The 121,896-nt window shown below is 40.6% G+C and overlaps 1 protein-coding gene across 1 annotated transcript; it reads left to right on the top strand.

Moving 5' to 3' along the window:
- The first annotated feature begins 18,844 nt into the window (after positions 1-18,844).
- On the top strand, positions 18,845-102,169 carry ZNF704 (zinc finger protein 704). Its single transcript, XM_066564188.1, has 9 exons — positions 18,845-19,032; positions 37,814-38,061; positions 79,293-79,396; positions 83,496-83,728; positions 87,142-87,242; positions 89,539-89,800; positions 94,412-94,516; positions 100,135-100,229; positions 101,847-102,169. The coding sequence occupies exons 2-9, from the start codon at positions 37,835-37,837 to the stop codon at positions 101,956-101,958; spliced, it is 1,239 nt and encodes a 412-aa protein (XP_066420285.1). The 5' UTR covers positions 18,845-19,032; positions 37,814-37,834; the 3' UTR covers positions 101,959-102,169.
- Positions 102,170-121,896: the final 19,727 nt, after the last annotated feature.

The raw sequence follows: 121,896 nt of genomic DNA, 5'->3' as shown, positions 1-121,896 counted from the left end.
TAATTCTGGTTGGTCTTTGGATTTCCTGTGTCTTGCCTGCTTGGACAGCATCTCTATATCCTTCACAGGTCTCCTGTCCCTGCTTTCACCTTCTATATACTTTATTTCTGTGGTTTAATCTTGCCAGAAGCTCCTTGTTCATCCATGCAGGTCTCCTGGCATTTTTGCCTGACTTCCTGCTCCTTAAGATGGACCCCTGTTGACCTTGGAGGAAGTGAAGCTTGAGTATCAATCAGTTTTCTTGGATCCCTCCAAAGCCTTATCCCTTTGGACTCTTTCAAGCAGATCCCATACAGCCACCTCATTCACCAAATAAAAGGATTTTGGGGAAAAGTAGTATTGTGACCTTATTTACAATGACTTTAGTTGCTCAATCAGGTGTGGGGTTTTTGCCCACAGAAACTGTCTCAGTAGTTCTAAGCATAAAAAATAGCACAAAACTGTATGAAGTATGTGAAATTATTTGTAAATCTGAGGTTTCTTTCCCTCCAGATTTTGCAGCTTAGGTAACACTTGAAGGTTTGGTACATGATTGAAAGATGTTGATTGCCACTTGTCTGTGACATGTCTGCAGCTGGCACTATAAAGACTTATAAGTGGAAGGATAAGATGACAAGTATCCTGTCCTTTATAATTTGCAGCTAAAATACTCATTGGGCAGATGAGTGCAAAGAGATGAGTGGGAGCAAAGTCCATTCTCTGCTGTTCATTGTAATAGGTTTTTTATGATACTTTTTTCCATGGCTCCCAAATTCCCACTAGGTCCTCCTGGGTTTATCTACAGTGTTCTCCAATACACATGGTGTCTGGCAAGCCAGCCCAGGCACAGCCTGCTTCTGCAGCCCATGTTACCAGAATATACAGTCAGCTCTGGGATAACATCTCCTAAGCTGCCTTAGCACAGCTCCAGCCTTGGTCCTGGCAGGCCCAGCTCCAAGCCTCAGCTAAGGAGCCTGCACACAACCACACAAGCCCTTGGAACTCATATGTCTCTGCACCAGCACTGCAGTTTGGCCACAACCTAGGTAATTACCCCACAAAAGGGAGATAAATAGGTGGGTGTATTTCTTTAACTATGTGTATGCATGGCTGTCAAGGGGAGAGGAGAAGAAAGAGCAGCATCACAGGTTTGAGATCGCGTAACTTCCCTTGTCAAAGCTCTTCTTATGCACATTTCTACTTGGAATTGTCTGAGCAATGGCCTATAGTGAAAATTGGCCTGAAACTCAAGACAGAAAGATTTCAGGTTGTTTGTGATCATTTGTGTGGTTCACAGAACAAGAGAGTTTGGAAGTGAGAACTCTTCCACTGGAAATGTGTGAGCTGGAGGCAATACCACCATGAAGTGCTACAGCAAGAGGAACCCTTCCACAAAGAGAACATGGCCTGGGGGTTATCCTGTGCTTTTCAGCCACATATATGACAAAATTAAAACCAAAATTACTGTCTTGGTGCCTGTGGGGCTGTACAAGCATGTTCTTAATAAATTAAGTAATTCTAGGCTAAGCTAAAAAGACCCCTTCAAAAAAAAACAAACTATTCCTTTTTGGACCCAAGCTGAGCAATTTTCTGTTTGCTTTAAAAAAAAAAAAACAAAAAAACCCCAAACACTTTAACATGTATGGAAGATACTCGTGAGGCTATTATAGCCCTAGATGGTTACCACAAAGTGAAAGCTGAGTGTTTGGGTCCCTGCAGCACTAAGGGAGTTAGGTAACATCAAAGGAGCTCAACAGGCAATGTACTGAGAATAAACTGCTTGAGGTAGTCACTGAGGAACACAGAGATGATATTAAGGGTTTGCTCACCCAATGTAGGATAGGCAGGTACTTGCTGGCAGTCATCTTTCACAGACACAAACCATTCCAGTATGTTCTGACAGCTTGTGTCTTGAAACCTCTGTGTTGGGTGAGATGATGACAACTACTATTTGTAGCATGAAAAAATTAGCCTGAAGAAATAGTTAGCACATGTTCTCTTCTGGAGAAGTGCAATATGAACTCATTCAGAGCCTAAGCAACCCTGACCGCATCCGTATGGGGAGCACATGTCCTTTCAGTTAAACACAGCTCTATTTGTGCACCATTGCCCTCTTGGCAAATCTGCATCAATCCAACCCTTTAAAGCATGTGTCATCTCCATTATACTATGGTGGGAAATATAAAGTGCTGGGTACACTTTAGGCTGCATTCAGAACTGATTTAGAGGAGTGCTTGAACTCATTTGAGATTACTATCTGGTCAGGCCAGGTCATCTCTCATGGATAACATGGATGTCCAGATTTCCTTTTGGTATTTTAGAAATAACAACAGAAACTGCATTTGGAGGGATTTGTCTCCAGTGATGCACATGCAATTTTCATACTCCAGGAAGAAGAAAGTTGCAGCACTGACAGCCACACGGTGCCATTCGAAATGTAGTTAATTCATGATTAAGCTAATTCATTTGCTCCTCTGTAAAGTAGATTTGCAACTAAGGAAAATAATAAGAATGTTATCACATCACAAAGGATTCTTGCTACTCATTCTTCACAGACACAGAGATAGTTGAAGGTAGGCGAAAAAAATACAGGAATTTTCACCAGACAGACTTTGCCAACATCTGCCATGTTACTACACCCAGCTTGTAGATTTGACACCAAAGGCCTATCAAGTAAGTGCTCTTGCATGTTTGCTTTTCCTCACCATACAGAATATGTTCTCTTTTTCCTAGAAAGCTGCAAGCCCTTGGCATGATTGGCTCTGAATCCATCAGTGATCTCCACAGGATGCAGAACTTCAAATGCTCTTCTTCCTTGCATGCAGGTTTTGGGGCCCTCTCCTAGCTTTTCTCAGGGCTGTTTAATTTATGGGTTGTACTCCCTGTTAGGGCAGAAATAAAAACTTTGCCATTAAGCTGCCTAATTCCCTAACTCATTTCTGTCTCTGATGAACAGATTCAGTAGAAAAAGGATGTGAAGAGAGGCAATCCCCAGAATCCCTGGGCTTGGACAGCTTTAGCATACTTACTGTTTATACAACATGCATCCACTTGTAGGAACAGCCACTAGTGAACAACTTCTGTTCCTGCTCATTTTACTAAGTAATATTTGTTCTGCAAGGGACACACCCCTCACTCCAGTGACCACGAAAGAAGGCATGTGTCCCAGAGACAATTTTGGACCAGCATGGGTATCCAGGAAGATTGCCAAGTTCTGTTCCTAATGGGAAGAAGGTGGGTACTGCAGGGTACAAGAAACTCTATTCTTTGTGCCTGACAGGGTGGAAGAGCAAGAAGAGGAAGAGAAACTATGGGAGACAGAGTGCAGTTGGGATAATTTTCATTTCTAAGACTGCAAAGCTGAATTTCAGTCTTGGGTCCTGGCTGATATGCAGGGCAGCAAGCACCCCTCCATACAGATGTCTCAGAGTTCCAGGAGGTTTTAAGTTCAAAACAGTGACTTCAGCATTCAACAGCCCTGGCAAGCATTAAGAGAAAAAAATTGGCATGTGTTAAGGATCTCAAAGAGAGGGGGAGGGAGACTGCTGCCAAAAGCTCTCCATTTTGAACTTAGTTTTTCTCAGAAACTCAGTTTCTACTGCTGTTCATTAAAGCTGCAATTTCTATATCTGAGGGAAAAAAAAGAGGCAAAGGATAGGGAGAGAAAGAGGCTCTTAATTTTGAACAACTGTTCACTTCTTGCATTCCCACCCTCAGGTTTTGATGGTACATTCTTAACTGAAATAATTCTTGACCATACTTCCCAACTTGAGTTTGGTTTAGGCAGTAACAAAGGCATTTTTGGCAATTAGGCTTAATCTAGAAACTGAAAACAAAGCTCAGTGTTTCTTAAAAACAAACAATGTTCTTCTTGTCTGTTAAGGGAGGTTTTTTTTTTCCTCTGGTGCTATTTTGAGTTCTAACATGTCTATTGTACACAGGCTGGAGCATTCACTCTGATTGTTTACAACAATTTTTCTGGTGTTGCCAGGCTTTTCTTCTATGAAGCATAATTTTGTAGGCAATGTACAAAACAAGCTGCAGTGTAAATAAACGAAATATGTGTGCAAAGTGTTGGCTCAACACCCCTCAAATTTGTCTCTAGCCCTAAAACTGTCATGAGGGCATTAAACACTCATGACAAGATGAAAGCACAGTAGGTACCTCCTTGGATTAAATTTTAAAGGATTGTTTCACTTGTGCAAATTTGGAACTGAAAATATTTCTCTAATTTCCCTGTCTTTAGGGTAGGCTTTGGTGGCTGCCCAGATTTCATTTTGGGTCTGCTGAGCTCACTTGAAAAAATTCAACAGCTGTTGTTGCTACCAACATATCTGAGACCACTGATTTTAGCACTGGAAGGAGAGTTTTTTGGTGTGGTAGCTGGAAACTGTTTTTCTGGGGCAACCACATGTGGCTGACCACATCTGGGAGCTAACAGGGAATAGAAGCACTTTGTGCCATTACATCTTCATGTTCCACACTAAAGGCCTATCTCCTGTACTTGATGCACATCTGAGAGAGCCACATGGTCATGGGACAAAACCAATGGGTTTTTGACTCATTAAACTTTTGTGGGAATGGGTTAAACATTACATCTTACTGATGTTGGTACTGTGGAGAAACAAGCAAAAAGTGAAGTAATGGGAAGTGCTCTTATTTTCAGTACCTTCACCCTCAAAGATGGCTTGGTATGAGGCTACAGCACAGCATCCCCCACAGCCATGTAATCCATCACACAGACATTAGACAATTTGCCATGTGCATGCAAGTTTATATGCATAACACAAGGAAGACTCAAGAAAAAAACTTTGCAAAAAATATTGGAAAAAAAAAAAAACTTGAATCACTGACTCATACAGTTGTATTGCAAATTCTCCCTACTAACTTCATGATCAAAATCAGAGGTCAATAGAGAGGAGCTTGTGCCACCCTGTGCTGTGCCCCTTTTCACAATTGTCACATGCTCATTCCTGCAAGCCTGGGAACAGCCACTACAATCCTTGATGATAGCTATGGTGCAGACACATTTTCATTTCTTGTCATAACCAGACTGGTGTAAAAGTTAGCCAAGAAACACAGCTCTTGTGAATGGGTGTCTCATCTCCTCCACATGCTAACACACACCTTCCCAGCATCAGTGAAAAATCTGACTCAAATGCACCACCACAAGCAGACAAGAACTCTGTCACATATTTAAGAGCTGGGAAATTTGTTACAAATCATTATTAAAACAGAAAAAAAAAAGGTATATTAACAAGGCTTATAAATTTCTCACTAGTATGGAGGCCACAGGTAAGGACTGCCCCAACCTGAGCAGACTCAGGCTTCTCTGTGAGCAATTTCTGAATGTCCAAAAGTAGTCATTGCTGGAATTACCTTCCTCTGGATCTGATCTGAAACAGTTAGGCTGGCCCCCAAAAAGGTTCAGTAACTCAGAAATGGTGTTTGGTTAGACTGTATGATCACACAAGCCATCACAGAATGTAAGATCCCTTTCTATTTATCAGTTGCTTAAGACATGGTTAATAACTATCCAGTTTTCTGATGAGCTGCTGAAAACCTGTATTCAGGACCTCTCAGGAGTGGCAGTTCTGGAGCATCTTAGACTGCCTTAAGAAAGAGGTCAGCTGCACTGTGACACCTAACATTAGAAAGAATCAGGGCTGCTGCCCGTGGGATTTCCAAAATAGAACATGTCCATATGTGAGGTGGAACACAGGCAAGATACATCCAAATCTTTATGGATTACTCAAATTTTCTGAAAGGCTGCAACAGATCCTGTGGTTCCTAGAGGTGTCAGAGGCATTGTGTGTGCTGCTTGGCTGATCTGCCCATGTGCTGGATGTAGATGAGTTTGACCAAAAGAAGAGTTGTATTGTTTAACTCAAACTGACATGGACTTTTCAGTGCATGTTTTCTCATGTTAGTCCAGTTTCCTAACCAGAATTCTACTTATCTCCCCAAATGAACTCTGGAATTTACTTTCAATATGCACTTTTCCTCTTCTATAGAAAGCTAAGAGGGTTGCTTTTTTCTGGAGAGAAGGAAGCTTTCCAGGAAGGAATTGCAGTGAATTGCTTGAGGAAACCAGTGGCCTGCCAAACTGGGGATTTCAAAAGTGAAAGAGAAATGGATTCCTCCTCCTCCTACTTTTTCCTTACTACTAAGTCTAAAAAAGAAAGTTCAAACCATAGCAAGACATATTTTAAGACTTATTTTAAGTCTATTTTTAAGCACTGAATAATTGTATTATTTTTCTATTGTAAGAACTATTCAATTAGCAGAGACCTGGTAAAACAACTTTATTTTTCTAGGTACCACTTGTTGTGGTTAAGCAATACAGTAAAACTGAGACTAATTTGCTGTGAATGCTGGTGCACTAGACCATGAGGCTCTGTGTCAGTAGAAAGCTGCATGTGACATGCAGATTACAGGCTATTTTTTATTGTCAAACTCAATTCTTCATTCAAACAAATACATTGTCAGAAGCCTAATTATTTCTGTTAGAAGCATTGCAGCTTATTATAAAGGGGCATAAAGTCTTTCTCTGCAAATTCTTGATCATTGCATTACAATTCCAAGCCATTTGTGAAATACACCATTTAATTTACAGCCTGTTTCTCTCTATGTGGGCTCTGATTACAGAATCATCAATCATTACAGAGTATTAGCCCTATGATGAACCATGCACTGGTTGGTTTTTTTTCACTCTGGTCTGAAATTAATGCCATTAGTTTTTTCCTCATTATCTCCTGTTCCTCATAATTGCTGACAGGCAAACTGGAAAATCTTGCCTTTCATTCAATCATCTTGCTCTCTTCAGCAGTGGAAATTTTGGGCAGATACAGTAACAATCCTTCTGGCTTCATCTAGTATTACAAAGTTTCATGGACAGGTTTTTAAATTCTTCATTATCTAGCAAATGCTCTGTGCCTGCATTGGAAGCTGCTTCCCTGACTGTAACTGTGAATGGAATTCAAGTTTGATCAATGGAAAAATTTCTACAGGCCTAGCACCTGTTGGTACATGTCTATATGCAAAACTTGTGGCTTATAACTATGCTTTGAGGGAAGAAACAGAGCAAACAGTAGTATCTTTCTCCATTGCTGGCATCTTCAGGCCAGGTCAGAACACTGGAATCAGGTGGCTAGAGCATGGTTACAACTCAAGGACTAGAGGGCTGTGTTTTTTTTACCCAAAATGGAAATGCTGATAGCTGGAAGATGTTTAAACTAAATCAGCAAAGGTGAGGGGATCCCTGTGGAGCACAGCTGAAAATAGGTATGTGGAAATCCTGGATCTGGTAAAAAGAGCTGGAGGTGACTACCTGAGAAGAAAAGACAAGGTCACACTGCAGCAAAATGTTTATTTGAGTACAAAAACAAGAGTCAGTTTTTTAACATTGCATTAACGATACAAATCCCACCAAGAAAGATTTACTACATCCCTGGGCAAGCGATGCAGGGTGACCTCACATTGCTGGGTGGCAGTTTGTACACCATCTTCAGTGAAACCTTGCCCCAGATTTAATAGCCTGAAACCAAGTATCTTTCTTGACTAACATGATGAAGAGCAGGCAGAAGTGATCAGGGGCTCACAGCTCAGGCTGATCTGGCATTGGAGCAAGAGAAGTGACAGAAATCCTTTCAGGCAGGCTGCTCCCCCTAAACACAATCTTTGTGGTTTATTGCTGTGAGTGTAGCACAGCACTGACACAGCTTTCTTGAAAGGTTTTTGTGCCACCCACTTTGGTTTTGTATTGCTGATGTCAGAGTGTGTTATGTATAGGAGCAAAGGCCCTGGCTGATCCACTGGATTCATCAGGGTGAATTTGTAATTAAAAGGACAGTACAGGCCTTTGGAATGCAGGTAAAGGTACTGAGCAGGACAAATCTTCAAAGATTCAAAAAAAATAGAAAAAGTTTCTGAAATACTATGAATAAATTATATCCTTTGGCATGCATGGATTGGGAGTACAACAGCCAAATCCTGAACTAGGAGCAACTTCATTGTAGAGAAACTACCACCAAGATAGGTCTATTTAGGGTTTTTTCAGTCTTTCTTAATACTTCTCTTACCTACTTTATGTCTGTGTTGGTTGATCTGAATTTTCTGTTAATTTTCTGAATTTTCTGAGCTCTGAACACTTTTGCTTTTACTCTTTTAAGGAAGTCAGCTTAGTAAATTTCTTTAGTTTAATAAGTAAATCACTGTGCTCATCCATTTTCTGAAACCAAACCCAGCTTTAGAGATTAATTGCTGTTTTCCTGGAGCAACTAAAAGAGAAGTCTACGGCTTGATCTGGCAGCAACACAAGGCTTCTGGAATCTGTCCACTTCTGGAAAATTTAACCCAGTGTTTTTTAAAGGTTTATCACTTTCTGTCTCGTACATCAAGATAAAGTAATACTCCTTGTCTTAAGAAATTTTCAGGAAAGAGAAAAAGTCTGACCAACAGTCTTTGAGAAAATTTTTAATTTGTCATTTCTGGATCCTGTTTTATTATACAAGGTTTTGTCCAATGCATTGACAGAAGCAATATGATAAACATCAATATAAGACATTGTTTAGGCACAAGGTATTTCTTAGTAATATGAATGACAATAAACCCCAAATTGCAAATAAAAGCAAAGAGGTGAAGGAGAGTTGTATTCAAGGATTAAAACCACAAACAAATGTGTTTATGTATCTCAAAGCAATAACATATGAGTAAAGAGAAGTTTTGAATTTAAACCCTTTTGAATGAAATGGAGAATCTAATAGCAATGGGAAGCAGAACTACTAAGGTATTATCCATTCAAAGGCAGGAACGTGCATGAAAATTACTACTAAATCCATTGTCACAAATGTCTTTGAGATCAGTGAAGCAGAGATATTTAGTGACTTGGCATTGCTCAAAACCCACTAATCTCCATGAGCAGACTGAGATTCAAAGCAGACCAGAGAGCAACCCTTTGTTCATCATAATAAAGAATTTGCTGTATTCAAATGAAGTCACAGCAAAGTGGATGCGTGCCAGTGCAGCACCAGCGTTCCAAGAGAAAGGCAAGCTAGGAAATTATAGACCCTTCATCTCAATGTCTGCAATTTGCAAAATAAAGGTTACAACTGAGGAGAACATTTGCAAAATGCATGTGCAAAGGAGTATCATTCTCTGTAATATACTTGTAGATAACTAGCAAGATGGGTGGTGTCAGTTAACTAATCTCCTTTTTGAAAGAACTATGCTACACTTTAGTTACTAAAATTAAAACACTTGAAATCATAATTCATGTATCAGGCTGTTCACCTAATGCTCTGTAGCAGAAGAGGTTAATTCTCTTCTAAAATCAATGCTGTTATTCTATAAGAATTTGACCAAAATGGTAATCTAGGTCCCAAGTCTCCTAAATGTGGGTTTTGCACACAGCTGAACTGAGCAGCACAAAGAGCAATGTGACCATGAAATAGAGACACAAAAGCAAAACGATCCAAACTTTTAACAACAGCTGTATCAGGTATCTTCAGTACACTTACCTGTGTCATGTGCAATTATCCCAAGCCTTTTTTACAAGGATGTCTAGTCCTCTTCTTCTCTGTCCCAGTAAGCTGTCCATCAAGAAGAGTTGTGTTCAAGAAGAAATTGTGAGGAAATAAGTATTAGAAACAAAATTATTGGCTTCATACACATCTCTCCTATTGTTCACTGCTTGGGGCTAGCTTCCCATTCCTACTACTTGATTCCCCTGCCCTTCCTCTCATTTTCTACTGTCCTTCCCTCTGTGACTAGAACCATCCATTCCTGTTCCTTCTTTTCTTTGTTGTGCTTCCCTGAGCTGTTTCACTCTGCCTTTGTTTTCCACTTTTGTGTTTATCCAAGTAACATGTTCCAAATTACTAACTCAGACAAGGCAGTAGATGCAGCTCAAGTGAAATTCTTTATCTTGCCATCTACACCAAACTTGTGCATTGTGTTAGCACCTTTTGGCCAAATATCTTTAATACCAATAAGACAAAAAGCCTCCAGGAAGACTCCTGCTGGCTTCTCCCTCTGCTCTGCTCCTTCCGGCTGCTCCACTCCTCCCATAATAAAGCCTGACTTGACAGTTCACTTAATTGGAAAAAAAAAATTATACACGAGTAAGTTTGTTCTATAAACACTTGAACCCTTTGTATTTAGTAACATGTTAGTACCCACAAGGCTTTCTTTTTGCTTACATAAATCACAGATTAAAATACAACACACCTCTACCAAAGGAAGCCAGCAGAACAGAAGAGCTGAAGTGTTTCTAAACAAAGCCAAATCACTTAGAGACCAAAAAAATGAATTCAAATCACTTAGAAATTCAAGCCAAAGCATTACAGTTGAAAAGATAATCACAAAAAAAAAAAAAAAAAAAAGGAAAAAACCTAGAAAGACTTGAAACACCACCACTTTAACACTTTAAAATTCAGTTTTGGTTTTACAACATCTTCCCTTTGAAAACAAAACCAAAGCCCTAATCTCCCGGAAGAGAAATGAGTGAGATTTAGTAGATGGAACTTAAGACCTTTTCCTGTTTCCCAGGGGGGTTGCTGCAGTTGAATTGAACTTGCCACAGCTATTAGCTGCGGCCTTGGCTGCATTTCACGTTGTGTGTATTGCACCCAAATCCCACTGCGTGTTTAGCAGTACAAGCTCACACTTCTGCTGTGCCTGTAAAGCAGGGAACTGCTCGAGTACCGACTGTCCCAGCCGCGTTCATGTCACAGGGTCCCTGGTTATCAATTTCAGCTCAGTAATCATGAGGTGTGACAGATCCAAGTTTGGGTCATTTTACTCATTTGGCGATTTCTGAGCTTTTGTATAAAAGTTTCTGAACTTTTTTTCCCCTCATAGAGGAAGATTACAATGGCTTTATTTGGATGTTTTTTTGAGGGAGCCGAAAATCTTACACAACCCTCCGGCGTGTAAGCAGCGGGGGCTTTACGGTGTTTATTTATAACTCGCTGTGGCACCGATTATTGCCGAGCCCGAACCGCACGGGGCCACGGAGTAGGGCAGAGCGGAGGCGGCTGCGGGCGGGAGCTGCTCGGAGCCGGGACCAGCGCCCGCCTCCAGCACGGCGTAAGAACCACGCAGCACCCACCGCAGCCGGGCCACGGCCCCTTCCCTCTGAGGGCCCGGCCCTCGGGCCGCCCCTTCCGAGGGGCCGGGCGGGACCGGGGCCGTCCCGGCGCCCCTCCCGCGCAGCGCCGGGCGGCCCCGCGGCCCCGCCGCGCGTGTGTACGGGCCGCGCTCCGCCGGCAGGAGCAGCGGGAATCCGAGGCAAAAGCCGAACAGGATCGCGGGCGGGAGCATGGAGCGGGGAGCGGGGGCTGCCGCGGCTCGGCCGGCCCTCAGCACCGGGGAGGTGCGGAGAGCGGCCGGGAGCAGCGGCGTGACAGCGAGGGGCAGGCATGGAGCTGGCGGGGACAGCCCGCTTCCATGCCAGTCCTCTTCAGTGGTGCCTGTCCAGCTCCGAGCTGTGTGACCTGTTTGTTTACTCGGGATATTTCTGCATGGAGGAGAGCAGGGTGGGGGAGGCAGGAAGAGGTCGACCGCGTTTCCACATGGAGAACGGGACAGCCTGATCCCGAAGGAGGACGGACGAGTAAAGCGGAACAAACAGACTGGTGTGGTATCGGTCAGCCTTTCAGGGAAAAAAGCGCCATCAAAACTGTCCATATTTCTGGACAGTCCCAAGGATTTGACTGAGGAGTTACTCCAGAGTAACTTCCATTTTTTCAGGGCGCTTTCCTGAAAAAACACCAGAACAACCAAACCCAACCAAACAAAAACTCCACCAGCACCAAAAATTAGCTTTTACAAAGCACTGCACTCACTAGAAAACAGGGACATATTCAACACAGAAAATATGTCCTATCTCTCCAGCTAGTGAACTGGCCTGCAGTTCACTAGCTGGAGATATAGGACATATTTTCATTTTGGAATCATTGATGCAATCCTCAAGTTATCTGGCTACTTGTTGTTTCCCTTAAATTTTGGTTAGTGGTGTTTACTTGGAGCCTTGTCAGTGTGGTATGCAAGTAAAAAAATGTGGAGTACCTTTTTTCAAAGGAAGGTATTCATCTCCAAGATAAAGAATGTATGCAAATAAAATGATACTATCTTATGATAAAAATAAAACTGTACCCATTGCTTAATTTATTGGTGTAAATATTTTTATTGCTGGCGTTGACTTGGAGTTATGTAGTCTTCTTTTTTCTTGCTTCCACAAGATTTATAAAGGAGTTTCCATGTAAAGAGTGAGTCTGAAAGAAGTTTTGTGTCCTGTAATATTTATGTTTTTCTGAGCGCCTGATCTAATTTGTTCATTTTGAAAGGAAAAGCTAGTTATTCTTTGTAATTGCTACCTCTGCAAATTCAGCTTTGACTTTCAGAATCAATCTGAGTTCTTTGACACTTCCTAAGAAAGAGGAAGTTGACATGCTAATTTGCAGGGGAAGTTCCACCTGAATTAAAACAATTAATGAATACATTTGCTTAAAATAGCATTTCAATTATCATCTTTCATTTCCTATATCCTTCCTTTAATTCTGGTGTCATTTCAGGGATTGTTATTCACACACATTGCTGTTACCCCACATGGATGAGCACAAACAACATAGAAACTCCCTCAAATAGCTTTGTGTGTGTCTGAGTGTAAGAAAACCCCAACTAGGTATACATGGTTATTTCTGTTTTGTGCTCGAACATTTTCATTTCAGAGGCCTATGTGTCTTGTGTGTCTGCCCTCAGTGTAGACTCTGGGTTTTTTGGTCTTCCACTGCTTTTGTTCAGAAAAAGTGTTTTCTCTCTGCTTGCTTTCTTTTTCATGTTTAGTGGGCTAATTAAGTAGGAAAATGTTAGTCTTACCTTTTTCATCTCTTTGTTTTTCTCAGTCTAGTTAATTTGTAAAAAGGGGAACCATAGTCATTGTATTAGCACTAGCATGAAACTCCGGTGAGCTGACCTTTTTTTTCAGGGGAGGAACAAAACCTTTTAAGAGACATAAACACGTAAATCGTGTTAAAGTACTAATGGCACCAGGAAGACCTCTGGGGAGGGGTTTTAAAATGCTATGCAGGTCTGGTTGGTGTTTATGCCCTCACAGTCCAAGGATGGACTGTCTGGAATTCCTTTCGTTTCTGTACCAGTAAGGTTATTCAAACCTAGTCAGTATTTCAGGGTGGTAACTGAAAAGTAATGTGTAATGTCTGGTGAATTTTTCCACTTCATTCCAACACATGGCTGGCACTGGGACCTCCTTCAGGCAGAAGGCACAGCCTTGTCTGCAGGGTGGCATTTTACTGCACAACAGCCAGACGCAGAAGTGACCCCGTGCTCCCCGCTCAGCTGACAAGTGAGGCAGAGGCGTGTCACACAAGCGATGATTTCCTGTACTGAGAAGGGGGTCGGAAGGTTGCCACCTCTCCTTTTGAACAGCATCTGGTAGACAATTTTCTGCCTAATATTGTCAATCATTCCCTTGTTCTTGAAGGTGCCTGGCTGTCCTCCCAGCTGGAGTGAGAACTTCAATGATCACTAGAAAGCAAAACAAATGCAAAGTTTACAAAGGGAGTGTGGAGAAGGCAGGTCCCCGAATAAAGAAGTTGGCAGGGGCTCAAATGCCTGGGATTATGAGGAAAGTGGAACACACACACAGTTAATGCACATGCTGGTTTGAATACCAGAGCTCAAACAAATACATTTGTTGCACACTAAAAAGTGAAAAGTGAATGACTTGTTGATTAGATTATATTTGAAAAAAATGTGATTAAATGTGCAGTAAATTGAGGGTTTCTTTGTTTTATATTGCTGCTAGATTTTTTAAAGACAAGAACTGAAGCATAGCATCAGTCTGGGAGGAGGCAGGAGCAGGGGGGGGGGTCTTGCCTCTAGTGATAAAAAGCTGGCATTCATGGACAAGGGAAAAATATTCAGATATTAAAGAAAATAACAAAAAATGTATTCTTTCATTGAAGGCATGGGGAAAAAAGAGAGTAAAAGAAAAAAAAAAAGGAGAGCTAGCTGAGGCAGGATTCGGGGTGGTCCAATAAAATGCCTGCTGTGATGTAGCCACCTGCTCCTATGAGGCAAACTAAAGCACACCAGTAGTAGTGCTTATTGGCTGTGGCCAGTGCTCATCCCTGCTGGAAGCTGCATTGCTGACTGATGGTCCCTGGTGGAAGCAGTTCTCAGACCAGCGAGGAGGGAGGTTACAGAGTAGTGCCTTCTTCAGCATTACAGAAAAATCTCTGCTTTTTGAAGTAAAAGGAACTTGTTCCCTTGATGTGATGTCAGGCAAGCTTTGCCTGCAGTCATGATCACAGTAGCAGCTGCTGAATAGAACAAAATGTCAAACTGATCAGTAAATAATTATATTAAAAATTCGAGGAATACTTAACTGAACAATGGACTAAATGAAATGTTTGTGAAAAATATGTATCATAAGACAACTCCACCTGATGCTAATCAGCAGAGAGTAGTTAAGGCAGTGCTAGGGAAAGCTAGATTTTTTTTCTGTGGCTAGTGCAAAGGGCTGCTGAGTGGGTATACTAAAAGAAGTTAGACAATAATTATTCAAGATGAACTGAAAAGCTGTCAGTGTAATTCAGCTTCACTTGCTCTAGAAGAACTTCTAGAGGGAGATAGATAAGCTTATATATCATTCAAATTGTCTCATATATCTTTAGAGAGAAATTTCATTTTTGGAAGTATGAACTGATTGTTAAGGTTAGAGGCAAAGAAGCATGTGAAACATTTCTGCTGTGTTGGAGAGCTGTGTGCACAAAGGGAGTGTGGATGTGCACATTAACTTTTAATAAGCTTGGAAATCATTGACATGCAAACAGCTCTTATTCCAGCCAGAGCCTGTACTTGCATTAGAGGCATATTATGCTGTGGTACAATCATGAGATATCTCTGTTGCGCTAAGTGATACCATATTACCCCATATATCACAAGAATTTACTTGATATCAGGCCATGGCTATGGGCCAGAATTGTTCAGCAGATCACTCCAAGAGTGCTAAGACTGAGTCCTGGGCAAAAAATGTTGATGTGTGATAGTGCATTATGACCTGTGTTTGACTCTTAACTGTTTGTGAATGTAAAGATAAAGAAGAAGACTGTGTCTAGGACTCCCTGACTTCCTCCATAATTTAGCTCCCCTGGGAAGCACTGGAAGGACAGCAAGGGTTCAGCTTCAGCTCCATTCATACTGCAAAGTCAGGCAGACTGGAAGAAGTGGAGCAAACAGTCATTTCTATCTTTTGTTTGTATCAAATATTGTGAGAGAAGTTATTCCTACTGCAGCTCCAATCTGGCTCACCCGAGAAGTGCTAGAAATCTTTAACCAATCTGTTGTAGAGTTGTCAACACTGGCTTCTCATTGCATTTGATAACCCAACGGGAATAAAAAACATTAGCAGCTCAGATTACTAATGGAAAGTCAGTCCTCTCTAAACCCCTTCCTGGGACTGACCTGGCCACCAGCCTAGTGAACTCTGGATTCTCATTCCCTCTGAATCCCCAAACTATTTTGGCATCTCTCCCTCCCAATTTGGTTACACTTTTCCTCTGTCACCCTGACCAACTCTTGTAGGGCTTACATGCTGTCCTGCTCTGCTTTGAGATCTAATGGGCCATGATCTGGTAGAGTCCTGTGGAGAAGAGGCGGCATTTTGGGGCATGGAGCATCCTCCTGCAGGCAGGCAAGCAGGCCTGGGATGTTCTGTGTCTACCTGCCTAAGCCTCTCTGCCTCCTGCCACCATGCTCCCAAACCAGAGAACCCAGCTAAGTAATTCTTAAAACAGTTGTTGAACTGACAACTAAAAGCCTGATAATTGGTTAACAAGCTCTGCTTTTATATTCACCCACCTAACCTCGGGGCAAGAGGTGTCAAGTTAGCTGTACCTTACAGCAAATCCCAGAACAAACCTGGCAAAAAAGGCTGAATAGGGAGTTCAAAGAGAGGCTGGAGTGTGAGCTGTCATGAGAGTTAACAGATGTGTCTGTACAAGCCTAGCTATTCTTTATCACCACCGTTTCCTGCAAGAGATCCTTTGGTTTCCATTCTGTTATTTGTGGTGTTCATGCTAGCACATATAATCCAATTCAGTGATAACACACTTGCTGCATATGGTTTCTAAATTTGTTTCTTGTTTTGCTGCAATTAAAACATACATGGCTTTGAAAAGGTGAAGAAAGTCTCTTAGTATATACCCCAGTATGTGGCAGATAGGAATGGGACCCTTAGTAATACAATTATAATTCAGATAACTGTGAACACAGGCCAGTAGGAAAGATCACAATTAGATTCAGGTGGTATTCAAATTATACAAAACATTTCAAATAATTGTAAGACTAGGAGGTATTGGAACGATTACATTTCCATGCCTTTAAGGTATAAAGAACTATGACTATCATTGAAATTCATGTTAAAATTAATGTTTAAGGTAAAACCTAGACATAAAAGGAACTATGACTATCATTGAAATTCATGATGAAGTTCATGTTAAAATTCATATTTAAGATACAACCTAAGCATAACTTAATTATGTCAAATATAAGCTCTAAATCTGAACATTCAGCACGGGAATAAAACCAGAAAAGCATTTACCTCTTTTTTTTTTTTCTTCCACTCTCCTTTATGCAACATCAGCTTCAAAAAACTATGACTGATCCACTCAGCCAGTCAAGAAGCTAAGTACACATGAAGTGGCAGGAAAAAAGACAGAACATCTTGTGGCAGCATGTACCAGGAGTTTTGGCTGCTGTTCTGCTGAGGTGGGCTGAGTGGACATTGCAATGCAGCTGGCCAAAGCACAGGCAAAACATCTGGAAAAGACACTTTTGGAGGGGTAGGGTAATACTGCTGGAAGCCCTGATATACCAGAATTTGCCAGCAATTTTCTTGCAGATCTTGACCCAGATCTGTGGGAACCTTGAAATAATGAATGCAAACATTTGTGGTTTGTGGGTTGGGTTGAGAGAATTCAAACAACTTACAGAGTTTGACATGAAAAGTAACTTCAGCATTTCTTTAAGAATGGGTACTTTATTATGTATGATTTCTTTCCTAAAAATGCTGTATGCTATATTCCAGAATAAAAAATACCATTACTTTTGAAAGGGATGAATTTACCTAGGGTGAAGCTTGGCCCCATGCTGACAAAATGTGTACATTTGGCCTGTTGGCAGGTCTCAAGGACAGAATGTGCAGGGAGAAAAGTACTCAACACTGAGAAGGGAATGACTGTAATTCACTTGTAGATGGAAAAAAATATACATATGGCTCAAAAATAACATGTAAATGCAGACTTAAGACTTAGAGAGGAAGAGTTTAGGAAAAGCATGTGACAACCTTAAGTATAATTCAATCTCAGGAGGCATTAATGAATGGCATAGAAGCCTGTAGAAAATTTAAATGCTGACCACAGTAACTTCAGACAGGTTGGAAACTATTTTAATTTTTTTAAAAGCTTTTTGGGGAGGTATTTTAAAGCTTTAAGCACATAATTTAAACCAGAAATTACTTCCCTAACTGTCCCCGATAATTTTCTTCTCGACAGGGTATAGATACCACTGCTTCAATTATTAATCTTGAAAAAACCCAATTTCTTCATTTTGGGTTTTTATTTTTTCCTTCAAAAGTTCCATTTTCCCCCCATTTAGATTTTTCAGGGGGGAGAAGTGAAAAGAATTTTATTTTACTGAGGCCCAAGAAATCTGACAGCCTGTCCTGCAGGTGGAGGTTGTCACAGAATCCATGAGGTTGGAAAATCCGACATATGACTGAACACCACCGTGTCAACTAAATTATAGTATCAAATGTCATCTTCAGTCTTTCCTTAAGCACCTCCAGGGACGGCAATTCCCTCCACCACCTTCCTTGGGCACCTCAGTCCCATGTCTAAACACCCTTTCTATGGAGGAATTCCTTCTGATGTCCAACCCAAACCTCCCCTGGGGTAGCTATAAGACTTTATCCTCTCGTCCTGTCACTGCTTATCTGAGGGGAAAAGCCACCCTCTACCTGGCTACAACCTCCTTTCAGGAACTTTTAGAGAACAACAAGGACCCTCCCGAGCCTCCTTTTCTCCAGGCTAAACAACTCCAGCTCCCCCAGCCACTCCTCATAGGACTTGTGCTCCAGACCCTTCTCCAGCTGTGTTGCCCTTCCCTGGACGCGCTGCAGCCCCGCAATGTCCAGTCGGGCGGCCCTGGCCCTCCCGCCGTGCGAGCACAGCCCAGGCTGGGGCCGGCCCGGCGCGCTGCTCCGCCGGCAGGGCGCTCCCGGGCCGAGGCGGGTGGGTGGCGGGGGCCGGCCTGCCCGGCAGCCCAACCCGCCCGCGGCTCCCGGCGAAGGCAGCGCGGCCCCAGCGCCCCGCGCCTGGCGGAGCCGCGGCCGGAGGGAATCCAGTCCGGGTTTTGGCGCCGGGGACCGGCGGCGGCGAGGAAGGGCGAGCGGGAGGGGACCGCGCGCTGCGCCCGACAGCCGGGCCGGGCCGGGCCGGGCGGACAGCCGGCGGAGAAGGAGAGCGCCGGGAGCAGGTGGGCGAGCGGCGGGGCGGCCACGCCGGCTGCGGGCCCGCCTGGCCGCGGTCGCGGGCCCCCATGGCCGCGGCGCGCCCGCCGCACACACCCACCGCCGCCCCCCGGTGAGCGCCGCCGCCGCCGCCCCTAGGGCACCTCGGCGGGGCCGCTGCCCGCGGCCGGGGCTGTGCGCGGCGGGAGGCGGCCGGGCCGGGCCGGCCGGGCGGAGGCACCATGCAGGCGCGGCGCTTGGCCAAGCGCTCCAGCATGGGCAGCCGGCGGCTGAGCGCGGCGGCGCCGCAGGTGGACGCGGTCCGGCCCCCCAAGCCCGAGAGCGCCTGGAGGCCGCCCCGGCGGGAGGGCTCCGCTGCGGCGCTGGAGGAAGAGGACGAAGACGAGGACGTGGTGGTTGAGGTGGAGGAGGAAGAGGAGGAGGAGGAGGGCGGCCTGGGGAGCGCCCCCCCGGCACTGGCCGGCCACGGCAAGGGCCCCCTCCGGGGGAGCCTTAAGGTGCGTCCCGGGAGGGAGCGGGGCGGGGGCGGTCGAGGGGCCCGGTCCGGCGAGCGGGGCCGGTGAGGCGGGCCGGGCCGGGCCGGCGAGCGCCGGGGGCGGCCTGGGGCCGGCGGCGGGGCTGAGAGCGGGCTGGCACCGGGAGGCTGCGGGGGACTCCCACGCCGGGCGGGCCGGCCGGCCCTCCGCAAGTCCCAGGCGAAGCGGGCGTTGGGGGCGGCTGGCTAAAAGCGGGCGGGGGGCGTGGGGAGCCAGCGGGGTCTGAAGGAGTTTGAGCACTGGGAGTGCAGAGTTGGCTGGGTGAGGCGTGCGGCTGGCCGGGGTTGCAGAAGGATGTTCAGCCCGGCCGTGTGCGCGGAGGTGTTCGCAGAACTGTGCCTGCGGCGCGGGCGAGCTGCCGGGGCCCGACAGGGATCCTGCGAACGCGGGTGGCCGTGGCCAGGAGGCCTGGGTGGGAGACCTGTGGAAAGTTTAGGAATGCAGCCCTTTTGTGCAGAGGCCCGATTCAAATCCCATCGAAGCGTGCGCGGGCAGTGCGCTGAAATCGGTGCGGTTTGGAACAACCTGATGAACACACCCACTGGCTGAGATCCCGCAGATTTAGGCTTAATGATTTTATTATGAGGCATTTTCTGTAATTATTTTTTCCTTGGGATAACCAGGGTAGTAGGATTAAGTCTATGTATAGTAGTAGTATAGAGGATTCGTGTGATAGATGTGCACTGGTTATGGAAAATAAATGTACATGAAAGTTTAAAGGGTACCCCTTTTAATTGATTTTTATTTTTTCCAATCTAGGTAATAATTCTTATTTAATAAGAGTTCAGGATTGGATAGTTAGGAGTGCTGTATTACCACCGGGGTCTTTCCTGTATCCACAGATGAGGAGAAGAAGAAGGAAACAAATCCAAAACAAACAGTACAGAAAAGAAAATAGCAGCAGAAATGCACATTATTCCCATATTACTTCAGAGCAGTTTTGTTACAGCACTGAGAGAATCAGTGAGACTGTAGCTCTTCACTGAGTCTGTCAAATGCCATGAGTTGTGGTTATGGTGTCTGGGTCAGACCATCCATGGTACCGAGGCCTGACAGGCTGAAACAACTTTTTTGCTACAGAACCAGCATTTGACACTTGAGTGGTGGCCTTAGGATGAAGAGCACCATAATGGGCTTTTGGTCCCTTCATTCTCCCCTTACTAATGAAGGTCTTAAGTGGTAGAGGAGGCTTAGAGGAGTTTCCTGGGTGTACCTAATAGGAAAAAAGAGTGAAATTCTCAAGTGGAGCACAATGAACTGAAATATAACAGGATTACATAGGTATAATCTGCATATAACATGGGAGTGTACTGTCCTCTTTGTCAACCCTCAACATGCTTTCAAGTAGCAGGACTGTTAGAGGTTGCTGGTATTTCTGCCTCACACCTAGGAGTATGCATACATACCAAAATACTGTGTTTGCATGTATTTACTTCCTGAATAGTAAAACTACTTCAGAGGTGAGATTAGTGTAGTAATGCCTGTTAGGCTACATTTAGTGTACATAATAAACTGTCAAGTCGCCGTTGATAACCAGGTGCACATATTTACCCTCTGGAGGAATGTTTCTAACTGTCATTACCTCGGTTTCTGCTTTCTCTGTTTGTACTTTTGAGTGTTATAAACTGGGAGGGCTTAAAATTTAACATTGTAAATAAATTACCTTTGGTTTCTGTGTGTATTTCTTTAGAGATTGTGAGTGTGGGAGTTCTCAAAGCTTAATGGGAAGGTTCTTCCAAGTAATTTTAAAGCAACAGATTAAACTTCTCTGCCTTTGGCATTGTATTTGTTTTTTTTTAAAGCATTGTACATTGCTTTTAAGCCTGAAGTGACTGAATGTAAAAGTGCTTCCCAAAAGTAGCTCTGGCTATGTGGCCCTGAGTGTGTCAGAAGGTGGGTTTTCCAAGCAGGTTGTGTTTCTGTTAATGAGAGAATCAGGCATAAATTGAATACTGAGGTCCAACTGCAAGGCCCTGGGAGGGTAATAGAACTGGTGCAGTCTGGTTATGGTTTGTCAGCTGTAATTCCTTCCAAATGGAGAGGTGGCATGGAGTCAGCAGCATCTGACTCCCAGACACAGACTTCTGTATTGGGAACTGGGAACAAAATATATTGAAGGGGTGTCCACTCCTGAGAGATGGCATAAATTGTTGCATTGACCAATACCTTCATAATAAGAGACATCCTAAAGAGCTTCAGAATTTATCTGGACTTGAAAGCAAAGTGATCTGGGTTTTGCATGGTGTGCTATCTGGATAATGCAGTTAAGAAGCATCAAACGGTGTTCTGGTGTGTATTCACATGCACACTTGATGTCTGTGCCCTTGGGTGGAATAGCACTTCAAAGCTACAGGTTTTGGGGGCTTGTGACAGTCACTGCTGTGGACTCCCTGTGATACATGGATGAAAGCATCATAGGGTCAGCAGTGGAATTAATATTATTAAAAGGTGCCTGAGAATTTGGTCCACTAGTCAAAATCAGCAAAGTACTGGCACTATCAGGTCTTAGAGCCATATTCTCTGCTCCAGAAAGGAGTCCACTCTGTGGCTGTGCCTTTGGTAGTCTAGTTTTGACCCTCACTCCTAAGCAAGGGGATAGAGAGGATGAAGTACTTTATAAAGATAAATATTATTTCTCCATTTTCTGAAGTCATGGGAAGAGAGAACATATATAACAAAAAAGAGAAGACTGGTGTTCATGGGGATGATACAAAAATTGTGTCTGTATGTTGCTGTAGCTGTGTAGCAGTCCAGGAGGAGAACACTGGAGAACGTCTTTGCTGTGGTACCATGATGGAAGAGGCACGAGTATGCTGTATGTTGTTGGTGGGTCATGGCAGAATAGCCAGAGAGTCTTGGAGAGCCTGTAAAGCCTTGTTGAGAAGTGCTGTGTCTTCTTACTTAGTCAGAACTAGTTCATTAATCTCTATATGGAAACGAATTACACCAAGGTGCTGATTATGCAGACTCATTTTGCACATGAAACCCTTTTTGTGCAGCCCGTATTTGCTTTGGCTGCATTTGGATTTTCAGCCATTTAAAATGAGATGAAAAAGTATAAATAGTGTAATTGCTAGTAGTTTGTCTTGAAGCGTGGGTTATTTTGCAGTCCTGTTTAATTCATCTTTAGTATGCAGCCTAGTTCAGATAGCACAGCCACAGTAGTACCAGGCTGGGGTTGATGTAGTCTGTGGAAACTGTTGAGTTTGATGATGGGGAAAGGAGTTTTGAAGTAGGGTCCATCAGCAGTCTCCAATGATGACTTTATCATATACTTAGAAGAAAACCCCACTGCAAGTAGCAGAATTATGCTAATTTGTCTGTAAACCATCAGGGTGCTATGATTGAGAATGTGGGCTAGTAGTGAACATGGGCCTGTGATAACATGCCAGCATGTTGCAATGTTTTCTCTGCTGTTATGAATAGTACAGGGGTTGGTGCTTTCTTCTGTTCAACTCAGTGGAGTTGGCAGTTTACTTCCAGCCCAGTTTCTGTTCCCAGGCTGAGAGTATGGACACAGGACATTCCTAATCCAGCTGACTGTGGATGCTGCACCTGTTCCTCACCCATGGAACTACCTGTTCCAGATACTGGCTTGTTTGTGAGCACCTCTTCGTAGTTCAGAAGGATGAGTTTCCCACAAGTGGATTTGGTCTTGCAAATACATAGGTCCCCAAATGATGGAAAATGATGTTATGAAGAGTCTGAAAACCAAAGGCCCAGAGAGCTGTGCAGTGATGGTAGGGGAATACAAAAGCCCAAGCAGTGTAAGCGAGACTTTAACTTCATGCTTACACTTTAACATTGGGCTTAGTTTCACCCACCTTGGGAAGTGAAATTTGTGACAGGTGCAAAGTAAGGGGCATGTACAAGTCCAATCCAGAGGTTTCAGAGTGGAGATGGAACACATTGGTAGGAGTTAATGAAAAATTATACCTTTGGACACAGTTTTTGTCGTTTGTTGTGTTTTGGGTTGATTTTTTCACCCTTTTTTTTTGTTTGTTTTTTAAAGATAAAGACATCTGTGTGATATATGGGATGCAGAAGATATATGGGATGCACATCTTTAGAGCTTGTGTGGAAGAAATCAGTTGCCTTTTAGTCATGTGTTGTACAACTGTGTTGAATTCACTCTCTTCTCTTTTCCTCCTTCTTTCTAAAGCCAGTGTGAATTCATCGCTGTCATTAAATCAGACTTTCAGTTTTGCTGTTTGAATGGGCTATATACTCATTGTGCACAAAAAAGTGGGTTTTCCTGCTTGATTAGCAGGTGTTATTTAATTTAGCTTTCGTGTGTGTGTAAATGTATTTTCAGAGGCAATTTGCAAAATACAAGCTTCAAATACCAGATTTGCTTAGTGGAAGATAGACCTTGCAAGACACATTAGGAACTTGAAAAAAAATAAAATGTTCCTTTTCAGACTAATAATGATAATGTTATTTTTATAAATACTGCTAGTTATTAGAACACCAGAACTCATGTCCTGAACTTGGAGCCTGTTAGGCTAGGCTGTGTACAAACTCAGAACAAGCATGATCCTGGTCTGTCCAGTTCTACAAAGAGTAACACAAGATATGAATGGACACTGATGGACTGTGAGGAACAACTAAAGGGTGAGATGAGAGAGGCAGATAAACACCAGCAGCTTAACCATATTTTTGTAAGTAGATAAAGTTAATTAATTTTTAAATTTCAAACTTTATTTGGCTGCTTCTTGTTCTTGAGTGAAAACCTGTCTAGTGAAGTTGGTGTGGAAAATTCATGGCTAGACTTGGGATTTTTTTTCTTTTCTTCCTTTTGAAAAGTTTTAAAAGTTTATACATAATACGGATTACTGGAGGCAGAGATGGGGAAGGTGAGAAAATAAGATAGTATTTTTTGTCAACGCTCCCCTAATAAAGAATGAATGGGACTAATTTGCTGGGTTTTTTTTAATGTAATTTTGTTGTTGTTGTTTGGACACAAACCAAACAAAACCACTTTGCCTCTAAAAGGAATTGGATTAGAAAACTACATAAAAGTGAAGCCACTAACAGTTCTGGTCTTCATCTGCTATATACTTCTCGATCTAAATGAGGTCATTTGAGAGTGCTCAGTTGACAGCCTTCAGGTATTCAGTATATACCAGTGGATGGAGATGTGCTGCTCAGTCTCTGTCACAGAATGTTTGAGTTGGGAGGCGACCCTTGGAGATCACCTGGCTGAACCCCCCAGCTCCAGTGGGGTCATGTAGAGCTGATTCCCAGAACTGTGTCCAGATGGGTTTTGAATATCTTCAAGGAGGGAGACTCCACAGCCTGTTTTGACAACCTGTGCCATTGCTGGGTCACCCTCACAATGAAGAAGTGTTTCCTGATGTTCAGAGGGAACCTCCAGTACTTCAGTGTGTGACCATCACCTCTGGTCCTGGCACTGGGGACCACTGAGAAGAGCCTGGCTCTCTGTTCCCTCCATTCAGGTGTTTCTAGACATTTTTAAAATTCCCCTAAGCCCTCTCTTCTCCTGTCTGGAGAGTCCCAGCTCTCCTCACAGGAGATAATCCAGTCTCTTAATCGCAGAATCATAGACCAGTTTGGAATGGAAAGCACCTTAAAGATCATGTAGTTCCAAGCCTCTTGCCATGGGCAGGGATGTCACTCACTGACTAGACCAGGTTGCTCAGAGCTCCATCCAACCTGGCCTTGAACACTTCAGGGCTGGGGCATCCCCCACTTCTCTGGGCACCTGTTCCAGTGCTTCACCACTCTCTGAGTAAAGAATTACTTCCTAACAGCTACTCTAAACATGCCCTCTTTTCATTTTAAAACCATTCCTTTCTGTCCTGTCACTATCTGCCCATATAAAAAATCCCTCTCCTTCCTTTGTACCTTGGAAGTACTGGAAGGCTGTAATGAGGTTTCTCCAAATGGTTTCTCCTTTGCTTCGCCATGATGAAATCATTCTGGTGGCCTTTTGCTGCACATTCTTTGGTGTATCCATGTCTTTCCTGTATTTGGGATCCCAGAACTGAACCTGTCATTCCAGGTGTGGCCTCTCCAGTGCCTTAGTGGAGGGGGCAGGATCACCTTCCTCCATCTGCTGTCAGTACTTTGTCTAATGCAGCGCAGAACACGGTTCAGCTTTGGTCCACAAGGACTCACTCCTGGCTTATGTTCAACTTCGTGTCCACTGGGAGCCCAGGACCTTTTCTACAAAGTTGTTTTCCAACTGGGTGGCCTCCAGCACAAACTAGTGCCTGGGGTTGTCCCTCCCCAGGATTGTCCCTCCCCGGGTCCAGGACTTCACATTTCCCCTGGTTGGTTTTCTTGAGGTTCCTGTTGGCTCATTTCTCTAACCTGTCAAGGTTTCTCTGGGTGGCAGCATGACTGTCAGGTGTATCAGCCACTCCTCCCTGTCTTGTGATCCCTTCCCAGCTAGCCTGTAGTTCCCTAGTTCTTCCTTGGAGATGGAAGTGACTTTTTTTTTCATCTTAAAACTAAGTATTGAGAAAGTGCTTTTCATGGGCTGGTAATTAACATTTGTAGTGTGTCCTGTGACAAGTGCAGATGTACAGACCATCTGTGCCTTTGTTGATCCTGTGCTCTTCCAAGCTTTCTTCAGACCCAAGGTTACAGAGAAGTCTAAAAATCCTGTAAATCAGCTTTGAACCCTCAAGTCCTGCTCTGTTTTTCCAGCTGCTAGATTAGAAATTCCAGTGTTACAAGAGCACTGGAGAGCTCTTACTAGACTGCGGGATAATTGGTGCCTCAAAGATGAGAGTTTGGCTGCTTGGCTGCTTGGCCAGCCAGGAGCATGCTGGTCCTTGCTGGTGCTTGCTTTGTAAATACTGTGTGGATTGAGCAATGATGCTTTTTTTTTTGTTTTAATTCCCTCAGAATGAGTCCACATTGGCTTTATAATACTTTCAAGTGATTTATTGAATTGCTTATTTCTAAAAATAGTGAGGAGCTTGACTAATACTGCAGCTTAAGGCCTGCCCAAAGACTAAAGAAGGACAATAGGTCAAAAGAGAAACTCTTAAGTGTTTTTATTTATTTACAAAAATTGTACAGGAAATAGAAGGTAAATGAAAAGAATGTTCATTAGCTCCTCTGGGAATCAGCTTTAATTTCATGAACTTGTGTTCATGTTTTTCACTGTAGCATGTTGCTGAGCAGAGCTACAGGAATTTAATGTTACCACTGCTGCTGCTGAACAATCTGTGATAGGATCACTTTCACTACTCTGGCACCTTGCCAAACTTTCCAATCTCAAATGATTATTGCAGTGACATTTGTCGTATTGTATTAAAAAGTACATGTGTGGGTAGTATTTGTTGTTTGACAACAAAACTAATGAAGACAGGAAACCGAACAACTTCTGTTGCTTGGACTCTGAATAAAAATACAGATCTTTTTATTTGTGTTTTTCAAAACATACAGAATTTAATTTCCATAAAATCCTGACCCAGCTGAAGTTGATGGAAAAGTCCTGCTAGTTTAAGCAGATTTAGGATTTCAGCCCAATTAATTGAACACAAGTATAAATCTACTAGTAGACTAAAACCATTTCATAGTGGTCCTAATAATTGTAAAAGACTGTTGTGATCACCAAACACAGACTCAGAGGGAAGGTAAAATGCCTCAGTGATCAGTCGTGGATGTGTGAAATTACATAGCTCAGTGTTTTACCATCTTTCATGCATTTTTTTACATGGTGGATAAAAGATTATTTGAACTTTAGATGGGCTGTGCTGTTAAAACAAGCAGTCAAGATTGGATGGTTACTTAAATTTTATTTTGTGCTTCAGCAGATAAGGTGACTGATTCCTACATCATACTGACATAGAGAGCAAATTGTACAATCACCTTCTATAAACTGGACTTTGTAAAGCTGGCAAGATAAACATTTGAGCCAGCCTGATCTTTTATGTATGTATGCATATCCCTTTAAAATGGTATTAAAAAAACTCTCATTGGATCCAAAATGCTTTTTACCTCATATTTCTCAGCAGTTTTCTTTCTATAATGAAGTGATGAGGAATGTGAGTACCTCCAGAGGAAACCATCAGATTTTTCTACTTTAAAATACTTTAAAGAGAACACTGTAATGCAGCCCTTGCTGCCTTTAGGTCCAGGTCAGTGGTGATCCATCAGGCCATGGACAGCCATTCACATCTGGTTTACAGAGCTGTACAGAAAAAGCAGTGAAATGAATAAGGGTGACTTGGTGGTTGCTAAGGATTTACAGTGATATTTTGCTTCAATTTGTGTGACCAACACTGTTTGAGACAATTGTCCCTACTTTTTCAGAGCAGGAGAGAAGTGCTTGGTCTTGCAGGTGTTTCCTTCTCCATGCTGCTAGGTCCCTCTGCTGGAGCAGCAACATGGGTAGCATAGTGCACTTTGTGCCTGGGCACTGGATGTGCCACAAACTGGAGTTTGTGCAGTTTATGTTTCATCAGTTTCCAAAAAGGGTAAAGTATTCCTTTCCTCCAGATGCCAGTTACTCAGGCAACCTTGTGGTTGTGCCAGAATTCATTGTGTGCTTTTGTGGGTTACTGAAACAGTGGAAAACACGTGCAGCAGCGTCTGCAGACTCCGTGGTGTCCTTCAGTTATAGTGGATCAAGGAAGAGCTTGCCAAGCATCTTGATAGTGCAGAGGAAAAGATGGGATATCACAGCTAGCACAGGCATATGGAGGAAAGGGAAGGTTAGAAATGGAGCAAGCCTTCATCCTTTAGAAGACAGAAGCCATGTGGCAGTTGGACTGTGCTTTACTTTGGGCCTGAAGGTCCTTCAGGTTCTTTGTGAAGGCTTTTCTCCCATGAGATATTATTGCATCCCTGTAGTAGTTTGATAGAGGGCTGCTTTCTGGAGCAGCTGGAGAAGGTGGCCTTTCACCTTTGCATGTTTTTACTGATGTTATTCTGTTGCTTCCAGGGGTAATGAGTTGTAACTCTGTGATACTGTTTATTGTGTAGTCAGACACAAAAATAAACTCATTTTTTTGGCACCTCTCCTAATCTGAACAGAAAAACTGCTACATGATTTTGTCTCGAGCTGAACCCAGACTTGGGAGAATCTTCTACTGGAGCAGTGGTTCTTGCTTGTTCTACTCTCCTGAGGGATGGTGCTTTCTGCTTCCAGGCTCAAGATCTGTTAGAGAAGATCAGGACTTGTGCTTATTTTTTGTCTTGTAATGTCTCCTCCTGGCTTTCAGCATTAGGGATCAGCGTTGGCCCTTTCATTCACAGCACTTACTTCATTCAGAAGTTAAAACAGTTGCATACATCTGTGAACTCCCTTGGTTTTATTTCACTGAAATGCTATAATTTAAACAAACAAATAAAAAAGAGCAAAGTTCCAGGATGTAAAGGCAAATGGATTGCATTTCCATACCCTTTAAAGTGATCTAAGATCTGCAGTATCTCATCTCAGCTGGCTGCTTTTAAAGTCAGACAATAACTTTTGACCTCAGAAATCTCACACCTCTGTGTCTTAATTGCAACAGATCTTGAAAATAAAGCCAACCTGGTTTTCTTTTCACTAAAAATATCATACTGTATATCTGTCAAGAGGAGGGCTTTCAAATGCACATGTACTAATCAAGGGGTTTTTTTTCCTGAGGAGCAGTGAGGCAGCATTTCCAAAACCTTCTGCTAAGTGTAGGGAGTTCCCCACTGCCTCTACAGTTTGATTTTTGTGAGCTCTTACTTACTTGATCATGAATGAGATTATAGAAGTATGTAGTACTTCTTTGAGCTGCTGCCGTCCTTATTGATCCCAGATCACCAGCAGATGAAGAGAGAAACAGGTGGAGTGTCTTGTACATCTTCAGCAATGGTCTTGAAATAGTTAAAAGATATTTTATTTGCACATGAAATTCAGCTAGTAAAGGCCATATTGATATATCAGTAAGACAGTCCATACACACGGCTGTATTAAGCTACATAAGCTGTTGTGTACAAGTTTTTAATCTAGACAGAAAAACCAGGAGCAGAAAAGACAGCAGGTAGTTTACCACTGGGTTCTAGGACCCTTTTTGCATCTCTTACAAGTAAAATCACCATTTCATAGATACTCATAGGCATGCCATAAAAAATACCCTGACCTGAGGTTTCAGAACTTCAGTCAGTGCAGTGGGAGCACCTGGTTTGATGTTGCTCACTACTTGCAGCTTGCAAGTACATCTAGTAATGCAACAGAAATAAGAACAGAAAAGGTTTGTCTGAACTTCCCTGCTACCCCACATTAGCATGCTTGGTTTTTTTTCTCCTATTCCAGGGTTTTTTAAGCTTCCCCAGAGGTGACCAGCAAGACCCAAGTGTATCCTCCTCTTTTTTCCTGTTTTTCTTGACCAGCCCAGGGCACACATTTCCAGGCCCTCATCTGTTCTCTGTGTGGCCACAGGTTGCTCTGGTGGCATTGAGCATTGCTTACTCTGCTTTCACTGCAGGAGAGGTGAGGGAAACCTGCTGCCTGGCAGGAACCCTTCCTTCCCACTTGCAGGGCCAGGCACGTAGGTCCTTGTGAGAAAAAAAATGTGATAATTGGTTTAGTTAATTTTAAATTCACTTTCTGTGCAACCAGTAATTGGGAAGGCAATTATAACTGCCCATTTGTGGCCTGCAAGTCCTGCTGAAAGTGTGGTAGAGTACCAAGCACTCAGTGGTGAGCATGCTTGGCAAAGATTGAAGCAACAGAATTCCTAAATAAAAAATTAACCTGTTTTTTGTGACTATGACCCTCCACTTTCCTCCTGCTTAAGGCTTTCCAAGGTACCGTGTATATTTTTGGATGTTTAGAGGCAGTGTGTTTCTCAGGCACTTGTTTTATTCAGGAAAAGGAAAACAGGGCTGAAATAGCTCTGCTGAGATCCTGCCACTGATGCCAAGCCTGGGGACCAATGTCCAGTTGGAGCCCAGGTAGCTGGGTTTGCAGGGTGGTCACTGCAGGTCACACTCCTGTGTGCACAGCATAGCCAGGACACAGAACACAGTCATTTCTTTGAGACTTAAACATTGCAAGCAAATTTTGAAGATGCATACTTTCAGTAATTAGAAGTAAAATTTGGTAACAGTTACTGATTGGTGTCTGATAATATTGGAAGTTATGTCCTGTACGTTTCTGTGAGGAACTTACTATGCCTGCATATGGGATGGAAAAGAAAGCTTCCACACTTCCACATCTTCAGTCATTTGTTGATGTGGTGGAGAGAAAAAGGCACAAATATCTCTGAATTGTTTTTGTTCAGACCTGAAAATGGTGTATGGGAAGGACCGTGAATTCCCAGTGTTCCTTGCTGTCTTCCCTTGTAATCTTAGTGAGACCTTTCTGTCCAGTTTTAATAACATTTACACTTCCTGTGCCAGTTAGTGCAGTATTTCAGATGTCTGAAGTTGGTGGTGGTTTTATTTGGGGTACAACAGGTACCTGGCTGGGTACTGGATTTCAAATGTGGGAGTGAAAGTTTCTGTCATTCATCTGGATAGATTCTCTATAACTCAGAAACACCTTAAACTGGTGCTGGGATATGTGGGTTTTGCAGATGAGTTATGTTTAGCCAGGTTAAGTGCTGACATACACGTGAGGATAGGGGAGAGTAGAAACTTCTTGCTGACTCCAGTTCTTGCTGCATAACACTGTATTGTGAATCCAGGCAACTTAACATGCTTAGAATTATGTTTTAATACATAGAAAATATATTCTATGGATGGTTTTCTGTGTTTGGTCAAATGAAGATAGGGATTTTGTCCTAGCCTGATTGAAGATGAATAGTACATTACTGTATATTAATGTGTACTATATATTGTAAAGAACACTTACAGTGACCTTAAAATGCATTGTGTTCTATATTGTTAGAGACCAACAATTTATAAATGCTTAGAGTGATTAGATCTACATGATTTATGTGTAATGAGCAACTGCTGGTGAAGCGAGTAATTAAATGCAAAGTGTACTCGAAAATGTAATAATACATTGAAATTCAGGGCAGATTATTTCCAAGCATCATTACGGAATCTGTCTTATCTCTTTGTGTTCCAGTATGAATAGAGATTTCTGGCAAAATGGAAATTTGATGCATTCTTTCCTTCCACTGAGGACACTGTTTTTGAATGTCAAAAATTAGAGCTTTTTAATGTAAAAACCCCCCTCTGTTACAGGACCCTGAACTGGAAATAGTGTATGAAGCAATATGAGTGAACCAAAATCTTTGTCTTTCTAGGGATTTAATTTAAATATTTTTTACTTGCATTTAATTTTGGTAGCGAGTTTGGTGTTTCTCATTTTTGCTTGTTTTGTTTTGTTGTGAACTTTATTCCTGATTTCTTTCTTGTTGAGAAAAGTGGCTTATCCCTGTCCCTAGAGCATTGCCTGGCTGTTCAGGCTGGCCTGAAAAGGGCCTGGCAGTTATTGAGCTCTTGTTTTGGCTGAACATTTTAAATGTATGTCATGTTACATATACACATCTCATTCTCGTTTCCCATTAACATGCTAGGCTGAAATATATTGATTCCTTCTTTCACTTCCCCATTGAGCTGCCTATTTGTTCTGTAATGGATCAAAAATGTTGCTAAAGCCTTGTTTAATTAAAAAAAAAACCCTGGAACTTTTGTTTTCTTATCAGCTGGGAGTTTTATTGGCAGTCCCAAACACTTAGGATGATTACATCTATTTCAGAAAATGGAAAGAGGTGGTCACAAAGCCAGAATCAAAAAACTGTTGATGAAAAGCAGCAGAGTTATACAGCAGGTTGGCTGGTGCTAAGCCATCTCATAGCTAATCTGTCTAATCTGGTGTTTTTTTAATTGGTGTTTAATCTAAAGAGTTTTTTGATGGAATTAGATCAGCTGATTACATCATAAATCCGATGGAAATCAAAAATCCACATTCAAAACTGTGTCTTCTTTGTCAGCTATGTAGTGTTAGTATTGTGCATAGGCCTAGGACTCACTGTTAAAATTATTTATCTATTGACAATGCAAATAGCCAGAATTGGATCAGTGAGTTGGGTGATTGCTGGTGGGGTGGGGTTTTTTGATATGTTTTTATTAATTAGCATGTTACACCCCCACACACATACCACCACCCCTCCCACCCTGCCTCCCCCGCTCTGGAAAACAGCCTAGTGTGGCTTGTGAGGGATCTTGTTCTTTTTGGAATGAAGTGATACTGGCCTTGAATCCAGTTAGAGTGGTGGTAGGTGAGGCAAAGGAAATACAGCTTTATGGGTTGAGGGAGAAAAAGAAGTTTGTACAAAAATGGACAGATGACAACGGCTCAGGATTATTAAGAAATGGTGGGATTACTCTGAGCTAGATTCCCAAAATGTATTTCTGCTAGTGTATTTGTTTATAGGGAACTTTGGATGCAGTCAGCTTTTCTACAGATACTTGCCTTGTAAAATAGTTTTATTGTATTTTAGAGGTACTTCTTTGCTTTTATTGTAAAATTAGCTTTGTTATCTGTATCAAAAAAACATCATGGCACAAAATAGGCCACAGTTGGAACATTATTTACTTTACACAGTCCTCTAGGATTCAAAGTGTGTGTGGAAGGGACATGCTCAGCTTTCTCATATGTCTTAGTCCTTCCAGATCCCAGCAGACATTATGAGGAGAAACAGAAGTTAGCCAGTGTCCCCCCAGAAGGTTAAGGGGACCTGCTGGGCTCTCACTGTTGTGCTGCCTGGCAGGGAGCTGCAAGCCTCTCTCTGCCAGGTTGTGGTTGCAGGCCTGTTCTTGGCAGGCAGATGCAGTGATAGGATCTTCTTCATCTGGTGTAAATCAGCGTAGCTTCATGGAAGGTGCTTCATCGAGTCACAGGGGTGGGAGGCAGTGCTCTCTTGGGCTGGGCAGCTGCCATGTGCAAATCAGCCCTTGAGATGTTTATAAAACTGTCTGCAAATTAGGCATGGTATGTGGTGTGGCAATTCTTTCAATGGTTTGTTGTATTTCCATCTGTCTGTGTAGTCTGTTACAAAACCTGTTAAAAATTATGTTTCTATTCCTGCTCTGCCCACCTGAATCCACAGGTTCTGCACCAAAAAATTAGGAAATTTGAAAGAATATGGGTAGGAGTCAGTTTTCACATTTGAAGATATATTTCCATACAGTTGGGTCACAATGCTAATATTCTTGGGAATTCAATACCTTCCATTGTATAGGAAACACAGACATCTTAATGTCTGTTAAATGCTAGTGAGCTATTTGTAAATAAATAACCCAAGTTTTGGAGCAGCAGTGTACCATAAGCAAGGGAAGATGATAAAGTCCAGTCAGGTTATACTCAAGGAGTGACATAATAATCTGTCAAATCTGAGTTTCTGTGTTTCCATATAAATGTGATAGGTCTACTTATTCTAGTGTTTGCTGATCCTTTAAATAGGCAATTCAGTGCCTGAGTTGTCTTTTTGATCAATAATTTTTTGCTGTTCAAGGTAAAATGCAAGCTGAAATTTAACTGAAATTGGAGGAGACTGAGGTTCGACTGCAATGTCAGCGTCTTATAAGGATGTGCTCTTGGGTAGGGCAAAAATTGCACATAAGTTAAGGCCTAAACTACTGAAAAATTGCAGCCTGCTCATCATTTGTAAGGAATAGTGAAACATTTCTTTAAATCCCTCAGTTTGTGTCCGTGTTAAGCATGCTCATTTTGGACAGGACTTACATTGCAACACATGGCCTTGATGTGGAGTTCAGGACCAGCAATTTGGTTATGACAAAATACCACCACATAAAACGTTCTATAGTCAGGTTAAGATAGGTTTTTCAATGAAAAACTATTAATATACTGCTGAAAATAGTAACTGTGCTAATAATTTAGCTGTCACATGGATTATTAAACTTTGTCGTTTAATAATGAATCAAGCTTTAAAGTAAAACTCTTAACTTAAAAGTAAAACCCTCAATCTAAATATATATGATTGTCTTGACAACTTCGAAACAGAAATTGAAAGGCTTTCTTAATAAAGTTTTTACTTAGAAACCAAAGCACGAAATGGTTTTCAGTTTTTGCAGGATGATTTCTGAAGGAGTAATGCCACATCATACCTCAGCTCTGCCCCTGCCCCATGCTTGAACTCCAGTGGGGAAGGCTTGGGTAATATGGTTGTTTTCCAAGGAGCACGGTAACAAAAGTCTCCCTTGCCCAGTAGTGATGGTGGGGGGGGAATTGACAAAGGCAGGTGGAGGTAACTGCAGAGAGAAACAAAACTAGTTTTGTTAATTTACAGGGGGTTTATAGCTCCTGTTTCTGTGACTGAACTTCCAAGTGATGTGGTTGCCTGAGGCCAGGTTGTAAAGAACTCTGTTGAAAGTAAGCTGAAGGTTGCTAATGGCTTAAGGGTGAAAATAGACAGTGAATTGCATAGAAAAACAGCCTATTATCAAGTGGCTTGTATGAATGATAATTCATCAAGTGCATGAAAAGGACAGAAATTTTACCAGTAGTTGATACTGGAGGCAATAAGATGGCAAATTTGGAGGACAAGAAAAGCTGAACCATTTGGGAATAATGTAATCATGGAATTTGAGAACAGCAGAGGATGGAGAAATGTGAAGTATTGGAAGTTAGCTGAAATAAAATAGTGTCAAAGTCTTACGTTCTCGCTGTCTGTGAGACAGGCCTAGATGGGTTTGACTAGATCTTCCACAGAATTTTTGCTGAAACATTCTGGACTTGAGGGGTCATCCCAAGACTCAAGTGGGTAAAAGAATATTAAGGATCTATGAAAAAAAAAATCAAGTTATTGATAAAATATGACAGAACAGTTAACTATCTGGAAAGATATATTGGAAATTATCTGTGTTATCTCTGAACTATGAGTGCTGGTGAAGCAGAGTTTGAAGTCAGAGGCATCCTGGTCATTAATCAGTGTTTGCCAGGAAGTGAGGAGCCTGATCATTCAGGTGACTGTGGTCCTCAGCACTCCTCACATCAATGGCTGCTTGTGTAGGTGGTTGGATTTCCAGCAAAAGACACCATACACTTCCAGACAGGGCAGGTGTCTCAAGGGGAAATGGCTTCCAGAGACATGGATGAAATAAAATAGAAAAACTGCATGTGGAGTAGGAGAAAGCTACTGGAGAAAGCCCACTCAGGAAAACTCTTGGCTTTCTTTCATGATCACCTACTTCTACAGCAGAAAAGATTCTTTACATGCAGTTGCTCTCAAGGAAAAGTTTAGAAAGAATTTAGTATTTCCAAGCATCTGTTGAAAACTGAACGTGAGGGAGAGAATCAGTCTAAGCGTTGGATTTGGTCTTCTGCTTTTTCTGGCCATTGGCTGAAGAACCTGAGCTGCTTCTGCAACCTGAGCATTTGCTCTGTGATTTTTGTCTTTCCTCACTTCCATATGCATGCATGGGACTGACTGTTAATTGTGGCATATTGACGTATGAAATGTGTTTGAACTGGATGTGGATAAATTTGATATATAAGAATAGATTATCTGGTATCACAGTATTCTGCTATTTTTGGTTTTGGCTTTATATTACAGCTGTAGTCTGAGCCTGCAACCTTCTGTTGTCACTACTTAGGTCTGTAAAGAAAACTCAGCAATATATGGTACATTATATTTGCTGAAACTGAATAAAATCCTAAAATTTCATAAATAGAAGACAACAATACCTTTTTTCTTTGGTACAGTCATGCACTTAGTCCATTAAAAGATTAATTAAAACCATCCTGATGAAAACTGAGTTCAGTCAGGCATTGGAGAGTAGGAAATGAGGGAGGCTGTCCCTCTCCATGCTCTCAGCCCACACTAAGGGTTGTGGAGGGTAAGGAGGCAGCCGCTGGTGCTGCCCAGTACCTGTGACACCTCTGCCATGCACAGCAGGGGAGCTGCTCCTGCCCTGCCCAGAACCCTCCTCTGCAGCAGGCGGGGTGGGAATCCTGGCCAGGGAGGAAGGGAGGTGTGGTCGGGCAAGGGAAGACCATGCAGCGATGGAGGGGATGGAAATCAAATCTTATGTAAACCCTTGTTTGGTGTTACATAATTTCTAGGGGCTGGATATTGGACCTAGGGTGTTTTCAGGCTTTTTTGTTACTTCAGTGCTTTACTTAAAAGTCAATTTTATTGAAAATTGAATGCAACTCAGCATTTCAGTGATTCTCAGGCACTCAGAAAAAGGCTAATTGTAAATCTAAGGTTTTTTTTAAACATCATTAAATCAGAATTCAATTTGTGTTGTTTATATGTCTTCTCCTAATTCGGCGTGATCACATGCTGACTGTTTTGTCTTCCAGGCAGATTTTCTTGGTAATGTGTCATCTGTTTGTGTGTGAAGTGTAAAGTGTCTAATTCTTTCTACTGTTTACGTTCATAGAATAATAACTCTTGTTTTGTTCTTGAAGCCCCTCAGTGGAAGCACTAGAAACAATTAAATCATCAGTCCTAAATAGTTATGCCTTAATGATGTGATACACTTTACAGAATACAGCAAAATTACTGTGGCAAGTATCTTTCCTGTGAACTTACAATTGCTTGCACCATTCTTGTAACTGCCAAGGTTTGAAATCTACAGAGATCTGTGGAGAGAGGAATATATTTTACTGCATAAATATATACACAAATACTTTGATTAATTTTTTGGATGATGAAAAGGAGGAATAAGTTGGAAGAGTTGACATAGGAATTTCAGTTTATTGGTGCTGTTACTATCTGAGGACAATACAGCTTGGATATCTCCAATGTGAAGATCAGCAATAATTTACAAATCTTTTAAAATCCAATTTGCCCGCTCTAGAAGGCAACTGGATTTCTCTGAGCAAGTGCATGTGGTGTAGAAGTACCTCTGCTCGAGGCAGGAGAAGCTGCCACTTTGTTGGGCCATATTTTGCTTGGTTGTTTGGGTTGGTTGGAGGGGTCACCTCACAGATAGGTGTGCCCCTGTGAAACTGTGGAAGTGTAGCTGTCCAGGGAATGGATTTCACAGGAAAATCTAGGTCCTGAGCTTTGTTTTACTTGCTGGGAAGATGGAGTGGCTTGGTTCTGATGAGTTTTCAGGGTCTTCCCTGCAGCTCTGCAATAGTTTGCTTTATAAACACCAGCACATTGTATTCCAGAGTGGGAGTATATTTGCTAAGGCACCTGTTTGCTTGGGAAGTCTTTGGCTGTGGGAAGTGGCAGACCAGAAGATCTGGGAAGTGCTGGCAAAGAGAGAACCTGGCATTGCTCCTGGGTGTGTGTCCCTGCTCTGTGATGGCTCCTCACAGAGATCCTGCTGCCATCACTTGCTCCCCTTTGCCTTCTGGCAGTGAGTTGGATCATAGCAAATTATTTTCTGCTCCTGGAAAAACCTTTATTTACAAATACAGCTTTTAAAAAATTCAGTATGTGGCTGTAGGAAGTGCTTTAATTTGTTGGTTATGTTTAATCTGGAAAAATTCTGACTTCTTTTCCCTTCCATTTTAGGAGGAAGACAGCTAGGATTTCTTTTGCATAGCTATGCTGCACAGATGTGTGTGCATTAAAGATATGTTGTTTATAATCTGGTTTCTGACATTCTTATTCAAATACCTTTTTGATTTAACATAAAGAGGTTGATAGCTTTATCAAATGGACAAAAATTGCTTATTTTCCTGGCTAGTCATTTTGGAGAAATTAATGGCAGTTTCAGATTTTATGAAGGACAAAGAAATGGTATTCACTAATTCAAATAATTAATTAGAAGCAAATGCCTGTGGGTAGTGGGTTGTTTCCCATTTTAGGTGAATTAAAGGAAAATTTAATAATTGCTTTCAATTTTTCAGGCAGCCAACATCAAGCGTGAAATGACCTTCCATGCATTTCAACAGGAGGATGTAAAAAGTGACATCAGTCGAAAACTGCCAGACCAACAGTTTCTCCTGTTCACCACAAAGGAGGAAGATTTAAAAACAGCAGAGACCAAAAAACTTAACAGAGCTCATGAGCATGAAAAGGAAAACACTCGTTCTGTTTGTCTTCTGGAACAGAAGCGCAAGGTTGTTTCTTCAAATATTGATGTGCCTCCAGCAAGGTGAGTTTGATTTTTTGTTGTGTTTTGTTTTAAGCTTTATTCCTTTTTCTTCCCTGCCATTTTTAATGGGACATTAGATACAAGTTTGGTAAGCAGCACTATGAGCTGCTAAGGCTAGTGTTTGTGCCCAGGCAGTCCAAAGTCCATCACAACCTTCCTATTTGAGAGATCTGCCAGGAAATTAAAAACACCAGTAGCTGAAAATGAGAGCATCTGTAGAGTAGGACTTGTTACTGCTTTTGCATTGTTTTTACTTTTAGAATGTGCTGCAGCTGAGGTACCTGGAGAAAAGGATAAGTCTTAAGAAGAGATTGTTGACTCAGCTTCACCCTGAGAAGTAATCTTCTAAATTAGATACAAAATCATCTTACCTGCTAGCAATTTTTTTTTCAAATTTTTTACTGTCGTACTTGCAGACACTTTATACTCATTGGGTATTCTGTGTTGCAAGATGACAAGTACTTTTTCTTGTTCATGTTAGCATCAGTCTGTCTGTAAAGATTTCTGCTTAATCTACCTGGTAAATTTACTTGCATGTAATTCAGTAAAAGGCCTTTCAAGCTTGTGATGCTACTTAAAAAATTTGTAATCAAAACAGATGTTTAGTTTTTCAGTTTGTTGGCTTTCTGAAAACCAAAATAACTGTCAGGTTCTACCACATAATCCAGAACAGGATCACTTGAGGTATTTCTCTGGCTGTCATAGATGTCACTTGCACTGAGTTCATGAGCATTTTTACAGGATTCCCCCCATATATATGTAGTAAAAAGCTATGTATTGCAACCTTGAAAATGTTAGGGTACTTATTTGAGATTTTCACTAGTAATCAACCTTGTAATGTCTGAGTGTCCTTCTCATTCATCCTGTGTGTCTCAAAGCAAATAGGATCACAAGAACATGTAGGTCAGGAGGGACCTCAGGAAGTCACCTAGGCTAACCTTCTGCTCAAACCATATGTTAGCATTTCCATTTAACAACTCAGGCTGCTAAGGTACAGGGTTTAAGTGCATTTTTGTGTGACTTCATGGAGATAATCTACTTAAAGTAGTAGTCAAGCCCTCATTTTCTGTAGCTACAAGATCATCCTTCCTTGGAGGGATGGATTTTTCCCCCAATGAGCTGGTAAAGAGGATGAATAAACATTTTTAATGCCTTCTTAAGGCTAATTGTGACACCAGTTTTGAGCACAGGATACTTAGAATGATAGGAAATAAGTTCACTTTACAAAGGTGTCTTCTAAAGTTGTTCTTTCCATCTGCATGTATTTTATTAGGGGCATAAAAAAAACTGTGTTACGTTGTTGTGTGTTTTCAGACATGCAGGTTGAGCTCCAGCATTAGCAGAATTAAAGAATGAAGTAGGAAAGAAACCTGGAATTTATGTTCAATAGCATAATAAACATTTTAGTCATTCTTACTACGTATTTCCAGTCAAGCTCAAGTTTTGCTTTGAAGCTGAGGTGGATTATTGGGCCATTTGTCCACAACTGACAGGAAGAACACTTAAGCCCTTGTTTGGAGATCTTCCTAAGTATTTGCTGTTGTAATGAAGGGGAGCCCCCAGTCTCTCCTCCTTGGCAACACAGTTTCATCTCTAAGTCACATTCTCCAAGAAGACTCCATGCATTTCTTGCCTCTTTCTAGGCCCCTTCCAGTCTTCTGTCTAGGACTGTGCTGAGAGAGTTGCATGTTCCTCAGGGTGAATTCCTTGTTCCTTTGCCTCCTGGCAGGACTCATTGGGTCAACTGTCCTCTCTTCTGATGAGAAAATCCATCTGCCTTTGCAGATTTGTTATACCCAGTTGTGAAAGGTCATCTTGAATTAATCAGATAATGTTTGCAATTATGTGGGACAAATAAGGGGTTTAATATGGTCTTAATTTCTTATTGCTACATATACCCTCTTTACAAAAAAAATCCCCAATATTTAGTTTGTAAAGAGGGCGTATGTAGTAATAAGTCAAAGTGAAACTTGTTATTTATTTTGTTTTAAAACTCTAGTGGAACTGAGCAGAACCCATTTCACTTCAAAGATGTCAAAGTGAGAGGTGACATTACATTTTGCAGTATCCAACTAAATCCATTACAATATTTGAGTGATTTAGAGGCAGAAGTTTATAATAGTTTTGGATTCGTTATTAGCAGGGGCGTATGAGTATGTCCAAAAGAGCTCTGAAGAAGTGTTTGCAAAAGAGCTGTTAAGAGATGGATAAATTTACTTCACTTTTTCCACAAAATGAAACAAAAGCCATCCCTTCTTAGCTGTTTTAAGGATCTCAATGAATAAGAATGGAAATCTTTGTGAGGGACTGTATCTAAAATAACTAACAGTTCAGCAAACATAATGTTTCTTGGAGGCACTGAGCTTCAGGGCTTTCATTATTGCTTATGGACTCTGACATTTTAGAAATGTTAAAATATCTTAACTGAGTCCTAGTGTTTTGTGTGCCTGGTAGTCAGGTGCATGGAAATTATAGTAAAATAAATATTTCATTGGATGCAGAATTTTTAAGTTCATTGTTTACATTTTTATTTCATCTTGTGAAGATACTACAGATGTTTCTCTCTATGTTATGTCCTGTACTTGAAGTGTCTTTTGGATTAAGGCAGGAGGAGAGCATGACTTTTTCATAATAATTTTTATTTTTGGAATGCAATAAATTAAATGGCAGTTAACAGCATTAATTCTTTCCCTTTTCAGATTTCTTCAGTTGGTCATTTTGAACAAAATTTATCTGAGCTAAACTGTGTTCCTTCTTCTGAAATGCAGATAAGCATAAATGAAACTGTTCAGTTTGAGCAAATGGATTATTTGATATAATGAGGAAACTTGAATTCTTTATTTTTCCTTTAAATATTGGGTTTATCATCAGGTTTTTATGCATAAAGAACTTCAGTCTTGGAAAAAGTGGTCTGGCTTTGAACTGCAGTTATCTCTGACAACTGAGATGTTACCTGTAGAAGAGAGAAAATACACTTTTGGTTGATCTCCAGTTCAAACAGCAGCTGTCAAACACAGCCAGATTCATGGATCTGAGTAGTGAAAGGCTATTTTGTGGAAAGAGAGTGGTGTCACTATGGGACTAATCACCTTGTCTGGTGGGCAGAAGCAGGCCCAGGTTTGCCAGTATTTTAGACAGCTATGTCTGTAGAGGTCAAATGTAATCAGAGAGGATGTTCCCAGTAGGCAGAGGTGTGGAAGTTAACAGGACCTTCTTGCTCATTTGTATTTTCTTCAGTTACTTATCAACATGGACACATAGTTCCAAACATGTCTAAGAAGGACGTGAAAGAGCCTGGCTGCTGATACCGTGGGTGTGAGGATGGGAGGAGGGACTCAGTGCAGGCAAGGTAAACAGGGAATGGCTTCTACCTCTTGGAAGAAGGAGGATAGAAGGGTGGGTGGTGGAGAGCAGAGAATGAAGTTTCCTTTTTTTGAGTAAGATGTGAGAATAAATGTCAGAAAATGGTGGTGGTGTTAAAGGCCTTTTAAGATTGGAGTGTTTTGACCAATGGTACCTGGAAACCCTTCAGAACTTAAATGCAGCAGTGTCAGTGGAGGTCCTTTCAGGTGTTCCAGAAGGCACTAGGCATGCATCACTGCTACCCCTCTGATGGGTGGGTGTGTTAGAATAAATCAACAGATTTTCTTTTATTAATCTTCTGCTAGAATATGTCAAAATATTGTGAAATTTGTATTATCCTCTTGATACATCATCCTCGTTTTCCCCAGCCCTCCTGTACTTGGTTGTCTCTGAAGAAAAGAACAGAAGATAAATTTTCTAACTGCCTAACTTTTTCTACATAGTTTGTACTGCTAAAGGACAAGCCACAGCTAAACATCAGTTGCCTAATCACTTCCTTGTAGTGTTAAAATAGTTATTGTGCAATAAACCCTAGCTGCTGTGCTCTTCAGTTTCACTGCTGTTAAGCAGTGACATTTGCCATGGCAATAATATATTGGATTTTGCTATCTTCTGATGCTTTTATATTAAAAAAGCTGCTCTATTACTGTGAAATTAATTTTTATTCCTGTACCTATATTTTATCTGCTAATTAGTTTATAATTTAATGGAAAATATATTAAATAATTGAAATAAAGTAAATTAAATACTTCTAGGAATTTTCTCCAACATTGTCTCTTTAGGTCTTTGTAGAATAGCTACAGAAAGATGGGAGAAAATTAATTTCAGCCATGTTTCCTGACCATCATTATAAAGAAATAGTACAGATGGTGATGTATTTTCATTCCTAAATGATTTTCTTGCCTGGTCTCTCCAGGAACATAGCTCTGGGCAGCCTTCTGATTAGAGTGTGTTGTTGATCTGTAAGGCCTGCTGGGCATGATTGATTATGCACCATGCATTCCAATGGAAACATTTGCATCTTTTCGTAGCCAGAACTCTCCAGGAGCCTGACTTCAAGATCAAAAGCAGTATCTGCTTAACTATGATAACCTCACTGGAAGCACTTCCCAATCTGCTTGTAGAGGGAAGATCAAGTTGTGCTTTTCTGTTTATCTAGAGGTGGTGTTTATTCAGAGATTGTCTTCTGGTCTTTTTTCTCCATCTGTTTTAGACTAGACCTCAGTTTTCTTGGGGGAGCTTCTTTCCTGTATCTCTCACAATTTTTGCTGAGGGGATTGATGGGGCAGCTTCAGAGGGCATCAACTATTTGTTGGCTGCTGAGGATTTTCAGCTTAATTGAGTGAAAACAAAAGGCAAGGAAATCAGGCTGTGCTTCAGTTAATGACTGTTGCTTTGTGAGCTTCTGAGTCCTCTAAATTTCCCTGCTAGCCCAATAGCTTTTCATGGAGGTGTGATATTTTCTCCTATTTTTTCACAATACTCTAGGTTGAGTGCTCTGGTTTCTTAAGTTTCATTTTCTATAGTCATGCTACTTAGAAACTTTGATAACAGTTGTTTTTATATAACAAACAAAAACTATTCCCAGTATCATTCCTGAATTTCAGAGCTTCTGTAAAAAATCTGATAGTTGGCAATACCATGCATTTAAAAGTAGCTTCTCCAAACATATACACAGTGAATTATTGAAGTAGTAAATTGTTGCTTTGTTTACTACATTTGTTTAGTTAAATATGTGTGCAGCTTGATTGAATTTTGCCCAATCAATCAGTAAACCTTGATTGCATTTAATATTGATGATAGCAGACTGCTTATCATGGTCTGCTACAAAATGGTGTGGTGCCTTCTAGGATGTTGGAAGGGCATCATCAGGTTAGTTGCCTAGGTGTGCATTGTGTTTGTTGCCATGATAGCTGAACCAGCTGCTCATGGTGTTGAGACCAATGACAGCATTCCTGACAGCTTGCAAACTGCTGGAAACTCACCTTTCAAGTGGTGAGATGCATCAAGTCCCAAACACGCTGGGGAGTAGAGCAGGGCTGTCCCATTTTAGGCATGGCTGACCACTGGGAGGGTTAATCTTGCTATAAATAAGCTTCTATTTCCTAGCTGGTGGTATGGACTCAGGCATGACCATTCAGAAGTCCCTGCTGCCAGAGCATCACAGCAATATGCTGGATAGGATTGTTTATTGAAAGAGGTGTAGCATTCCCAGCTGTAGAAAAATTTGCTCTGAAATTGTGCATAATGTATCTTTATTTTTCAGTGGATCTTTTGTCAGTTCCTCCATTTCTCTCCTTTGTGCTGTGCTGTGTGCAGATTTGACACTTGCAAGATATTTCATACTTGTCTGTGTTACTGATGTCCCCATGACCATCATGTTCAATCAGTTGCAGCTTCTAGAGGAACCAGTTATCTGACCAGTACAATTTATTTTCATCACTTGTCTTGGATATGCTGGATAGCCTACCCAAGAGGATTTTGGCAGTGTAATTTTCTTTTTAAAGCACAAATTTTGGGTTAGTTAATATTTCTCTTGAGGTATTTTTTTCCCAGTAATGTTTAAAGCAGAAGGAATATTAATCTCCTGAATAGAGGAACATGCTCTTGCTGTTCTTTACTTGTACTGTTTCATATTTGATGATAATTCTCACACAATGGGGCATAATGGCAACTATGTGTGATTGTGGGCCTGGTTTACCACAATTGATTCTGTGAGATCAGGATGTGATTTAACAGGAATAGACCTAACAAGGATACAACTGAAGCTTACTTTTCATGAAAAGGTGACTCTCTCTTTGGTGGTACCTTTTGTAGCACCTGGTCATCATTTCTGAGTTCACTGCTCCCAGGTTTCCATAGTATTAATGTTAGAAGAGGGAACTTTAACACCAGCTGGTGACTTTGGCCATCTGGATTTTTGGCCAGTGTTAGTTTCCATTTTTTTTAACTGTGGACTTGCTAGCCAGTGAAAAATACAATGTATGAAAATCTGATGGTTCAATTAAGTGTGGTAAAGCTAAGTTGTTCTACAGCCTGACACTGGAGTCCGTGTTATTTTAGGCAATTATTATCTTCAGATGGAGGCTTTGCTTGAGCATGTGTATATATATATATACTTATATAAATAAGTTTCCCATTTCTCTAGGAAATACAATATTCAAAGCACTGCTTTGAAGATCTGTCTTCATCTGTTGAAGTACACCTACTTCTCCTAAAAATCTTCTTCCACTGGTAGCCAGTACAAAAGGCTGCATAATTTTATCTGTGTGATGGAAGTTGCCAACAGACAGTGATCTCATTAAGAAGCAAATTTCAATGAATTCCTCAAAAGTGGCACAGAGGAAAAATGTGTCCCTAATCTGCAGTGGCCGTCAGGCGCTGGTTGGTGAAGAGCTGCATTCAGTGAGCCCTGCTGCTCTCTGTGTTAGCCATTGATGTGAATGCACGGCTTGTTCTCAGCTCTTCAGTTCCCTTAAAAAATGGAGTGTAATTTCAAAACACTCCTCAACAGCAGGCAATATTCAATAAGAGTAATTTCTTTGTGGTTTGTGTTAGCTGTGGCACAAAAAAATTCCTCTTGAAATGCCATCTGTGCTGAGAAAAAGAAAAAAGTCAGTGAGTACATGGTTTGTAACTTGTGTATCTGTGAAAACTGTGCAAGAATGGGCTACTTTATATATGGTTACACAGATTACACACATCATAGCTATGTTCACAGCTATAATTTTATTTACATGCTGTAAAATTAAAATATTCTAGTTTCTTCAGTGGTATTTGATGTTGTATCACTGAGGTCATAAAAAACACAATGCCTCTTTCTGAGAGAAGTCATATCACTGACAGTTATTTGTAAAATATATTTAGAAGTTTTTGTCTTAACTCAATTAGCATCATATGCATGAAAATGTTCATTTTCCATATTTTGAAAAAAGGAGATAGAAAGTGTGCTTTTCTCCATTTATAGTAATATGCTTGCATTGTGTGTATGAGGAGTTATAAATATTTTGTTTCTACCCCTAAGACCACTACACTACAATGAAACTCCTATGTGGTGTGTTAGCTGTATAAGTGGTTTGTATAGAAGAAAGGCTATTTTAAGATGTCTTATATTAATAACTATACAAAATATTTATATGATTATTTATATTCATCAGATATGCATCTGTTTTGCCTATTACTACTTCAGGTTTTGTGACAATAAGGGTGTTGCCAAAGAAGAGAGCACTTAATCACTTTAAAATATCAGTATCTAGATTAGTATATGTGTGTAAATTAGTTTTTTCTAAAGGGCTGCTTTTATTTGAAGCAGAACCCCATCTTCTTGTGGTTTTACTAATCTGCATAGTTTAATATAGTCTATAACTCTGTCCTCTCAAATCCCTGATCATTTTGAGAACGTGGTGAAACAGAAGTGATGCTAGATACACAAGGTCTGCGTAAAGCCTCTACAAATTTTTATCAGCTGTTAGTCTTTCAAAAAAGATGCCATCTGATCTTGTAACTGAAGCAGCACTGGGGAACATGGTATTGCACCACACCTGTGCTATGTGTGGAAAGCCTAGCTCCATACCTGGATACACAGCTGCTCTTTGGGAACTTGCAAAAGTTTAACCTGATCACAGTTTTCTCAAGCCAACAATAAAAAATAGTTTCTGTTCTTCAAGTATGATAGTCAAGCTCTATACATAAACAGCTTTGCAATTTTGCATGGGTCTGTATTTTAAATTCTGCCATAAGAATTCCTACAGGTGATCTGATACTGTGACCTCAGCCCACTGCTTGCTACCCAGTGACCAGAGCAGAGGTAGTAGCATCTTCAGAGGACTGAGGGAAACTCTGCTTAGAATATAAATTTCTGCTACTACTTGTCCCAGCGGAGAAGGTTCATCCCAAAGTACTTTGCTTCTTTGCTCTTCCATCAAATGAGTAAAATGAAATTAGATTAGAAATTTTGCTGAAAATATTTAGCATTCCCAAGCAAATGTATTTTTACACTCTGCATAAAACCAATGTTTAGAAACATTTGTTCTCATTTTGGCATAAAACATTCTCTCTTAGTGGCTGCATATGTGATAGCCTCCTTGGGGAACTGAGGGGAAAAGTAAAGAATAAAATTTCCAAAATACAATAGCAGAGTTTCCTTAATTATACATTCTACTAAGCTCTAGATATCTGAGTGTTGTCCTTCCTTCTCTCCAGGGGCCTACCAGAAGCCCACAAATGGCTGGACAACTGAGCTGTGTTATCCTATGGAAATAGTTGTCCTCTGCAGCATCAACACCAGCATACTGCACTGAGGCTGCTGCTCTGTTGACATATGTATATTTTTATAGTAATGGCAATATTCCAGATGGTAAATGGAGTCAACAGCCAATTGATGCTTTTAGTAAATTATTCTTATATTGTAAGTTGTTGTAACTGCTGCTCCTAATTTGATTTGGTTTGTTACCCAAAACTTAATGTCATGGCTGTTTTTGTTTGAGGAAGAGCAGAGGGTGATATTTCCACAAGCAGCAGATGTACTGTCATTATCATCAGCTGTATAATGCAGTGTAGAGCATGTGTTTAGGTAATGCTTTCCCCAGGAAAACCTGTGTTAAATACTTTGTAGTCTTGATCTTGTATGTGAGGGACATTTTTCATCCCATCCTGTGTTCCCAAGCCTATGCTCCCTGCTGTGTATGTTAATTTGGATCACTCTTTTGTTTTCATTGTTTATGTCCAATTGGTTCCTCCCTTGAAGGCAGGCAGTGACATAAGGTGTTAAAAGAGGCACTTAGTGCTTTCCTATACACACACACACACAGTGTCACATACTGTGCTGTCACCTAATGGCTTGGTGTGAGGAGATTTCTCACTTGGCTGGATGAGGAGGGAGAACATGATGAAGAGGGTGTGCTGGGCTTGTTTTGAAATTCCTTTGTAATGAAAAGTGTCTGTGAAAGAAAGGTTTGACGTCACTTCCTTATAAGCCTGTGCTGATGTTTTAGAAAGAATGTTTTGGCTGCTCTTTCCTTGCTTAACTCCCCACAACTGCATCCTGAAGTCAGGGACTGTTCTCAGTGCCCTCTTGGACTAAATGATTTGTTCTTTTCTCTCTAATAGAAAGGCTATTAGTATGGGGAATGTTTATGTTATCTCTTGCTTCTCAGTGTAGCATAATTTATTTTATATAATGGTGGTTGCTTTTATGGGGTTCACTGGGCCCTTGGCTCCAAGATTACAGATGAGTAGTTCTCACAGTAAGTGAAGAGTAGCTATTAAATAATATGTTTATGGATGTGTATACACACACACACTTCTGTTTTTTTTAAATTTGGGGTAGGCATTTGTTTGGTGACATACTTGTGTGCTTGTCTCTAGTGTCTAGAGAAATGTCTTCCTGATAGTTAATTTTTCAAAATTAATGTTTCTACTTCAAGTAGCTGTCTAGAGTACTTTTAGATCACAAGAATATTAACATCTGTAGTAAAGATCTAATCGATGTTGAAAGTCCTTTAAAATATGTCATATAAAAAGGCTTGTGGTTACACTTATTGTGTTTTGTGGTATATATTTGATGATGTTGACAGAAATCCAGGGTATTATAAAGGAAGATACATTACTCTCTTTCTTATCTCTGAATAAATTATTAGCAGGGGAATGCATAATTTTATTATGTTCTGATCTCAGTAAGAAGCTTGAAGAGAAAATCTGCATTGAATGTATAGGATGGGTCTTACCAAACTAGATAGGTATTGCATGTATAATAAATCATTAACATTAAAGCAGTTTAAAACCAAGCTTTTACATCTTGATTTAAGACATAATAAACATGTCTTTTATTGGTCCTACAGACAGAAGCTTTGAATTACATTATGCAACAAATGTTCTTAGTTATCTTTGGTTGGGTTTTTTCTCCCTTGGGTTTTTTTTTTTGGCAACCTGTTGTGCAGACATCCAAACTGCTCACAGTGTTAATTGAGTTTGCCTGTCATTATTATGGCAGAGGAATATGAGAGACAGCATTTCTGCAGTGAGGAGTTGGATTTGAGTGCCAGGGAAAAATACAGTTGCTGTGAAAGAAACCATGACGACTCAGTAGATGTCCCACCTACCAGTGCTACCCATCCATCTGTGGCTTCCTTCTGTGGGACAAGGATGGAGGTCTCAGCAGCTGCTGCCCCTCAGTCATGGTTGCAGCTAAGCCTCCAGAGCAGTTGGAGATGTTGGCCTCATTTCACCCCCCAAGATGGAGGGGCTGCCTGGGTACAGCTGAGGAGATAGGTAGTTTTTATTCTATATGCCTGGTAAAATACAGCCCTTATAACAGGGTTGCAATTCATCACAGTACTTCAGTGTCATTAGTACCTTTGAAAGTACTGTTGACCCTTGTTACTTGCCTCTCAGTGGGCTTAGAAAGATGGCTTGCTTACTTGCTACAAATGTATCAGAAACAGGAAATATGGAAGATAAAATCTTCAGTTGGACTTCAAAACTGAGAACAAGCTGTCCTTCAGTTCATTCCTATATTGGGGGGCAAATACTTGGCCATTCTCTGTGTTTCTGCCTTTCTTACCTACTTGTTAAAATTAAAGCTTGTCTGAGCTATATGTGTCCCTTGATATCATGGGATTTCAGAAAGCATCTGGCCTAGAGTGCCCTCCTGCTTTGTGAGATCTGTTCACTGTGCTCTGTAGCCTGCTACCTTTCGCTGTGTATTCTCCTCCTCCCACTTGCTCTGCTCAGGTTCCATCTGTGGCTATGCTTCTTCTCTAGCAATCCCTTAAGACCACCACTGATTCTCCAAACCTCACCTTCTTTGAAATACTTGACATTTTTCATGGTCACTCTTCTAAAGCATTCCCTTCAGTTCCAGTGAGGAAAAAATTTTTCTTCCACTACCAAAGATACACCTCAAATCATCTTATGTTTCTGTGATGTATTCTATAAACCATGTATGGAATATGCTGTATTATGCTTATTAAGGAATTACATAGTTCCCACATTTTGCACTAACTGTATTTGTGTGCCTGGAAAAATATCCAAGCAACCTTTCCCTGCCCCACCACATTGTGAAGGAAGGCTTCTGGGAGCTGTGCAAGCTCATGGAGAGAAGGAAGTAGCTGGGAAAAAGCAAATCTGGTTAACTACATACCTGAACCCAGTTGTAATTTTTTTGCTACTGTTTTCATGAAATAATTAACATTTGGTATATGATTATACCCAGTTTCTATTTGGGAGAGAGCAGTGAACAACAGATGAAAGTTCAAAATCTGCTTTGGTTGATGGGAAGTATCTTCATGTCTGTGAGCTAGCCAAAACTAACAGATTTTAATAAACAAGGGCAGATGTGTATACATGCTAGGATATGTTTTTACACAACATTAAATCACCAACAGGATAATTAAAATTTGCTGAGTAACTCCTGTGGTGAGGCCACAAACAACATGCACGTTACTTTATGTAAGCAGTGAGGGACAAATTGTTTCCTATTTCTGTAAACAGTACAACCTAAAGAAAACACTTGACTTTGAAGAAGCTTATCTTTCTAACTACAAACAAACACAGCAAATATAAAAAAACCAACAAACTAAAAAATGCCAAACGCAAAATCCCAAACCAAGCCCCACAAGCCAAGTGAAGGATAGACAGCCAAAAGCCTGGAGAACAACCATTATGAACACATGGCTAATTTCCTGTTCCTAAACCAGTTTTGTCAGTATATATTGCTAAGTCTAATGAGTTGGGTTTGTTCACACTATACTTGAGACAAAACACACAGAGTTATCTCTAGACAATGACAGGAGCCTGCCAGTCTGCCAGTTCTGCACAAATGTGAGTGGGTATCTGTTATGGAAATTATGTTTCATGGGCTTAAGGGTACCTTGCTTCCTCCCAGCACACAAAACTAGGCCCTTTTTGGGCTATTGGGAAGTGTGGTTGTTCATTGTAACTCAGGAGGGCAGCTACCTGTGGAATATGGGCAGGAGATGGGAGTGAGCAGTGCCACGATGTACATGAAGTGGGGCGCTCTTGCTCTGCTGAAGCAAAGGGACTCTGCTGCTGTGCAGCCTCCCTGGTTGATTTCAGTGAAAGCAAGGTGTGACCATCATGTGCAGTACCCAATTTGCAGAGAAAGGTTATGGATAAAAGACTTTACAGAAATCTAGGTGATAATTGATAAAGATTTCCCTTGGAACATCTCCATGTGTATGTGCATAGAGTAAACTCTTTATACTAGAGTTTATCTTGATGGCAAAATGGATATTCTGTCATTGCTGCAGAGCCTTGCCTTGTTGATACAGAGAATTGATGTTGTTTTAATGGAAAATATTTGAACAGATTTTAACAGCCTTAAACTCATACCAAGTTCTGTTTGAAAAATATGCCCAAACTCTTTTGCTTAGGATATGCATGGCTGCATATTTTATTTCTGGTATATTGCCATTTTCCTGTATCATCAGCTATGCCAAATAATTGCTCACTTACTACACTGGTAGCTTAAATACTGTTGCTTCAGAGATGTCTTTAGAAGATGTGATAGATACAGGCATAATATGATTTATAGCATTGGATTAGAATAACCATAGCTTAAAAATCCTCGATGAGGCATATAGATCATGCAAGATAAGTAGTATTTACCCCTTTTGATAACTGTTTGTCTAATCTCTTCTTCAAAGTCTGTACCTGTTGGCAGGTCATCATTTGGAAGGGCAGTCAGTTCCAGGATTTAAGTATTTTTTTCTGCTGTAATTTTTTCCAATTACAGCTAAAACCTTCATTGTTTTTGCATGCATTGCCTCTTCCCCATGCCCCAGTGGGCATGGAAACAATATAACCTTCTTTATTTATTTATTTTCTCTGTCATTGTTTCACATATTGGAAGTGACACCATATATCCAATTACTATTTAATATAGACTGCATGAATAAAGTTGCAAATGAGCATCCCATGGGTGATCATCCCATTTCATTGGGTCATAGATGTTCAGGCTCTGGCCTTCTGCCAAGGGCAAGGGATTGAAGTACCCTCTGGGAAGCTGGGGTTCAGATTTGGAATGGGTTGGGATGAGGATGAGACTGACACCAATCAGCACAGACACACAGTGGCAGAAACTCTTGGGCACAAGCAGGAACCAAAGATGCCTGTGGTTTCTGTGTTGCTCATGAGGAATTTTGTTGGTCATGCCTTTTAAGCATCTGTATTTTCTGTGGTTTTATTATTTTCCCCCCTCTGCCTCTTTTCTCCAGAGTTAACACAGTAGGTAAAATAGTACTGGAGAGGATTAGAGGAGCTCCAGCGCTGGTTAACCTGTGTGAGGTTAGTGAGTAAAATGACCAGGTGAGAATGATGGCATTTTAGTGTGCTGATACAAGTAACCTGTTCTGAAAACTGAATGCAGCCCTTGTTTTTCCACATCGATGCCTTGTATGGGCACAGCTTGGACCTGACCCAATCTGCTGTAGTTCATGTATGGTTGGAAGCCAAGAAAAGCACTTCTATCCACCAACGAATGGCACAAGAACTAGTTTAGAGAAAGCATATTTGTTGTTCACTTGCAAAGCAGTAGTCTTATCACCACTGCTAGCTCTGCAATTTAAACTGAGTAGTCTCTTTTTTATAATGCCTAGTATGCTTCAGCTGTGCTTTCTGCCCCCACCTCTTGGTTCTGTGCCCCCCAAAATATATGTAGGCTCCCAGCAGCAGAGTGCTGCTGGAGTGAGGGAGGCTTGCTTTGAGGATTCAGTGCTTTGAGCACAGTTTGTTTACAGCAGGTATAAAGCAGAAGCATTATTTTACACTCTGGAGGAACAGGGAAGTTGGCAACCATCTATCTGTGCAGCTTTGAAACTTGATTACTATTTGTGTGAATAGGTTTTGACAAACTCCAGATTGCAAACAGTGCTGATGAAGCACATGTTTCTCTAAGTGTGTATAGAACAGATCAAGATATATGCATACCTGTAAAGTTTTGTGAGCACAAATTCAAAAAGTCTCTGGTTTAGATGAGTCTCAAGGGTCACTTCTATTCTCCCTTCCCCCCATCCAAAAATATGTGATTGTCTTCTGTGGGAATTGCGTTGAAGTTAGACCTGGGAATGGCTGAGCAGATGACCCAGTGTTAAAAGTGAAGGACTATTACCCAGGCATTTTCAAGTGCATCATGCAGTTGAAACTCATGTCCTCCAGGAATTAATTGCTCTGAGAATGGCTGCTTTACTAACTCCATTTGCAGCAAATCGCTTCCCATTTATTTTCCCTTGTCCATGTCTGCACACAGTTATGTACTGCAGCACAGCTAATTAATGTGTGTGTAATTTAGGAGAGATGATTTTTTGCTTTTTAACTGAACTTCAGACATGCACAGAGAAATTACTCTTTTAGGGGAAAAGGTCTGCTTCAGTGTGTATAGGGTAGCAACTGTGCTGACAGTAAAAGTAATAGCTCTTTATACAGCATTTTTATGATTCAGTGCTGTACAGACACTAACATGCTCTAAACTGGGAACGCTAAGCAAAACCACTTTAAAGATGTCCAAGAAGCAATACAGCAGGAGGAAGTGGCTGCCCAGAAAGGCAGGGGCTGTACTAGGATTAGAAGTGGAGACTTCCTGACTGCCAGCCCTGCTCTCCTCCTTCTTTTAATTTCCAACAGCCAGCTTCTCTTTCTGACTTTTATGCCCCATTTACACTTCCCATCTAAAGTCCATTGTTCAAAATTCTGCCTCAAATTTGACTTGAAAAATAGGGAAAAACCTCTGACCCAAACACAAAGCAAAATACCTTCTACTTCATATGAGGACTTACATACTTAAAATCTGTGCCATTCCTGCCTTTATGCCAAATGACCTTGGAGAAGTCCTTGGTTTCTCTTATGTGTTACATTACTTTTTATTTTCTTGTATTTAGATTCAAATGATGGTCAAAAGCATGTATTCTGAAACTGATGTTTATTTATTTAAAACCTTTTATCTTTGGGTGTTTACACAAATTATGTGAAGTGTGGTTTTAAAGCAACTGAGCATCCAGACTTGCAGTTGTCCCAGGCATTTTGTGGTGAGACTTGTACATGAGTTTATCAAACTGAATCTCCACTTTCTGAAAATGATGGGCTAAATGAACTGTCTAGGTTGACACAAGGGAGTTGCTGGCCTTGGCAGTACATTCTGACTCTCTGTCCTGCTGCACCATTGCAATTTTAGGTTATTGCCAGTCTCTCTGATCAGTCCAGACAAGGTGTTAAATAGCAAATTTTAACAGTGGTCTGGCAATGAAGAACTGAGATGTTTATGTTTTTATCTGGTTTAAAGCCCATTTTGCAGTCATATTGGTCTTCAAACAGGAGAGTGTGATTCATAGCAGTTGAGATTTAAAGCAGAATAAAAGCATCATTCATTCTTTCATTGTTGCTTACTTTATGAAGAGCTTAGCATCTGTGACACCAACCCTTGCACCTCACCCAAATATAAAAGTAAATAGAGTGTACATTTTTGGGAAAGAAATACATGTTCATGTGTTTGATATTCTCCACAGCTCAAGCCACAGGAATGAACTGGATGATTCTTCTGCCTCTATGAGATGGGGGGGTTCCAAGCCTGTGTACTCTTCTCAGCAATTATGCACTTATCAACCTAAGCTACATGAAGAATTACTAGAAGTGGGAAAGTTAAAATGGAGTGCAGAGCATGTGTGCATATTTTAAAAGTATATATTTATATATACTTCCTATATAAGTAAACAGTACTACTGAAGCATACATGTCAGTCATAGTCACAGTGGTAGAAGTGGCTCTGTTACAGCATCAGTGCTTCCTACACTGTATGTTGCTGGTCTCTTGCAGTGCTTTGCTTTTGTTCAGCAAGACTCTCCAAATTAAGCATCCCATCATAAGGATTGACTAGCATGAAAATGCTTAAAAGACTCTAAACTCATCATTTTTAGTCCACATAATGGAAGCTTCTGAGACAAAGAAAACAAAATTGTGTTTGAAATATAACTGTCTGCTGTTAAACAAAAAAGCCAGGGATAAATCAGCCGAAGAGAATGTGGTAAATGACTGATGCGATGGTCTGAAGTAGTGTATTAGTGTCCTGCAGTTGTTTATCTAGCAGCAGATACTATATTAAGTTTGGAGTAATGGGATCCCCCAAACAGAGTGTTGCCTTATCTTATTGAAACTGGAAAAGCTGCATTTAACCAATATGAACATTCTCTTACAGCTGTTAGGGACATGCAGAGCTTAGAAGAGCAGAGAAAGCTTTCTCTGATTATGGTGGTGCTATTTAACTGGAGAGTAAGCATATTTAGAACCAACAGTAACTTGATTGTGTTTTACGTTGAGTAGAGCTGTGCTTTGGTGAACTGGTGATTTTCCTGTTTAACCAGGGCAGCACAAGAATTGAGCTGATTTTCTCTTTGCTCTTTTATTACTAATATTTAATAGTGCTTCACTAGCACATCGAAGAGTAACTGTATAGGCAGAAAAATTAAATGTCTAGTGAAAAGGTGCAATTTTGTCTTTTCTGATGGTTTCTGAAATCCTGCACTAGCCAGGGAGCCCTTCTGAACTGCCCATTGGCATTTCAGCACCTCTGCTGGAGCTTCCATGTCTCTCTTAGAGCTTTGTCCTACAGATTGCATGTTTTGTTTCCTGGGGATCTGTTCATTCCCATTTTCACATCCTAGTTCACTGGAACCTACACTGGGGTGAAAATTCTGTTCTCAGCCATGATTTTACTTCCACTTGCACATAGCCCTTTCTCTGCTCATTATCCTTCTTTGTTGTCCACTTCTGTTTACATCTAACCATCATAGCTCTTGAAGTCTTTCTGGTTATTTCGTCCAAAAATTCTTTTCTTGCATATTCTGTATATATTTCCCCTGTAGCCAGCTGTGTGTTTTCCGTGGCTTGCACAACCAGATCTTTCCAGAGATCTTTAGATAGTCCTTGAAGTGCCACTTCTGCCTGATGTTACACCACAGCTTTCCCTCTTCTGGTTTTGGGCATGCCTCTTTTTTGCAGCTGGCATTGATGCACCTGCCCATCTTGCATCTTATGGATTAGATCCCTGCCTGTGAGAAACTGGCAGCAGTCCTTGGTTCTGAGCTTGTGTTATGCAGATCAAAGAAATGTAAATTAACACATCCCTTTATTAAAAAAGCCACATAAGCAAGTTTTGCATGCAATTATGGTACTTCTGTAAGGTTTTTTTAAACCATCCTTTAAACCATTGTAAGTTGCATTTGCCTGTACACAGTCCTCAGTAAAGATGTCTCACATTCCACAGATTTTCAGAATAACTTTTACAGAATTAGATTATTTTTAAAAGATTAATAACAAGTAATGAAAGTGCACCTATCATTTTGACTGTCCAAGTCAGTGTCATTCTGTATCTCTTTTGAAAGCCACAGAAATAAAAAGTCTTCTGTGTCAACAGTATTTTTCCATATTGTAATTCTTCATGTATATATTTTCTGCTTGAAGAGACTTAGCAAGCACTAAGGGCTAAAACTTTTTGCCATTAGTAACTAGATTGCATTAAACACTTGCTTTGTGCAGATGGAAACAAAATGTAGAAGAGCTTAGGTTAAATGTTTTTTTTCTGAATTACAAATCTAAAATTTCTTTTTTTAAGAAGAGGCATTACTGGCACATTTTGTTACCATCTTCTGGGGCAGAGTGATAGCACAGAGAGATCAAACAATCTGTTGTTTCATCTAAACTTTCTAAAGTTTCTCGTTAGACTTTGTCCGGGTTCCAAATATCCACATGGGAGCTGGGGGAAGCTTGGAGAAGGGAGAGGTACAGGCTGTTTGACATTATGAGTAAATATGGAAGGATAAGTGTTCTTCCTCAAACTGAGGTAGAATGAAGCTACAGAATTTGGATCTGGGGGCTAATTGCCAAAGACTTTGATGCTAACATGGGAGATTTCCAATTCTTCATAATACAGAGTCTGTTTACAAGATTCAAAATCTGCACTTGGATCAGATGGGTTGTTTTGGCTTTTTTTCCTCTGCTGAAATCTCATTTTCTGAACTCTTGAGCATATCAATGTGCAGCTGTTTACATAGGAATGCCAGGCAGGATTCTTTGGAATAGAGATGGCAGGAGGATCTTAAGCATTTGTGCAGGCATTGGTTTATGGCATCCTGTGTTTGTACATGTCCCAAAGTCTATAGCTAAAGTATGGGTTCATTAATGCATTTATTATTTTCTGGGTGTATGTATTTTGGGTTTTTTAATCTCGTATCTGAAAATATAATTGGGATTTGTATTAGTTTGGAATTAGAAGGTGTCCTGCTTGTTAATGGAAGAATTAGTTCACAGTTTATTGAACCTCTTTGGTTTTGTTTTTCTGTTGGTATCTGAAAAAGGTCCTAGTCCAGAATGACACCACTGTATTCAACACTGAAAATGCTATGCAAAGTTGTAGTGCTGAAGTTCTCTAAGCTAAAAAAGTCCTCTAACCTTAGAGCTGGACCTTTTTACTCCTCTGCTTTCACACCAGGCAGGTTGTGTCAAGCTGTAATGGTCCTTTGCTCCTCTGCAACTCCTCTCCAACGCTCCTCTAACCAATTCCCTGTTTTTTCAAGTGCTTCTCAAGCATTTCTATCACTTTGGAAATATCCCAATTGTGTTCCCCAGGGAGCAGCCATGATTCCTGCAGGGCTGGAAAACCTCTTGTGTTGGGTAATGACTTCTGGGTGCATCCTGCTGCCTTGCATCATCACTGTCAAGTGTGCTGCTTCTGCAGTCTGTCTGTGGTTGATTTCTTCTCATTTTCTGTTTTTCCTATGCATTTAAGAAGCTATACTCTTTTCCTTCTGAGACCTGTTTCAATTCACCTCTGTATTGCTATCTGCAAAGCTCTTCAGACATCACTGAGAATCACTGTGTGCCTGGTTTCTTTCCTCAAACTATGGATATTAGGGAGCATAGTTCAACAGACAACATGAGGCACAGAAAATCCAGGAGTTTGGAAATATAATTAGTAAACCTCCTGCAGTCACATTCTGTCATTCTCACAGGAAGCAGAAACTTGGTTTTGGTCTGGACTAAAAGGTGATACTGCTTGTTAAAACTAGATTACATAGCTTTGGGTATGTTGACTTCAGTTGTTACAGGGATTTTTATAAAGGGAAAAAAAAAGTGAGATTTCAAAATTGCAGAAAGCATACTTTTTATGTTTTCTGAGGAATACATGATGATAGGGTTTAAAAATTTCTCTGGATTATATTTCTCCCCCATTATATTCTCATATGGTAATTTATATAGTAGCTCCTTAGTGAGAAGAAAGAAACCTGATCTTGGCATGGGCTGTTTACCAGACCAGTGGATGCTATGAGACTGAGAGGTGTTCCCAATTTAGTTTCATTGAGTGGTATGCTGGCTTCATCAGACAGCTGAGCTGAGCTTTCTACTGCAATCAGTAATTTTATAAACTTCTCCAGTAAATAATAACTTTAATTATTGAAGAGTATGAAATAGACCTAAATGAGCTTGTTAATATTAATGCTTACTGTACTTTCTGAAGTTACTAAGCTTGTTATGGACCTCGGCTAACGTATTCATAAAAGTAAACAAATGGAGCTGGCCCTTCTGTTCATGGACAAATAGGAAAACACCTTGGATTTCTGCAGGTTTGTATCAAAATTGTTCCTGGACCATTTTTTCCCCATACATTATTTTTGTGGGCTTTTTATTAACTGTTCAGTTTATCTGTTACCCACTATTAATAGTGGGTTATTCATCTGTGTTGCATATTTTTATATCTGTGCCTTAAGTGTCTGACGACTAATTGAAACAGGGTTAGAGAAATGAGAGATTCCAGCAGCATGGCTGTAGGAACATTTTCTTTTACAAATACATCTCTTTGAGACCTAGTTTTGAGAGTGCTTTTGTGATCCAAAGGTCATCTAATGGCATGCTCTATAGGAAAGCAAGTAGAAGTGGTACTCTGTGAAGTACTTGTAGATCTTATTCAAAGGCATGTCTCTAATGTTTTTAAAGTGTTTTTTCAGCTGGACTGATAAATACGCAGTTTCATTCCTTTCTAAATAGAAAGATGTATCTTTCTTGTCTCTGCTGGACCTGTGACAGATGTAAGAGAACAAACCCCAGGATTTTAATGCAGGTCCTCCAGCTTTTGTTCCTTCTCCCTACTTGTATCACTTTAATGATCTTTCGGGGGAAAAAAGCCACGTGAAAAAGTAGGAGAAATCCTGTGCGGGAGGAGGAGACAGGGAGCAGTGTGAGTGCACCCGCGGCTTGCAAGCATGATGTCAGTCTCATTTGCACTGCTAGGGGATGAGCTCATCGGGGAGGGGCCTTGCAGATTTACAGCTGTGCCAATTCATCTCTGGTTTGATTAACATTCTCCAGGCTCCCTCCTTGAACTGAACAACAGGCACTGCATTATGAATTATTTAAAGACCTAGGAGAGCTTCTACTAAATAAAAATAAGCATCAGTGCAAAACAAAAGAGTGAACTCTCTATTTGCTTCCACAATGTTGTTAGAGAATGGCATGTCTGCCATTCCCAAAAGGATAAGCAGGTTGTTTTTTTTCTCCCCCCATTCCTGCTACTTAGCATTTTTGCACTACTAGTTTTCAGCAGTAATCTGAGTTTCCTTTTTGTGGAAGGTGGGTATGTAGATAATGTGTGTGTGTGTGTGTGTGTGTGTGTGTGTGTGTGTGTATACGTTTTTTGTTTAGATGCAGTGTAGCTCTGGCAAAGCTGTATTATTCCCCTCCAGAACTGGGTTTTAATTTCTAATAGGAGTTTAAATCTAAAACTTGGGCTGTTAGAGAAGAACAAGCATGTTCTATTTCTAGAGTCCATGTTAAGACTAATTATTTATTTAACTTTTTTTTTTTAAATAACCCACAAGAAAGTACATGAGAACTAAATAGATTTGCCTTTCACTACTTTAAGGAATTTGGTGGTGTTTAATATAAGATAGGGTAAGCTTTGCTGTACAGAAATTAAAAAAAATAAATAAAAATTCTAAATCCTAAAATGTCTTACAGTCCAGTCTGGGTGTTCATCAGAAACGATGTCATTTTGCAGATGGGTCAGAGCAGCTATTTGAAAATCACTTAAAGTACCTGGGAACTGCATCAGTTGTACTCTGCCTCCTGCCTGGCTGCAGGCTAGAGGTGTTACTGCATTTGCATACTTAGAGTCAGTGAAGTTCTCTTCAGAAATGCATTTCAACAGATATTACTAAAGACTAAGATGTTAGATTTAGATGTCATTTTCAAAGGGTGAATTGTGCCTAGCATCTGAAAATACTTCAGGACACCTCTAAGAAGTAAGATAAATTGGTATTTATTTGGTATAAACCAAATAAATACTTTGGTTTCTTCTTGGTACCTTGTACCTTCTCCCTTAATGCAACACCTGCCTTCTGAGTTGAGGATGGGGTGAACTGTTGTACTTCTAAATTCTAATTATTGCTGCTGTCTGTAACAGCTTTACAGGATTATTCATTCCTGATATAAGGTGCTTTAGCCACTTCTTGTAGATGCATCTGTCTTGGTAGCTGTAGAACAGTAAGCAATACAAATACACAGAAATATGAAGTAAAATAGAGGTAAGCAGTGGCGTTTGCTCTAAAAGCACTGTCCCCCTTTCCAATTTGCATTCAGATTCTGAGGAGAGACTGAATATCCTGGAAGTGAAGAAAAAGATGAATTATTTGCTGGGCAATAATACTCAAACTTGGGGAAAATAACTCAGTCCAAAGGCCGAGCTTGTTTGTCAGTCCGTTCACCAAAAGGTGGCCCAGTAAGAAAATAATTGTTTTCTAAAAATTACTGCAGCCTGTTAGAGCATGACAGTTCTGCACTGGCTGTCCTCTGAAGAGAAAAGGATATTTTTTTGTACACAAAACAGGTATTTCTACCTTCAGGTAGGTTTTTAAAAGAATTCTACTACTGAAGTTGTGGAAGGACTGGTGTAATTCTTGTAGACTCTATAACTTGAACAGATGAAGATGCAGGATACAATTCAACTTCATGAAAATATTCTAGAAGCATGGGCAGCAGGTAACAGCTCTTTAGCACCTATAACATGGTTCAGCTGGGAGCCTGCTAATGCTTCCTTTTCTTCTCCCACTCGAGGAGCATTAGGAAAGTCTGGAGGAAAGCAAACAGACTTGCAGTTTAAGTACTGGCTGCCTTGTAGTCAGTTTTATCTGTGACAGACAAATTGTATATATGCCAGCTTGTATATTTTCAAAATAGTAATCTTTTAATTTCACACCATGAGTGGGAGCATTGCCAAAATACACTTACTCAGAAGTGAACTCAAAATGACTTCAGGACTAACAACCCAGCATGTCCCTCTGTAAAAAAACCATAATCTTCGATAAACACTTTTTAGTTTCCAGTATTTTACAGCATGTTTTGTACAGCTGTGCTCAAGGATGAACTTAATCTTCACATTCAGAGACAAAAGCAAAAATAAGCCTGCTACACAGATGTAGAAGTTTTGAGACAAGCCCACACCTTGATTTTGGGGAAGTAAAGTTTAATTAATTGTTTTTCTCTGAAATGCTGTTGGCGATGCTGTTGCTTCCAGGAGTAGCGAAGGAGGGGGATCTGCTCTGGGTTTCACAACTGGATTGGTAGCACCAGCTGATGGTGGTGGTGTAGCTGATGCTGAGCAAACTCCTTTGTTCTTTTGCCTTTCCATAAGTAAAGTCAGGACTATTTTGCTATACTGAAAAAAATAATTAAGAATGGAATCTTCCTTTCAGAGGATTGAATGTAAGTCTTGTGTAAGCTGTTGTGGTCAGATATGTTTCTCCTCAGTACAGAGGCCAGTTGCCTGTGAGTTCAGTTCATCTTACCTGAAGGGAACATGAAGTGGGAGATGGAGTTGGCCAGCACAAACATCCAGTGCCCTGTTAGGGGCCATCAGGTGTTTGAGATGCCCATGTGGAGCTCTGTGGGTGGCTCACACAGCAGCTAGTGACTGTGGTGGACAGGGAAGAATATGCTAGAGCATCTCAAAGATGCTGGGTACCTAAATTTAGGCAAGCTCAGACTTAACCCTGCTGGTAGCATCTATCCTTCTGTTTTGCTAATTATTGTGACCAGGTTTCTGTTGATAGTAACAGGAGTGTAGGCATACAGCACCTGAATCCCACCCTCTGTCAGACAGCTTTGCATGTATTTCTAACCCATCCTTTTAACTGAATCTCCATGTCATATATCCCATGTATTTTGGTTTTAAAAATCCTCAAAAGGACTATTTTAAACACATACTTTGCTTATGGCAGTAGATTCTAAAACATACTGATGCATTAAAGACATTTTGTTTCCAATGTGTAAAGGTTTCTGTGAAAGAAGAATTTCTTGAGAGAAACCAAGACTTCCAGTGCAGATCCTACAGCTGGAGCAGCCTTGGGTGCTGCACCAACAAGCACAGAGTTCTAAGCACTAAGAATAAGATGTGGAGCTTTCAGCAGGGGGGTGCAGAGGGAGAGGTAGTGCTGCTTTCCTGCTAGCCTTGATAAAGATACAGATTGGTTTCAGAACTGTGACTAAAAAGCATCCTTCAATTACACTAGTTAAGCATATGGAAACTACAAATCAAGTGTCATTGCATGTGGCTTGCGGGAGAGTGAGAATACTCAATGCTCTCAACCATACCCTTTTTGTAACCAGGAAGTTAAATAATCAAGCTGGAGGCAATATTTTGCTACATTTAAAAGCTTAAACACAGGCATGGATGTCCTAGATTTGTTACCAAAGCCATCTGAATTTTTTCTGGGTTTTGTTGTATTTTTTAAGATACTGCTGCATATCGGTGTAATGGGAGAAGATTGGTTTGAGGGTGGAAGGAGGGAAACCACCACTTAGTTTCATCTATTAACAAACTCAACAGGGTACAGTTTTTAAATTTGGGGCTGGGTTTTGATTTCCTGAGATGCAGCTGAGATTTCCAGATCCCTGCAGTTGTAAGATCTTTGTCTGGAAGATAGTGGGTGCAAGTTTGAACTTTATCTGCTGGCATTGTGCCTGTGGTCCCTTGCCTCGGCCTAATCCTGTGTTGTCATGTTAATGGAAAGCAGCAGTGTTGTGCTGCCTTCTCCCCAGCACCAAACATCTTACTTAGGGGGACTTCAGCTTGTTTGCTTGCAGCTGACTTGTGTGTCTGTGTAAATAAACAAACAAACAAATAAATAAATAAATAAATACTGTGTGCAGCTGTATTTCAATTTTAATTTGTGTTCCTGTTTAGTTATTCTTTGAGGAGCTCACATTTTGAAAACGACCATTTCAGAGTGACCTGACATGCACATTTGCATGTGGCCATTTCTAGTACTCGCTTTGCAGAATGGTGTTTTAAATTAATTGGAGCATTTTCTCCTGGTTTAGAAATGCATGGCAATTTATCCACTCAGCTGTTCCTTAATTCCACATTTCTTTTACCTAAATCGATAAACAAATAAATAAATTTGAAGTAGTTCATCAAACTGCCTTTTACAGGGCTTAAGTCATAATACCAATACATTTTTATCCTATAATAAATGCCAAACAGGCATTTTCTGAGTTGATGGAGGTTCTGTTTTAGAGAGGAAAAAAGAAGATTAATTTTAGTAGAATTCCTGGTGTGAGCTAAATTTTACAGGATTAGATCCTTGATATTTATGACAACTTGAAGAAAATACATTGTTTTCATTAGCTGACTATTTGATTTTTTAATTTGGGAACATCTTAAAGCATTTTATGCAGTGCACTGCTGGTGTCCTGTGTTTTGGTTGTTTCCACTAGGCTTGGAATAGCCAGTCATGTGCAAAAACATTGATTTTAGCACATTTAGCTTAAAAACAGCACAGGAAAAATTATTGCTTGGGTAAAGGAGCCAAATATTTGTAGAAACTTCTTGTTGAATCTTTTGTGTTCCCTGCTGGGTGTTTCTCCAGTGGAAAATTAATGGAAATTAAATCAAGTAGCAGGTCACCAGGGCTGTCAGCTGATTTCTGAGTGGAGCAGATATTTATTTGCACTTTCCACCAATAACTGTATTCTTGTTCCCACTATAAATGGATTCTAAAAAGCATTATGCAATCAATTACCATTCCACATTAGCAAGGTGAAGTTCACCTTGTTAAACTTCCCTTGTCAAATTATATTCTGTCTAAGAGAAGAAAAAGGCAACATATAACTTAATGAAATTTCTTGAGTGCAAGTATAGGGGCCAAAAAGAGTGCCCTTTTCATCATGTGTGGTTTTTCTTCAATATGGAGGACTGTAGGCTACTGAAACAGAATTTCAGCTACTGATTTCTCCCAGCTGTCTAATGTGGAAGAATGCAATCAGTAAATGTGCTGAAATCCTCTGGACTCTGTGTGTAACTATTCAGTGTCATCTTCTAAGATGCATGATTTTCTGACAAAAACTTCCATGGGAAAAAAGTTGGAAAAATGGATACTCCAGAGCTGGATTTTAAAGTACAGTAAAAATTCTGGCTGTAAAAAAGCTTCTCTAAATGTTTATTTTTTACAAACTTCTGTTCATACAAATTGAAGCTGAAGTGAGGCTCAAGTTAACAAAAATAAATATTGACCCCACAGATTTTGTCCCTGTGATTTAGCTTTGGGAACAGACGTTATGCAGATCCTTGCCAGAAATAATGAGATAAACTCTCTCTCTTTAATAGCAGTTTCTCTTCTACCACTTTTTGAAGCAAATGCCATTTTTTGACTGATACTGTAATAACCCCCAACCCACTCATAAGGACTCAGAAATACTGGATATTTTGCAGACATTTTGCAGTGTTAGAGAACGTATTGCACACTTAAAGTATGGTTCCATGTTAAATATAGAAGTATGTTCCATGTCAGTGAGAATATAGCCTTTACTTGCTGTATTTTACTCTAAAGTTAAGTTACTTGTTAATGTTTATGTGAAGGCAACTTCTAAAGTCACATATTCTTTGATTCTAGTGAATCTTCTTTGATTCTTTCAATAATGGTATTTTTAAAAAAAATCAACTGAGTAAGAAACTGCTTATTCTTGAGGACTAAAAAATTAGGAGATTAGTCAAAAAACAAATGCTGTGATTACTTTTTTTGATTATTGCATTCAATTGATCTGAAATCATGGCTGTTCACCATGACAATAATGCCACAGCAGAATTATGCAAGACTTTTGGGCTTCCCTGAATAACTCAGATAGGCTGAAATGTGAAGCCAGCTTTACTTCTGCACTTCTCTGATTTGAGAGTGATGCATGAAGCTGTGTTGATCACATTGATTGCAACAAGTGATTGCAATGGCATTTTGTTTTTGCTTCTAACTTTTTGGGGAAAGTTTTCACCTAAAGACTTTTCTGAAAAACTGGTCCTTACAATGTTGTGCTGGGTTGTGTGTCCCAATTTACTGGTTATTCCAGAGTGTGGGGACACATGCAACAGCACAGTTCTATTTTGCTTTAGATTTTCATTAGGTATTTTGAAGAGATAACATTTTGATAGAACATGCACCATCAAGTGATTAAGGTGGTTCAGACATGGTCCTCTTCAGTGGATACCAAAATAACATTTGTCTGCTGATGTTGACAGCACATGAATATATTTAAACAGCCCAACACATGTAGCTTTATAGTGCACTTGTCTCTTCTCACATTTTAGATGTCTAAATTTGTCTCAGGTATGTTGTTTGGGAATGAGGTGAGCTGAAGGAAGGTGTGAATTACAGAAGTTGGCCAAAGCTTTTTTCTTTCTTTTTTTAAATTTGACTGTGTGTTTGCACCCAGCACTATCCAGTTGAAAGTCTTTAGTTTTTAATTATTCAACTTCGGCTACAGTGTAGGTGTTACTTAGGAATGTGTTTATCTAAACACCACTAAACTGGGGACAAATCTTTGCAGTTGCCAGCAGTTCTATTGTCTGAGCAGAAATACAGAAACCAGACCAGTTCATATGGGTAGGAGTCTTACCCATTCCCATGCTGGCATGGTTGGGCCACCGAGAGACCAGTGGGAGCAGGAGGGAGCAGCTTTCTCTTTCCCCTCCTGGTCTGGATCTGTGCTCAGCCAGAAACATGCTTGGTCATCAGATGTCAGCCTGGATGAGGAGTCAGGTAAAATAAAATGCTCAGGGATGAAGCTGTTGCATTTTCACCTCCTGTTCTGTTGGGTGTTGTGGGTTTTTTGCTGGCTTTCTGCTTTGGAAAGGCAGGATTTTCCCAGTTCCCAGTACTGCAGTCCCAGGGGCAATGCAATTGGAGTTGTAGTGCCAGGACTCCACGCACTGCTCTTCAGGAGCCAGGTATGGCAGCGAGGAGTCACACAAACGTCATCCTTGGAGTTATTTAAAGAACAAGGAGAGTCTTTCCAAAGCAAGGCTGCTGACACTCTTGGCTTTCCTGAGGCGAGCAGTCAATGCCAGCAGAGGCACCACAGATGGAGGCGTTGCATAACAGCCTTGCTGGTCGGCTGGTTGACGTATCCCTTGTGACAGAGCATCCCTTCAGCACAGCAGTGGGCAGGGAGGGCAGGAGGGAGGGCAGGCGGATGGAAACTGTCACAAGCTCAATCTGCCCTTGAGTTTATCTTCACATCTTCAGACAACTCCCTGCTTGCAAACTGAGACCCAGAGAAATCAGTCTGAAAGCATGTGTTATTGTTTTAATAATACTTTTGCTTGTGAAATGTTCTTTGGAGGCTGTGTTATTACAGATGCTTGCTTCTAAGTGATTTATCATGCTCTGCATATTGCTGTTTATAGCCGAATGTCTTTTGTTAGGAAATCCATTTCTGGATTGTGTACAGATACAAACACGTGACTGATTTTTCTTTCAGCTTTGTTAAGTTAGTGCTTGTCTTTAAGATATTCCTTTAAAGTGAAGGACAAATATACATTGGGTGCATGATTCTTTATCTTATTTTCTATGTAATCACTGAACAAAAAAAAATCAGCTATAAGGTCTTAGACAAGAGGATGGAATATGAAATGTAAACAACAAAAAATTGAGTCATAAAATTGTACTTTTGTAGTTTTATGTGCACATGCACATGTGCTCTTTTTTTTTTTGTTCCCATTTTGCCACAGTTTGATCATGTACATTATCTCATACATTATCACAACATGAGTAAAAATGTCCAGCTGTTGTAGTCAATGGCTCTGCCATGTATTTCTTCATGGTTAGCAGTCATCCCTGAAGCACAGAAATGCTTTTTTTTTTTTTTGCCAAATTTGTTTGTCACAAATACGGTTTTAATCTGATTTAGTTGGCCAAGTTGCGAGACCCATGGTTCTCAAAGTTCCAAGTCAAGCAGTTTTAATAGTTCTGTCTGTGTGGAGTTGTGCCTGAAGCGTACAGATATTCTGGGAAGGGATGTGTGTGTGCTGTCTGAGATTAATACCTTTGTGACAATGCAGACCAAGGGATGAGTTGAACCTACTACTGAAGCTGCAGCCCCAATGATCAGGGCTGTAAGAATATCATCATCTTTATTTGCAAACAAGAAACATCCTACTAAGATGCACTTGGTATCACTTGGGCTTCCTTACTCCCAGCATGCTCTAAAGAAAGATGCTGGCCTAGATTTCCTCATCTGCTTAGATCTGCAGTGCAAACAGCAAAATCCTAAAGGATAGAGAGCAATTCCCTCTGCCCAGGGGAGGAGCTCTTTGCAGTGCAAGTTGTCAGACACTTCTCCATAGTGACTCGTGTCAAGTAGATCATACTGGGGTTCCAGGAATACTTTCCTACCTACATATTTTCCTTAATGGTTGGTTATATGAGGACTTTGTGCTAGAGATGAAATAAGGCAAAAATTATCTTAAGCTAGCCAGGGGAATTAGTGACCTGCCAAGTTTTGCTTGGGGAAGAGAAGAGTCAAGGTTGTGTATGGACAAGAAAAGATTGTTGAAAGGAAGTAAGAGAGAAATAATATGGTTTATCTATTTTTAAAAGCCAGAGGGTGATGGTAGAGGTGAGACTGCTATCAGCTCTACTGGAGAATTGCAGCTGCATTGCAGTTTTTACATCTGTATTGAGATGTGTAATGGAGAAAGCATAAATTCAGTCACCTTCATTTTTCTGTGGAGAAAAACAATCAGAAATTATGGATGTTCTCAAGGTAGCTTATTCTTTCAATAAAACTGGTAGATTTTCAAAATGCCATAGTGTTCAGCAAAGATAGTGTATAGCTGCAGTGCTCCAGCTTGTACAAAATACTGTGTGTCTACAGGATAGTAATGTAACTCCCCTATGGAAGTGCTTATGTTTGTATTGTATTAAAACCTGCTGTCAGGTGAATGCTGCTTTCAGTGACTCATGAAGAAGTAACTCATTCTCCATGAAGGTTGTGTCTCTTTTGTCCAAAGTAGCTAACACACTAACTGGGGCTCCCCAGAGAGCAGCAAGGGGGAGGCTGTGGCTGTCCAGGACTGCAGAGAGGACTTAATAAAAGCAGATGTTAAGCAGGCACCTGCCAGCTGCTCACAGGCTAAAGCTTCTCCTTTTCATCTGTTTTATGAAAAGATTTATTTATTTGTTAGTCTTTATTTGCCTTAACCTTAGAATTTTCATTAAATCTTAGGGGTTTTTTTCTCCCTGAAATTCTTTGATGGTTGTTGGAAAAGACAGGGATACTAGGGGAAGTCTGGTGTTAGGAAGAAAATAGAGTGTAGAAAGACTGGAGTAGAGCATCACAGAGGGACTAAGATGGGGGCCAAGGATGTTTGATTTTAGGAAAAATGTGGACAATCTGCCTGAGAGCGTGCAGAGTGGGATGTGATTGCATTTACTGTTCTCCCAGCTTTCCAAGCCTGTGTTTCTAGTGGGTATAATTTTAAGAGTAAACTAATAACAGTGCTCCTCTGAGACTCTATTCTGAAGAAAGAGGTGCTGTTGTTGCATATGGAGAGAATTCCTTAAATAATTTTAGCTAAATGTTTAAATGTCAATGCCTTTCTGCCTATAAATACTCTTAATTCCTTAGTGTGGAACATTCCACATGCTTAGCCACTTCTACATTTGTGATCTGAAGACAAAGAAACTAGACCATTAGGCCATTGCAAATTGTATGAAAATAGAAAGTAAAAGATGGAAAATGTTGTACTTTATTGGCTAATAGTGGAAGAGAGTCCAGTTCTTTTCTGAGAGGAAGAAGAGAATTTAATTCTGTAATGGAAAACGATGCCTTCTTGTCATTAAAGTCTGTGTTGTCTTTGGTAGATGGAAACAGAAATAAGGTTTGAAGTATCCAGTGTAACATGGACATTTCAGTAGGACTTTGGTAGATTTTTACAACATGCATCTGTAGTTTAATACAGAACACTGCTTGCATAGGACAGTATGGAAAGTGGCGAAGACATGTTAATGAAGATCATGTTTTGTGTGATTTCTTTTGGTGACTGTTAGGATGATTGTACTTCCCTCAGCAGCAGAAGTAACTTTATGGAAGTCTGAGAATGGATAACCAGACCATAATGCCAGACCCACAATAAGTGACTGGCTGTTTTATGTCATGGGAATTATTGCTTGTAATATTTGAGAGAGCAGTGTTTTCCTAGACAAAAATAATATTGAAAAATAAAGGGGGTGAGCAGGTTTGGTACCTGATATGAAAACTACAAGAACATATTCAGCAACTGATTCTGTACAGCATTATTGTATTTTGGCTTTCTAAACAGCTTCTAACACAAATACATACATTACCAAGGAAGTGTTTCTGTCTAGCAGACCAAACTGGGGAACAAGATGGACCTAGTATTAACCAGAGGCTAGTACTCTCCCTTTGATACCTGCAGGCCACAGTTTTGGTAGTTTCTTGTAATGAAAAAAAGGTTGAATTCAGAGCAAGAACACTAAAGATGACAGCAGAGTTAAACCAGATGCATTCTTCAGCTACCACATATTATGTCAGTGGTTTAATTCTTTTCAATACAAAGTATTCAAGTAATTAAAAAGCAAACAGAAACACAACAAAAAGCCCTGGACTCATAGAGCAAATATATTTCATAGCACAATGAATGTTTAATGTTAAAAGCATCTTAGAAAAGCATTCAGATCAAGAGTACTTATAAATAGTCCTAAAACCTCCCTTCAGTTTTATTCCATCTAAATTGACCATCTTGTATGCTTACAATGCTTTATTAAAAATAAGTTTCATAGGACTTCTTAATCCATCTTCGTATCTCCAGATCATTTATGAAGCTCTGCCTTTATTTCACTCTAAATATGAATATGTATTTTGGTTATTCCCTGTAAAGGTATTACAGATCATAGGTTAATTGCTTGGAAACAAATGACAGGGAAGGCAGTAATTTGCAGACTAATTTTGTCCAAATCTCCTACTATCCCCATATAACCATATGTGGTAATTGCTGCCTCCAGCTTTTTCTGCATCCTCTATCGTTTTGGAAGGTGTTTTGTGTATTGCACATTATTGAATATCAGCCTTCCTCTGGTCTCACATTGTATGTTGTCCACCCTCTGCTTGACTATGCAACCTTTAATTGTTGATGATTTGGTATTGTTGTGTTGCACTTGTCTCAGTTACGGGGTCAGATTCTAACTTCAGGTCCATTTTGTTCCACCAGGATTGTGGCATGTGTTTTGAAAACATAACCAACATAGCTCTGAGCAACCTGGTGTAGTTAAAGATGTCCCTGCCCATGGCAAGGGAGCTGGAACTAGAGGATCTTTAGGGTCCCTTCCAACCCAGGCCATTCTACAATAAACTTATTTGTTTGGTTGGTTGGTTTTGGTTTTGGTTTTGGTTTTCATTGACATCTCTCTCTAAAAGGGCAATGTTTTCACTTCCCTCAAAGAAGGGAATCAAAGGTGGGAAACCAGAGTTCAGAAATTTCCTGAGGGACTAAGTGACTTCCCCATAGCTTCAAAGAGAGACTACTGTGTATCCATAATTGTCAGGAATCGCTGCTCATACTCCTGGTTTTTGGGTGCTACAACTGTTTGTAAGTGAGTAAGTCTACTTTAAATGGTGGTGGTAGGATAAAAGGTGAAATGCTAATTTAATTTAAGGTAGATCTGAAGGTCTGATATAGATACTATAATGTCACATAGTTTAAGTGAACTGTGGCATCTTGCTTGATGGCCTTAGTGCAGCGTAATGCAAAGTAGAGGTGCTTGGTACTGTTTTTCCTTTCATGACAAATGTTTTCAGTTCATGCTATTACAGCAAGAATGATCATTCCCAGCTGCAGCATTGCCAGATCTATGTGTGAAACATCCCTTTTCACATTGGGACTTCTACCCATGATATAGTTTAAATCAAAGCTCTAGGTCTAGTGTTGGGGGTTTTAACTCTCATTATTTGGGATGCTGGACACTTAACAATACTACATGAATGAAAAAAAATATGACTTATCTGCAACCACTTCTCCTTGCAAACACCTATCAGTTAGAAAATTGTACCCTAGGAGAACATCCTGAGCTGGGAAATACAGAAGGATTTTTTTTACAGACTCTGAAGGGGCCTTCTACCTCAGATTATTTTAAATTCATCTTCAGTGGGGTTACTAAGGAGGAGCATCTTCAATGCAGTAGTTAGTGTTGAGTGGTGAAGAAATATATATGGTCATGGAGTCTAATACCTGCTATCAATGAACACTGCGTGCTGTCTAGAATAGACAGTCTAGATGGTCCACACTTTCTCATTTTCTTGTTGATATTACTCTGCTGTACATAAATACATAAATTTTGGTGCAGTTATTCCTGCCTGGGATTTCTTTGACAGTCACATGCACATGCTGTACAGTGTACATGCAGGGGACAGTGATCTTGGAAAGCCCCAACTTCTCCACACACCGACTCTGCAGGTGGCTTGCTCAGCCAAAAAGAAAAAAGAAAGCTGGCAACCATAGTGATGCTTTAACATGGATGTGTAGGTAGTGTCAAGCACCTTTGGCTCATGCCTGATAGGTGCTACTCTGCCCAGAAGCTTCAGTGGCATTTCCTTGCTGTCCATTCATCTACTTGAATCTTATTGTTTTTCTAGTGTCTGTTTTCATATCCATCGTTTTTTAACGCATCTTTAGTTCTTAACTGTTCAGGGAAAGTTTAACTCATGGGATGAGGAGATGGCTCTCTAAGAGGTTATATTCGACTCCTTTGGAAGAAACTAAGTTGTTTGGACCTTTGAAAAGTTTGAGGAGTTGTTTAAAAAGCAAGAAGAAAGATGGATGTTTGATTTGATGTATTTCTTCTTTATAAGAGATGCGTCAGTGAAGAGATGGCTTTGTGCCCGAGTTGTTTCAAAGTCAGTTGTCCTTATTAAAAATACTGTTTTGTTTAGGCTTGGAGATTATCTGGCGGTGATACTTCACAGTTCAAAATGTCCAAAATGTTGAAATTTCAAGCGCTAAGGAAACAACAGAAACCTCTCATCTGTAATTGTGAGATTTTTTTTTTTAAAGCAACCTATCTGAAAAATCTGAAAGACCTAGTGGTAAACTGTGTGTCACCCAAAACAAGTTTATATGGTGTAGAGTGTGTTCTAGATGGTGATGCTTACTGCACAATGTATTTTTAATGTGGTGGGATTTATTTCAGTTTGTAAACTAGCATTCTCTTTCCTAAAACAGAAGGACTCGGGTCTCCTTTAGCTCTTCAACACATTGCAGTGTGTTGTCAGAACATCAGTTTGTCTCTTGAGTCATCATGGCATAAAATTGGCGAAGGCAGTTTCTTGACACTGGAATAGCCTCGGGGGCTTCACTTTGTATCTCTGGTGTGTAATTCAGTAAAACTCTGGGTTGCTACAAAGTACATCATTCACATCTCTGGCTGACTGAGACATTTTCATTCCGAAACTCCTTCTCGTCTCAGCAATAGTTCAGGGTGTATCCTGAACTGTGGTTTGATAAACATGGAAGGAGCTTGATGTCAAGAAATGCTGAAGTTACTGGATATACTCACATCAAAAAGGCAATTGATAGGAGGTGATGTCATAACAAATAAAGTAATGATGAGATTGGATCTTCTGCTCTCCATGTTTGGTAGCTTGAAAACAGAACAGTTGCAGAAGTAACTAAATCAAACCTGCTACAAGGCACTGTTTGTCTCCTGAATAATGTAACTAGATTTCTCTGCTCCTTGCCCTGGAATGTGACTGAAGCCCAGACATGAGGACAGTCTGTGGAGGAGGGAGAAAATGAGGAAGAGTATAGCTGATAAAAGAAGAGCCATAGCTGATAGAAGATGTACTGAAATATCTAAAATGTTCTTTTTGTGCTTTTTTAATCTGGTCACAGAGTGTAAGAAAATTTGTAGATCATGGGGATAGGATGATACATCAATTGTGGGAATGTCCCTATTGCATCTTCCTTTGACACAGTCTGTGCTGGCTGCAGGTACTGCAAGTGGTCTTAGAGTCCCACATATAAGGTATGAGAGTTTATGTGTTTTTGGTATTTGTACCATGCATCCTACTGCTCTACCTGAAAAGTATCTGGAAGTGCTGTTATCTCAATAATCTTCCCTGAGAAAATGAAAACCAAGAAAGGAAAAGCATTAAAATCTGGCCTGTAATTAGGCTGGGTGTAAAGCTAAATGTCAGTTGTGTATGTTACTGTATATAGAAAGAAATATTTTTATCACTTGTTAAAAACAAAAAGTTGATTAGCAGCAAATAATTCCAACATCATTAGTTGTAAACAAGTGATGAAGTGAGCACCAGTGGGATTCTACTGTTCCTTACAGGTGACTGAGCTATCCTTGTGAGTCAAATCATAGATTTCAACAGGAAAAGGAAAATAACAGTGTTCTTGTAGATGATGTTGACATGACCATGTTAACAACACTTGGAGCACCTTTCATGATGGATGTACTCTCATTAACAAGAGATGAACACAGACATGTAGGATGGTCAGGGAAATGGAAGGAGAACCCAGCTGAGAGGTGTACCTGGATACTCTCCATGAATGTGTGCATAGACAAAATAGCTTTGAATTAGCTGCCACAGGTACTGTAATCCATGTAGCCCTGCAGAACTGGCCCAAGGACAGGAGATGAAGGGAAATCAGGACTGGAGAGGGCAAAATGAGCTAACTGTGTGCCTTCCCTGTTCTGAAGCAGGTTTGTAATGGATGGAGAAGGACAGAAATTTGGTTTATGGTGCTGTGACTGTTTGGCTTGTGCATGCCATAGAAACAATGGCGTAATGGTTCCACTCTTTGGGAGGTACAATCTCACTTTGGCAGGAAGCAGGGGATCCTCTCAGAGGTGTTTCTTGCCTGGAGTCTCCAGATCTCTTTCAGCATTGTCCAGAGTCAGTGGCTTTTTATTTACAATTCTCTTTGCTTCTTGCTTGAAAAAAAGAATTATTTCCAAATAATTGGAAAGCGCAGAAAGAATGACATGTAAATATTAACAATAAACAGAAACTGACCCTTGGGTCATTTTTGAGACTGCTAGATTTCAGGAAAGTGTTCACACTAGTAACAGAACAACATGCCTGTGGCTCTTTGATTTGGTGAGATGAGGACTTGCAGGTTTTTTCAGGTGTTTCATCAACGTATATTTTATTAGAAAAAAATTATACTTTAATGTGTGGCAGAAAAAAGTTAAATGTTATTTTAAACTTGACTTACAGCAACTGTTTAGAGACAAACTGTGCTAGGCAAATCACCCATGTATGTGCATTAGGACTGTGTATATGCAGTAATATTATAAAACATATTTAGGGAATATTCATACAGTGTAGGAATCACACTGTTTACAATAGATAAGGGGGGAAGAAGGAAAAGCAAAACATTTTTTATTGTGCATTTTCTCTTTGGGAAAGACAAAGTTCCTGTAGCATCTGCTGTACGGATATCTTCAGCTAATCATTCTTCTCAAAAACTAAGAAGACTTATGGACTTTTTGTTTTGTTTCTTTTCCATATTTTTTCATGTTCAGCATGTAATTTGTATTGCATTGAGCAAATGGTCCAGCCCTTTTCCCTGAGGAAAGTATCAGAAGTGTGAAGTTTTCTTTCTGTAAACAGTACCCTGTCAAAGTGATCTCATTTATGAGTGGGGATGTACCTGTGAACAAACTAGAACAGTAGCATAAGGCACAGGCAGGAAAGGCATGGAACATGAATATTTTGGATAAATTTGGAATAACTGGTCTGTTGCTTCAGGGCACTATTGAGGTCTGGTTTGCAGACAGACTTATTTGTTGCATCAGCAAGTGGCCTTTAAAGTAGAAAAAATGGAACAGAAAATCTTCCCCAAAAATCCTTAAGATTTGTGGATGACCATAAGGGATAACCGTTCTCTGCAGGGTTCTGTTATTCCTTTCTTAATTTAATTTTTGCTTTGCACTCATAATCTATGAAGAGATTACTCTTTATTTGGTTGTTCTGTTTTGAAGCAGACAATTTCTGTGTCGTACTTCTACTTAATCTTCAGTCATTGCCCCAAGGGCTCTTCACCAGATAACTTTTCCTGATAGGTTGCAGCTGTTTGAAAAGTAAAAATTATTCATTGGATTGATCTTTTCAATATATAGAATAAATTGTTCCTGTAAACTGCAGCTTATCTCCCAGTGTGGAATTTGGCTTGCCTCACTGTTCCTGTTTATGCAGGGCATTTAAAACTGGAGATCTTATCACAAGCCAATAATGAGAGCAGTGTTTTACTACCCATCCTCTCCCTCCCTACTCCCAGCACACTGTATCCCATATTTTGTAAATCAGATAGTAAGATCTAGAGTTCAATCCTGTTTCCATATGGATAGGTTTGAAATTTCAGTTATCTTCAAGGAAGTCAGACAAGTTGCTCAAAAAGCAGTAATAAAAAGGTTTCTATGAAAAGGGCATTTTCCATCTGTTTTGCAAAACTTAAGCAAACTTTTCTGGGCAGCCTTAGGATGCAAAGCAGCTATTCCTGCCACTGGACTGCAGAGGGGGCAGCAGGAGCATGTCCATGGGATGTGTTTACATCAGAAATCACAGTAAATTTGACATCCTGTTTATTGCTGATGCAGCTCTGCCAGCACTCACAGAGAGGCCTGGTATGGTGGTAGCCTCCATGGCAGCCTGGGTGTCATCACTGGATTGTACCTCCCCAGGGGAGGAGGGCACTGGGACAGGGTGCTCCAGGTGCTCCTGGGGACACACCTGGCCTGGGAAGCCATCTAGCTTGAGGAGGTGGCTGGAGCAGCAGAGGGAGAGACAAGGGAGAGCCCTGTGTGTGGGAGAGTCCATCAGCCAACCCTTGGAACAAAATACTGCAATTTCTTGCTTAAACCCAGCCTTTCCTTGTAGATAGCTTTGACTGGGGAAACTGTGTTAGGTGGTTTGATTGATAAATTATTATTAAAAAAGCAATCAATTCATCAGAAAATCAAAGAAAGGATTGATCCAGGGTAAGTGTAGTAACCAAGTCTGATTGGCCTTGACTGTTAAAGAAAAGGACACTTAATTGCCAGGCTGGCTAGATCAGTGTGTTGCAGGGATCCAGTGAAACCACTCCCCCTGCTGAGGAAGCAGGGAGACATGAAACAGAGACCTGGGGTGGTGGTAAAAGGTCTACCTCAAGGACCTGTAACTTCTATTGCTAATATCTCAGCTGATTCATTGTAATTCGGCTATTTCATGTGTTTGGATTTACAAACACTTGGAAGGAAAGGATCCAAAACTGCTTGGTTCTCAAATGCAGACTGGGCTGACACAAATGCATCCATCCAGAAGTTGGGAGATGGAATTTGGAGACTGGGATGTGAGTTAGAGAAAAGAACAAGTCTTCATAATTGACATGGTACATGATCTTAAAACTGATTTAAATTTTATTACACCTAAAAACAGTAACATCAGGGCTTATGATTTCAGTGCACAGAAAATCGCCTTAGCAATGGTGAGATAAATCTTTTGGGAACAATTGATGCATAACAAGTTATTCTCCCCTCTGAGTCCAAATAGTGTTGAACAGCTGTGTGCAGGTTCAGCTCACTAGTAGAGAAAGCTGGAAAATACTGGGGAAATCTTAAGGCCTGAACTCACATGTGATGCTGACTAAATGCAGATGGCTTTAGTGGTTGCTGTCTTCAGTTTTATGCCTTGCCTATATCTCAAAGGCTGCTGCTGCAGTACTGGCTGAATGATTTATGAAATATGTGTGTTTACATCTATGAGCCAAACTGTAAAAATGGAACAGAGTCACATAAGCCAACACTTGTAGCTGCTAAAATTCTTGTGGCTGGGAAGTATGAGCAGAGTGTTCTTGCTTGCTGGATGCAGTTGAGGAGCAGTAAATAGTAAAAATGACTGTCATTCAGAATGGGCAAAGAGAAAGCCCAAAGTTCATTTGGGCTGCTATCCTGGTAAATTGGATCAGGAAGAAAAAAGGATTCCAGTAATTTCAAGAGTGTAGTTTAGCATGGCTGGAAATGGCAAGGATTCTCATGACTATTCCTATTTTTGCCTGCTTGTGAAAACTTCCACTTTAAGTACAGATGCCAGTGCTGACAATTTTGGGACATTGTAAAATTATTTGGAGCAAGGGCTGGATTTTCAGAACAGCAGTGCTTATCATTGTAGAGGGGACAAAAAAAATCAAAATAACTAGAAGGTAGTTATAAACTGCTTGGGGAAACTTTGTGATTAGCTCCGGGTCTAGACTCTGACATCTTGACTCCAACTTGGCAGACACTTGCAGCAACTGCTGTAGTGTGATTTTGCAATCCTGGAGAGGCCTGGATGGGAACATGTTAGTCCTGTTGCCACACAGACAGAAGAGCTTTGTTGGAAGGCTGATTGCAAACACTAGGGATGAGCTTCTCCATCTTATCAGGAACTTTTGCTCATTTTGTCCTCGTATGTTGCAGAAATGCAGATAGTAATGATTCATTCACAGCTGGATAGTCACAGGGACAGTTGGTGTAGTCTGGCAGGAATGGGCTACAGAGCAGGTGAAGCCTTCTCAGAAACTAGATTTTCATACTGGGATATTAGGCAACTGGAAAATCATTTGGCAGTGTTGGTCTTGAGAAAGTGTAGCATCTCCATGTCAGCCCTGAGGAAGGGTCTTCTGAGCCCAGAGGAATTTGGCATTCTGAGTGAAACAGTCCTCTGCAGGCATGAGGAGCTAATGGGTGACAGATTAAGAATTCAGCTGATTATAGCAGACATTCCAAGACCTTTCCAATACTTGATGATGACCATATGGCTGCTGTGCTCTTTGCAGAAGCCTTGGCTGGAGGAAAGAAGGGTTTCTACAGATATAATCAGAATGTAGCAGGAACCATCATCAGTGGTTCAGCTCCAGGCACTGATGTGTTGCAAAAGACAGTTGTGAGAGTTAAGCTGTTGTGCGGCGTGGGAGAGTGTTCATCAGCATCTGTGTGTGTCCTTGCATCAGCCAGAAAGCAGCTGTGAACCTTTTCATGGGCAAGGTCAAAGTTTGCTCACTAAAATACCAAGAGCCCTTCACTGTAGTATAGTTTCCAGTTAATGAACCTTCCACCTGATGGGTGAGATAGGATTCCAGAAAAGGGAGTGCACCCAGCACATCCTGTTCCTCTTGGTGACTTACTGACCAACAGTTGATGGGAAACAGCAGGTACTGGCCACTTATTATCTTGGGCTTTAAATTAGACTCAGCCTGATCTGCTCAGTAGAGCTCCTGACAAGGCACAGAGATATCTCCAGAGACCCAGAAAGCAGAATACAGGGTGGGGGGGAAATGTCCTTTTGTAAGAACAAAATTAACTTGATCTCTAGGAATTGAGAAGATGATTTTGGATGATCAGTCATATGTTTGAAAGCAAACGTTTTCAAAAAATTGTCTGTTTTGATTCCACCCACAAGGTGGAAATCCCACAAGGATTTCCAGCCCACAAGGGTGGAAAGCAAAAGTCTGCTAATATAGTGGGTTTGGTAGTTTTATTTTGGTGCATTGACTTCTCAGAAATTTTACATTGTGAGAGAGTTACTCTTGGGTAAAAAAGACAGAACATAATTTTTACAGACAAAAAAAAAATTTCCTTCCTTGCTTAAAAAACCCCCCATGACTCCTTGAGCAATGGATCACTGTATCCTGGTTCCTGGTGGCATTTACCATTGTCCAAATCTTCTCTTCCTTTCCCTGTAAAGCTGACTGCTCTCCTTTCCCTTATTACTCCTTCTCCATGTCCTTTCTTCTGACTTACACAGGTTCCCATGGAGACCAGGCTGAGGCAGCAGTGGGCCCCTGTGCCATCATGCTGGTTCAGGCACCCATCACACCTGCAAAACAACCTCCTCTCCCTCTCTCCCTCTCTTCCTCTCCCTCTCTCCCATTCTCTCCCCTACCCTCCTACCCTTCCTGCACCATTTTTATGCCAGTTTCCTAATTACTTAAAATATTTGGTTTTTAATCTAACCAGGAAACATTTAGGATGAATCTTTTGCAGAGAGTATGGGAATGTTAATAGTTAAGAAGAAGCAATGAACTCACATCCCTTAGTTCCAGTTCACAGTTTTTCTTTACCCTACAGAGACTAATGTATGTTGATAATGTTGCTAGTAATCTCACCCAATTTGCATCTCTGTCTTCATCCAAGAAAACCACCTTAAGAACACACTTCGCTCTAAGAATATGAATAGCTGAAATTCTGAAAAATAAAAAAGGAAGAAAGTCAAAGTTACAGAGAGTCACAGTAATCCTGAAAATTTTATACAAAAATGTATTCTCTTTTCCTACTTCTTTTCCTGCTAACACTGAGTTAGTTTGCTTATAGAAGCCTCTTGATATGCTCAGGTTGCCAGAAAACCAAGGTTTGGAGAACTCTGTGCAGTGGCTTGTTTTTGTTACTGTGCTGTGCTAGCTTAGGATTTGGGCTGGTATTTAAAAAAAAACCACTAAAAAAGAGTTACATTTTTGTTGATGTGTTTCCTGCCTCCCACTCACTGTGTTTCAGGAAATCTTTGGAAGAACTGGACATGGATAAAGTAACAGCAGCCATGGTACTCACCAGTTTATCCACCAGCCCTTTGGTCCGCAGCCCTCCTGTCCGACCCAACGGTAAGCCTTTGGAGCCCGGGGCTGCGGGAAGGGGGGCTTGTTCCCAGGAGCTGTGCCCATGGTGGAGAGCAAATGGTGAGTGGCTGTCTTCTGCTATGTTGGGGATCATACTGAGCTTTGCTCCAACCTAGTCCAAGTCTGGTGCAGCACTGGCAGAAATGAAAAGAAACATTTTCTTTAACTGTAGAGCAGCTCTGGTTTATGAAATGGGAGATGCCCATTCCATAAATAGGATATGAGCACTTCAAAAAGTCTCATGATGTCTCTGAAACACTTAATTTTTCAAAGAGTTTGTTTGCATTTGCACACATACAGTCCTAGAATTGTAGAATGGTTACGATTGGGAAAGACCTCTAAGATCACCAAGTCCAACCATCAACCTGGCACCACCACCATGTTCACTTCTAAACCACGTCCTGAGTGCCATATCCAGGAAACATGAGAGCAGTTGTTCTTGTCATCCACTCCATGGAACTGAGATTTTACCCAAAGCCACAATAAGGCAAAGAACTTCCAGATCACAGCTCTTGGCTGAGGGGCCATGCAGTAGCAATCTGCACAGCAAGCAGTCTGCTTTTCTGCACCTCCAGTTCCTGTGCTGTGTGTAACTCTCTGATGGTCTTCCATCAAATCTATAATTCCTGTAAAGACTATTTCATTCATGGTATAGCAGAAGACACCCAAATTTCAAAAAATGTAAAAAGTTTCAGGTAATGAGGAGATCAATTATGAAATTTAATTGATCTATGCAAGATTGACTGGAGTTACAATAAATTTTTAGGAGTGTTTTATTTTAAGGAATTATATGAATTAGGATGCCCTTATTAAAGTACCTCAGCACTGTTTGTACGACTGACTTTTCTTACTCACTTGTTACTGCTAAAAAACCACTAGATGCTCTCCTACTGTCAGTCATTGGAAGATTGAGAAATACTTGCTTTTCTTCATGGAAACAGGCATGATCCACAGTATGATGTTCTTAAAGGAATTCATAGCAAATGTCAGTGCTGTATTTTTTCCATTTATTTTCAGAAAATGTAAGTTTTATCCATTTAGTTGGAATTCTGGCCGTGAACACCCATGGCCTTTGTTCATGTGCTTTCCAGTGTTGAAAGCCAGAAGTGTTTATTGGAGTGCCACTGCTCTGAGGAGCCCTGGGAAAGGAAACCTCAGGCAGTGACATCCCTGTGACAGTCACACCTCAGGACAGGATGTTGCCAGCCCCTGGGAAATGCCAGCAGAAGGGTAAAAGCACACCTGCTCTCCAGCTGCTCAGCTCACAGACAAAACCACAGCTGAAGATGGATCTGTGCTTGATGTGGCAAGCAGGGATTTGGTGTGGCCAAGGCATACACATGTGCCCTGCTGCATCCCTGTCCTGGGGAGCTGCTCTGCTGTGGGTGAAGCAGTATCTGCCACCTTAGGCTGAGCAGGTGACACTTGTCAGGAGCAGCAGTGCACATTAGCTGCAGCTGTCGATTGGCAAGATCTTCCAAACAAGCCCTTTTGAATTGCTAATAGCAAATGGTGGCTGTTTAACTGCCTTTGATATTTCTCAGCATAGTCTGTGAGTGCTCTTTGATATTTCTTCATTTAGCTTGTCTGCTTGTTTCCCAAAATCTGGGAGGACTAGCCTGAAAGTGTAGTTCACATGTTTTCAATAGTTACAGACAAGATTTTGAAGCTGGTTTTGGGCACCTTCTCCCTGAATATCTTAGTTTTGCCTTAGTCAAGGCCTACTAAAGACTTGAATAGAAGTATAAAGACTGGATAATTTAAAGCTTATTTGGTGTTGCAAGGCTAGGCTCTGATCCTAGTAATACAAGCAACAAATGTATTAGTGATTAGTTTTTTCTACACGCTTTTCCAAAAAAGGGCAATAAGTAGCAGTATAATTAAAGGACCATTTGTTAAAACAAATGGAATTTTGTTCCTAGAAGTAAAAAATAAAATTACATTAGCATTAATATTAAAGTCAGATCCATGCTGGAATTCCTGGGAATGATCACCCATGTAAACTGGATCAGAGTTTGGCCCTTGTTTCTCTGCAGTTGAATAATATTTGGTCTGGTTCTCTTTCACGCAACTCCAGCAGTGTGAAAAGAGCCCCAAAATAAGAGTAAGTTGCATTTATTTATATATTAAACTTCTTTACATTAACAGATTTGTTAGTATGAATGAGAACCAGTGTTTGGTTTTTTCCTGTTAACCTCATTCAGTATTTTCCAAGCTACTTAAAAAATGCTCTTGATTTACATCTCTTTCTCAGCAAGGTGAGGAGAAGCTGTACACACTGAGAATACAAATAGCACCATAACTGTTTGAGAAAGTAGTAGTTGAAAGAGTGTTCCTTTGTTTTTCTGAAGACATGAAAATTTTAAGCTATGCTAAGGTCACAAGTTGATACCAGATACAATTTTTGGCTTTGGCACAAGACTGAAGTACCAAATATGTAAAAGAAACAAAACCCACCTTCATTACAGTCACATGAAGGTTGTAATCATGAGACAAAACATGACATTTTCATGTTAGCTTCAGAGCTGCCAGAACGTGTATGTTTGTCCTTTTCCAAAGAAGAACTGGGCAGGCTGGAGGGAGAGGATCAATTCCATTTATGCTGCGTGGTCCTGATCAGTAAATCAGTACTACTGTAGCAGCTGCCTACTCAAGGGGGCACTGTGTTCTGTTTTTTTGAGCAGCTGATGTTAATCATTAAGGATTTTGTCCAAAACCAACTCAATTAGGAGGAAAAAAAAACCAAAAATTCACTGGTTTGGGGGTAAGCTTTTGATAACTCACTTTCTTGCCAATATTATTAGTTAAATTTATCTGTAAGAAATTGAGAAGGAATGAAGGAGTGACTTCTGCAGATCTTTTAAAGACAGGCACTGGCTTGAAAGGACTTGTCTCACACTTAAATACTGCTTCATGAACAGCTAAGATGTTATTTGCTTGCCAGTTCAAAGTCAGGTGTTGCACAATACTCAGGCACCCACAGTGTCATTGGGAAGAGCTTCCAATGCCTGAGTTAGGGAGAAGCTGCACCTAAACAGTCCCTGCTCTTCTGCCCAAGCCCTGTGAGAACCTGAGGGCTCTGGCAGAGCTGCCTGTGGCTGCACCCTGGGTGTGCTTGGGCCATGGGTTGGGTGACCTGCATGCTCTCTGCTGCCAGCAGCCCTTTAGGGACAGCGAGGGTGACGTGCCAGCATCTAAAGCCTGAGGATCTCTGCATGTGAATGAAGCATTGCTCGAGCTGTGCCTCAGGCTGCACAGGCAGTGCTGGTGCTCCCAGCCATGGTGCTTCGTGCAGAGTGTTAGCTGTTAGTTCCAGTGTCTTCTTAGCCTGTAAGGGATGGGGAGCTGCAGCACTGAGGAGGCAGTTCCTCCAGTGGGTGTGGAGGTGATCCAGTGTCTGTGTGGTCACTTCTGAGATGTGCAGATGCCTGCACACCTGTGTATCCCAAGGGATACATACCCCACCTCGTGTGGAGGTTCAGATTGGGCAGAGGCAGGTGTATTGAGAGATTGTAAGAACAGAGTGTAACTATGGTTTTCTTTGGTGTTTTAGTACTGGGACGATGGTCATTATTTTGTGGATCTGCTTAGTGTTTTGGGGCTCAGAGTGTGTGTCCCCTTCCCAGGGGATCTCCTGTTGGCAGTATGGTGGCTTGGAGCTTGCTTTGGTGCCACACCAGAGTTCTGTGTGTTCTGTGTTCCTGTTGAAAGTTGAGGATGTATTTAGAATCATAGAGGTCAATTTAAAGGTCAATTTAAATGTTTTCCTTAAATCATGCATGCAATATATGATGGTTTATCACTGTTTATGCTTCAGAACAGGTTATCTTTTCAAATGCAACATTTCTTTTTAGAAAAATACTTTGCTGCTTTTGTTTTTTTGTTTTAAATAAAAATCAAATGTGGAATTTAATTCGTGTGCAGTGGGTTAGATATGGTTGTCCTCTCTACATCCAGTGCTTTCACATTCCTTTACTGAATTTGCATTTAATTACCAACATGGCATCTAAACCTTAGAAAAAAGAGCTCCTTAGCCCTCTCACAATGATACTGTTGTGATAATAGCTTTTGTTGTTCTTGACAGAATCCCTGAATGGATCTTGGAAAGAAGGAGGATTTGTGCCTTCTAGCACCAGCAGCAGTGGATACTGGAGCTGGAACGCTCCCAGTGACCAGTCCAACCCATCCACCCCATCTCCACCTCTGTCAGCTGACAGCTTCAAAGCTTTTCGGACGCCTTCCCAGGCAGATGATGGTATTGATGAAGGGGAAACAAGCAACCTTCTCTTTGATGAACCCATTCCTAGGAAGAGAAAGGTTAGCCTTATGTTAAATTCCACATCCATGGGTAGATAGAATGTTGGTAGGTTTATTTTGTTGTGAGAGAGAAACAGGTCATCCAAATAGCTCTGCTTGTGTATCCTCCCTTGGCATGCATTTAACATAGAGACTTCATGTAGTCACTGTGTCTCATTCAACGTGGTCACCTCCTGCACATACATGCTGCCTTCAGCACCACATATTTCCTGCCAGATGGTGAGGTGCTACAGAGCCTCCTGCTCAGAAAACACTAGAGGGATTTCCAGAAGGTGTTGCCTCTGGCCATTCAAGGGTTTTCTGTCCTACTTTGACAAATTCTCTGTGTTCAGGATGCAACAGGCAGCCTTTACATGTCATCACAAAAACTGACTATGGCCTTAATACTCCTTGTTCCCTGAAAGTGCTGTTTGTCTGACAGTGTGTCAGATACCTTAATACTGTGAAGGTTTCTCTGCGCAAACATATGGAGTGAAAATGGAGAGAGAGAGCTCAAACCCGATGGCTTTTGGTATAGTATTAGCATTAGCCAAATTTATCCTCAGTTGGAGTGCAAAAGCAAGCTAAATAAAACATGACATTAAAAAAAAGGTCCAAAACTAACCCCAAAAAAGCACCATTGCTAGCCAGCAAGCTTCTCTGGAAGAAAAAGAAAACAAAGAGATGGCACTAGTCCAAGTTTCCTTCCCTCCCAACACAGCAGGATAGATTTTACATAGCAAGATGTAAAAGGGCTTTTTGTAAGGAGAAAAACCAGAGAATTTTTTCCCTTAGCGAATTTGTTTCTGGCTCAGTCTGTGACAGTTAACTGCTTCATCACCAGCAGGAAGAAGTTTTAATGATAATTTAAACCTGTTCAGATTATCCTCTTGCTCCAGAAGCTGCTTATTTGCTGACCCATGCAATTGTTCCCTTGTTCATGGGAAAGGGTTGAAAATGTTTGTGCATCTTACTAAGAAGGAAAAAATATATTTTGGAGGACATCTTTGTTATAATAAATTAGAAGTTGGAGCTGAGCGTTGCACTAAACAGAGAGACAATTTAGGGGGGTGTGGGGCAGGAGGAGTAGGAGAGCAAAAATGTCCTGGTTTGCCTTTTACTTCTCAGTTAACCTTCATCTTATTAGCCCCACTCTTACTGCTCAGCTGTGATGAGACAGATGGGTTTGCAGCTGCCATCTTTATTGTTTTCTAAGTTGCTTTCAAATATTTCTATTTATGTACTCACCATAGGTCTATTACACTATCTGTTGTGGTTCACAAGGATCTGGCTTTATTTGGCAAATGTTTTATTTAGATAAACATTAACATTCCATGCCAAACTTGGTTTTATAAATGAACTTGCTTTCCTGCAGGTTTTTTCTTCATTCTGGTTCCAGCGTGGTACTTGATCTGAGTACAGGTTAGCACCTTTAGAAGCTGAAACAAAAATGTTCAGGTTATTTCTTCTTCAGGGCTGCAAAAGTCAGAAGGAGTAAACCTGGAAATGGAGTGATTGGTAACCTTACTATTTGCTTAAAAGTTTCCTCTAAGGTAGTTATTCCTCACCAAACCATTTATGTTCCATTATTTTCTTAAATAAAACATTAAATAGGTAATTTTTGGAAAGGAAATGGAAGAAATGTAAGCATATTCTTTATTTCTACTAAGTGAGCTTTCACTTGATTATGTTAAAAGCATGTGGGTTTTTGCAAACTCCTACCAGTGACAATAAATCCAAAAACCGCAGATTTTACCATCAAACTGGGGATGGATGTTAAACCATTCTGTGTTCATAAAGACGTCTATGGTGTTTATGATGTCATATTGGAATTTCTAGGATATCAGTTATAAATATGGCCTTCATCTTTTTGACATATTTGGTGGTTGGTTGTGTGGTTTTGAGCTGATAATAGTATTTAGTATTGTATTATGGAAATAAGAAAAGTATGAATCAGAATTGCTAGATAGATTATATTTAATTTGAGAAAAGAAAGAGTTCTCTCTCTGTTTGACTGATAGTTGTATTATCAAATAAAAAATGGGCAATTTATGTGCAATTTATTCCAAACAGAAGTTTTTCGTACAACCAGTATGATCAGGTACCTCAAATCTCAAAGCCTTAAACATTCATACTTTAAAACAGGGGATGTTAGACTGCACGGAACTGTGAGAACATGCTACTACAATCAACTTGTATTTTAAAAAGCCCATCTACTGAGATTATTTTTTGAGTTATAGTCTAATCATCATCTTTCTAACAAATGCTGAAACCATCTACTGGCATGCAGTTACAAAGGGTCCAAATTGAAGGAAGCACCAAGTCAGCTTTTGTTCAAGGCACAGTGAAATGTACTTAATCCTAAGGATGTGCTTGTTCTTCCCCTTTTTTAAAATTTAGTTTTATATGAATATATTAATTTAATCTTATATGTAACAGAAATTATAGAATTGTAATACAGTATTTTGATTTTTGAGGTAAAAATAGCTTTTAAATATCTCTAGGGTTTGTTACAGTTGTGTTGTTTTAAGCCTACTTTTCTCCTGAGTCTTCAAAATGATGAAGATTGGCCTAGTGACAGCCTTGTTGGGTGTGCTCTAAATCAATGATAACTCAGTGGGAATCAATTAAGTTATATTAAAGAATATAAAAAGAATATTTAAATGAGATTATACCTGTATTTTTAAAGTATTGAACACAGACTGATAACTTCTCATTCTCTTGTCTGGGTAAGGTCCACAGCAGCTTCTGAGTGAAACAAAAGCAGGTTGTGCCAGCTCATGGCAAATATGGACATAACAGAAGCTATGTTTTTCTAGCACAATATTTTTTTGTGCTGCAAATATCATGAGCAGAAACATTTACAAGAGCTTTGGAAAGACCTTAATTTAAGAAGGTGCCTTGGATTAAGTAAAAAATACTCATCAAGGTTTTTTTTGAAAGTATAGGAAGTTTTTATATCATCTACCTCCCTTAGTGGAGGAACTGAAACTTAAAAATGGAAAAGTGTTGCCAATAAACAGAGAAGTAAAATTTTGTCACAAGCTGCTACTGCAGCTTTTCACTGGATTCTCTTGAATTCGGTAGGGTGACACATTTGATAAGAAACTATTAGGTCATTATGAATTTGGAGTCAAAGGCTCTGAGTCTTTACAGGGTTTTGTAACTGTTTATCTGGTTTGGGTAGTTTGGGGTTTTTTCTACCTTCCCAGAATTACAGAGTCACAGAAATTCTCAGCCCTGAACCCAGCACTGCCAAGTCCAGCACTAAACCATGTCCCCAGGCAGCACATCTACAAGTCCCTTAAATACCTCAAGGGTTGGTGACTCAGCCATTTCTCTGGGCAACCTGTGCCAGTGCTTGACAACCCTTTCAGGGAAGAAACCTTTCCTAATATCCATACAACTTATGTTGCTTTACTCATAATTTTCAGAACTCCATGAAGGTGATGTTCAAATGCCTATGGAAGAACTGTGGGAAGGTACTGAGCACAGCTGCAGGGATTCAGAAACACATACGGACCATTCACCTTGGGTAAGAGAGTCTTTTTGGGTCTAAAGGATTTGGTATAAAAGAGGAGCAATTGCCCTTGGCTGGACAGATGAACTAGGGGATTAGATTGCCCTTGGCTTCTCTGTCTCATATCCCTGTGTTTCTGAGGAAATTGTGGAATAGTGCATCAAGGTGAATGAGCACTTAATCCAACAGCAAGGCACTTTCTTTCCTGAAATTCTGTCAGCTTTGCTAGGTCAAATGGAGCTCGAGGTTACACTGCACTTCCCTGTCAGCTGCACAGCTCAGTGCCATTACATCATTTGTGCTGTCTGCACATCATGTCTGGGATGACACTCTGTGGCAGACAGGTTCAGGGTATTGCATGAATACTTTCCAGCTTTGTTTCACATAAGGTCAGGTGCTTGTGCCAGTTCTGAGTTGAATTAATGCCAAAAGCCACACCAAAACCACAAACCACATAAGAAACCTGAAAATAAAAGGAAACCGAGCTGCATGTTGTCAATGGTTTAAAGTACCACAAAGCTGTTTACTCACTATCCCCTTCCTTCCCTGGAAGAATCAAAGGAATAAAGAGTAAATCTCATGGGTTGAGACAAGAACAGTTTAATGGCTTAAACAAAACAAAACACTGATGATAATAATAACAGTTATACTAATGACTCTAATACTTCTAAGGAAAGGGGAGAGAGAGAGAAACAAAACTGAAGAGAAATGAGTGATGCACAGTTTACAGCGATTACAGTTTCTCACCACCTGCTGACCAATGCCCAGCCTGTCCCCAAGCAGTGATCAGCACCTCCCAGCTAGCTCCTTCAAGGGTATTTACTGGACATGACATCCCATGGTATGGAATATCCCTTTGTCCTGGCCGTGCTTCCTTCTAGCCTCTGATGCCCCTGCTCACTGCCAGAGCATGGGAAACAGAAAAGTTCTTGATTTAGAGTAAGCACTGCTCAGCATCAACTAAAACTTCAGTGTGGTATCAACAATCTTCTCATCCTAGATCCAAAAGACATCTCTGGGCCAGCTACTTGGAAGAAAGTTAACTCCAGACCAGACAAAACCAGAACACACATGTATGTTACTTGGACTAGAAGCAAAAGCAAATTGATCTTTTAGGAGACAAGTTTATTTCAGAGCTGTAGTGTGCAGCTGAACTCTCCCATGTAATTCACTGAGTGATGTACCTGTCTCATTTATAATTACAGTTGGGACTCATGGTCTTCACCTGTTAGGTGAAAATACATCTCTGTTCTGTAGATCTGTGTTACCCACAGCTTAAAAATTAAAGCCACCACAAGAAAGATCTGGAGCTCAGGATGGTCTTGAAGAGTCAACAATTACCATTGGGCTTAAGAGTAAGGCTGTGGGAAACAGAAAATCTCTCTCAAAATGCAGTGAGGAATGTTAATTTGTGCTTTATATTATGGGGACATCCTCTTTGTGGTGTGGGAGAGGCAGAAACAAACAGCAAAACCTTTCTGGAATTTGCTGGAGCTAGAAACTTTTCTGGAAAGAGTAGTTTTGGTGAGTGACTGGCTGCATTCTGATGGATGGTACCTCTGACAGAGCCTTTCAAACCTGCTGGACGTGTGTTCTCTCAGCACCTTCTGGTTTGGACTTCAAGATAACGTGTAGTCTACTGGGAGCTACTGCTTTGACTGGGTTGTTCACTGTTGGTACTTGTGCTCAAATGCACATCAGATGAAACTTTAAGGCAATTAAACCTCCTACATGCCCTCCTTTAATAAGTCTGCCTCTGGAGAGCAGAACTAGAAAGTCCTGGATGTGACAAGCCAGCCTATATGAGTGCTTTCTTTGTGTCTGAGTGAGTTGCATGGTGAGACTGTTGTCTAGCAAATTCTTCTGCTATGTTACAGAAAGTTACAGTGAATGGCAGCCATAAGTATATTTTGTATAATTAAGTAACTTCTGATACAATTGCATATTGTTTGCTGGAACATGAGTGAAGTATATCTTGCCTGTGTCTGTTACCTTTGCTGTGACTTTCAAAGACAGAGTGCATTGAGATTCTTGTTAACTTTACAATAGTTACAGATGAGAAGCTGATACTTGATCTCAGGTAGTCAAACATCTACTCCAAGGTGAAAGAATTGGTCAAGAATAACACATATAGGGGAAAAAGTAATTCCTACTTCTTTTCCCTTCAGATTAGATTATTTTCCTCTTCCCCTTACCTGCAGTCAGAATGCAGAAAAAGTAGGAAGGGTTGAAACTGCAAATATTAGTTTATTGACAATATGAATATATTCATATATATTCAATCAATTCTTACTTCTTTCTCTCGATACAGACGTGTAGGAGAGTCTGACTACAGTGATGGAGAGGAGGATTTTTACTATACAGAAATCAGGCTCAACACGGACTCAGTAGCTGATGGCTTAAGCAGTCTTTCCCCAGTGTCTCCATCTTTAGCATCTCCTCCTTCCTTTCCCACTCAAGACACAATCCGTCCTGAAACTTCCTGTGCCAAAAGCGAGACTAAAGTGATGACACCTCTGAGCCGCTCAGCTCCTACCAACCTCTACCTCGTACACACGGACCATGCTTACCAGGTAACACCAGTGCTGTGAGCTCCAGGGTTACACTTATCTCACTCAGGTGTAAAGAAATGTCACAGCACAGTGTTTGGCTTTTCATGGGCTGAAAGGTTTTCAGAGCAGTCAAAGGCATTTTTTTTATTTAAACTGAGATGCATTCTTCTGAGCTCATTGTTTGTTTCTTTATGTGCCTGCCACAGCTGGCTTTGGCCACACATAGGTGCACACTTCAGGTTGAGAAGAGTTGATCTGTGTATCTCACTGCCCTACATCAGTTCAATTTTCACTGACCATAAGGAGAACCCTAGGTAATGTACTCAGGTGGGGTTTCCTGCATTGTAAAAATTCCCATCCAGTCAGCTGAATCCCTCCCAGAGTCTTCATTTCAGCTTTGTTTTTATTGAATAAGTACAAGCTCTGCTTGAAGAGTCAACAAGTGTAAGACTGATTTCAAGGATGCCAGGAACAATTCATTTCCTGTTTTTGTACAGTGTGAGATGTCAGTTTGCAGTTGTAAAGTAGAGCAGGAAGAATGAAAAAACAAATATGGTACTTTCCTATTTTTGGAGGTGATGCTTTCCAAATGGCAAAAACTGCTGTCCTAGAACATTCCAGCTAAGTTTTGACAGAAAGGATCAATTATAAAACTGCACTAAAACTTGACATGTTTTGGTCTGGATACCATAAGATAAAGGAAGAATAGAGGCTTTGAAGCAGTGTGGTCCATGACCTGTGTATGCACTGTAAAACTCTGTTAAATTTATCAGATTCAATAACTATCATATATAGCATTGTGCAGATAAAACTTTCGTGATGTGTTTGGAGCACAACTACTAAAAGGTCAGAGGGAGCTGTAGAGAATTTACAGGCTTGTTTTAGACTTTTGTGCTTGTTGAAAAGCATGGGGGGAAGCTTGGCATTGCAGGTGGAAGCTGCATCAGGTAGCATGCCAGCCTGGGGGCTGATGAAATCAGCTAGGAGAAAGACTTGCTTCTCAGTGTAGCTTAAGCCCTGCCTCAGAGAGTGAGGCAACAAGTCTAGGCTGATGACAAGTTTTGCTTCATTTGGGATTTGTAGTCATGACAGTCTGCCCTGCTGTTCAGAGACCCACTCAACCCTTTTTTGCAAGCAACCTCTGAGTAAAGCACTTGGCCAAGGAAATCCTAATTCAAGTGTTTAAAATCCTTGAATTGGATTTGAATTGATGTATTCCGTGACACAAGGCTACAAGTGCCTGAGCCCCGTGGGCTTTTCAGGTTGCTCTGGTTTCAGTGCTTAATTTCATCAGCAAGGAGTGACACAGTTCCCACTGTTCACAGCTTGTTAATTGGAAGCAGGAGGCAGGGTCCCTGCTCAAGCATTCAGGCTGTCCTGGCAAAGGAAGCAGCTTCCGTAGAGGTCAGTGGCATCCTCTGCCAAGATCCCTTCTGCCCTGAAAGAAGGGCCAGGAGGCAGGGTGGAGATTCAGATCTCACCAGCCAGAGGAGAAAGTGGAGATTACTTCACTGGGAGCAGCTCGAGGAACTTGTGTAAGGGAGGCTGAATATTGTTCTTCACAGGGTTCCTGTTAAAAAAAAGGGGGAAAAATACAGAACCCAAAGTTTGGTCGCAAGAATCCTAAAGAGATCTGTTAATTGCCATTTCCTCTATGACTGGAAAACATCAAATAGACTACTTGTAGTGAGAAAGATATGAGGAAACTGAGGAAAGTCCTGATGCTCTTCCCTGACCCCATCCTATGGGCGAGAAATTATTCAGAAAAATAATTGAAGAAATTCTGGAAAGTACAGCAGTTGAGGCAAACTACACTGGGGGAGCCCTGGAGAAAGGTGATGCTAGAACAATACAGGAAGCAAAAGAAAAATCCCTCTGGATTCAAGGAGAGCATTTGATCTTAAAACATACAGGCAGTATTTGTTAAGCAAGAGATTAAATTTAGTGTAGGAGAAGGAGCTGGAAAGTCACAGAGAACAGCAGTGAGTTATTTTGAAAGGGCCTTTGAATGTCATTAGTGAAGTTAAATGAAAAGCTGTTCTTGGCCCTGATCTCACTTTCATTAAATCATTTTGGTAATACACAAATACTATAATAAACTTCACTGATAACAAACCTGGAAGACATCAGCAGTAAGGGCGTTACAGATCAGGCTTACGTGACTGGGTGATCTTAAGAATAATAGGTTTTGGATGCAGTTAAATGTCAGAACATGCAAAGTCCTGCATTTAAGGAACAAATGAGATTTTTCTGCTATAAACTAGAGTAGTTAGAAAATTATGTAAGAAGGAAGCCTATGTTCATTAATCAAGCACGGAATGACTGTGAGCCAACAACAACATAGCTGTGAAGGGGGAAAAAATAGTTGTCAGCTCTCTTGGATAAGAAATACCTGGGAGAGAGAGGGATTTTTAATGCCATTATACAAGACCCCCATATAACTTCAGCTGAAATCCTGAATTAGAATTCTGGTCAGCCAAATTTGATGTGATGGGCTCCAACCAGAAGAAGTAGAAAGAGGACATAGAGGACATGGGCAACCTCTCCAGTCCTGGGACTGATACCTCAGGCAAAGCAAGGGACAAGAAGAAGATGGAATTGCTGCCTGGGAAGAAAGTGAAAGGACAGGCATGAGCTAAAGAGGATGAGCTTGGGCTATTTCAGATATAAGAGTAATGTTGGCACAAATAAATGCAAATTATTCATTAACATATCTTGATTGGCAATTAGATGGAGGTCTCTAAGCAAATTAAAGTTGGGGTATAGGAATTCTTCCGTTGGTTGTAATGTTTTAGTTGCTTATCTTATGGAAGAGATTGACTAAAATGTTAGCCTGAAAAAGTGGACTGTGCTTATGAGCAAAGATGCACATCTGGAAACAAGTGAACAAGGTGATTGATATCTAAGTCTGATCATGTCTGAGGTAGGTATTTAGGCACTAAGAAAAAGGAATTGAGCACTATGGTATTTTAAGCAACTGCTAGTTGCGTCAGTTTTAAACTTCATGTTTCTTTACAAAACTATTGCCTGTACCTGTTAAATTTAACTACAGAAGAGCTACAGACAGGCTCTTTCAGCACCTAGGATTTCCCTTCCAGGTCTTACTCAAATACTTGAGGAAGTTGCAGAGCAGACCCTGGGTTTGAGCTGCCATCCTTGTGGGATGCTGAGCAGAGGCAGTGCTGCCTCACTGCTCATCCACCTCTCTCCGTTCTTTCTGTCTGGAGCTCTATGGTCATTCACTCCTTCACATTTGAACAACTCCTGGTACCATCTGAAGTTGCCAAATTGTTCTTGACACCTTTCAGAGAGGTTTTTATATTTTATGGAGCTCAGTGGATGTTTGCTCTGCATGTCTGTGTGGATTTTCTTGGAGCTGTCAGCAGCTTGGCAGCCCACAGAGCATCGCTGTCATACACAGAGGCATCTGGTGGCCTCACCTTCCTTTTCCTGGAAAGGCTGTAGGGGATTGCTTCAGCCCTTGTTTACTTGTAAGACTATCTTTAATGGGGACTATCAGGTTGTAGTTTTTCATCACTTCTCTCTGCCTGGTGGCTCAAGGAAGCACTCTCTTCCTGAACCAGTGAGACAATTTCAGCAGCCCCAAACACAAGCACTGCTTAAATGAGTGTATTGTGTTATTGTCATGTACTGACAACTGAAAGGCAGAAGTGAAAACTCATTTTAGCAAATTCTTTGTAAGTTTAAACCAAGGAGGGTTCTTTTTTGTTGTGACAGCTTGAAATTCAAGGGTCAAAGTGAGCCTTTGTTCATGTTGGCTGCTCACGCTCCCGCTAGGCAGGGTAGCTACACAACTGTGAATTTCATGATTCTGAAAATTAAATGGGATTAAAAAAGAGACAGGGAAGAATTCATGGAAATTCATAACCCAGTGAGAAAACCAAAGGAAAGACACAAGATGAAAAATGCTCAACAGTCTAAGCTCAGGTTATCACCCTTGTACCCCAGGGCAGCACTAGGTATTACAGCCCAGATGGGAAGAACATAGGAGTTCAATGAGCCCAAATACTTGCTTCAGTTTAGTATTTCAAGAGCTGTTTTTCGAATCCAAAGGATGATTTACAGCTCCTTGTTCTTAATAGGAAAAACTTTTTTAATTGGGATGACTCTAAACATTTTTCTGATAAATGAGAAATGGCCAACACTTACTCTTAATCGCTTCCATCCAAGAAGCCTTGCTGTCCACACTAAAATTGTGTAAAACAACTGCCATGAGTTTAAGTATGGCCTTGTTTATCACTGTGGAACAAGTGGTCATCTGTGAAGTAGTTTTTGCTTCTTGCTGGCATTATTTTAAAAGTTACTTGTATGTGACGTTTGATTTTGTCTGGTTTTTTAGCAGATCTAGCTCTTAAAAGTTTTCTTTAGATTCTTTTGAGAGCAATCATCTTTCTCTAAACATGGTTCAGGAGCAGTGGTATATATATATATAGCTCTGTCCCTTCCTTACTAGCTTATCCATGATTATCCCTCTCACAAGGGTAAAATGCTTGTCACCATGGAGCTTTTTTATGCCTTGGAAAATCTCTCACATATTTACCATTTCAAGGAATGAAAGATCCTTTGGAAGAGGAATGGTTCTTGCTGGAATAATACTTTCTTTTCACACAGGCCACTCCTCCGGTGAACATTCCAGGGTCAGCCAAATTCACTCCCAATGGCAGTAGCTTTAGCATCTCTTGGCAGTCGCCTCCAGTTACCTTCACCGGCATTCCAGTAAGTGCACATCAAAAAAGGAAAGAAGGGGAGAAAAAAGGGTTTTTAGATCTTTTTGCTGTGTTTCACACTGTGTAATTATGGAATTAAATGTGCAGATACCAAAAGGAAACAAATTAAACATGTGCCTGAATTTGCCAGCTGTTTTTAACACCTTTGTAACTCTCTTTATCAGTGCAGTTAGGTTATTTTTGCATCAGTATCTACAAACAGGCAATTGAATCTATAGTATATATATTTTTTTAACTATATGCTTACAAAAGAACATTCTGGTAAGTGCAGAGCTTCATTTTTGTGCCACTAAGAGATTTCTTAAAAAACTAGATGGAAAATCAGCCTGGTGATGGTTATGCTAACAGGCCAGTTGGATTCAGGCAGTGGGGCTGTTACCTAAATGAACTCTGAAGGTGAAGCATTTTTGAAAGGCAGCTGAAAGAAACAATAAAATGAACTGCAAAGTCCTGTTTTAGGAGGCTGCAAGTATGCAGCCCCTATTAATATGAGGAAAATGTTGTTTTATACAGAAAACATGTTCAGTATCTATTGCATTTTGTTATTAATACATATTGCAGTTTGATAGCTTTTTAATGAGGATGTATTAGATGGAAATTCAATGCTGACCCTTTCTTCAAAACAACTGGCATACAAGGCCTAATTCTGTGAACAGTGATGCTAAAATCCTAAGGCATAAACAGGACTGCAGAAATGTGATATTTGCTTAAACACAGAGTTGCAATGATTCTAAACATATAGTACACCACAGTGTGTAGGTGTGGTACTGTGGGGGGAGTGAAAAGCCTTCATGAAGAGTTGCAAGGGATTCAGCTTGTAGTGTCTGGTGTGGGGACTGCTGAAAGTAAATGCAAATCACTCTTTATAAGTAATGGGAAATCTTCTCTATGATTAATAGAAATAAATATTAATGTAAAGTATCTTCATTTATTGGAAAGCACTGTTTTCGTGATAAATTGATATTCTCTAATCATAAACCTTTTTGATATCATAACATCTCATTTAATATTACACTTTATGAATTTATGAATTTTTAAAATGTGTTATATAAGGCACATTGCTCATCCAAAGAACCATATAGCTTTTTTTCTCCTGACAGTGAATATTAGACAAGGCGATAAGAGATACGTTTTCCCTCCCTTCTCTTCACCAAGTGAATCTCCAAAGCTTCTTACTGTCAACCTTTGGCAAATCTTGGAGATTTTCTGCAGAAGCTGTGGCATCCTGCAGAGCTGATAAAAATGAAAGTGACTGAATCAATTACACTGCACTCTGCCAATGAATATTTATTAAATTCCATCAAGGAACAACTAACAGTGAAAGACATCATGCTGGCAGCAATTTCAACAAGAGTGCCTTGACAGAGTGTGCTATCCGCAGAGTTCCCTGAGAATTTGATTTCCCAACAATGGGGTTGATACGGAGTAATTATGAAACTGGCTCCTTTTGTGAAGTAGCAGAAACTGGTGCCAGGAGTGTTGGGAATCTAAAAATGCAATTAGTCACATTGTAAATCAGACACTTAATAGGGCAGGATTAGACACATACATGTTGAGTTTACTTGTTCAGGCAACAACGCTGATCTGTGGCTGTAGAGTGGAGAGTTCTCAATAGAATTTAAGAAATGCTAAATCACTTTCTGAGAATTCGGTGGAGATGGCAATGATTTAAGTACAATTTGAATGTAATCCCAATACAAAAGCCTGGGGAAGCAGTGATGCAGAATTATAAACTGCTCAGGGAACTGTTAGAACTGCCATTATAGCTCTAACAACATTTATAAGGCTGTTTAACAAAGAAAAAAATAATAAGAAGAAAAAAATCTTCCAGGTTTGCACACATTTGACTACTTTGTCATCAGTGTGATCATTTATGAATTACAAAGGCTTGGCTGCAGTGAAAAATTATGTGCAGTAAGTGATGGTACAAATGCAAATTTATGTTAAATACTTGTATTTAAATTAAAGTTTTACTTCTGTTTCAAAGTCAATTAGGAATTGCTTTACAAAATCAGGGATCTGCCAGTTCCCACCCTTACACTGAGTGTAGGTACTTCACCTACACTCAGACTTTCTCTTTCTCTGATGGGGTTTATTTAAGACCAGACTATGTGACAGAGCCAGCATAACAAACTCACACAATTGTGACATACACAGTCCCTGAGATGAGACACAAATCTGTAGCACCCAAGGGAACCTCAGAAAGTAAGTCCAAACCATTATTTTTTGTCTGACCCTTAATATTTAAGCAAGCAGTTTTCTAAAATGGCTTTGGAATACTTTCCTGGCCTGGACAAACTACTGAATAGGAAAAGGTTAGGTACAGATTTGAAAAAGTGCATAGATCTACATATTTTCAATATAGTCTCCTTTCACATTTATTTTTTGACACATACCGTTTCCCCCTTTCATTCTTGTGGACAATGAATTTCAATGACATTGAGCACTTCCTGCTTTCTGTCCTGGGAACTGGGGTGTTCAAACACCAGGAGTTGCATTAAGTCCTTATTTTCAGAAAGTCTTCAGCAGAGCAGCACTGAAAGACCTTTGTGAATATGGTGTACTTATCAGCAAGTAACTGAGCACATCAAAACAACCCATACCTGCTGCTGGATCAGCTGGGCTCAGTATGTGGCTGCTCTAGGCTCAGGAGGGTTCACAACATCTAAACACAGGCATTTATTTTGATGTCTTGTAGTGATAAGGGAGGAGAAATGGCCAAGGTAACTTGGTCTGTTCATCCTGGAAAAGAGGAGACTGAGGGGAGACCTCATTGCAATCTGCAACTTCCTTGTGAGGGGAAGAGGAGGGGCGGGTACTGATCTCTACTCTGTGGTGACCAGGGCAGCACCCGAGGGAATGGCCTGAGGTTGTGTCAGAGGAGGTTTAGATTGGATATTAGAAGAAGATTCTTCCCCCAGAGGGTGTTTGGGCACTGAACAGGTTCCCCAGGGAAGTGGTCACAGCAGCAGCTGGAAGAGTTCAAGAAGTGTTTGGACAGTGCTGTCAGGTACTGGTCATGGTGTCATATGTGACTCTTGGGGATGTTCTGTGCAGGGCCAGGAGTTGGACTCAATGATCCTTGTGGGTCCCTTCCAACTCAGGTTATTCTGTGGTTCTGTAATTAGGGGAACCTCCAAAGCCCTTTGTGCTCTGAATCATGCACAGGTTAGATTCCAAGGCAGATGGGAAATACACTTTTTCATAACATCTTTCTAAGAAAACTTTGCAGGTGAAAGGTTGAATGTTGGAACAGTTATGAGTTACTGTGAGGTACTGTTCTTTGCATGAAGCAGAAAGGACAGACTGATTTTTCTACCAATGGAGGCTGAATTAGGAGACTAAATCAGCCACACCCTAGGGATGTGTGAGGAGAGTGAATTAAATTATGCAAATAGGATGTGCCATGGTGAAGTCCATATGTCTTGGTACTGGAGGACTTAACATAATGACCATGTACTTCCACTTCTATGTAGTGTGTGGTAAAAGTCTTCCTGAATGTCAGTATGATCTCCACCATCTGATACTTACTTACATCTGCCTGCTGTAAGACCCAAAAAGGTTGAACAGGCAAGATCTTTGATAATCTGATCTTTACAGGTCACAAATCTTCTCTCAAACCACAATTTCCCCCCCAGGATTTGTAACTGGAAACTCCAGGTCCTTGCTTCAAACAAACAGCATTATTTCACTCTGCATTCAACAGTGCTTCAGACATGAAAAGCCTCCAAGGGCAAGGATTGCCTTCTCAGGGCTTGCTCTTAATCTGCTCTCAGTGTTCCCTGTAGAGAGCAGCTGTCTGGTATTGGTTAGACCTGCTGCAAAGCCTATCAGAATACACTCCAGCTCAGCTTCAGTGCTGTGTAGCTGCCTTGGTGTGCCAATCTGTGGAACCATTGTGCAGAGACCCTCTCAGGAGAATGCACGGGAGGAGTCTGCATGCTGTAATTACTGCTCCAGCCTGATCTCTGTTTGGAAGTAGCAAGATAATTGCTTATAACATAGGAGGCCATCCAAGTACTCTTCTGTTCAATGACAAGCAGCTAATATATTGAGTGTCAGTTACTAGTGGTAGACATAGAATAATTTCTGGTTTTTAAAATGTTTCTGAACCCTAGCACAATGACTGGAATTCTCTGGTTACTGGTAATGACTGGAAGACTGTACAGTGTTTGGTGAATGCCAAATACTACAAAAGTGCTATTGCTTTGCATTTTGTCTTCAGTGTTTCAGTTATTCTTAGGTAAAACAAGAAAAGTGGTTGATAAAAATTTGGAAAAAAGTAGCAGGGAACAAGCTGCCCTTAGTATTCTGGAGGGATAGAACAAAAGGAGCTAATGTGGTCTTTGGATGTACAAAACATGATGAGCTGGCAGAGACAGAAGAAATTTCTTCCAAGTTTTGCAGGTATATTTTGTATATCAGTAATGGTCTAAGTTTGTTCAGAGCGTGAGCCACATACACAGTTAAATCAAAAATTTCTCCTGCTACTAGCCAAGAGTAAAAGTTGAAATGAGTGTGTGCACTCAATTACAAGCATTAGTTTTTTACTACTATGTAGTAGCTTTAAAATAGACTTTGTATCAAAAATCAAAGCACATACAGTAATTCTCTTCAAGTGAAGTCAGTTCCCTCTCTTCCAGATATTGTAAAACTTGAAAAGGGCAGGAGGGAAAAGTCATGGCAGTGCAGAGAACTATGACCATATCTGCAGCTCCTGGCAGCAGGAGGCTGACTGTGCACTAGATGCTACATTCAATATACAACAAAAAATGAGTGTTCAGAATTTTTTTCTGGTATTTTAGATGTAAAGTGGTTGTGGCCTTCACACAGGAGCAAAACAAGACCATAGTAAAATAATTTAGGTATCATTTAAGGCCAAGCTTTATGCCGTGTGATCACTTGAATGATGTTGCCAAGCCCCATGCTCGTGTAGGAGACTTCTTTGGAAAGTCTCAGAAGACCAAACTACACCCTTCCCTTGGAACCATTCACAAAGAGGACACCTGCTGAGAAGGTTTACTGTGTTGGGTAAGGAGATACATCTTGTTAGCAACTTTGATCAGACGGGCTGCATTGTGCTCCCTGCCTGTTAAACCTCGAGGGGCCCCACTGGAAGTGCTCTTCAACAAGCTCTCTTCTCCAAGGGTGTCTCTCCACAAAGAGTGCCAAGTGACAGACAGGTGCAACAAGTGAAATCCCTTTATTTCATAGGAGATTTTTGGTATTGATCTCAGCACAGGACAGAGTTTATTTTTCCAGTTATTTTCTTTGCCTATTGGAGAAAGTTTTCATAAGAGCTATTCAGAGTTTTTAAATAAGAATGGATGTATTTATTGTCTTTTTCAAAACCTTCAGTAATGCTGATCTGTATTTTGGAGTGCTCTAGAAGGATGACTAGGAATACAGAGAAACAAAGAGAAGTTAATGTAATGTACCTAATACTAAATTAATTTTTCACTTAATTATGTTTGTATGTTATATAGTCACCTTTCCTGGGTATCCTTGCCACCATGCAGCATAATTTGCATTTTCTTGGAAAAAGTATTTATACTGCATTTATATGTGTATGTTCTTTGTAAGCAGCTTTTTTGTCTGTATTGACAGGTCTCACCAACCCATAATCGTGCTGCAGGGAGTGGAGAGCAGAAACAGTCCCACACCGTTCTTTCATCACCGCCTCGAGTAGCATTTGGCTTGAGGTATGGGACCATTAGCTCCTGCTGACACTACAGCCTCACAACCTGGAGGGTATTCTGTAAATAAGTTGTCAGTGGCCAGAGGATCAGAAAAAGCCCACCACCAACCCTGATTGCATTTGTCAGGCAGGTTCTTGCTAGAGCTCTTCAAAGTAAGCATTCAGAACCTATTTTTTTTTCACTACCATCAAAGGTAAAGTTCGGCTGCACTGTCTGGCATTGCACTTTTCCCTGAAAAGGCTGGACTGTCTTATGTGTTTATCACCATTCAGTCAGAATGGCATTTGGCTTCAATTGAACTATAAGAAGCCCTGTCTTAAAATAAATTAGATTAAGGCAAAGCTTTTTATGCCTTGTCTTCCTAGACATAAGCTGCATTCATTACCACTAAATTTAACTGATACTTGACCAGAATCTACTTTTAAAGTCTTCAAAAAGCTAGATTAAAAACTCAGACTGTAATGCTAAATTTCTTACAGTAAAGAAACTCCTTACTTCTCACAGTGCTAAAGGTGACTGTACCCTAAAATGAGGCAAAAAGAAGATTTTATGCTTTTCATTTTCTTCATGACTCTCAGATCATTCCATATGCTACAAACCAAACTTGGGATCTTCCCAATTCATGGATTGTGCCCATGAATTCATGTTCAGTAGTCAGAAAATATGTGGGTATGCAAGAAAGGAATCCCATGTGTGCCATGCAACATATAAATCAGGTATTAAACAGTTCTGTTGGTACAGTTACTTTATTTAAAGATTCTGGGACAGGTGGCATTGCAGTAGTGAATATTGGATTGCTTGGTCAAGCATTGCTCCTCAGGTTTGTTGCCTTGCTGTGTGTTGAATTAAAAAATCCATTTTAACAGTTACTTGGGTCATTTTCTAAACTTGTGATCTTTTGAGTGTGGTTGTAAGATGGAAAACAGGACAATTGTTACAGCTTTAAAAGCAGGTGCTGCCCAGCTTGATGGCTTTGAGGACCACAGAGAAGGTGCACACAAGAACGTGCTGCAAGTGAGAGCAAGGGTTAAAACTTCCCACTCACTTTGTTGTTTTTCAGTCAATGAGCTCAGAGCAAACTGCAGGAAGGACCAGCAAGGTTAGGAGCTGGTAGCTTTTCTCTGCTTTGACATAGCTGATACTTCTTGGTGGTCAAGGTCTGCTGCTCTGAGCTATTCCAAATATTTTACCACAGCTCTGCAGCACTTTAGTCTGACATGGCCTGGCCTGTATTGTGGAACAGCTCTGGCTGCCCATTACAGCTTGGCACTTCATGTGGCTAAAGTATAATTCATTAATTCCAGGTTTAGTTGCTGGCTAAAGTCAGGGCAGTATGTTCCTGGGATCATCCCAGGAGCAGAGGAGCAGGCTCAGCAGCTGCTACAGAAGCTGTGGAAGCCAGGCAAGGAGAAGGCCTGGTCCCTGAGAGTGATGGAGTCACAGCCATGCATGTGTCTGTCACTTCATCAGCTCCCAGCTGGAATGAAACCAGCCCAAACCCCATGAAAGGCCATGGGTTCTCTGCCTCCTGCACTCTACTGACTTTGTTGTCCTGGTCTTAGGGTGAAAAGCAAAACTACAAAAGCATCTGGTTAACAAGCTTCCCTTTCTCTCTGACAGGAAGCCTAGAGGGGAGGGGAAAAAGTGTCGGAAGGTCTATGGGATGGAGAACAGAGATATGTGGTGCACTGCCTGCCGATGGAAGAAGGCCTGCCAAAGGTTCATCGACTAACCATTGAAATTATGCAGAGGATTTGGGGAGGGGGAGGACAACAGCAGAAGCAGATTGCTGCAGCTGCACTGTATCACTTCCCATTTTCCCCTCCAGTGATGTGGTGTTGGGGGTTTTGGCTTTTTGGGGTGTTTTTTTTGTTTGTTTGTTTTGGTTTGGTTTTTTGTTTTGTGGGATTTTTTTTGTTGTTTGTTGGTTTTTTTTTTTTGAAGCACTTGTAGCCAAGGAGAAGCACTAATTAAAACCTGTGTGGAGCAATAGAGAAAAAAAAAAAAAAAAAAAAAAAAGAAAAAAAAAAAGCAAAACCAAGACCACACAACAAAATCTGTCTCAGTAAGTGTGGAAACCAGAGCAGCTATTAGTGTTCTTCTGTAAAAGAAAGGAAAATGTTAATTATTTTGCTAACTCTGTGAGCTGCTTGCTCCCTAGGATCATTTTTAACCATTTCAGTCTTTCTGCTGTGAACGTCTGTATTTGCTAAACTGAACAATTTTTCTTTTCCTGAAACGAAGATCTCTTTGAAAGCTTTCTAATAAACACTTCAGAGTCATATAAGCTACAGTTTTCTCAACAAAAGCTGTACTAAGACTGGAGACTGCTACTAAATAATTCTCCTGATACAAATGATCATGATTATATTTTTGAAAAGGGCATGTGGGGAAGAGTTGGGATTTTCATTTGATTGTTTATAGGAGAAAAGCAAAGCTGATTTTGCAAGAAGGACAAGCAGCACTCCTGGAAGTTTTTTAAAAGAGGCACAGACCAGTGGAGTGGAACAAAGTAATTTAAGTACCAAATTGGATTTTGATCCTCTAGAGGAAGAAAAGCAGCAATGGCAAGTCACCAGCAGATACTGTCACAAGAAGTCTGAGGGAAGAAATACGGTGATGCTTGATTGAAACCCACAAGGATATAAGGGGGCTCCAGTAGCTTTTCTTATTACTCTCCCCTTTCTAAGGGGGGATGAACAGTTGGACCAGCACAGCTGTTGCTGCAGGAGGCCTGTGAAGAACTGGTAAATGCAGCCACTAGGATTATATGTAATACCTTATTCAGGGAAATGATCCAGCCCAGCAGTTCTGCTTTTGCTCCCTTTTCTCTTATTTCAGAGATTGTTGTTAAGATAATGGTTCATTCAGCTTTTTCTTTTAAAGTTACTAAGATTTATTTGATGCAAAAAATTGGTAGAGAAAAGAAAATACCCTCTTTCCACAACATCATCTCAGAAAAAGAAGTACAACAGCAAAGAAGCAGCATATTTGTGGTAAAAGACCATTTCTTAACTCATTTTGATAGATGAATTAATGAGTTTCTGTTTGCAGTACTCAGATTGATTGGGGTATTTCAGTTTCTCTGTCCATTAGGAAGTATACACTGGAGTGCAGCAGCCTGGTGTTCTGTGTCCACTTGTATCAAATTACTGTTAATTAATGATTATTTCAAAATGCAAAATAAAGGAAGGATTTACTAGGAAGTGAATGTATATGGTGAAATAATACTTATACACCTTAAAAAAATCAAAGACACAGAAGCAAAACTTTGCCTATTAATAGAGGCTGAAGGGCCACAAATTCCTGGGTTATTTTTTTTCATAACATTTGAACCAATTGAAATTAGACCAAATATTTTTTTATTTTTTTTAATTGTCTAAGATGGCTCATTCTTATAAGAAGACTTTTAAGTATCTAAACAACTTTCTAAAATCTGGTCCAAAGTTCACTTGATAGCTTTATTAAGTGTGCAGGGCTGCTTGTGTCTGTGTAAAAGCACAAAATAACAGTGCAGTTGTTTGGAATATACACTGTGGATTCCATAGGGTAGCAGTGAAAAGAAGAATCTATAATAGGAGCTACTGAAGGTTATCATCTGATTTTCTGGGAACAAGTTAATTGGGCAATCAGGTGCCTAATTTGAGCATGCTATTTCTGCAGTTATTTACAAATTGTGTAATTTACATGCACAAGTGGCAAGATACGCTTGCATGCATGCAATTACTTGATTTTTTACCCAATTGTGTTCTCTAAGTCACAAAAAAAACAAAGAAAAACAGACTCTGAAATGCAGTAAGACCCTGAGATATATACACACGTGAGTGTGTATGAGTATTTTTGTATGTGTGTGTGTATATACATGTAAAACTATATATATTATATAGTTTTATATGTGTATATAAAATCTGAAATTAACAGGGAAGAGAAAGATTGTTTTCTTTACAAATAGAAAAAAAAGACACTAAGGGTCAGTGGATATACATAGACACTGTATTATCTTCTTTCCTCTTAGTAAAACATGGATTTTCTTTACATGTTCTATTTTTTCAATTTCCATGGTTAAATACCTCATGGTAATTCATCTTCAAACACTGGGTTTGCTGATGGTGTACTTACTTTGATAAAACTTAAAAAATTTGGGACTTTCCCAAGATATTCCTGTCAATTTGTTCCCCGCCTCCCATTTTAAAGGCACTCCAAGACTATAAAGCGTTCCATAATTCGACTGTTGTTGGACTAATAGAATTTGCCTATATATTTGTTGTTCACCTCCTTTTTGCTTTGGAGGATTTTTTTGAAAATAATGTATGAGATTGAATGTTGTTTCTATAATGTCATGGCATTGTGAGCAACTTTCCCGAGGGCACTTTAGGAATTATTGTAATAAGATTATTCTTTATAAATTTCTGCACAGAAGAATGGTTTTGTTGCCAGACCAGAATGCCCACTGGTACAAATTGAATATGGATTACATAAAGGACTAAAGCCACAAACCATCAAAGTTGGAGAGAAAGTTGATGTTATCGAGTCAGAAGTATTGATAAATCCTGCAGGACAAAGCTAAATTACCAGCATTTTCACTCAACCTTTAATCAGTGGTTTATATTAAATCAGTTTTGGATCTTCTGGCTGTGGCATTTTGATTCATGAGCAGGCACCTGTCAAGGTTCTGTGTGTGAGGCAAGGCCGGCGGCAGCCTGGCCATGCAGAGAATGTTCTGCAGTCACTTTGTGCTCTGAGCTCCAGTTAACTCGTGTTGCACGAGCAGCTCAGTGCCTGCTGAGATCCCCTTTGTGATCCTCACACAGCCAGCAGGAACAGAAATGTCAGCTAAGCCTCCCTTCTGCTGGCAGTACTGATCAGAATCTGGAGTAATCGCTTCCATTTTTCTGTCTCTTGCTTCTGTGTTGCTTTGAGCTGTGTCACTCTCGTCCTAACACCTGATTTATCTCACACTTCTGCACTGACCATTCCAAACCAGTCAGATTTCTTTGTTCTCCTGAGGAGGAGCTAGCCTGAGTGCTGTGGTCATTAATTGTCATCACAACATGTGATGACAGTTCCAGTTTTTGGTTTCTCTGTGGGAGGTAGGTCATTGTCTCTGACCCTCCAGAGAAGTCAGAAGGAATGTCTTGAACACATCATGCAGTGTCTGTGTGCTACAGGGAATTGGATGGGGGTTCATCTATCCAGATGAACCAGAACTTGATATAAAAATTTAAGGATCTGTTTTATTGTTACTATTATTGACATTGGTAAAGAAATTGCCAGCATCAGTATCAGAGTGGAGATCAACCATACTCATCCCAAATATTTTTCTTTAGGAAAAGAAAAATATTTTGTTGTTAAAACAAAGCTATTTCCCAATTCCCCATTCACCCCATTCCCCAAAAGATCTGGAAAACGCGATAATTTTAGAAGTGGGAAATTTTAATGGCAGTTTTTAATACTGACTGTGCTCCAGCTGCTCCTCTATGAAGCTATTGAACATTAAAACTCAGATCATCTTAGTCATAAAAGGGTTTCCACACAAAACTATGTGCCTGATTCTCTAGTGCCTTGCACAAACACAACAGGAAATACAAGATGCAAAGTGAGTAAAACTTCTGTTACAATTTGCAAGTTTACACTTTTAACCAATACCTTTAGTCATCACCTAGCACATACCTGTTGGCAGGCCAGCCCTGCTTGTGTGAGTAAGCTGAGCAGAATGCCTGTCTGTCATTTACTTTTCCTACATCCTTAGCCTGCTATGAATGTTAGCTGTCTAATTATCTACAAGTTTCTTGCAGTCATTGGCTATCTTTATTCCTTGTCCCTTTTGTTGTTCACAATAATGACTAGATAGGCAGCAGAACAGGAGGTAAAGCTTTAGCCAAAAGCTCTTGTAGAACCTGCACAATAGATTCCAGCACCATGCAGTGTCCCAGATGTTCTTGGCACTAATTTCATTCTGTCATTCATTCTGATCCAGTACATTGGGATGGTTCTCTATTGCTTGCTGTGGCCTGGAACCAGCTAAAATGGCCCTGTTGAGAATCCAGGACAATCGCTGTAAGTGTTGCACTGCAAAGTGATTTCTTTCTTCTGCTGCCTGTAAATGTGTTGGAACATGATCTTGGAAGCAGGACATGGAATTAGAGGCTTGGTAGCCATTTGCAGAGATGTTGGAGATTGCCAATGAGTCTTCCTTCTATTGGTTCAAAGTTAGAGGCATCTGCTGGAGACAGTTGTGCTGCGCCTTTTCTTAAAAATATTTTGATATGGAAACATTTGTAAAGCCTCATCTTGATCTTATATTTTATTCAATCTTCTTGTGAGGTGGTAGCACTGGAACTGAGAGCAGTGTGGAGTTTGGGCTTTAATCTGCATTTGTCAGGTTTTTCTAGTAGATAACCAGGCAGGTATAAGGTATCATAGTGTAGATTTTATTCTAATACACATTCAGCAGAGTTTTATGGCACCTTTGGAAAATACCTAGAAGGAAGTCATGGGCAGAAATCAAGCTGAGCATTGAGATACACTGTCTGTCTGCTAGATGGGAACAGCCTTTCTTTGCATCCATATGGAGCTGGAAAATCTTAACAGCCAATGTACACCTCCACTTGAACTGCTCTTTCCATCTTGGACTACAGTGCTTTCACACTGACCATGCTCTCAGTTCTATCCAAATGGGGGATTTAAGGAGCTGTGTGTCTCCACTTGCAACTTTTTGAGCTTATTCCTCAATACAGAAAGCACTCATCATGTTCTTTGTGCTTCACACAGACCATTTGTATCAGCAGTGCAGAAGGACTCTGGGAACAGGGAAATCAGCCTGTTTGTGATGGCAGCAGCCAGAAGAAAGTACAGGTTGCTCTGGTGTTTCCTCACATTCACAGCAAGAATTTTTTCAGCTGATGAAACAGAAGAGAATAGATAAATTTAGTAACAAGCTGGTGTTCTGCTAGTTTTTGACACATCTTGACACCTAGAATTTTCTCCTTATGTATTTGAATCTGAATGTGAGATCTCTCATATACCCTTGAGGGAAATAAATTTAGCAATATAAATGCTCTTTCAGCATTAAATCTTAATTCTTTATGTAATTAAAACTAAAGATGGACTTGAACATTCTAAAATGTTTGAGTGTTGGTATTTACTGCTTGCCAATCCTCTTAAAGATTCAGGTTTGATTGTAGAGTCCTTAACATAGTATGTGATACCCAGCATCAATTAATATATGATGTTTAATGGCAATGGCCAGATAAACAAAAGTTACTAAAATGTTTGTAAAAAGCTGTCTCTGGAAGACAGGAAAAAAGAAAACAGTTGAAACAGATTTCCTCAGGGAACGTGAGAGGGCTGTAAAGGCAGGATGTGAGTTTGTTTGAATGGAAGATATCTAAGAGAATGATTTTTTTTTTCTATTTTAGGCAAAATGGAAAAAGCAATATGTCACTACTTGAATTATTAAAATTAGAATTAAGCACTAATTGATGAACATGATCTTACTTAATGCTGTAGCTTAGGAAGTTCCAAATACAAAAAAAATTACATAAAAATACAGAAAATTAGCTTAAAACATAATCTAATTTTAATGTAAATCTATACATTTGTGTAGATCTTTTCAGGATCTAGTGTAAATATAAGGGCTTCTTGTCTACAAAGTTGTTTGGTCAAAACATACTTTGTCTGTAATTGAATTGTTTCTTACCAAATGACTTCAGCAAGCAAAAAAGCAGTATGTCAGCATGATATCCTGGAGAGTGGTGTACTGCACTTTGCAAAGGGCTACTTCTACATGAAATTAAAAGAAAACATGTCATCACATATTTTTGTCATATCTGCAAAGGTATCAGCTTCAGTAAACCAAGGTTTAGAATTGGGCTGTCTAGGTTTTGAAATTCCACAAGTTTTGCAAATTCTCATTTTTGCTTTATTTTTACACAGAAAAATCCTTTTTGATCTGTAATAATCTTTTCCTATCAATTCTTTTTCCTGTGTCCAGGCACTCTGTTTTGCAACTGCCCAAATGTGTATAATGAAGTGAACAAAAATCAGCATCCTCAGTATTAGGAACTACAAATGTAAATAGCATTTACATGGTATCAGAATTTTCAGTATCAGTGTTTAACTGTAGTAATTAATTCTTAAAGTGATGCCAACAAATCTTTCAGGGCAGGGGGGCATGTAGTCTGTGAATTACAAAGTACAATTGCACAGACACAGAACTGCTGGTGTTACAAGAACAAAATGTAGGCTCAGGTTCATCAGAGCACTCGAGTATGTGTTTGCCTCCACCTGTGGAGTTTGTTGATGAGACTCCTCATGTGTGCTCCTAAAGTTTGGCACACATTTTTGAGCTCTTCTGAAATCAGGCTTTGGCAAGAGCAGATACTCCTATAGCTTTGTCTGAAATATGCACTTTGTGAGACAATCTACCTTTTCCTGGATTTATGCAATTTATCTTGTGTTTAGAAGACCAGACAAATTTACAGAATTTTTTTATTATGGTTTTTTGCATTGCAGAAGGGAAGGTGAGAAAGAGACAAGTTCAGCTGTACATTTCACCATGTGAAAGCATTGGTTAAGTTTGTAAAAGGTGTGTATTTGACATCAAGCTCAAAGAAATCTACTTGAGCTCACAGAATAAAAAAATGCATGATAAGCAGGTCACATTAAATAAGTTTCTCTTGTTCCATTTGTATTTCCTGTACACTCAACACTCCTCCAGGCAACTGGAGGCATAGGAGCTCTGAGTATGCAAGGAAATAAATGAGTTTACCTAAAAACTTTAGGAATACTATGTTTTTAAGCCACACATGATGTTGCCTATGTGTAATTTTTAGTGTTAGAAGAAAATAGGCAGTAGCCTTATTAACCAGGTGCAATACTTACAAAGGGCTAAATTAGGGAAACAAGTGATGTGTGTTTGTACATCACTGCAAGCATGCACTCTCTGAAAATGAACTTTTATAGCACTGGGATCTTAATACCTCTCTGAAATTATAATGTTGGTATAATTTTATAACTGCTTATTATACATTATGAAACAGGATTTGGGAATTCCTAAGAACCAAAAGGAGGAGGGAAAAATTGTAAATCACATAGACTAGTGGTATGTTATTTTCCATGACAAAAGTAAACTAAAACATCTTTACAAAGCCACACAAATTCTGGATAATTGAAAGAAAAAAAAATACTTCCCTTGGTTACAGAGATCGTTTACTCTGAAATTTCCCTTGATTTGTCTATTGTATTTTCTCAAAATTTTGGGGTTTTTTGTATTCTGGGGTTTTTTTGTATTCTGATGGTGAAAACATTCCTAAATTTACCAGTATTTGGCTTGAATGGTATCATTTTGAAAAAAAACTTTTAAAATTGAGTTCTTCATGATACTGTACAGTCTGAATGAGATCATGCAACATGATCTGCTCCATCTTAAGTAGAGAATTCATACAAGCAGAAGATTACAGGAAAAGATTGCATTGAGCATTCATTGTTCAGTCATGAGAAAGTTCTGAACAATCAAACTAAAAGCTCCACTCATATATTTCTTCTCTCCATCTTCACTGCAGGGTTGATGGAATACAGGCTGCCATGTACAGTGTATCTGGCTATCTCACCCCTGTTTGGGGATTTTTTGCTGATAAATAATGAAATACAGATCATCTTCCCATCTCTCTTACTGTTTTTGTCTTGTGCTATGAGTCCAGAATTAACTGAAAGATAGAAATAATCAGGTCTATTGAACAGAGACTGTTTGGTTCTTTTCCCTGTTTGACAGACTTGTAACAAAGGGCCAAAGTACAAATGCAGAGACAGTAGCCAAAGGGGCTTGAGCCAGTCAGACAAGACCTGAAAAAAATTGCTCAGAATTGGATCCCAGTAGGAGGAAACTGGTCTTAAGCAGTCAATTACAGAAGTTCTGTGGTTGATTTTTGGTGTTTTGGGGTCTTTTTTGTGAATTACAAGTCTGGTAAAAAGTCTTATTCCACAATTAAGAGCAGAATGCAGATCACATTGTAACAAGCTGAGCCCTCACAGCAGTAGAGTTTTCTCAGGAGAGTTCAGGTATTCCCATGAATAACTTCATTGACCAGGGCTGTTCACACAGGTAATGGTTGTAGAACAAAGGGTTTTCCTCTGTGTACTTTCCACTGGGATTGGGAGTGTGAAATTGTGCATCTCCCTTTCTGAGGGCTTGATTGTGCATTCAGCTTTGTGAGAGGGATGGGTACAGTGGATACTTCTGCACATGTGCAGGGCTCTTGGAAGAGTTTCTGGTAATACCAAAGTGGCAGCACTCTGGATGTGTTACCTGGTGACAGATTGCAGAGCTGTCAGGCTGGTGGTATTCAGCCTGTAATGTGTCCTGCTGACACCAGCCCCAGGGAGAAGGGGGTTTCTCACTATGGGATCCAGGATAGCCAGTCCCTTGGGAAAGGAGTCACCATCACCACAGTCCCTGTGCTGTTGGCTCCAGTGCTGCCTTTGCTGTGTCCAGCTTGGGGGAGGTTGGTTATCCACTGCATTTATGACGTGTTCATAGAACAGAACACTCTTTTGAAGAGAAAGAATCTCTTTTTCAGCTATTAAAATCAAACTGTGGAATAGCTTTTATGTTACAGAAAGTTGCTGAAGGAGTCCCAGCATTGTCAGACTTTGAATCAGGCATGGTTGTGTCCCTTGTGTCCCTCCTTCTAGAGCCATGCTGCTGCAGCTCCCGTGGGGGCTCTCACAGAGCCCTGGAACTTTAACCAAGTTTTTCCCAAACATTTGCTGGAACTCAGCACTGAGCCCTAACCCAAGTTGGACCCCCAGTAAAGGAGGCTCTTTCCAGCTCTTTCCCAACTCTCTCCCAACTCTTGGACTACCTAAGTTAGTATTTCATTAGTAGACCTTTGTAAAGGGGACCTTGCCCCATCGCTTGCCTTTGGCACTTCTAACACAACACCATCCACTGCTGCATTTGCAGAGAGCCAGACATCATCTTGGTCAGTCATGGAGTTTGGGGATATTATTTTAGATTTAGACCTCTGCATCCTGCATCAGGCTGTAATTCCACAGCAGGTTAAGGTGACATAAGCTTGTGCTGCTGTTGAAAAAGCTCTTCCTACCCTCAGCAGAGACATTTCTAGAGAGAAGTTTCCTGAGTTATGCTGGCTTGAGCCAGTCCTGTAAGTGTAGGTCTGTGTAAAATGCTATGGCCTGCTGGGTCTGTGACCTGCTCTGTCATGGGGCAGGCATGGTAATGCTGCCTTTATCCCACTCTGTCTTGTCTGGAGTCTCATTAAGGACCTGAACTTGCACATACCCCTACAGCATTAAACTCAGGAGAGCTCCACCTATGGCTGTTGGCATTGATTTTGGTATGAAATTAAATATATGGGGGAAAAGAGAGTAATTAGATCAATAACATTACATCCAATGCATCTTAAGACTGCATCTTAACTGCACCATGATTTTGCTAAGCAGATATTGGAGGAGTTAAGGGATGTGAAAAACAACATTACTGGATCCTGTTCCTCCCTGGAACCAGTCTGGAATTATTCACAGTAATCTCAGGCAAGGGGCTGGGAAGTCATGAGCTCTGTAAATCTCTGGGCTACAGAGAACCAGGGTATACTTCTTATCCAGACATGGTAACAACTAGGAATGATCCTCAGCTGCTTTGCTACTGCAGAGTTTCAGGCTCATTTTTTTACAGCTTCAGTTTAATAGTGATGGGAAAGCTGGGCAAGAAGTAAAGGGTCATCAGGTAACTGGAGAAAGGACCATCAGCACCAGTGGCATTGTGGGGTTTTTTAACTCTGAAACAGCAAGCATGTTTTCTTGTCACTTGCTATTTGTGTTGTCTCATGTAAGAAAAGTGTTTCCATCATAGAAGGGGGTAAATTTAGCACAGGGTAAGCAGCTGTAGGAAACTAAAACCCCAACTGCCTAGTTTTTATGAGTAAGGGATTTCTAAAACATTCTGCTTGCAGAAGACTGCAGTATTTATATCCACACATCCTTTTTTCTTGCTTCAGTCACAAAAGGGAAATACCTGCCTGCATACATTGTTCTTCCTTTGTTTCCTATCAAATCTTGTTTCAGAGAGTATAAAGTAAGTTCCAGTTCTTTTTTAAAAACATTTTTTCTGAATTATTATTTTTAGAAGCTGAGCATTTCCTCTTTCACTTCAGTGTAAAATTACGGAGCTTTAATTTGCTCTGCATTGCACTTTATATATTTTTTTCCACTTTTTGGGCCATGTATTTTTGATACACAGAACAGTAAACGTTTTATTAATCTAGTTTTAACTTGAAATTAGCCATGAAACGAAGATGTTTTTATAAAAATGCAAATTCCCTAAAATACAGTAAATAATTTGTTTGGGTCAGAGACATTTTTTAATGATACATTGAGAAATATTGTAGCTTCTGAAATTATTTATCATTTGGTAAATTCAATACATTAATGGATATCATGGTTTAAAGTGGAATGTGAATGAGAAGGACACAAAGTTTTAGATGGTAGATTTCCTTATATGCAAAACCTGCATTAGTTTAATTGATAAGGGTTTAAACAAATAGCCTAATCTAGTTTAAAGAAGTGTGAAACTGTTTGATAGGCAAGTTTAAAATGCCAGGAGCTCATAGAAATTTGGAAATGAGTTTAAGTGAAGCAGCCAGGAGCTGTTTCTCCCCATGCTGTGCAGTGGGCAGCCTGTGAAGCCCCTGGGCTCTGCAGGGAGTGAACTCCTCCTGGTGCAAGGCAGCAGCAGAAGCCATAGGAGAGTTTGGATTTTCCTCTTTAAACAGCCACTCTCCCAACTTGCAGGGCCACTGCCAGGTTGGCAGTAGTATTTCCATTTGGTTTTTCCTGACTTCATGCCCACTAGTTTTGGGAGCTAGTGTCCTAAAGACAATCCTTTTGTTCCTAAGTGAGTTAATGAACTCATCTTCCCTCTGGTCTTGGTGTTAAGCTGCAGCACTCACACTATTGCACATAGTTTGTCTTAATTTGTAGATGCCAGTTTCAGCATTTTAAACAAAGAACAGCTACTCTGCCCCAGCACAGAATCCTTTTTAATCTTATGGAGCATGCTGAAAAATAAAGACCTTTTTGACTTTTACTTTGTCCAAACTCTTTATTCCAAATCACACGAAGAAAAGTGGGGAAAACAAGGCACATGGCAGTGAAGAGGGGAGGGAGAGACAGCAATGCTCATTTCCTTCCCAGGGTCAATCATTGCTGGGCTCCCCTCTCCCAGGCTGAGTGTGTGTGCATGGGCCATGCACAGCTTGGAAGTCAGGTAAAATCCATCCTTGCAGAAGCTCTTAGTTGGCCACCTCCAGAGACCCCAGCTCCTTTTCAGAGGTTTCCAGACATTCTGCTCATTTCTACATCCATAGGTAAAAGTAAAAGCTGCCTGCTGCTCCAATAGCCTGGGTATAGCTTCCCCTTGGAGTGCAAATGTATCACCTTGCCATTTTCAATCAAGCTGCAGTTCTTCCTGCAAAAGATGGGCACTATCCAGGTATTTGTGTGTGCTGCAAAGCTGTTTTGTCCTTCCAGGGCCCTCTGGGAGTCCCTGGAGCAAGGCAAGCACACTGCCAGTGCTGTGCAAGCCTAGTGCTTATCATCAGTGGTACCTGTGCTGAAGAGCAGTGTGGGCTGATGCCACCTGTCCATCCTGCTCCAGAAATGAGGGCTGCACAGCATGGCTCAGCTCTTGGAACTATGGGGCAAAGCAAGCTTAAAACCTTTATAGTGAGCACAGGGTGTCTGAAAACTCAGTCCATGCTTGGCTGAGGAACAAGAGCGGGGACAGGCCCTGTGCAAGGTGGTTCTGTCAGGCAGCACAAATAGCAGCTCTGTGGTCCAGCTGGGTGCTGTATTTCCATGTATGTTTGAAGGAAGGTTCAGAAGAGAAGACTTGCAGATGCTATTCCTTCACAGTCTGCTTGGATTCTGTGCTCTGGGGGCAGCCTATGGGCTGGCACAACACATTTAGACAAGGGGCTTCCACTAACAGTGACTTAGACATTGCAAAAAACTGTTTCTTGTAAGAAACAGGTGCTTTTCTCATTCTTACAACATTAAAAACACACAACAAAATGCCACCATTACAGACCTTTGTCAAATTCTCAGTCTCCTGTAGCACCAGCAACTGGGGAGAACTCAAGAATTCCGAGGACCTTGGCTATAACTCATCAAAAAGCCTCTGCAGTCCATTGCCACTGAAAATGATTTAGTGCTGGATCAAAGCCACCCAGACTTGGGCCCTGCCAAATTCCTCTGAGAATTTTGCTGTTATTTCATAAGAAAAAAGTGTTAAAATCTTTGTGTCAGCAAATGAGTCAATTCTGCCTGCTGAACCAAGAGTACTTCCAGTGGGCTTCAGATATCTTGGGAATCATTCTCAGTACAAGTCAGGACTCTCCAAACATTTCAGTTGTTTTTCTTAAATTAGGAACATTGCAAAATTAGCAATATGCATATTAATGCCTAAAAGTTGATAAAAATAATTAAGATACTGAGAAGTATTTGCTTGCACCTGAAACTTTAAAGAATGACTACTGAATTGGTGATGTGCTAAGCATGAGCTCCTGAGTTTCATCAACACAGTAAACCACCATTGTACAGAGTAATTCTGTTAGAAGGTTTGTTTTTTTCTCAAGTTACTCAAGTAGTTCAAGTAATGAATAATTTGTTTCTGATCAATGCATTTCAGAATGAGCAAATCTTATCCTCTTGCACTTCTAATATTCATTGTTTGTATGGAAAAAAACCCTTTACTACTTTTCCATTTCCCAGTGAATGATCAGTTCACTAAGCAACAGGCAATGTTTCTTGACTTTAGATGGCAAACTATGCTTAGATAATTTTACTCTCCTCCGTGTGAATCTGGTTATATGAGACTCTTACTTTTTTCTAGCCTTCAAAAATGCTTTTGTGCAATTTCCATAGATACGGTTGAATAAAAATTGCAAAGAAGAATCTAAGTCAAATGCTAAGTAAAAATCAAGTACATGAAACAAACATGAAGGTAAAGTCTCATGAGAAAAGTCAATCCATTGCTGAATTAAATATTTATAGAACACATTGATTAGCAGAGAGTACTGATCTTTGTTAAAATTACATTTAGAAGCAGACCACTGTGTTTTAGTGTCACAAGTGACAAAGGAGTTTTTCTTCAGAACAAGTGCAAATAGAAAAAAACATTAAACTAGATAACTTAGACCAAGATTTTCTCAATTTAAGCCCATCCTGCCTGTTACATTAGTGTTGTATGTTCAGGAATGCTCAGGACAACAGACATTCCTCACAGGAAGCAGCTAGGTTCCAAAGTGTCAACTAAATGAAAAGAAAGTGAGCAAATTCATAGGATTTTCTTAGTACTAGCTCAGCTATTGCAAGAAAAGGACCAAAAACAAAACAGCAAAAAAGCACTACTCACTACTGAACTAGAATTTCAGCAGCTTAAAAGAGCCCTGTTTTGATCTAGTTCACACACCATAGCTAAACCCAGGTTTCTGTTGATTTGCTTGTTTGTCTTTTGGGGTTTTTACTTCTTAACAGCCTTCAAAGCAGGGTCTGTCATTGCTGAGATGACCATGGTTGAACAGGAATCTCTTGAAATCCTAAAACACGTGATTAGAGAAACAACTGACTTCAAATGAAAAACTACTGAAAAAATTATCTCAAAAAAGCAAAAAGAAAAGTTAATTCTCTGTTTGGGAAATGCCATTCAGCTACCATTAACTCCCAGGTTGTGTGTCTAACTGACATCCTGTAGCTTTGTCAGCTCACATTTTTGTTAAAAGCAGATGGTGATTAAACTACATAGCAAAGGACCTTCCTTTGGTCTTTGTAAATGAATGTATACATACAAACTATGCATTTTCACACAGCTGCTTACTGTATCTTGAATCACTGCAACCTTTCCCCTAGCTTAGAAACCCCCAAACTTAAGGAGCAGAAGGTGTGTCCCCACCTCCTTGGGCAGATATTTATCTCCTGTCTGGTTTCTGCTGTCCAAAAACCCTAGATGCAGGACAGAGCAATGCTGAGCTGGAGAGCCCAAGGAGCAGAGGGGCTGGGGGCCTGTGGCCAAGTCAAGAACTTGGGGACCAGTTTGGGCTGCCAGGCCCAGTGTGGCCAAGCAGAGGTGTGGTGTCTGTGCTCCCCCTGCCAGAGCTGCCCCAGCCCCAGCACCTCTGGCACCCTGGCTCAGCATCCTGGGCGCTGGGGCGGCCGAGCGGGGCCGGCAGCCGCTCTCAGCCGGGCTCAGGAGGAGTTTGCAGCCACACTCAGAGAGCTGTGCCAAGGAGAGGCCACTGCCCCTGGGCTTGCAGGTGCCATCCTGCCCCTGGGACTGCCTTTCCAGCCACCCCAGCAGCCCAGACTCGTTCTGGCCATCCCTTCCCCAACTGTGCGAGGCAGGGATGGCTCTGCAGGGGTTGTGGTCTCACTGCTGGGACCTGCCCCAGGTGATGCAGTGCCCAAAGTGCTCAGCCCTTCATCCTCATCAATGGGGGACTTCAGGGCTGGGGTGTGCAAGGGACAAAGGATCAGAGCTTGGGTTTAGTGTACCTTCTGTTGGAAGGGAGCAGGAAAGATGGAACATGGATGTCTTGATTTTGTAGCCAGTGTAATTAAATATGGGAAAAAGATACTGCATGCAACATTTCTTACTTCAGTTTTGGGTTGTCGCTGTAATATACATCAGCCCAGTCTACTCAATGAAGTGTGTTTCTTATGCTTTATCCTACAGGAAGAAAGACCAAAAAAGTAGAAGTAATAAGAATATCCTTGCTTTAGACTAAAGCAAGCATGGACTCAACAACAAAGAAAGATTTTGTTTATAGGCAAACTGTTTAAATATTTGATACCAGTATGAAGGTAGTCATATTCTTATGTATCCAGAGATTTGCACTCATCTAGGTTATGTTAATTAAAAATATTTTTGCAGTATGTATTTGCATTTGAGGGGCCAAGTCTTTAATTTTATATTCTTTACAAGAATTAGCGTGGCGATTATGTTTTTCCATTTCTTGAGCTACCTGCCCACCCATGCTAGTTGTTCATTTGCATAAAGAATATTTCCACTACTTCAGAGGTTTTTGGGTGGTTGCTTTCAAAGGGAACCTGCCCCAGAGAGTTCCACAGGATTGTCCAGTGTGAGTGGGAGGCTCTCTGGAGCAGCAGGTCACCCTTCCCAGGACGTGGCCTGTCACTGGAACAGACACACATGGATTCATTTCCCTGCAATCTGCAACTGCCCTGTGGGCCTGGGGTAGCTCCAGCTGCAGTCCCTCAAATCAAAGCTCTGACTGACCCTGTCAGTCCTTTGCTGTCACTTACTATCACAAAGTTAACTTTTTACAATGAGGAAGAGCTTCCAACTCTGGCACTGATGGAAATACTGAATACTTTTAATATATATATATATATATTTGGAAAGTATTTGAACAGTGTTTTGTCTTTTTTTATACAACTTTTAGCCAAATAGAAAAATTCTGATTATTACTTCTGTGGATACCTGTCCACCTGTAAATAAACTCATATATTCAGGTACATGAACCTGAAGAAAAAAATAATAAAGACTGTTCAGGGGCTATGCGCTTTGCTAGCTCCTGGTTCCTTTGTACATAAGAGGTAACTGTTTAAATGTTGGGTGGGGTTTTTTTTAATTTACCTGTTGTTCCTCTAAAGAAAGAAGAAGAAAAAAAAACTTTTGACTTAGTTTTCTCTTTTCTGAGTTAATACAAAGATTTTCTAACTTTTTACTGCAGAAATGGATAAATACCTGGTGCTAAGTGAATGTGAGTCAAACTGGCCATAGCAGACACACCAGTTAGAATGCACTTTTCCTGTGGCACACAATGTATTTTCTCAGAAGGGATCTTCAAAGGACTGTCAGATGTTTACATTTCTTCTTGTTGCCCCAAATAGTTTTGAATATTCAAATAACTTCCAAAAATAAACTCATGGCCATTACTGATGCGACAAATCCTTACATTTAAGTATCTACAACAGCTTTGTACAAATACCATTTTAGAGATAGTTGAAATATTGGGCTTTCATACTTTGTAATGCTTTGATGTGACAATAAATATGCTGTTGCTATCTAGTCTAACCTCATTGTAGACCTGTAACTCCCTGTTTCTGGTTATGTCATGAATTGCACTGGCTTGAATTCAGCCAAATACTGACTGTTCAGCTGAAATATTCCGACTGTTATGATGTCCACAAAACATTAATTAAATGCACTTGTATCTGACTACCATGGAATATGTCAAATTATTCATGTAATAAATCCCTTGTGTATAACTTCTGTTAGTTGTTTATGTGAACCTCAGTTCTTCCACAGCCATGAATGCCTGTGCCTCAACCAGAGACCAGCTGGAGTCAGTCAGTGATAACCTGTGCATTGACTTTGTTATGAGCAGGGCTGATTCCCTTCCCTTTCATCAGAGGGCTGATGTTTACACACTGTGAGCAAAGACACACAGGACAGGGATGTTGAATTCTGAGTTTTGCCCCTGTCAATTTGAAGTTCAGCCTTTAGCTGGTGACGGTGGTTTCCCACTTCCATGCTCACGCTGCTCCTCCTGATGCATTCTGCAAGCAACACTTCCCCTGTCCTGCTCCTGCCTGGCAGCCTCCCTGTGCACAGCAAGGAGCAATCCTGGCAGCAAAGAAGGTACAGAAATTAAAAGCAGGTCTCCTCCTACCCACATATGCCTTTTCTTTGCAGGTTTTCCTGGAAGTTTTGTGCGGGGAGGGAAGGGAAGAGGTAAAATATGACTTGGCTGAGGCTGCCACATGCTGAATCAGCTGTGATTGCCTCACGTTTTCCTTTCTTTTAAAATAAGGGGTACAGTTTTCAAAAATGCCCATCTGACTTCTCTACAGGCCCTACCCAGCCCATCACTTCTCAGTAAGTCAGTTTTAAAAAATAGTGCATATGCCTCTAAATCACATGGGACTCTGGATAACATCTCTTATAATGCCTTTCTCCTAGGTCTGGAAATATGATGCTCTGGGATTACAAAGACCTGGTGCAGCTGCTGCAGCTTACCACAGTGCTCATTATCAGCCACACATAGTTTTACCCTCCCAGAAGTGTTCTTTGCAAAATGCAGATCAGGCAGCAAAGGATCGTTTGGCCAGGATGTGCCTTCGCCATAGGAAAGCTGATGAAGCTACTGCTTGAAGCTTGCGAGCTGGAGAGGCATCCCTGAAAAAAGGAGTAGTTTCTTGGGGGAAAAAAAAAGTATAAACAAATACCATTTCTGTCCAAATTCTTGACTCCCCTTCCAGCTTTGCTAGGTCATATTTAGGTTTTCCTTTGGCTAATGCGTTCCTACCTCCTGCTGCAATGCCAAGTGCAATGTAAATGAGTGCTTTAATCACTCTCCTTGTGCTCGCATTTTCCTCCCTTCAAGCAGCACCTCCCCACCACACCCGTGCGCACTCGGTCACCTCTCCAGCAGAGGAAATCCGTGAACAAACCTGTTCTCCGGGCCAGAGGCGGAGCAGCTCTGGCCAGAAGGCTCCGCCCTGCTCCCAACAAGCGGTCCCGGTGCCGGCCGCCGGGCGTGTCCCTCCGTCCGTCCGCAGCCAGGGATGCTGCAGCCCCAGGCACTGCTGGAACTGCCGGCTGCCTCCACAGCCCCGCTCCTGCCCCGCAGGTACTCAGAGCTGCCTCACTTGTGCCATTGGAGTGGGGAATACTATGGCTGACTCCTGTAGATATAAAAAAGAAGGGATTTGAAGTCGTATAATTACCAAAGAAGCATTTAAGTGATATTTCAGACTAAATTCCACTAATTAAATGCCACTTTAAGAGATAATAATCTCTGTTGTAATTGATGTTCCTGAAGACAGATGGGCTGTCTTCAGAATTAGAGTTCTTATCATGTTTCTACATTAAAGGGATTCCATTTTAGACCAAAATTCAATACTTATGCTTCCCTCCCTCCACTTCTGCACAGGCTTTGTCTCTTTTTTGTCTCATGTACTTCCCAGAGAAAATTTTGAGACCGAATGATTCTGTCTCTACCTGCATCAGTAACTTCCTGTAATCTCATTCCTTGTAGTAAAATAATTCACTAGGTTCAAATTTAGACTTCAAATAATCTTAGCTGCAAGAAAACAATTTCTGTTTCAATGACCTGTGTGTTTTGTACTGTGCATGCTGCCATCGTCCTGCTTTATTCTACTGCATTTGAGACCTGTTCTCCAAATGTGGCCTCACAGAATCATTATGTTCTAATATTACTTCTGATGTGAGGTCCTCATGGAAATCTGCTGCACCAGAAGCAACTTTTTAGCAATGCAAATGTCACTTAGAGAACAATAATATTATTTTGGTGCCCTTAACCGAACATATTATTTTCCAGTTTATTTGCTTAAACTGCCAACTTTTTTCTCCTTCTCCCACACACTCATCTCTATGATGCCAAGGAAAATATTTATGTTATAAAAATTGTTTGAAGACTAAGCTACACTTCTCTTTCTGGCTTACAAAATAAAAAGCAAACACTATGTTAAGATTTATGTTCTAAAATTAACGTTGGAGAGGAAAAAGAATTTGCACCTTCCTGAATTATATTTTGCCTGTTTATCCCCAGAAGATACCACTGTGAACAGACACAGCTCTTCTCTTTTTATTTTTTTTCCATAATTTCTGGGGAAGGAGAAGAGTGAGTTTTCAAAGACATTTATTTCAATGCAAGGCAAATGTCAAGCAAATTTCTCATTACTCTATCTCAGCTCTGCCTTGTGATACCTATTGTAAAGTCTTGCTCTGAGACAAGACTTCACTGTTTTTTTTCCAAGTTGTAAAAAGCCAAAAGTTACGGGTGGTGAGAAAGGGAGGAACTACCAAGGACTGGATTAAACCACCAAGATTGTTTTTAACCAAGCAAGGGCCACAGCTCCCAGTGTCTTGTCTGACTCTGACAATCACTAGTCCACCACACATTCCTTTCAGTATTTTTCAGTAATATGTGAACATTCCCCTTGGCTATTGGCTAAAAGCAAACTTACCCATCTTTCCCAGGCTTTCAAACTGTTTGCTTTGCAGGATTTTTAGCTTTCCTTCTAAATACTATAAGCAGTATAGTATATATATCTATAAAAGTATATATAAATATATAGTATATATATATATCTATAAAAGTATATATATCTATATCTTAGTATATATATCTATAAAAGATACATGTGATAATATGTGTGTGTATATGTATTTCAGAGATGCTTTTCACAAAATTAGTTTTCATAGTGACAACATCCAGAAAAAGGGGAAAAAAACTATAAACTAGCCCTTTTTAGAAAAGATGAGAATAAAAATATGTGCAGCCTAAAACTATATTACATACAACTGATACCAAAAGCAACACCACGTTTGTTGAAGCAGGTGGGAACTGCACAGTCTCGACATCGAGACACATTTTTTTCCACGCATTCAGTGGAAGTAAAAACTTATCCCGTGCTGACCTCCTGTGGTACGTAAGGAATCTGCAGTCGCCAAAAATAGTAGCCAGAAGTCAAGAGCAGGGCGAGGTGGGAGAAACAGCGATAGGCTGGTCCTCCATTGCCAGGCTGGGAACGCAGGGAACACAAGGAACACGTCCCAGAGGACACACATCCCACACCCCGGTGAACTTTGGTGTTCAACTCT

Source organism: Molothrus aeneus, chromosome 1, assembly GCF_037042795.1.
Source record: "Molothrus aeneus isolate 106 chromosome 1, BPBGC_Maene_1.0, whole genome shotgun sequence".
Classification (NCBI taxonomy): domain Eukaryota; kingdom Metazoa; phylum Chordata; class Aves; order Passeriformes; family Icteridae; genus Molothrus; species Molothrus aeneus.
This window is presented reverse-complemented; position numbering and strand designations above follow the sequence as displayed.

What these genes read in the sequence shown, in the direction of transcription:
- ZNF704 (XM_066564188.1), top strand. Translation starts at nt 37,835, where the DNA reads ATGACCTTCCATGCATTTCAACAGGAGGATGTAAAAAGTGACATCAGT. An exon ending in ATTGATGTGCCTCCAGCAAG is followed by an intron (nt 38,062 to 79,292) that starts GTGAGTTTGATT and finishes ACTGTGTTTCAG; the next exon opens with GAAATCTTTGGAAGAACTGG. An exon ending in ACACGGACCATGCTTACCAG is followed by an intron (nt 89,801 to 94,411) that starts GTAACACCAGTG and finishes CTTTTCACACAG; the next exon opens with GCCACTCCTCCGGTGAACAT.